Source organism: Platalea leucorodia (assembly GCF_965183815.1).
Source record: "Platalea leucorodia genome assembly, chromosome: 1".
NCBI classification, from domain to species: Eukaryota; Metazoa; Chordata; class Aves; order Pelecaniformes; family Threskiornithidae; genus Platalea; species Platalea leucorodia.
Window position 1 is genome coordinate 40,507,984 of NC_138823.1, and position 144,179 is coordinate 40,652,162.

At 41.4% G+C, this 144,179-nt stretch overlaps 1 protein-coding gene across 1 annotated transcript; it reads right to left on the reverse strand.

Annotated features, from left to right (window-relative positions):
* Positions 1 to 662: 662 nt before the first annotated feature.
* CLVS1 (clavesin 1) lies at positions 663 to 94,638 on the reverse strand (the record flags this gene model as incomplete). The annotated part of the gene is made up of 5 exons (XM_082307900.1): positions 663 to 750; positions 16,698 to 16,933; positions 18,046 to 18,156; positions 67,361 to 67,535; positions 94,250 to 94,638. 5 exons carry the CDS (start codon positions 94,636 to 94,638, stop codon positions 663 to 665), a joined length of 999 nt encoding a protein of 332 aa, XP_082164026.1.
* Positions 94,639 to 144,179: the final 49,541 nt, after the last annotated feature.

A 144,179-nucleotide genomic window follows, 5' to 3' on the forward strand; every position in this document is an offset into this window, starting at 1 on the left:
CACATTCCAGTTAGCTGACAGTTTTATAAGGGCTTCAAAAGTTAAGAATAATTTTTGCTAGATACTGAAATAAGTGACCCCCTATAAGCAGCATGGATGAGGCAGTCACAAAGTCTCATGTTGAATGGCATTATGCTGGCACTGATTTCTTTTTTTTTCTTAATGCAAAATCCATCTGTAAAACTTGAGCAATAGATGCTGCTATTTCTGCCCTCTGAGCTGGACTAAACTGCTAATTAGAGTGCAAAGTTAGATGCAGTTTTTTAAAACACATTTAACCTTTGCTTCTATAAAACAAAGCATCCCTGCTGGAGGCTTCAGGGAAACTTCTACTGACACACCCTGGTTTCTTTAAACAGAGAATGAGGTCCCGTCGTTTCCAATATTTTAATGTTGTAAGTCAAAAAAAAAAAAAAAAAAAAAAAAAGAAATTCTTTGTATATGGACAGACTCCTGCATCAATAGAAATTTCTCTGGTTTTGTTCAGCGTTGGCCACACGGACGGATAGCTGGTGACGGTTGTTACTTGCTCAGGAAACATGAAGGACTTGTTCTCAAGCAAAACGCGCGCGCGCGCGTGTGTGTGTGGCGTGCTCTGTAGGTTTCTGGTACGGTGGAAGTCTGTTAATGTATCTATCTGTGTGTGTTGGGCGCGTGGGAGCTCAGTCCAGAGCCAGCAGTGGCTGGGTGTTCTCGCTTTCCCCCTGGTCTTCGTGTTTCAGCGTGCCGGCTTCCACCACAGACTGGGACCTGAAAGCAAGAAGACATGCATGCTAGCGAAGGCTGCTGCAAGAGCACTCACCTTCCTGGAGTCCTTTTGCTTCATTTTATGATTTTTGCTTTTGTCCATTTTCACCTTTATGGCTTCTTATTTCTTTTCTGTGGAACGCATAAGGAATTTGAGAAGCATTCCTTTGAATATGAACAGAAATGTGACTCATGGCACGTCTCAAATGCTGTCAAAGTATTTAGCACTTAGCTACTCTCCATAATGCTGAATGCACTCAGCAACTTAAAGGCCTGATCCTGAGATACCATGACATCTGTTGGTCCTTAAGGTCTTCCTAGGCAAAACTGCTTCTGCAACTGCTTACTGCAATACTTTGCATAAGCAAAGTTGTTTGTACAAGTGCTTGCAGGAGAGAGTCTCAGCAAATGATTGATTGTTACAAATCTCAAGACAAGTAGATAAATCACATTTTACTGATATAGGAGTTTAAGGGGCAGAAGTTTCATGAGTTTTACCCAAGATCAATGAAGGAGCCAGAATTAAAATGACAACGAAGGAACTTCTAGTGTGCCCAGTCCTGCAATTTATCTTCATCTCCTTGTCTACACCTCTGAAGGAGAACTTTATTCAGGGCTAGTCCATTTTAAATTAATTTCTGTCTTCAAGGGGGGAAGCATAGTTTATCCTTTGCTGCTAATGGACAAAAAAAACCCAACACATAAAAAATGAGTGAACACTAGAGAAAGTGGAGCATCATGATTTCCTGCAGTGACAACAGCTGAATGGGCTTAAACTAGTGGGAATATTCAAGACTATCACATTTTCTGAGGTCTGCGTGCTCCAGTGTTTGCTCACTGAGCTATGGAAGGAGGAACTGATGAGTTTATTGTTACAGAGATTTGTTATCCTCTGTTTTCTCTGGTTTGGGCTAGGAGTTATCTCCCAGTTTGGAGTGGGCAATGAACTTTAGAGCAAAATCACTCTATGAGTTGGGAACTTTTTAAAAGGGAACTTTTTCAAAGGTAGGCATAGAATCATCCAGCCCAGGCATTTGCATAGTGCCTAGTATCATTTGAAAGAGCCAGTTTTCTCACGGATAGCTTTTAGAATTAAGGGTAGCTCTCGTTCCCTACAGGATGTGTTTGTAGTTCCCAGTTGTTCATTATGGTAACCTCAATTTAAGCTTTAGGTATTTCATGAGGTTAGATATCACTTCTCTTTTGATAAGAATCATTAATAAATAGCATCCTTTGGTACTGCAGTACTTGATCAGGACTGAATACCGTGACTGTGAATAACTTGTATGATTATTTTTCTTCTGCCTGGAGCTTTCATTAAAGCATAATAAAAATTGGTCATTAAAAAAAAAATCTCCAAAGAGAGATAACAAAAACTGGATGCTCAATGGGAAGATTTTATGCCAAAATCTTCAAAGAAAATATGTTTGCCCAAATGTTTTTACTGTGTATTTTTTACAGTAATGTGACATGCATAATGTTTATGACTACATTTTAATATAGAAAAGCAGATGATTCAGGAGATTATGCAAAATGGCAATTTACATACTTCTAGTATGTGCCAGCAAAAACTAATCATGTGGCTCTGAAAGTGATACAGAATGGATTCAGATCACAACATCAACAGGTTTTTATTTTCTTTTCTGGACTACCAGATTAAATTATTATGAAATAGTACCTGATTAATACTTGTCACCAATGTATTGCTTCTGTCTGGCCCACTGCCCTACAATGAATATAAAAAGTTGCAGGTTCATTGCAGCATTTGCCAGCATACAGTGGAAAGTTTCTGCTCTAAGCTAAATGTGAAAAATCTCATAATTTTGCCTTTTGTGATCACTGCTGATTATCTCTGCTCTCAACACATTACAGAAAAAAAAAAAAAAATTCTTGCATCTGTAACAGCAAGATACCAGTTTCTCCCCTGAACTGGTACTCAGATGCCCACCAGGTTTGGCGCAACATAATCCCAAACTGTATGCAGGTCCCACGCTGCTCCTCTTCACAGAGAGCCCAAATAGCTGGAGCATCAAGTAAATGCGTTGCAGCCCACCTGACCTCCAAATTCAAGATGCCAAATGATTCAAATGCTATGGCCAGCCCTTCTGAATAACATGAAGAGGGATCCAGCTGAGATTTTAGTATCTGCCAAGCTCTGCAGCAGCAATCTCTTTTCCTTGTCTGCTAGAAGCTGCTTAGCCCCCTATCCTAAAATAAGCAGTTCAGACATCTGTCTGAAGGGCACAGTAGTGATTTAAACAGCCATCTCTATTTTCCAAGACACCACACTTGCTGTTGTGTTTGGATTTCCATTTCCAAATGCATCAGTTTTCATTTGCTGAAAAATGTTTCCAGTTTTGTTTTTAATCTAAATTTTATGTAGGAGAAAAAGAAAATTACTCAATTCTCAACAAGATTCTAAAATACTTTTTTCATATTCTTAATTTATGGTAAATATTAAAAATGTAGATGCTCAGAAAAGCATTTTGGCGACATATATCAATGCAGCTCACAATCTAATGTAATAACTCAGTGTGAGAGAGAGGTTTTACTGGCCCAGAACATCCTCAAATGTGTATTCTACAGCTATACTTTATTTAATGACAGAGAAAAGATGATTTGTAATAGGCCAGCGTTGTAGAAAGCATTTTCAACTGACCGTTAACTATATTTTGTGGCTGTAGAAATTAATATAAGACAAATAATACTATTTGAAAGAATGCACCCTGTATGTTGGTTTCATCTTGCTTTTGTGTATCTATCTGTGAATATGAACACATATTCAGTTCAAGGAAAGCAGTCGTATCCTAGGTATGTCTAAGTTTACACAATATTTAAGGGGTTTTGTATGCTGACGCTAGTATTGAACCTAGGACTAAGACTAGTTTCTGTTTTAAAATTACTGTTACCTGTTTTAACTGCATTTAACATTTTCTTCAGAGGACTTTACAATCATATTTCAAGTTTTTAAGTAGAATCTGATCATGATTCTTGAAAGGTGCTTGGGTATCTAACTCCACCTTAATCTCCTATTGAAAAATAAATGGAAATGAAAAGCACCTTTGCCCTGAGTAGTCCTCGTAATTTGCAACCATCTTTCAATTAAAAACACCAAAACACCCTCTTGCACAACAGTTTAAGCCATTTTGATGTAAAATGGTAAATAAGCAGTACAGAACTTTCCTTGTTTGGCAAGCTCAGTTTAAGCTTTGGCCCTGTAAATGCTGTGGATGCTGTTCTGTCACTACCCTATGGCAAGCAGAAGTTCGTGGCACCAGACAAAAGCATTTTTATTTTGTTGCCTTTGCATATCAATGTGTACAAATACCTGATGGGGTGGAGTAGAGAACATGAAGCCAGACTCTTCTCAGTGATACCCAGTGACAGGAGAAAAGGCAGCGGGCACAAATTGAAATTCAGAAACTTCCATTTTAACATAAGAACAAATGTTTTTACTGGGGGAATGGACAAACACTGAAACAAGTTGCCCAGAGAGGCTGTGGAGTCTTCATGCTTAGAGATATTGAAAATCCATCTGGACACAGTCCTGGGCAACCTGCTCGGAGCAGAGGGTTGGGTAGAAGATCTCCAGAGGTCCCTTCTTCAACCTTTTTGTGATTCTGTGCCCACAGAAATACCAGTTTCTCTGAACCATTCCAATTCATGTTTCTCTATCCTGACAGGGCAATGATTTTCTTTCCAAGCTCATAATGCCTTTGGGCTGTCAACTTTGACAGTGTGGATGACATTCAGCTGCTAAACATAGATACCTACAGCCATTTAAGGCACCTTAGGGTATCCAAGACAACCTTCCATGGCTGACTGTTATGACCCAGGATTTATAGGAGACTTACTTATAGAGGACTCATGTCCTTCTGGAGTAACAGATGGAGGCCAAGAGGACATCACAGTGACTAAAATCAGGCAAGGTGCCTATAATTAGGCAGCAGAGCCTCACCTGTGCTGTTGTTTCTGCAGGACAAATGCAACTAGTCTGTAATGTTCAAGACACGTCCAAGTCATTTTGAGCTGGGCTAGATATGAACTAATCATCTAAGCAGGAAATAGTAATTGCATTGGCCTTCTCCTCATATCACTACATTTTAGTCAGTTGTGTTGTGATTCGTCTCACCATCAGACATCAATGGCCACTCTGTGCTATAAATGGTATTGTCAGAGTGCAATTCATCTGACCTGTTCTAAACATATGAATCATGGGTTACCTACATTCAGGTCCCTGTTCTGATGAGTTCTCATCTGTTAACACCAAGGGGAACAAGTTCCACAATTTAGGAGGCAATGTTTTCTACATATTATAGCCATGACTGCCTCACACTGTATTACCTTCAATACTCACCAGAAATATGGCACAAGTCCTGCGTGTGCTGCAACTTTGGAATTATAAATGAGTATATTTGAATTCAAAGCCTTCTGGCTTTCTTCCTTTCTCAGCTAAAAATTCTCAGTAGCCAGTTTGGAAGATGCTTGGGTGTGGGGGATCCGGTTGAGTTAAATTTTAAACACAAGTAGACAATCATTTGTATCACACAGATAACATCACTGTGTAAGGCCCTGAGCTGGCAGACCCCATGCATGTCTGTCTTTAACATGATACATGTGGGAGACTTAGCTCCTGTAAAAGTACAACGTGATCACCATGGGCTGGGAACTAAGTCTGAAGTAATTAACAGACAAGTCACTGCCCACAGACTTTCCTAGACTAGTTTCCAAGGCTAGATAACCGTGCTTAGGAGAGCAAAATGAAAATGGAAAGAGAAATGAATTCTCAGTTTCACTTCTGAAGCCTAGCTACCATTTGAGTGTGCTCCATTTAAAGCATCAATCAAACCCCCCATGGCTGTTTTACTGTTCAGCAAGAATATTTGGAAGTCTGGAAAATCAACACTATACAGCTGTTTCTCCAGCAGGTCAGCCATATATTTCAAATGACAGCACTGCATAGGTAGGTACATCAATATCTAAGAGAGCAGATGGCTTTATGTGTGTGTGGTCATTTTAATGCAACTATCTCAAATTCAGTCAAAAACCATGTAAGAAGACTGGATGCAGGCCTTCTAGCTGCACTGATTTCAGAAGGCTCTTGTCAGAGTACAGCTGGAGCGAATCAGCTCACAGGAACTGACGCCTGTTGGGTATCAGTTTTGTTTCCCATAAAAAATAAAATACCTAAATCCTGCACTGAGCTAACAGTAACTGCCAGCATATCACGGCATGCTTGCCTTAAAAGACATCTTTCAGTTCTCTGATCCCTCATTTTATGCTTTTCATCACAGTGATGCTGATGTGCTGCAGCCCACAGGAGTGAGGACATATTACATTTGTGCTGGGCTTCCTTTGGAGGGTTTTGTGGAGGAAGAAGGAGGGTGGCATGTTTTCTTCCCCAAGTGCAAGAGGCTTCAAGCTCTCGGAGTGACACCCTGCAGCCAATCAATCAGATCACGTCATGTGTCTCTATTCACCTACTTCTCACCTCCCATCTGCTCATTTCCCTCTAATTCCCTTCCCATTTCACCACCACCTCAGGGCTGTTCATCTCCCAATTATTCATTCCCTTTACAGAACATAATAAGCATTTTTTTAAAATCACACCCCTGACTTTTTGTATCAAAAAGGTCTGAGGGGCATTTCTTTCTCTGCCCTCCTCCCTCCCCATCAGGCTGCAGGGGAGGGTGCAGCACCCCAGAGTGTGCTCTGCAACACACCTCAAGAGTATGTCTTCATCAGGTTGGAAAAACAAGGATTTTTTCCCTGGTATTACAGAAACTATGCAGATGTGCAGGTGTGAAGTAATTGTCGTAAAATGTACTCTTTTAGTATTTAAAGCATTTGAAAATGAAATGCATGGGCAAGGCATCTTGAAAGACATGTATGCTCCCGCAGGTGGTGCAAGCAGATGCAGGCAAGCGCTGCTCAGCGGTGCGCAACTCCAGCACAGAAGCCGTGAAGTGTGGCTCTCTGCCCAGGCTAATAAGCCCTGCTGAAATCTCTCGCTAATGCAACTCTACAGCTTCTGCACTTGTGCTGGCTCACAGCTCTGCATTAAGACAGCACATCCTTGTGCTGCAGAGACCTGCCTGGAGGGGCAGCTTTGATACACCAACCGCAGCTTTTCAAAGAGATGAAGAAGCATCTGTGTCTAGGGGCACAGCTGAGCTGGTTAAGCGATCCACCGACGTGGTGAGTCAGGGGGCAAAACAGCATGAAAACTCTGGCTTAACCTTTCTGTCAGCCCAGTGCTTAGCCCACAGGACAATGGTGACGAGCTGCTGTGTTTCCCAAACAGGAGCTGGCTTTGTGGCCACGGTGGCAGCAGTGACCATCTTTCTGCCTGATGGTTAGCACATCCTAGGGAAAGGTCTCTGAGTAGTGCCTTGGCACATCAAAGCCAGGCACAACCGTGGCCCAAATCTGTGCTTAACTGCATGTGTGAAGAAGTCTCTGTGACTGCATCTACACCACTAAAGAGGTGACTGCCACAGAGTGACCCCCAGCATGAGACCCCTTGTCGTCCCTGTGCCTGCCAGCAATCTTCATGCCCCTCCTCTCCCGGTAGCTGGCCCCAGATACTTCTTCCCCACCGCAAACCCTGGGCACAGCTCACTGCAGGGTCTGCACCAAAGGGCAGTAGGGATGACACTGTGCTGCTTTTGGCTCTAACCATGGCCCGGCTGGCTGTGCACCCTGTCCCAGCACATCCCTTAGCCCCAGACCCCAGGGGGTGCAGCTCATACCCCTTGGCATGTGCTGTAAAAACAGTTCTCCGGTGGGCTATGGCACAGCTCTCAGCTTACTGCAGACACTCTGAACTGCAAAAACATACAGAAATTCTTAAGTATTTGGCATAGCACATACATACAGCCTTACGCCTTACGGCCACTGGGACCCAGAGGAGAGCAAGAGCCAGGGGCTATGCAGGGCAAATGCAGCCAGGCTCCTCTAGCAGAGGCTATCCCTGAGCAATACAGACAGCAGTTGGTCTGTGCCACCAACCCTGGAATTAGGATGCACACCTTGGTCTTTTTTGATTTATCAGTGTGGATGTGCCTGATATCTCCTGCTCTTAAGTGCTTCTGACTTTCTTTGCCAAGATCTTGCCTCGGTCACATCCTAAGTCCGGGGCAGGGGAAAGGCGTGGGTGAGAGCTTGTCCTTTCCGTTTCCTTTCTCTGCTATAAACTGACTCCTCCACAGTTCCTGGAAGACCCTTAAGCCCCTGGGGTGCAATAAGTGACCCATCAAAAGGTAAGTCTAGTCATGAGGCCAAATAGAGACAACACTACAGCAGCAGTCAGCCCTAATTTACAGCAGATTCAGTGAGACTGCGCAGAATATGAGATCCAAACAAAAGAAATTCAGGCTAAGTAATGAGGAAAATAATTTATATTATATCCAAACAAAAGAAATACAGGCCAAGTAATGAAGAAAATTTTCTTCTCCCACTTTATGAATATTACGCAAACACACACGCGCACTCCTATCATCAGCATTCATGCTTTTCGTGCTCACCCCCATTTCCTTGCACACCAAGCACTCTTCCTAGCCCAACAGCTTCCAGTCCCTTTGCTCAGGCACTCCAGTGCTTTATCACTGCCTCGTCCTTCAGCCTGCCTTTTTTGTCCCATCCCAGTAACCCCAGTTCCCAGTATCCCAACCAGGTTTGCCACTGAATCATAGTCTCTTCACTTCTGTGTGGCAATAACAGGGAAGACGCAGCCTCGAGAGCAAAGGGTGTCAGTCTTCTTACTCCCCTGCCCTACATCCAAAATTTCCTGTCCTTAGCAAGAACAGCACTGCAGCATGAAAGCAACCCTGCAGATGTACTATTTAGGCTGGAAAGTCACACACTGCCACAGCGGGCAAAGCCAAAATGTAGGTTGTGAGAGCAGCAGTCACTTGGCCAGGAACGTGGGGGCATTGTGACCCCTGCATTGCGCCCCAGCCCCGGGAACACACATTGTTCTTTCTTGGAGGGCTCTTTCCTCCTTCAGTGCTCAGGGTAGATAGTGCCGAGCTAATAAGTGGCTATTTATCTTGCTTTCTTCTAGCGGTTCAGCATGTGGCTCTGTGGCACATTTGCTGCATATTATTCCAAGCCTGCTCTGAAGATAGCCTTTGTTAATTCCCTCCTGAGCTTTTCTGTGGAGTTCATCAACACAGTACTTGTGTGCCTCTTAAATGTTAATTCATTTACTGCCATAGCACTACTGTGAGGGGTTTTTTTTATTTCCATTTTGCATGAGGAGAGCTGAAGCACAGTATGATTAGGGTCCAAGTATTCCTCTAATGCGGGGTGCCCATTTCCCAGAGCTGAGAGTCTGATTTTGCAGAGCGCTCAGCATTACATGGCAGCTTGTGTGTTCAAAGCACATGTCCCATTGATTTCTGTTGCAGGTGAGTGCTGAGTATTTCTGGAAATTAGACCCCAGAGTCTATAGCTTGGCAGGCTGAAAATAAGCAACGTGCAATCTCGCCATCTGTGTGAAGTTTGGTTTAAGCGATTTGCTACGCCAACGCAGGGGCTCAGGGAGAGAGGCAGTGCAGGATCTGCTTCTCCAGGGCTGCACCCAACAGACTTAACCAAAGGATCATTCCTGGTCTCCATCAGCCTTCTCCCTAAGAATCCCCATTTGCTTGCCCACCAAGTGGGTTTCCTAGCCCAGCTGCTTCCAGTCCTTTATGCCTGCCTCATTTTTCAGCCCGCCCTGGGGCTCCCATACAGTTCCCAGTATCCCAGCTGGATTCACTGCTGAATCCTCATCTCAAATTCTCCTGCCAACACCGGCGAGGATGCAGCCTCGAGAGCATGGGGTGTCAGTCTTCCAAATCCCGGCTCCATGTCTTGCTTCAGCCTGGCCTAGTGCAGGGAAAGTTGTTGTGATCACAAGTAAAAATTGTAATTACAAAAGCCCTCTGCACCCCACGGCCTAGACAGGAGATGCGTGTTGTGAACATTGAACCATCAACTCAAGCTGAACAAGTTTATTTATGCTGGGAGGCCAAGCTAAAGCATGAGGCAGTCCTTGGGGTCATTAAATGCTAAAATTAAATATGTTTCTACAGAGCATGTGTGAATTGCCTTTTCAAAGGCTTGCAACTCAGCCAGATGTAGGTGGATTTTTTCACAGGGCAGCAAAAGACATAAGCAGTGTAAAACCATTTGTTTTATTAAGTGTCATGTCTCTAACCTAAACTACTAAACTTTTGGCAAATTTATAGCCAGCTGAAGACATAATTTACAATGCAATATTTTAGGCAGCCTGAGCAGCACTGGTTCTGCCATTCCCACCTCCAGCCTGTGTTTGTGCACCCGTGCACTGGTCGCTGGTAATTGAGTGCTGTAAACAGATGAAAACCACACTGTCAATGCCCTCAGAGAGCAACCGATTTCCTGCCTTGCCCCAGGGGACCCCCAGCACCAAACTACCCGTCCCTCCTTGGTTCAGCTGTGGCTTTGCGACTCTGATCTCCTCCTCGGCTTCTCTCGCTCCTGAGGATATTCTGCACCATCTCCCCTGCAGCCTCCCTGGGACCTGCTAACATGCCAGATCCACCGGCTCCTTTCCATTTCTCTCTGATGTATTAGCAGAATTCCGGTCAAAAGCTATAAAACTGTTCAACAGCTAATAATCTATGTTGCTAGATAATGCATACATTATGTGATATGCATGTCCCTGGGACATCTGCTTTACTATCAAGACATGCCTCATTCATAATCTGCGTATGGGGGAAGCATTTCCACAGAAGCATTCAGAAATTCTCTCGTTTGAAATAATTCATAATAAAATAGTGAATATAACTCTTGCGCCATAGGTTCACATCTTATAGAGGTACTTTAACCGAAAGCTTACATGAAGTCTTTCCCTTTTTTCCCCAGAACATGTGGAAATACACCCCAGCTACAAGCAGAGCAACCCAGGTGCCATCCATGGGCAGTGAGAAGTTTTCACACATTTTCATACTGATTTTTGTTTGCTGGTATTTTACTATTTCTGCAGTAAATTGGTGCTGACTGTGAACCGGCATAAAACATGACCCATAAAAGCAGAAACATATGGCAAAGGAACATTAAGGTCACACCAAGGATAACAACTAGAAAGGTCTGCCTTGCACAGCCCAGCTGGGCATATGGAGGAACCAGTCTGAATAAATAAAAACCTTACATATGTCACCCCCCCGAATGGCCCCTTTTGGATCTAAAACTGTTCCAGTCGGCATTAGTGTGTGCCAGTTGTGATATCCTTCTTTCTGGGAGCAGGATCCCATTTCTGAGAACCAACAATTAGTTTCAGCGACAAGTTCATTTGAAGATCAGTCCTTGTGAAAATGCACGCATCAGGAGGCAATAATGGCAAACCCTAATCTGTACTTTGAAATCCTTTCATTCTAATCTAGGACATAAAAATCCACATGCTCTGACTCAACAACGTGGGGCAATGCATTCCAAGAGTTTTTTTCGCTGCATTTTCAAAATGCCTAATACGGGGGCTTTTGATGAATGACTAGGCAGGTCATCGCATCTTTAGGTGCTCAAGTTTCTACTTCACAGCAGGAAAATTTAATGGTGTCTTGATGGATGAATTGTACATTTTCAAAATTAACATGCTTGTCTCTACTTTAAAAGTTTTACTTTAAAAGTTTTACCCTAACTCTGAATTTCCTGAGTCTCTAATGAGCTTGACTTGGTGACGGTAGTGCTCTTGCAATCCATGTTATCCTAAGAATAATTTTTAACCCCAAATTGGATTAAAGTTATCCTTACTTAAACTTTGATTAAATAAATTTGATTCAAAAACACAGGTTGTTTAGTCAGAATATATAGGTAGCTGTTAGGCAAAATTTCTTTTCTCTGCAGGGCAATTTTAAATTGCACTAGGTTTTCAGACCTGTTTGCACTGGCAGCAGGTTAAAAGCGAGCACTCTTTTGATGTCTGGGAGCGAGAAGGAACAGTCATCTCCCAGGCTGTGCTTGGTGACTGCACAGGGAACAAGCAAAGGCAGAGAACAGTCTTTGTCACTTGGACTGAAGATCAAGCTCAGACATCAAGAAGTGACCCAGATGCAGCTGCAGAAAGGCAGATCTTGTAAAGAAAAGCAAGTCACAGGGAGGCAACCTGCTACTGCAGGTTAGTTGCTGCTGCTGGACCCAAGCGTAAGAGTAGGGTGACACTGGGGAAAAGGGAAACTCTTCAAAGAACTGAGCTCCTTCACATGTTCCTCAGTCACTGAATCCATCTCTCCAATTGGGGATGCTCACTCGCTGTGGTTACGTACCCAAATAAATACAGGCATGCTTCTCCCACTGTGGCTGGCCAAAAGACTATGCCCTACTGGCACAGTTGAGAGCAGTCTCTTGACCCTTTAACTGCTAGGCTTAACCATCCACCATAACTATTCATTACACTGCACACCCAGATAAAACCTCCAGCTGTTCCCAAAACCAACAGCTCATCAACAAAATCCAGCATGAGTGCCTCAGGCAAATGCTTGGCTTTTGTGTTAGCTCCCTGTTGACTAAAGCAACCTAAGGCCCCTTTCTGACCATCAGGGCTCACAGAAGGTTCGGCCACAGCTGAAAGGGAGGTGATTTTCTTCCCTAGGCTCTGAATTTTCACACCATTTACATTGCTCTCAAATCCCACAGCTCGTAAGTGAGAGGCTCCCTGCGTGGATGCAGACCCTTCAGAAGAGATGGCCCAAGACAGGGGAAGCGTCTGTTGCCATTGCTGCTCCCAGGATTATCAAATGGATGTGGCCAAACTCTCGGATTGAACTGACTTTGCTATTACTGTATTAATGCTGGTTTGCATGTTTATTACCTTGCCCATTTCAAACTTCACTGAGCTGAATCTTAATAAACAGATATATTCTGAATGGATTTTTGTTATTGTTGCTTTTTTTTTTTTTTTTTCCCCCCTGGCCATTAAGACTCATTATGTGGAGTCATCAGCTGTTCTGCTTTTTTTCCCATCTGTTCATACAGTACTTGGGTTCTGGGATTTTTCCCAGGGTGTGAGATAATACTGCAGATGGGAGTGCAATTTCCACTGTTTTGATTTTGCCCCAGTGGGGCTTCGTGTGGCCACTGGTGGAAAAATGACAATTGCAATGGTTTTGATTAAAGATTTTCCATATTATAGGAATTTGTCAAATCTCAATATTTTCAAGATCATGTTGCTAACTAGAGTCAGTGGCAGTTTTTTTCTAAGAGGATTTTCAATCCTTTCCCAATCTACAACTTCTTCATTCTCTGAAGTAAACAAGGACTCTTTTTTCAGAACAAATCTTGTGCAATTTCAAGTCACAGAAAAAAACACCCCTGCCTGTGGTTGGGGAGAAGATAATGTTCTGGTCCCATTCTTGTTAAGGTGAGCAGAAATCGGAACCTAATGAGACTCTGAGGGGCAAGTCTAGTCTCCTGTGACCACTGGTAGCCACCTTATATCAGATCTTTCACTTGTGTATCTGTTAGGTTGTCATATTGACAAGCTGTTTCAGTAACTCACTCCTCTGATGCCTAGCAAACCCACTCCTCTAATTTGCAGCCAAGGTATACTTTGGTCAGCTTATACCCACTTGATCTCCTGCCTAAGTTATCCCTTTTTTCAAATACCTGTTCTCTCTCCCCAGTTTTTATTCCCTCTTGTATTTGTAGAGAGCAAACATATCCATTTCAACCTTTGCTCTGTGAGGCTGAACAAACCACTATTTTCCATAGATTCTTGCTGGAAAAACATGCTCTCCGCTCTCCTCACCCTCCTCACAACTCTCAGGTGAACTTGTTTCAATTTATGTGCATCTGCCCTGGTGACAGGAGCCAAAGCACTGCTGTCAGTCCTGAAGAAAACGTACAGGCACGTACCTGCTCCAGCCTCACTCGCTTCTATTGCTGCTTCGTGCCATATTTTCTTCTGGTCTGCATTTTAAGACTTATTTTAATTTCCAGGTGATGACTTCAGTTTGATCTCAGGCACATCTTGAAAATGCCCTCTTTCTCCCCCTCTGCATTCATTTTCTAACACAGATTAAGTGGCTACAAAAGTATTTTTGTCAGTTATTCTCTGATTCCATTTCCTGGCATTTTTCTGCCAGATCTATAATTCCTATCTTGATTTCTCAGCATCTCTGCTACTAAAACTGCTAGACACTATATTTGGAGTAGGTTGTACCCAGGGTGAGCTTCTCTCTACGTGTAGGATGGCGGTACTACATTTCACAGAGACATTTCTCTGTGGTCACAGTGCAAGACTCCAAGCTATTCTAGCAGCTTTGAGCCCCAAGATTAAGAAAGCTTTAACAGAGCACTGGCCCAGTGGCAGCTGTAGTGAGGATGTGCTTGGATGGCTTTACAGCAAGCGGCTGCAGAGCCAGGAGGGGCAACCTGCAACACTGCACCTTGTCACACAGCGGGACAGTGCTCCGGGGAGGGGGAACAACCACCGTCCCCCCAATCTCTGGGGTAAATCCTCCTCTAATAAGCACTGCCCTCCCCTGCAGCTAATTACTGGGCAGGTAAACCTGCAGTGATATCTGGGAAGTCAAAGAGAAGACCCATAATTTTTCAGCAAGGCTTTTCATCTTTAAATTACAGAAACCCAAGAGGGCTTAGTCTCCATATATTTACCCCTTTCAGAGGAACATAAGTGCTAAAGAAAAGGTCAGCCACCTTTTTTTTTTTGTTAAGCCCAACATTTCAGCATATAAACACTTACAAAATCACTATGTTTACTCAAGAGTTTAAAGATTTTTACTCTGTGAGTGGAGAAGGGGAGGACAGATTTTTAATGAAACTGCAAAATTGCTTTAATAAGGGAAAAAATGATAGGGCAATTGTGAGGGAATTATATTTAAGATGAAGACTAATGCTAGGAGATCACCTATGCCTAGTGTAAATCTCCCTGGAGTATCCAGGAATCTCAGCCATGGGCTGAGACTCTTGTGTTAGAGATGTATAAACCTGAAGAGGCAAGAAGGGGGGATATATAAAGAAAGACAGGTAATGTTAGTAGAAGTCTGTAGACCTTTTAATAGGCCTTAGATATAAATCTGGTCTAATAAATCTAATAAAGCACACAATTATGCTTCCTACGTGTAGGCTTTTACCTCAAGTTAGGCCAAACCATAATTTCAGGGGAAGAAGAATCAAAGCATATACTCATAGGAGAAAATCTGTCGAAGCAGTGAACTTTTCACCTCTAACAGCTAGTAACGACCACGGGGTACAAGATCAGATGGTTCACTTAACCGCCAAGTAACGAAATTAGGCTAAAAGTTAGATCTAGTCTGCCCAGAGGCAACATGACAAATTAGATTCATCCACTAGCCATATTTGTATTAATGCACTTTTGTATTAGTGAACAGATTATAAAAGAAGGCTTTGCCTCGAGGCAGGGTTTTCTGACACTGAACTCATTTTCAAGCTGAGATTCTCCCCTGAGGGCACGATATGACCCTCCCTTCTTTGCAGCCAAGGAGCTGATCCTCAGCAAAGATTTACCTGGGAACAGCTCTTAACACTTCAGAGTTTTAAAAACTGCAGATTTCTTTCTATAAAGCTACATAAATTGTACACTCTCGATATATGTTTTAATAATAATAGAATATTTAGTTAGCATCTTTCTGAAATCATTCAGTGTATTCCACTGTTAATATTAAAAAAAAAAATGCTGTTTTAAAATCAGCTCTTTGGGACAGGCTCTGTAAACTCATCCTAGCTCCCAGTCTTGGCTGGCAGTCAGCAGCGAGAACTGCTGACTGTGCAGATGGCCACGTCTCTTCATGCCGTGGCTGCAACCCTGCAAAGGGTCGTAGCCCTGCCGTCTCGTGGCCCTGTGAGTTGTGGGACTCACAGCACTTAGCGTCAGTTGTATGTGTGCGTGTTTCCAGCACGAGGCTTCACTTTGCCCCTGCAGCAGCGTGGCATCCCTCTGACCTGGGAGGGAGCTGTGAATCAAGAATGCATTTCTTTTTCCTCTGAAGATGAAAGACTTTTAAAATTAATTGCATGACATTATGGCTTGTCTATGTTGTCAGCTTTGATTTTGCTGTGACAAAATGATGGCCACTCTCTGTCACACAGACTGACGCCATGTCTATGAGCACCGCACTCATCAAGTGGCAGCAGCGAGTTAAAGCATCGCTGCGATCTGCATTGAAAGTAGTTTTGAGGAGTGCAGTGCGGAGGGTGAGGCAAGGGCAGATGCTAACACTTCTGGATGGGAGCTGACCTGGCCATCACTTGCTGCAGCTGGTGTTGGCTCTATGATACCACTCACAAACCTGTGCCAGGTATCCAACCCTCCTCACCCCATCCCCACAACCAGTGCAAATCACTGAGGGTGATGCTCTTGAGAGGCGTAATTTTAAGCATTCAGACCTGAATGCACAACCACTAGATCTAAAATCAGAGATCTTAAAAGAGCAGCTCTGCTGCCTTAGCAGGGCTGGACAGAGAAAGTGGGAGCAGAAGCAGCGGGAGGCGACTAACCCATTTTCCCTTTAGAGGGCAGTGGTGTTCATCGTACAAAAGCTGTATTTCCGAGGAGGTAACCCCCTTATCGTTAATAACTGGGGTCAGCGGCACAACAGCAGCAGCAAGTGACAGGAACCAGCACTGAAGAAGTGGCACTGCTGGCCGCCCTACGCCGTACAGAAGAGCATCTCACTCTGATATACTTTCTGTAATGCTCTGTGCAGGGGCTCATTAATTTCCCCTTGTTTTCCTTCACAGTAATCAGACGAGTAATTACGCTTCCACAGAGAGGCTTCCTTTCTCCCACCACACTGTGAACGCAGTCCAGGGTAAAGCACTCCTTACCATCAGTGTTCACCAAATTACAGCCTCTCTCCGAGCCAGATGAGCCCTTCCTGCTAGATTTATGCCAAACCAGTCTGGAAAGCCAAATAAGAGATGATTTCAAAGGCAGTACTAACCTTTTCATGGGTTTGGGCGAGACCTCCCGCTCCAGGTTGGAGGACGCATGCTTCACGTGCATGGCGTTGTAGGAGGTGTGGGTGTACTCATTTTCGTCACTGTAGTCGGGACCAAGTAACGTTCGAGCCCACGTCCCCATGTCGTATGGAGGAAGAGTCCCCCCGAATTCAGAGGGCAGGCATTCAGGGTGTATTAGCTGGTGAAGGCTGTTCAGGTTGTTACCATGAAGAAAGATCTTTAACAAATAAAAAGAAAGTTCAAAGTCATCATTGATTCCTTACTTTGTTAAATACAATACTAACAGCACTAATGAGGTGTGGAGCGTCATTAATTGACGCTGCAGTTTCGGGTGGGAATTTCTGAAGCACTCAGGGCTGACGGGAGGAGGGGGATTAGCTTTGGGGTGTGCAGCTGAAGAATTAGGCTGGTACCATAAACACTTCTGAAAATCCTGATTTTCTTACTTTTGGCACATGACACTTTCACTTTCTTAAGTACCAGCTCAGGGAAAGTGCAAGTCAGGAATAATGACTGATTATTGCTACCGTAAGAGGATAGAGGCTGTACGAAGAGCCGTGAGAAGAAAAGGGAGATAGTGGAGCTTACTGAAAGAAGCTGTGAAGAGTAGGTCCTCAGCGCCTGAGAGGGCAACCCAGCCCTGCATGCCGGGACTGACGTTTCCCAGGGGTGTAGGTCTGCGTTGCCCACTTTGCACTGCTTCAGCAACATTTGTCTCCCTAATCCCTCTTTACTTTCAGGCTCCTACTACCCTTGTCCTGTCTGGTCAGACACACCCCAGGATGGGCTCTGGGGCCTTCTGAGAGATGATCCAGTGGTTGTTTGATAGACTGCAGAGGACGAACGGCCAAGATGACTGCAGGACCACAGTTCAGATGGGTTTCAGTGGGGAAGACCTGTCTCTTTTGCAGTGTAGGCAAACAGCCTTCAGGCATGGGCATTTTTTTGTGGAAATGAGTTAACACCATGTGAAAAAAGTCCACTTGCTGAAGGAATGAAATAGGAAATTTTACTCCCACAAAAAAGGGTTCAGTTGAAGCTTCCCTCACTGCAGGTCAGTGAGGCCTGATAATCCCTCCACATATTGCCAATTCTCTCTATCCCTGAGCATGTCCCAGTAAAATGTATCTACACTTTGTTAGTGATAACGGCTTTCTGATCCCTGGCTGAGCTATTGATTCAATCCAGACCATTGCAAACTCTAAGTTTTAATAACAGAAGCAGTTCTCTGAGGCCATATGAAAAATACATAGAGAAAAAGAAGAAAGCAGGCACCTACTCAGTTCTGACTCTGCAGCTTCCTATACACCCCCAGCCCCATCTAATTACCCTTTTCCTTGTCTTGTCTTTGAGGAACGGTTTGATTAGCGTGTACAGGGCATGGATGTACCAGGGCTGGTTGACAAAATGGACTCCTCCAAAACGGGCAGGAAAGCTGTCCTACAGAAAGAAAGAAAACGAAGGCAGTTAATAGATGCAGTGCTCTAGCCTGGCAGTCAATAGGATGAAAGTCAGAGGAAGAAGTCTGCCTCTTTCCATCTGCAAACGAGCAGGGCTTGCTGGGAGGGGGGCAGGAGGGAGATGGAAAAAGAAAGATGCCTGGAAAGGTTTGCATCAGTTTCTTGTGTTAGCAGATGCAGTCCCTTCTTCCCTCCACACACTAACGCATCAATTGCTGGTGATTTAAAGTAGGCTCTCCAGACACTTTGCCTGAACATTTTTTAACTCCATCAGGGCATCTGACTTGGCTGGGATGGGAAGTGAGAGGGGGCTGATGAGCACCGCTCCCTCGAGGGGAAGCTTTCTAATTTCTCATTGTGCGGCGTAAGGCAAGCCCCCGGTTCCCACGCACATCGCTGAACACAGCTCACCTTTTCACCCTTCGGCCTCCCTGCCTCCCCCCTGCTAAAATCATCATTACAATGGCTGACCTTTCGGGGTGAGCGAGCAGCATATTATGGGGAGGAGGATGGGTGGGAAATGCTGATAAGTGAAGGTGTAGGGAGAGCGCACCATGACGGCACCATGGAAACTGCCGGAGCCCAGCGCTCGCTGCCAGGCCCTGCACAAACACCCTCGGCATTAGCATGCAGGTAGCGTCCCGCCGGGGAGGTGTTTGCAATAGCGTCCTACTCCGCTCAGCCAGCGTGGCATGCTTAATAAAAGAGGAGGTTGCTGGCGTGTCTTTAAAGGTTATTGTATATTGTGATGGGCATTTTGTACCTACACTCTCATCTAACAAATGTCAGTCAGTCAGGGAAGAGCCTAGGATTTTTTCGCTTGCATAAATAGTGGGATGACCGCCGCTCCTGTGTGCAAATACGCTTCCAGCAAGAGGAGACGTGCCTCTCTCCGCCTGTGAAGGGAGATCCTGATGAAGCCGTCCTCATCCTGCCTGTGCGCAGCATATAAAGACAGAGCATAATCAGGTCTCTTCCTTCAGGGCTTTGGCTCTGGGACTCAGGCAGGTTCATTCCCCCCACAATTAGCATGGGGTATCCTGGGGCTTTCTCTCACCTTCCTCAGGAGCAGCAGAGATTGAGCACAGCTGGTGAGGATATGAGGTGAATTTGTGAGAGGATATGAAAAATCCCCTTACACACCTGCTCGGTATAGCTTCTGTGCTGCTTCAAGGTCAAATTATTTCCCAGATTTAGCACTATGAAGGCATCCCACCACCTCCTACCACCCAAGGCAGATTGGCAAGATTCTCTATACTCTTTAGCACTGGTCATGGATCGCCCTGGCAGTAATCTTAAACCATACTCGGGTAATGTTTGTGAGCGGCCACAGCCATTAAGTGATACCTTTTTCTTTTGCTATACATTAGTATAAGCTGCTTACACCTCGGACATGTCAGTTTATCTGAAATCATTACAAATCTCAATATTGGCTGCTCTGTGCAAGACTAGTGGGTAGTCAGGCCAGCATGCAGGAGGCCAAGCAGTACAACATAACAGGTGATCCCATTTTAAATCCCAATAAAATATGAGCTGAGCTTTTTAAGGATGGTACATGCTCTGTTGAGGTGTTCATTCACAATTGTATTTCCATTGCTGCTGTAATATTCATTAGAGTTTAGGGATGCAGCTCTGACTGATAAAAACTATGGCAGTGCTGCAGGTTGCAGTGACTTCAAGCGGGCTGTGCTGAGAAACAGCTGCAGAGAATCTGCGCCCACCTAGAAAAAACATTGACCAACAGAAGTGTGAAGCCAAAAGTGATTTTCTACCCTGTGATAACCTAACATTGGGTTTTAGAGCAGATCAGAGCCAAAAATGCCCATCTTCTGCAAAATTCACATATTCTGTTGCTTTCCTCCCACATGGGAATGAAAATTTGAAGATTTGAAACTTTCAGGGAATATTCTAAAAAAAAAAAAAAAATATTAAGAAATATTGGAATGTTCCACATTTGCCTTTTTTTTTTTTTTAATTCTATATTTGTCAAGGCAGCTGCCATCCCACAAGCTGTATCTCTAAGGGAGAAGTTCTGGACTCCTTTGCTCTTTGGGGCTGAGCTTCCGCAGCCGTCCTAGGTTGCACCATAGCAGCATAGGTCAGTGTAGATACAGTCTGAGACTGAAGCAAAGGAAAATAAAGAAATGAGAGATGGGAAGCAGAGAAATAACTTTAAGACACAGAGATTTATACTGACCCAAAAAAGAAAAATTGTTTTACCTTCTCACTGGAATGCACAGATGATATTAATTACAATCTTCAGTGACAAATGTCAGTCAGACTTCATTTCGAAGGGGGAACATGAGTTTTTTCAGAACTTGTTGACCAGCCTTAATGATACCACGTTACCCAGAAAGGTCTGAATGCTGAGAATTATAGGAACCAGCCAGAAGTTTAAACTGGCAGACTGCCTCTGCAAAAGGTCAACTAAGGAGAAGGATGTACTTTCCTATACAGAAAATTAATTTTATGTCCGTCCAACATAGATTGTTGAGTCCATAAACTAGATTCTGTCTAGTACATCAGTAGATTAAGTGTTACAGGAAAGCCCATCATATAACAGTTTTATTTAAAGGCAATTGCTTTCTTTTCATTCTGAAGGTACACCCAAAAATGCACAAAGACCCTTGAAAAGGCAGCATGATAGCCGGGAAAAAAACAACCAAAGAACATTTTTTTGTGCGTAACTTTCCGCTAATGTTTGTTCCTTACCCTATTAAGCACAATAAGCTCAATGTGACCCTCATCCCTCAGTCCACCTGCATTTGTAAGTCTGTCAATTAGAGCAAGGACAAAGACATATTTTTTTTTTTTAGCCAAAGAAATTTGATATGGGAATCATCCAGACACTGTTTGGAACCACAACGTACCAATTTTGCAGAAGTCCCTAATTAGAGCAGAGCTGTCTTGGAAAGAAAAGCTCCCGTCTGGAGGTCTGCCTTGCGCAGTTCCAGGAAGATGTATGAGACCTTTCCCACACCCCACTTAGTGTCTCTGCTGCTTTCCCTGGGGCAAGGTGAAAGTAGCTGAAATTGATTTTCTGCTGGAGAGCTTTTGCTTTTAGTAATTCTCTTTTGATTTCTCATGTCTTGTGATTCCTTGGGAAGGTGTATTTTATAATGAGGTACATTTTTTGGAGCCTACTGTGAAAAGGACCCTGGGATCATGGAGCCTTTTCTTAACCTGATTTCTTGTTAAAAATATCCAATCCTGAGGATATATTTACATTTTATTCCAATGGTATAAATAAAATACAGCATGCAGGAATTGGTCTAATTGTTTGTGGGCACTACTGTCATTTTATCTGAAAACCAGGCTGGACATATTAGCATGTTGCTCAGAGATGCAATTGCAGCGTGAACAAATACATCTAACCCAGTGCTAATCTAGCTAACTTGCTACTCAGCAATAACAGGGAAGAAACAGTGAATGGACTCCAGATACCTGCTTGGGCAGCTAGCTCACTCCAAAGTCAGATCAGGTCTTTTTCACTGGGACCTGAACTAAATCAAGGAATATATCTAACCATGCTGCAGTGGCACCTTTCCCAAACTGTAAAGGTAAACCTAGAGAGGCAAAACTGTCCAAACACAGGGTTTTGGTTGGTCCTGTTGATTGAATGAAACCGGTGCCAAAGATGGGACTTTTCTTTTGCCTGATTTGTCTTTTTTTTAACTTTATATATTTTTGTTCTTTACTATTTTCAGCTATTCCCCTCCACATCATCCCCAAAGAAGAGAAAGAAATGAACACTGGAGCTGCCACAGACACCCCAAAATCCATACAGGCCTCAATACATCTTTCAATTCAGACTGGAGAAGTGTCTCCAAGCTTGCGGATCAGAGCAAAATGTTACGGAGATCACTGCTTCCCTTCCCTGCTCAGACCTCCTGTGCAGGGAAATTTCTGAACTGAAATGTGCCTGGGACTGAAAACCCTTGGCACATAATGTTCCGCTAAATAGCTCAGAAGCCATAGCTACGAGGTGAATGAAAGACAATTTTTCACTATTTCTGCCTGTTCTTTCCTTCATGACATCTATTTCTTTTGACATGAGTATGCATCAGAAACCTTTTACTCTGTTGTTGTTCTGAACTGCCTGAAAGCTAAAAATCAAGATGATCTCACAGCATCTCCTCACACCGAAGTGCGGCAGAAAAGCAAAACAATCCGTGGAATACCAAAATTAGGTATAAATCCAGCCTGATGTTCAGGGCCAATCTTTTCGAACTGCATGAATTGGCTACATAGACCAATGACCTGAGCTCAAAAACCGAGTTACAGCATATTTCTGGGTTATGGGACATCTGAATTTTGTGACACAAATGTTTTTAAAATGCTTTCATAACTTCTACCCTTTGCAATCAGAAAAGCAAACACATCTTGCCGTCCAAATGCACTTTAATCTCGACCATACTTGCCAGTTCACTGCAAATCAAAATATAATCCCCTTTGAAAGAAAATAATTTCCCGTAGATTCAGGAAGCTTTCGATCATAAACAACACTGTTTAAACTGAAAGGTCATTTAAACTGAGGATAAAAACAGCATCTTCATGCCTGTGCACTTACATAATCAGTCCCCGCGGTGGATTAAAGCTCTCACAGACCATATTAATAGTTCAGGAAGATTTTATTAATAGTTCGGTGATAGTTTCTCCGCAGAGAGTTTCCGTGAGTGTGTGATTTTAATGGATAGGCACGATAAGGGAAGGAGTCTTTCCGCTCTCCAGCTCTGGATCCAAATTCAGCCTCTGAAACAGTGGCTGGGGTTGAAAGCTGTTTTCCCCTGATTTTACGACTTTGACAGATATTGGATAGGTTGTGCTTATCAAAAACCCGTTCCTGAGCACATTTGAATGAACGCTGCGTAACGCCCTTGGTGCGGACAGAGCAGGCTGTCATATAGTGTGTGCTAGGAGAGAAAGTAAAGTGTCCCCCCCCAACGCTACAGCTTCAGCTTCTAATTTTGATGCAGCTCCTAACAGATGAATGCTTAGTTCAGGAAATCCCATGGGCAGGAGGCAGTGGGAGGCAGCAGGAGGGCTGGGGACCGCGAGGACCCCAGGACCGGGCTGCTCACGCACCTCTCCAAGCGGTCCCTGGGGCTGTGGGAGCCGGGGCTGCTCCCACTCACCTGCTGCAGTGCCTGCTCTGAGCCCAGGCACGTTTCAAATCCCCATCTGGACAAGTTGCTCGTCTTTCCGTTATCTCTTTTTGCTCCCCTGTGTTTTTGAAGAGACGGGAATGCAAAATTAATGTTGCCGGTGGCAATAATTGCAAACTCGTTTGCTTCTACCTTGGCATGCCCTCAGAGTACACAGGGCTTGGAAAGAAGCTTCAGAGTAGGGGAAAACCATTTAAAAAAAGGCATTACTGCTAGCAATATGGCAGTGTTGACCTGCTCGAATACGACTGTAAAAAGAATTCTTGCAATTGGGAAGAACTCATTGATTTGGGGTAAACTGTGACTGTAACTGCTCACACCGAAATGCTCTCTTTTCTCTGAAGCATACAGTAGGAAAGGGCTGGAGCAAAATCAGAGGAAAATATGAGTGCTTGGTTTATTTTTACACTGCATACCCACATATGTAGATGAGTACACTCTGAAGTACTGCTGTCAGGGAAATGGAACAGAAAAATGAACACTGGGATGCATTCTCCTAGACATTTTTCATTATGTTTGTTATCTCTCCCACTACACTTGATAACTTTTAAAATTCAGTCATTTGCAGTGGGTTTCTCCCAGTCATTATTGCACATAAGTGAGGTCCTACAGATCATCTGTTCATGGGTGTTGGCAGATGACACCAATAAATCAGGTTATAGAACACAGATTTGCTCAATAAACTTTGATTTGTCCTGACAGAATCATGCTGTCATATCATCTGGTCTAACAAAATAACTTGTAACCTTGGGGCAAAAGGGGGATTTCTTCACTACCTTTTTACAAGAAACCCTTTGCTGAACCAGCTCGGTATAATTTAGGAACAGAAAATTTCCCAGAAGTAGCGACTCCGCTGGATTGACACCATAGCCTGGTGCTGCTTTTTTGCTTGGCATGTGCCCCTGTTGACTTCAAAGTGTTTCTCACACTTAAGGTACAGACTGAGGCTCCCTCCAGAAAAAAAGATGAATAAATTATATTGATAGACAAACAGCAGGTTCATTCAGGGGCTTGGTTGAGGAGGTACACACAGAAGAGAGGAATTCAAAAGCTGATTAAAAAATACTAATACAAAGGGCACTGACACACTGATTTGGAAGGAGCCCATGAATGTGTACAACTGGGGTGCCACAGTTTGCTCTAGATTAGGTCAGATTAGGCGAGGCCAGATCAGGGACCTTCTCGTGGAGCAGGAAGAGTGAAAGTCACACACTAAGCTAAGGAGGGGTAGGTTGGGTCACAGGAACAGGCAGCAGCATGGGAAGAGACATGAATTTGCCGGAGGCTATTTTTCAGAGTTAGTTTAGGAACTTGCTATGATCTTTGCAGCCAGCTCTAGCAAACCGGGCTGAATTGTCTCCAATGTCCTGATTTTTGGTGTAAACTGTAGCTCAGAAACACTTTCATATCCAGCTTTCTTAAGTGAGGGTGACTGCAAGCTGAGTCGCTTCTATTCCTGTACCTCACTGAACATGAACGTCTAAAATTAGTTGTGGGGGAAGGGAAAAGCATCAGGAAGATCATCAAAGCTGAAAGTAGTTTAGGGCTTAATTAGAGACTGCAAAATGCACTGGGCACAGTGGAAGCCTGGCCTGGAGGCTTGCTGGATGAACGGAGGTGCTGCTGGCCGAAGTGTGTGAGCACAGGGCGGCTGTGATGCTTCGCTCTCCCTGGGATACCCAGCCCTTGGCTGGCTGTGACCTGCGAGCTTTGGTTGCTCACTCGAAATCACCATCAGAAGAAAGCCTCCATGCAAGCGTCATGTTTCTGAGAGAAGTGACGTCCCTCCAATCCTTTCCCTGACACCGGGAGTTAAAGCAATGTTGTTCATCCCTGAGTCGTTGCTGGGTTGTGTGGGTGTGAGTTGCTCTCAGTTTTCAGTGTCTGATGAAGTGTTTTTTTCCTGTAGCCAGATTTTAATGCAGGACCTTCTGAAGCAAAATGGCCACCAGCAGAATGTGCACATCCAGCAATGAAAGTAAATGTCAGCATTAGGACATCTTTAAGGAAAGACCACCCTAATTTCCTTGCACCTGGAAAAGTATCCACCCAGGGAGCACTGGGGTTAAAAATTTTAGCATAGAAAACTTGACCTGAAAAATGTTCTATTTTTAATACACACTTTTTGAAAAATAATAACTTAAAGGTTTTTTTGAAAGTAATTTTTAAAAGTTAAGCTCCAAACAAAATTAATTAGCACTATTAACCACTGTAGCCAAAATCTACAATTTTCCTTAGCTGACCTGATTTAAACCTCTCTCTCCCTACCTATTTCTATTTCCATAGACAGGCCTTGCATCCATCCTGAAGGGCAGTAGATCTGTGGGACGCTGTGGTTGAAAGCACAGGGAGTGAAGGAGTTAGGGCGGAGAAGAAGACACTGAGGCAAATCCACTAGGATTTAAAAGGCCATTAAAATGAAAGAGTAAAGTGCATGCAAAAAGACAGTCCTGAAAAAGACAAAGTACAGCATGTTATTTCTTGTCCAGCGCTATCAGGATTTTAAACAAAAAAACCCTGTACAAAGTCTGCCTCTTTAGATATGCATTGTTATGCTGAGAATCTACATCTTGTATGTAAAACATTTATTCTGTATTTTCTTCACATCGTCACTTGCTGTATCTATGTATCTGCTCCCTGCCAAAATAGCCCTCTGTCTGAGCAAAGGGGCAATGAAGGCCAAACTGTCATGGTGAGGACAAATGCCCACAGCATTAGTTGAAGTCAGCCAAAGAAAAGCAATTAAAAAAGGTCTTGTGGCACTTGCTTTTCTTCTCAGGAGACCTATTGACTTTGCAGAAAACCTTTCCATCTTGCCTATGAAAGTGCCAAGGCGTTGTACAGAAATCATACAGTCACATTACACTTGTGTTGTGATTGAAAGCTGATGATGGAGAAAAGGAGATTTTGTTCTTTATAATGCTAGGCAACCTATTTGGTATTGAACAGAAGCCTGCTGTAGCTTGGCTTGAACAAAGCCTGGAATCATCTTAAAGCTTTTGCATATGCATTCATATATAGAGCAGCATGTAAAGGAGATTATAAACTATTATTGTGATGAGATTATAAACTAGAAAGAAAAATGATTTTTCTAACTGAGGTCAGAAAAAAAATGATCACGCAATTTTTTTATTGGCATTTGTTGACTGACTGAAACAAACGATTTGACAGAGATTATTCCTTTTCCAGTAAATTTCTCTGCACCTAGCAAGAAGTTACAAAAATCCTTTGGGTTGACTTCTCCATATAGCTCCTTGAAGGTATCATAGCCTTCTAGCACCCATTTTCTCAAGGCTATCTGCTAAACAGAAGCTAGATTCCCATCTTATTTCACTAAGGATTTCAGTTTTTACCCTAATTTGTTTGAGAATGGAATCTCATTTTAAAATGGAAGGTTTCCCTTCAACTAGCTCTTGCACAAACCCTTTTTCAAACAACTTCTATGGTCTCTGTTATCCTCAACGAATGTACCCTGATTAGTGTCCCCCTGGCGAAGACACTTTTTAAATTCTTTTTTCTTATTCAACAGGCGAGAGAGAGACAGTGTGTGTGTGTGTGTGTGAGGGTGGGTGAGAAAACCCTGTGACCTGCTTTGTTTTAAAGGGATTGAAAATGCTAAATGCCTGTGCAATGGTGGAAACCCAGCTCTGGGGGGATTCAATATGAGGCAACTCACGCAGCATTAGATAAGCACCTGACAGCAGCAGCACCTTTGCTTCATGTACAACCTCTTATTCTTCAAAACAATAGAAGCCTAGGGAAAAAAAATCTTTTATTATTTGCATGATTCAGTCTCTGTCCTTGTTCTAATATCTTAGTGAGATTGCTTAGCTTTCTTATCCTTCCATGCTGAAAGGAAACTTGTTTCATGTATTTGTGTCTCACAAAGTCCCACGTAGTCACAGGCTGAATTGACAGGAGCAGACCAATGTGTCAGCTCTGCAATAAAATACAATCTCTTTGTGTCTGCCCTTTTGTGATCTCTTTCTCATTTTTACTTTTTTTTTTTTTTTTTTTTAATAATGGAGAAGTGCCTTGGTAATGAGAAACCTGACCATAATTGAATGTCCTTGAAATAAGTTTTGAGAACAAAAAAAAAAAAAAAGGTGAGTAATGCTAAAAATACATGTGGAAAGATATAAAGATAGATGTAAAGATACACAGTGGAAAACATTTTTAGGAAAGCTGTTTTTACAGTGGCAGACAGCATTTTAAGTTTCATGACTTTTTCTACACCCTGCATTTAAGAGACGAGTTATAAAGACCATTTTGCGGTGAAGAACCTTGTACTATGCAGTACAGAGAACACACTGATATTTTTCCACTGTGGTCATAAAAGCAGGCATTGCTAATAACACCACCAATAGCTAAGATTGTCTGATGGTCCACTTGCATTTTGTTATAACTTTTCCAGATTTTTAGATTTTGGGGTCAAATGTTTCAACAGGGAGCTAGACACACTTATTATGGGGACAGTTTTGTGGGCTGGAGGGTGAGGGTAGGGAAGTGATTTGAGTGTTTCTCAATGGGCTTGCGAGGGGGAAATATTGGTTTCTGCACTTCAAAAATATTTCTATGACTACTGGAGGGTGGAGATTTAAAGCTCAAAGCCTCTGGGGCATAGATGTGACCTTTCATGTAAGGTTTTCCTAGTGCACATGGTTTTGCTGCCACAGTGAGAATTTGCAGCTCCGTGCGTGCATATGCCAGAATGCATTCAAGGAAGTTTGTACATTGAGAGGTTTCATAAACTGGACTAGTCCTAGTGACACTCTTTTGCCTTAAAAGCTATGATCAGTCAAAGTCCTTAGAGTTCATTAGCTACGTTCTCCCAACAGAGCGGCTGCAGCCCTAACTTGCGGGCGGGAGGCAGAGCTCTCCCTGCAGTGGTTGCTCCTAGAGGTATTGTAAAACACAGGTGGAGTCAGGGCCCCACAAAGCTGTACTTTCATATGGGGATTTCTCCTTTTCTAAGTAAGTGCGTGACTTTGCCATTTTAACGTTCTTTTTGTGCCATGTTCACCACGTAAAGCAATGCTAGGTGACAGCCAGTGCTGCTCATCACATAATCACTCAGAATCCAGGGCTTTTATCAGGCTGGCAGCGTTAAATGCTGCATAAACTTTGTACTCTTTGCTAAACAAAATACATGCTTCTACTCTCTGCAACAGCTGTCTCATTTCCACAGCAAAACTTCCCTTCAGTTCACACTTCTTATTCCTCACTACCTTAACTCTGACTTCAAAACAACTTTAAAAGATAGCTGTAGGAAAATTATAGCTGCTGTCTGTGCAGGTGCAAGGAAAGCAGGGCACTAATCAGTGCAGCTTCCAAGCCTTTTCATTATCATCAGCCAAGCATGGATATCAGACCGTGGGGATGATTCCAGGACACTGTTTCAGTCCTTTGACCTCTTCTATATTATCATCTGCTCCCACTACAGTCCTTGAACAAGAGGAGTCTGAGGGTTACCAGTTAAGTTTACTGCCCGAGTAGTGCTTGCACTGCCTACCCCAAAAGGTTATTCTTAATTGTGTTTTCAAGGCAGCACAGTGTCAATCTGCAAGCTAATGATTCCTCCATTCTCCTGTTCTACTCTGAGCAATTTGTTCTGATTATTTTTTCTAAGGCCAAGAGCAGAAAAAAAAAGACTTTGCTGAATTTGTTAAAACTACAGCTAGCAGGAAGCTGTGACCCCATTTCTCGCCCACCTCAGATTATAAAACCATACAAATTTTCCTCTTCTTCTTGCTTCTCATATTGGATTAAAGTCATACATTAAGCACTGCTACATGAAGTCTTAAATGAATTAGGCTTTTTCCACCCAGAGACTGGTTGTATGCTGTGTCATATCCCTGGAGGTCATTAAATTTGCTACGTAAATACAGGGCAGTTGGTCTGTACCTTCTCCTTTGAAGGCTTCCAATGGAGAACTCTTTCCACCTGAAGGCATACAGCAGCATATTCTCCTTATTAAACTCCAAGCACTTTATTACTGCTCCCTGTTTGAGTAACCAGGGCATCTGCAAATCAGTGGGTGCCATTTACCTTGAGTTTAACAAGGCTTTAGGTACGGTGGCCCATATTGTCCCTCTAGCAAATTGGAGAGATTTTGTTTGGAGAGGTGGAATACAGTGCAGGTGAAAAATTGATCATATTGCTGGGATTCAAGTGTCGAGATCAGAGGTACAAAGTCTGCCTCGTGGTCATTTACTACTGTTTTTTCTCTGAGGTTGATACTGGAGCTAGTACAGCTTAATGTCTTTATAAATGACCTTGGCGATGGTAGGGAGTAACTAACCCTCAGAAGCTTTGCTGATGGTACCAGGCTGTGGAGGACAGATGATATGCTGGAGGTTAAGGCAGAGAGTCCCTATTCAGATGGATCCTGAGAGGCTGCCGAGATGACAGGGGGCTGGAGCAAGTGGTGTATGAGGAAAGGCTCAGAGAACAGGGCCTGTTCAGCCCGCAGAAGAGGAGGTTAAGGCAGAATTTCACAGCTCCCTGTAACTAATTAATGGGTGCCTATGGAGATGACAGACAGACTTTTGTCAGGGACAAAAGACAAGGTAATCGACATGAGTTGCAGTTGTGGTGGAAAGCCAAACCACATATCAGGAAAAAGTTTCATGGTGGGCAAACACAGGAACGTGTTTCCTGGAGAGGCTGTGGAAGCCCCATCCATGGAGATGTTCATATCTCAGCTGAACAAGACCCTGAGTGACCTGTTCTAAGCTCAAAGCTGGATCTAACTTCAAAGTTTGCCTTCCTTTAAGCCACGAATGGGATCAGATGGCTTTCAGAGATCCCTTCCAACCTTAATCATCCCATGATCCTATGGTATTTTATATGTGCAGGTATGCATGCGTCTGAAGTTGTCAGACTGTTCCTGCTCTGTAATTTACTTAGTCATGTTCCACACATCGCTGACTGATCTCTGGTTACTCAGGGCTTCAGGTTGCAGTTGCCATTTAAAGCTGTAGCTTTTATCATCTTCAAAATATGCAAAAGAATTTATTATAGACTAATGGGTAGGAAGGTAAGGCTTATTTAAGATATGCTTTGCCACAAAACCCGTATTATGAGCACAAGTGACAGCAATAAACGAAAGAAAATAATCTCTTTGGACCAGAGGAAAATCTACATCACTAACTCCCTGCATTGTTCCAAGAATGAAGGATTTCCTTGTTATCAGGAATGTGCTGGGTGAACAAAAGTCATCAGAAAAGCTGCATTCCCTATTAACAGCTACACTATTTCACACATGCCCCAGTGCATATTAATCCCATTTATGTCCATCAACTTAATTAAAACCTCTTTGTTATTGAAATCTATAACTAGCACAGACAGGTATCAGAGCTTAGGAAAGAGAGTGTTCATTTATGCTATTCACTGGACAGCTTTCCAGTAGTGCTAGGTTTTTTCTGGTAGGAAATAAACAATTTCTGCTGGAAATCCAGCAATTTGGAAAACATTTGGAGACTGCAGCCAAAGCCAATGTTTGCCTGCAAGCGTTAGTGAGAAGTTAATAGTACTGTTGACTGCTTTGCAGATGCTTGACCTGGAATTCTTTTTTTTTACCTTTTCTTTTGGCAATGACACACTTTTATCATATATATGCAGTAGTGTGCATGTACAGTACATCTTTGCACAACAGTTCAAGATAAGGGCCACTGACAACACACTTATAATGCAGAGGTTACACTAATATCTTGCTTCCCTATTTCTATTAGGGGTCTGTCTGGGAAAGTCAGTTCATTGCTTGTTAGTACCATCCTCTCCAAAATTTTCTTCTTTCCTTCTTTTTCCCCCTAATTCTGTGCTCCATGCATTATATTGTTTCAATTTTGAGTTTAAAACAAATTTTAGGCACACTCTGTTGTACAATCTAGGAGAGACGACTATGTTAAATAGGCTCTGCTATTTGAACTGGTTGAGTTGTGAAGGGGTTCAGGTTATGAAAGCCTGTTCAGTGTGAAATCCATCACTGAGAGCAGCAAATTCTTCACTCAAGGTGATTATTGAACAACTAATTTTCCCAAGAATAAACAGCAAGGAAATATCCTAAACAGAAAAACAGAGAAGTTAAATGCCTTGCCAGCACTGAAATTCTTTCAGACTACAGAAGATAATTGGAGTTGTTTGCCTAGTACTTCAGTCTATATCCGTAAGCCAGAAGTGCCACTGGAAAGGTAGCTTAATTTCTGACAGAGAAGTTCTGAAGCACCTTGATTGTTAAAAATATTTTCCCATTAACTTAGGCAGAGAAGGCTAATTATGAAAGATTATTACAGCTATCTGAGCACTGCTCTCAAGGTAAAGTGAAACATGTCTGTTTTTAAACAGACATTACAAAGAAGGTGGTAAAAATAAAATTATGTTTGTGACTGATAGAAAGTTAAAAACAGTTTTTCAATTTTTGGAATCAAATTCAGTTTGTGATAAGATCACCATTAGATTCTGGGAAAAATCATTCGAGGAAGTGTCTACTGAAATACCCAGAATCAACTTATGGCAAAGCAATTAGCATTTCTAAAGCAATGAAGGACTCGCCTGAAGTTTGAGGAGGTTAGATGTTGCTTTGATGCTGTGGACATGAAAAGAAACCCACAGTGTTTCTGCAAATGAGATTGAGGCAAGAAAGCATAACGCTGTCAGTGTGGGAGTCCACAGAACCAAGACTCTGAGAAACCCAGAGTGGACAAACAAGATAGTATATCTGTCATTTGTAAAAGGATCACAACACTACACAGGCATTTACAAGCATCAGCAGAGATCTGCAGAGGAAGGAAGCAGACTTCTTCTTGGCAGTCATGGAAAACAGCATAGTAGGTGAATGGACTGTCCACCTGAAAGCCCATGGGACACAGACTGATTTTTCCATCATGTTTAGGTGCATCAGGGACACCAATATCAGCAAAGACAAGTCACTGATGGTAGGAGTCAATGAAACTCTGGTCTTATAGAGGTAAACTTTATTCCATTATATAATTATGTCAGTAAGTGTTTGGATAAAGAAAAATGCTGAAAAATATAGAAAAATTGAAATTTATAATAGTACCAGAAGGAAAAAAGATGCTTATTATTGAGATAAAAAGATGCCAACTTCTGGATCTCAGAGAGTGAATTCGTTCAATGGACAGACAATTGTTGACAGCAACTGAAGAGGAAACTAAGGATGCTTTCAGGAAATACTGGAACTCTCAGCAGAGTATGGAATAGAGATGAAAGGATCAAGATGGTCATCTACCCAGGAAAGTTTCTCTTGCCATAATTCAGGCTGTGAAAAGAGAAGCCTATTGCTCTGGGAAGAAAAATATAACTAAGAAGAACAAGTGAAAGTAGTGCTCTCACAGATCATGTAAAAAGCAAGCAAAAACATTGAAATATTTCATTTGCATATGAATGACCTAAAAATGGCATCTATTGCAATGTCTCTAATGAGAAACTGAAAGGACAGTAACACTCTGGGAGGTGACCTTATGAAATTGGGGCATCTATTTGTGTGTGATCATTATCTCTTTAGGAAACCCTTTTCTCAGAATGCCATTGGGTTGTGCTTGGAGCCAGAAGTTTTTTGCTTGGAAATACAACACATTTGATAGTGCAGACAGTACTAAGTTATGCATAAATTATGTTAGATATGGGGGAAAAGTGTAAAAAATCCTGTCTGGAGGCTTCAAGCAACTCAGAAAGCACAACAAATTCTGACATAAACTAAAAAAATTAAGATGTAAAGTGTACAGATATATTCCAGAGAACCCCATGGGAATGCCTTCCCCAGCAAGACTGCTCAGATGGGGGAGCTGTAAGGAAATTTGCACCTAACCAAGCTGCCTGCATCAGCAGTTTGAGAAGGCTACTGAGAAGATACATGCAGGAGGGCTAGGTCACAACCAGGTCTGTATTTAACACTGTGAAATTATTGTGGCACCAGTGATGCCTTGGAGGTCACATGAACTCTGAAGACAAGATGCCTGTGCTTGTCAGCCAGCTGTCAGAGTCACTTTGGCCTCGCAGGTGTCTTGAGACAGATAGAGCAAAGCAGCAAGTCCAGCATGGTTTGTGAAATGATGCTAGCAGTGATAAAGGTGGGAAGCAGTCATGCCAATGTGCAGTGGACTCATCCCAGATGCAAGAGACACTGCTGCACTGGATGGACACAAGCAGAGGTGGAGTAGGTTTTCTCAGCTGAGGCAGCTGAGCCCTAGGACATGCGACAGCAGGAACTGAAGGACCTGGCCATGGCAGAAATGGCAGCATGGATATTACAGCTGAGATCCAAGGGTCCACATGACAGCACAGTGCACCTCAGGAGTTAATTGAGCACTGGTAACTGATGGTGTTTAAGATTCTGAATAGCATTAAAAATCAGTGATGGTGTGCCTAGGAAGGGAAATGGTAGGAAAATAAAGAACTTGCAGGAGGACCTTAAAATAGCCACTTGGTAATAAATGATTACTGATCCCTTCTCCTCTTCCATCAGTCTAGCCATGATCAGTTTATTACCCCCACTGTTGCTGTGCTCACAACTTGGACTGGAAACGTGAAACAGCACTTTCTTTGTATCTCCTTTAAAAGTGTCAGGAACAGCCTCTTTTCCCTTGCAGGGGATAGGATAAGGTCTCCCACGCTGCTTACAAAGACCAGATTGGTAGGAAGCAGCAGTAAGGAAGACAAGAAAGAGAAAGAAGAAGGTAGGAAATATGTTCTCCCCAATGGCATTCTTACAACTGGATAATTTCTCTGGCTTCAGATCCCGTGGTCGTAATAGCAAACCATCTGCTCACAGAAAGAGCACACTTCAAGAAAGGATAGCTGGCTTAGTCATCCAGTCATATGACAGCTCTGCAGAGCTTCTCTTATTTTAGTAAACAGAGTTTCATTTTTAATCCCATTTCTCCATTCTTTAAAAACCATTTTGATGTTGTTTGTATAGTCTAACCTGTCCATTCTTCTAAAAAAAGGCATGCGACAAACAATCAAGCATCCTACAAAAGTATAAAGCTAGTAGTATCAGCCATTGCAGTAACAATAAAGCACAATTGGAGTTAAAATGTTCTGGAAACAGATACTCTACAAGAGAGTTTAAAGCACTCATAGAGTCTTTACTGTAAGAGTATCAGCCATGTTTAACACCAGTGACAGCCAGGGATATGCACAACCCTGGTGTTTACGGCAGGGGTGCAGGACTCAGCTCCCTGTGGCAGGTCTGACCTCTCTCCAGGATGCATCCCAAGCTATGGACCCATGTGGGCTAAGTTCATAGGCCAGCTCCACCCTGTGTGGCTGGACCTGTCCTATGCTCATGGATGCATACAAGTGCATGTGACACAGTCCTACAGTTTCTCTCTGACCTTCCCCCTCGCCTCTTCTGGCCTCTTCTGGCCTCTTCTCTCTGAGCTGCCAGTGTGATGTGGATGAGCTGGAGGCAGAGGTGCAGGTTAGTGGGACACTAATGTTTCATTGTTCTGCCTTCTGCTACTTTTTCCTACTCCTCCAGGAAAATCCTTGCCTAGTAGGTAAGGAATATTTGTTTCTGTTATGCTGAAAGGCTTGTCACAAGCTTCAGATTCAGACTGCAAACCATGACCTGATGGTACTGTTCTTGAAGTGCCTTTTTTGTGCCTTTTTTTTTTCCCCATTATTGTCATTCATTCACCCTTCCCATCATCCATAGTCCTCTCCTGGCTCAGCTAAGTTTGCTGAAGCAAAATCCTGGACAATATATTTCAGTGTGCATTTTGTCTTTCATTTTGATTGACTTCCCATGTGTTTTTAGAGCCACAGGTCAAAAGCTTCATTGCTCCCTGCTACTTTATAAAGTATTCTTCTAAATAAATAGTACATACCACAGAAATATCTGATCGTCCTAGCAAAACATGAAGCTAGCAGTGCCAGTTGGAAGCTGAAGAAAATAGCACCTGCCTGCGCGCAGCAATTCTGTGTAATTCTAAAGACATAGAGACAAAATGAAAAGCCTCACCTTTGCTGAGACACAGGGGAAAGTTTAATGTGAAGTGAAACTCAATACATGAGAACAGGGGTGCAATTCTGAAAAAGCAAGAGACGTTATTGTCCTATCACTGCTAATAACCTCCTTGAAGCTGCTGGTTACCATCCCTCGCAGTACCTGGCTTTGTGAGGGTCCCTATATTACAAATAAAACTTTCCAGGATGGCTTAGGTGAACCTATTGTATTTGCTCTGAAACATCAAAGAGTATTTCTGGTCCACAGCTGTGGAAAACTACAAGGTGAGGGGTGGATACTACTATGTGTCCATCTCCGGTACTCCTCCAAGTGTACACCCAGGAGGCCTGAGTTTCTTAAACTGATCTCCACAGAATTGTGATAGGTTAACAGTAGGTACACTGCCATTTTTCACCTCCCCCAAATAAAATATGGTAACTTGTAGAGTCTTATTAATTTATACCCATTCAATCATATATTTATTCTCTAAGTTGTTTAGAAAATATCTTTTCATGGGTTTAACTTTTTTAGAAGCCAGATAACTGAAGAAAAGGTTAAAAATCTAACACCTGTGCATTTTACTTACAGAAGGTATGGGCCATATTTCTCTATTTAGAAGAGGACCTGAATATAACACTTGTCGGTGTCCGAAGCAGTGAAATTTGCTGTGTGTTGGTTTTTTTCTGCCTGATGAGTGTCTTGGTTTTATGGCAGATTTTAATGCCAGTAGAAACTGTAGCTCCAAAGTACAGTCCCAGCTCCAATGACTTCAGGTTACAGAATTGTTTGTCAAAATGACAAACTTCTGAATGACTCTGGCCTCAAGGGTCTGACTCTACTGAGGAGAATTAGGATATTTTCTAACTAATTCTAATTTCCATCTGATTTTCCACACTAAGCTTTGGATCAGCCTTGTATCACATATGTACATTTTGTAATACGTAATGCAACCCCGGTGTGGTTTTGGTGAAACTGGCAGCATAACAAGAGGGAAGATTTCAGCCGTGCATTTTTGCTGTGCCATTCAGCACCACATGCCTTGACTCCAGACATGCTGACATATGGAGCAAGCAAGTGGATGGGTTTGCAATGGTGAGCCACGGGGGTGGAGAGACAACAGATATTACTTTGTATTTTAAACATATTGCAGTGGCTGTGTCTGCAAGAGCTTCACACACACACCCCTAAAAACCCCGATGTTTCTTTTCGTAATTTGTGGCATTGGACTTTGAGGAAACAACCGCAATATGATGGCAGTGTATTTTAAAAGCTGCCTTCAACTGTCATGGGTTTGGGATGATGAAGTAATCTGACATTTAAATGGAAGTAATACTGAATGCTGATTGTGTGTTATCTTGAAGGACTGCATTTATTGGTAGAAGCCCACAAAGGAGAGTTGGCAGTTCACCTTGATGTGAGACCACTGGGGGAATATTCATCAGACAATATGAAAGGGCATCAAACATGCCTGACAGGTGAGTCTCATAGTGGCTTGACAGCTTGGACATTTACATGAGAATCTGCTCACCCTTTGCTTTACTTTTCATGGAATAACACTGTATATTGAAAGCTCTGCCGTGCCATCTTTGCAATCTCAACCTCTCTCCATTGCACTCAGTGGTCTCATGTGAGGCCATGTTTTGGAAGACTTCTCAGGGTATCTTCCTCTCTAAGGTTGCGTACGAGCTTCTTCTCCCCTCATACTCCCTCCTTCGATCTTCAAAGAAAGATAATCTTCAAAGGTCATACTGCTCTGGCAACACTTTAAGGTAGGCCTCCATATTTGATCAATGACCCAGGTGCCCTCAGGTTTGGTACATGAATGTTACCTGGTATTTTTGTTACCAGGGAAAGCAGGAAATGTGAGAGCAGGAAATTTCCCAAGTCCTATGACTGGATCTGAACACTGCTTCCTTCTCTTTGACCTTACTTGCTTGTGTTAATGGCTGGCGTCTGACACCAGTGTGATCTCTGACTGCCTTTTCTTTGCCTCTGAGTTATTAACAACAGGATAAAATATCCAGGAGCTCAACACTTCCTTGCTCAAATTCCATTTTTGAAAAATCCTTTCATAAAAGCATAGGAAGGTCCTTACTGAGCCAGATCCAGCTAGCCCGATATTCTGTATCTGGCAGTGGGCGAAGATGGACAGCCAGGAAGCAGTACAAAAACAGGACAAAATTTGGTATGTTCCCAGAGTACTCTCAGTCTCCAGTTAACAGCTTCCTGTATTTGCTCTTTTCCTGAAAGATTTTTCTGTCTCCAAAGACATCTCATTCTCTAATGACAATTCAGTCTTGATTCTCCATCCTCGCAATCTATACATGAAAAAAAACATGAACTAAAATGACGGGAATTTTGAAGACTATTGATACCTTGGGAGTCCAGCTTGCCTGCTTGGGAATAGATTGCAAGGTTTAGCTTTCTCCTATCAAAACATTCCTTACTAAAACAGGAGGGAGCCTGCCAGCTGCAACACTGTCCCTGGAAGTCAGGGTTTGGTATGAGAAGGGGATACCATCATGATTGCTGTTCCTCTGGTTTTGCTTTTTCAGCATATTTGAGTATAGCCACAGTCAATAGCTCATTACTTGCTTCACTGAAAGACTCTTTTGGGACTCTCTGGGTCTTGTAGGAGAATTTTCCACTGGAAAAAATACCAAAAAGCATTTCTGTGGGAGGGGTCAAGCCTATTATTACCCTGAGAGCATGAATCAGGATCCCAAATGTTGCAGTACAATGTCCTTCCCGCTGCTCCTCCTCCATGTCTCAGATCAGGTGCTGTCCTGTGTGCTCCAGGAACATTTCAGTGCTAGCCAGGAAAGTTTTACATGCATGCCTCGGATACTAGTGAATCCTGTGAGAGCTCAGCTCTCCCATGCAATGCTTAAGCAACAAGGCTTAAAAACTTGTTAAAAAAAAAAAAAAAAAAAAGCAGGATCTTTATAATCATGTTGGTTACATATTGCTTTATATAATAGACAACTTTGCAACTCACCCTTGGAGCTGAGCTGCACTGAGCGTATTTCGCAGTGTGACGATGACCTCGGGACCCATTCAGTAGCAAATCTCCTTGGACTACCTGAGAACCTGACCTGGCGCAGCACTCTGGTGTTGAACACTTAAAAGTACAAACTCAGGACTTTCCAAAACACTTGCTCATTTTTCATTAAGTTGACATTTCCTTTTTAGCTTCACCTCCAAGCCTGAGGCATGTGTGCTTTCTGAGGTGAAAAAGGGTTGAATAAAAGGTGATGATTGATTGTAAGAAAACAATTTGCAAGGAAAGCGAAAACAACACTTCATCCAGAAGCACTTGCCATTTGAGAGCTCAGCACTTGCCATTCTGTGACATTCTGCAGCAGTACTTCTGGATCTCCTGATATTGCCAAGTGTTTAGTAGGACTCAGTGTAGAGTAAAAGGGATAAAAAGGGTATTAAAGCTATCTCAGTTCACCAAAATATGACATATTTAAGAATCCCTTACAATTTGTTATACTTAACTGTCTAGTTGCTAGGAGTGAAATGCTGACTCTGAAGCGGTCACAAGGACTACAGTATCTTCTAGAAGGTATAATACATCCCTTATTCCAGTGGTCTTTATTTTTGTGGCTGTCTTTACTCCTGGGAATGTAATAAAGTGTATTTTCTATGCGGTACCAAAACAGGTGAAGATAGAAACAAGCAGTCATTAAAAAAAATCTATTCCTGTAAAAGAGAATGTCTCATCCATAAAGCCTTTTGGGTTTAGGAAAAAAAACAACAACTCATGAAATCCATAAAGTCTAATTCAGCCTCTTAGTGGAAGCAATTCAGTGCAGCTATCCAGAATGCTGGAGGGTTGCAGTGCTTGTAAAAGTCCCTGGCAAAAAAAATAATGGTTAACAGCAGCAAACAGGTAGAGTCTCCTCTGCTTGCATACGGACCTCTGCACAGCCTTCCCTTAGAATCAAGATGTGAAAATCCTCACCATAGGCCAGACCCCTGCCCTGGGATTTCTCTCTGTTGCCTGGCCCACAGGGAGTACTTAAATACTCCTCTCCCCTGGCCCTGGGAACACCATCTGTTCTGCGAAGTAAACAAGCTCCAGACTGGGAAACAACAGGAAGCCCTTTATGAACACTTAACCATTCTTACATGATCATTTAATTGTTTAGATAGGTAAACAAGAAATGATCTTGCTGACAACATGACCAAATTGAGACCTTATATCCCTCAGTGAAGGATGTCCGCTCTTCTATCCAAGGCTATATAGTTTTTAACAATGCAAGGTGATACAATTCAGTATCAATTTGTTTCAGGTAGTAACAGCTGGACCACAACAACAACAACAAATTTCTGTTGGAGAACAATTTCTGGCAACATCAAGCATTTGCTGCCTGAGTCAGAAGTTGTTCAGGAAAGCTACACAGCCACACTAACATGATCACATGTCCAAAATAATGTGTATACTTGCATCTCAACAGGGCTTCTTATCTCAGGTGCTTGTCACCAGAGTGGCCACCCAATTCTCAAGCTAGCACTAGCAAGTGGGGGTGACACAGCATCTGTCTGCCTCAACTGTACAGACAAGGCCCATGTGGTCAAAATTTGTTAGGAAAATGATTTGTTCACTGAAGAAACAAAAGATTGACTGAAAATACTTGTATTTATCTGATGAAGAGTCTTGCCAAAAAAGAATGAGGAAAAAAAATCAAGCAAATGCACAAACCAAAGTATTTTCAATTTTTATTTTGAACTCTGATTTCTTTTTGATATGTAGCTCCAGTGTGATATGGAAAGGGAGAAAGAAACATTCCAAAATGACAAGAAGCCTTTTTGCAATTCACAGAATGAACCGGATGTTTACTGTTTTGGTTTGACCCACAACAATTGCTTTTCCAACTTTAATACTGGGACAACGACTTAGAAAATCAATTTGTTCATCTCTAGTTGTTAAGTGGGTAATGAAGCATTCAGTATGGTTCATGGCCACATTGAATAAACAACTTATTCAATGTCATTAACATTTTCAGCCTATGAACTCATGAACACCCAATAACGCTACTCATTGCGCAGGTGAGGCATCGTCAGTGTTTCACAAGTCAGTGTCAGAATTCAAGATAATCTTCTACTTTTATTGAGCATTCTAAATATTTCTTTATGGCAAAATCTTATCAAAGCAGTCTGGACAAAGTGGTCTGATGATCTACATGTCTTTTTTATCAGTGGAACATTTTTTGTTGAATTGTCCATTAAAGTAATGGGGAAAAAGCGGGTATACCAGGAGGGCGTGTGCATCATACTGTCGGTTGCGTGATTTTGTTGCATTATGTAGATGTCTCCCATATTAAAATGTTGCAGGCATCTTATTGTCACTTTGAGTATGAATTTTAATTAGACACAGTATAGAATAATATGTTAATAATTAAACTCATGAGCATATATTTTACATTGAAAAGGTTCTATATGTACTGCATAAAATTACAATTCGATTTCCAGATCACCTTCTCCAGAATAGCACAGAGGGACTTAGATTGGACCTGTGATCCGTCTAGTCTGGTATTCTGTGATAAGCTCTCTCAATTACTGCTTTTAGTAATGAGACAAAAAATATGGCTATTATTCACACCTGCATAGCTGATACATATTCGCAGTCTGGCCAGAAACCATAAACCCTTAGCACAGTTCAGGCATATGACTTGAAGGCATGTCAAAGCATACGTGCTGTTCCTGCCATTTAACACAGAGGAGCTGTGGGCTGTGAATTCCTGGTGCTAAGCTGATATGCCTAAATGAACACCTCTGAAATTGGAAAGCAATCCTATTCCTCCTTGTGTTTTCAGTGCTGTAAAATAAAACATTAAACAAGAGCTGGCCCATATGAAATGACTGTGAATTGAAACTGAATAGAAAACACTTCTCTAGTTTGAAAACCAATCTGGAAACAGGTGAAAATGAAGCCTGGGTGTGACTGAGAGGGCAGAGCCAGGGTCCGGTGTTGGTGGTTGACCCAGATCTTGTGGCTGAGGATTGAAATAAAAAATCTCTCCAAATTATTTCCCACCCTCTCACATGACAACACTAAAGTCCTTCAAGCCCATTTGTAAATCATTACTGGAGACAGTATTTGTTTGGTCAAATGGAGCCAGATCCTCCTACCTAAATAAAAAATACAAAACTCCCTTTATGCCATACATCCAAGCAGAAAGAAACCACAATGACCACAATGAAATCTGGGAAGACTGTAAGGCTGGGGAACACTCAGCTCTCTAATGTTGCATTTATCTTAAGAAATTAGCTCCTACTGGAGAATCCACTATCATGTGGGTTCCAAACTACTGGAAGAAAAATGTATATCATGATGTGTCATCTAACCTCTATAGAGAAATCAGAAAACTATAAGACCCATCCTTGTATCTGTTTTATGGCTAGAAGCACAGACATTATATGACCAAATGCCACATCCACTTCTCATTCAGAAATGTAATAAAAGTGGCTTCATTTTGCTCATGTGACAGGGACATATTGAGTCACGCAAAGGGAAGGGGCGACATCAGGACCCAGGGAATTAGGATGTCAGAGAAGAAATTGTCAGAAGATTTTTATCCCTGTTTTCCTCATTTCTCTGAGAGGGCTATAGCATGGATTGGTCTGAAGTTGGAGCTGTTCCTGGTTGGATGGTCCTACTTTTGTTGTAATATACAGTAGTCCTGTGTGTAGAAGCAGCAAAGCTTTGCTGTGTTACCTGGACAAACTAACTTTGAAATGAACTGACATTTTTAAATTGGTATAAATTTCTAAATTGTTATTTTAGAGTTGCTTGGTTGGATTGACTCAAGTAATTTCATAATCCCATTGGCAAATAACCTTGATTGATTGGAAATAAATGCAAACATAGTCTTAAAAGTCCATCATTCTCTGTTGATACCAGAATCACCTGCCCAGACATATGCAGACATGGGATAATATTTTGCTTTTTTTAACACTATTGTCATAAGACTTTGAATATTAATTCAATGAGCTGATTATTATCACTTAAAAATTGTACCATCCCCTGTTGAGTTCAATTTCTGATGTAATGAACACATATCTAGACATCATCATTTTCCTTCTTGTCATGGCTGTTTTGCTTTAAAAACTATTTTGCCTGGGAGACTTAATACATTCATAATAATTTTTCAGTCTGTATTTTACTTAAGGCACAAAGATCTAAAAACCATGAGAAAAATCTAACAGAGGTACTGGTTATAATGAATTGTTTGAGCATGAGTATTTTACAACTCAGCATTCTCAGACAGCTCAACAAGGAAGTTTTTCCTCAAACCTCACTAGGAAAGGATGACACATGCCCCAGGACAGTACCATACACTTGATATTTAGAAAAATAATTTGATATGTAAAAGGGAAGGAAATGAGTTAACAAGACAAGTCTAGAGTTACCAAAGTTATGCCTACACCTCACCACAGAGTGCATCCCTTGACTACATATGACCTAAATTAGTAAGTCCACTTGAAGCAGTATGGATGTGCCACATCACACCTGAAGCAGTATTATTTCCTTCACATCTCTCTCGGTTAGCTCCCTGCTAGTTCTTAAGATGATTATCTTAGGCATCTTCTGCCCCTTCTCTTGCAGTATAGATAAACTATACCATGCACCTCCTCTGATTCAGTCTCCAGTTTTAAATGACTTTTCGTCCCTCCCAGCATCTGAAGTTCCTTTGGCTGTGTCCAGTGCAGGCATGGGAAGACCTCTAGATGAGAGAAGTGCTGAGCGCTTTCACTCTGCATCATTATTTTCTGAATTAGTAGGCATAGTTTGCTCTGTGTCAGTTCAGTCACCTTCATGCTAGAATAATGGGGATTTTAATTACATGATGTTAAACCTCTGTCTGATGTAGCCATGTATTGGAAGGCCCATCATCAATTCAGCAGTCGATTGAGGAAACCTTGGATAATGAGAGTTTATTAACCCAGGTTAATGAGCCTCAGGCAAAAATGAGGGATTTTGTCCAACTGAAGAGGAGCACTGAACACAAATGTGGCCACATGAGCAGAACTCAGCCCTCTCAAGATCTGACCAGGAAATGACAGAGCATTTGGGAGAAATACCAGCGACTGGATGCTGAAAGCAGAACATCTGTGTTCTCAGGAGTTACATTTTTTAATCATGTCCTCCAGATCTCTGAGGAGAGGTAGATATCCCAAGAAGTGCACTGGCAGAGGTGGAAAACGGCTCAGAGAGACCAATGGGCATGATGGGTGTCTCTCAAGAAGTCCCCTAGACACTTCCCTCAGGTTTCCCTGAGGGTGGTCCTTCTGTTGCCCACCCTGGAACTGATAACACCTCTGCTCCCAGCAATGCACTCCCAGTCCTCCCTGGACCTCACACCCTGTCCTAGGCGCAGAGAGCTGCCAAAAAGTTAGAATAGGATAGGATAGGACAGGATAGGGTAGGGTAGAGTAGAGTAGAGTAGAGCAGAATAGACTACTTCAGTTGGAAGGGGCCTACAGCAATCATCTAGCTCAACTACCTGACCAATTCAGGGCTGATCAAGTTAAAGCATGTTACTAAGGACATTATCCAAGCGCCTTTTAAACACTGACAGGCTTGGGGCATGAACCACCTCTCTAGGAAGCCTGTTCCAGTGTTTGACCACCCTCTTGGTAAAGAAATGCTTCCTAATGTCCAGTCTAAACCTCCCCTGGTGCAGATATGAATCATTCCCATGCATCCTATCACTGGATACCAGGGAGAATAGATCAGCTAGGGAGAAGAAATGTGTGCAGTGCTGCACATAAGCAACAAGCTATCTGCCTCCCCTGGAAGACAGCCCTCTGATAAAACACTGGCCCCATCACATAAATTCACACTGGTACATGTTCCCAGGGTTAGGGAAAAAGGAAGAATCCCATGACATTTGAAACAACTATTTACAGCAGCACAACTCCCCCTTCACTTTGGAGTCTCATGCACGTCTCCACCCCTGCTGTCCTATGCTGCCCTGGCAAGACATCAATAGATAAGGAGATGAGAAGCAACACATCATTGCAGCAGAAAGGGCATTTATTTAATTAGAGCTATGCATTCTTAATTCACAAAAAAGTTTGGCTATGGAATTGCTTTGGTTTGGTTTGGTTTTTTTTTTTCCCCCGCACCTTTTTGAATAGCTGTAAATGCAGCTAAAATAGCAATAATATTATTTCAGGAGTATTTGCTTATTTGCAAGTTGCAAGTAGTTGTCATTCACAGCTAGAAAGAAAGACAGATATTAGCCAACAGAGGAAAAATGCATGAATTTCATGAACTTCAGTGATGCAAAATATTCCTCTTTCCTGTAATAAATGCATTACCCAATGAAATTATAAATGAGTATCTGCAGTTCAAAACCACAGTAGCAGTAGTTTTCTGGATTCCCACTTTTGTGTCCAATCCCCTGTGATTACGAATGCTGAGAAGAGCAAATAGTTCAAAATGACTCACTAGGCTGAAATTCTTGGTTCTGAAGTCAGCAAAAGATTTGCCCTTGTTGTCAGTTCTGGGAATTTGTGTAAGTGGTACATTTACTTGTCAGATCTTGCTGTTGGCAAAATTCAAATGGATACAAAATCTTTAAGCTAGTGGATGGAACAGAAAATGGCCCAAGAGAAAATGACCCTTCATTTTCTGAACTAGAAAATAGGAAGTTTCTATTTCGGATTTCTGCATCTATTGCAAAATATAGCTTATGAATTAAAGTACATTACCTCCTTCCCTATAGAGTATCTCATCAATATTCAAAGAAGGAAAAAAGGACTGCCTAAAATATCAAGTGCTATGAAGTACCTGTAATTTTGAAATGAAAACAGCTGGGAAATGACTGAATGAATTGTATATGGCCTGAAGAAAGTTGGGTGCATATTATTCTTAGTTTCAATACACGTAAAATTCTAAAGCTGTGATTCAATGAAAAAAATGGCAACTATGCCAAAAATGTATCTGAGAGAGATTTGGATAAGTTTATTGTAAAGTCTATTGTAAAATTTCCACTGTGCTTCTTCCTCAGAACGCAAAATCTTGCAGTTCTTATTGAAGTAAGACCTCTGCTAAACAAAACATACATAGAAATGGTTCACAGGTTTTGTCCCAAAATTAGAACTTTTTTCAGCTGGGAAAAAAAAACTTATATGGTTGATGACAAACAGAAGCTCCGCAGGGCCACGGGTAAAACCTTGCCTGCACAGGAGAGTTCTCATTGCTTAATTTTTCCCATGATGTCTATGCAAATATTACTATGACAAAAATGCATCAGTGTTTTAGTGAGGATGTGACACTTTCAGACAACAGCAGACCCCAGAGGGCTTTGGGCTCCTGGTGAGCATGAACTGAGGGGGCTGATCCACACCTGCTCGCAGTCACGCAGCAATCCCAGTAACACAGAGGTCTGTGAAGAGCTCTCTGGAGCTGCAGCAGGACATCAATGCTGGAAGAGACCTCCATCAAGCCACCACCACCCTACGTATATGCATATATATGTATACATGCCTACATTTATAAAAATATCTAAACAGACTAGTTTTTGTAGTTTAGTTACTGCTGTCAGGTAGGTGGCTTCTGCTCTAGTGTCATTTCATGAGTCATCTGGGAGATTTAGACTAGATTTGCAGTGTAGGGCTCCTGTTGCAGGACCTTGACTCCAAAAGGGGCCTGCTTTTTACCCCTCCCACTATTAATCCACAAGGTGGAAAATGCGATTGCTCTCCAGTGTTGTAAGGCATGTCAAAAGCCTCACAAGCCTATGTGGTGACCATCTTTTCTGCAGTCTGGGGTATGTGTTCAAGTTGTAAAGTCATTTTCTAGCTCCCTGTGAAGGACCCCTGCAGTGAGTACTGCTGAGAAGGAGGAAGGGAGGGGGACTTCAGAGGTTTGAGTTGGAGGACATGAGGAGAAAAATAAATAGAGTACTTGTTTGTAACACAAGTTATAATATCTAGGTCTGGATTAAAATAGCCACTCATGGCTTCAAATCTTCTGATGAACTTTAAGAAGTGTACCTGCACCTGAGTATTGACAATTCAATTTATAAAATCCAAAGGTAGATAAAGAGCTAAGAGTATTGATTAAACTATGAGTCAGAATAGCATTTCTGTTTTTTATATCTGGAGCTACAATAAACATATATCAGATTAAAGTTTTAACCTTTTTGTTACCACCACTTGGAGAAGGTGAGGAAAACTAATAATTTAAGAATAGAGAAGCATATATGTCCAATTATTGTGAGGGTTGTGACTTCAAAGGGAAAATCCTTTCAATCTCAGTAAGCAGAAAGGAAAATATAAAGAAATACTAGTTCCTTAGCGCCTACAATACATTAAGTGGCTTACAAAATTGTGGGCTTTTTAACTCCAGAAGACTGACTAGCAGAGAGCAGGGTACTGCAGCGGAGAGGCACGCACACAGTTATCCTCAGAACTTGAGGAGCTGACACTGCTTTCAACTTCAATTAGCTAACTCAAAATCATAGCCCTGACTTTTTCTTTAAAAGAACTGTCATGTATGAATACACACAAACTGTACTAAAAAAATGATGATTCAGTAAAATACAGTCCTCCAAGCTCTTGGTACTACAAAGACACTCCCAGGAGTCACTGAGGCCAGCCAGTGCTAAGCACTATTGCCAGAAAAAGCTCTGGGGATTGAGAAGGAAAGACCTGACTTTTCATATGGATGCTACCTACATAAAATACTGCTGGTATTTTCCTTTGGATGTAGTGATAAGAATCTTTTGGCTTCACATTCTAATTGACAGAGTGAAAATAGGAGGCTAACCTCCCCTGTTTTAAAAAATCCTGTTTTCCATATTTAGGCCTATCAACAAGGCATAGATATAGGCCTTGTGTAGTATTATGAATTATTAAAGCTGACTAAGTGCTTAATTGGACTTGCAGGCTTCTCGCACGTCGCCTGACAGGCCCTGGTGGCCCTGGTGGTATGGAAAAAGGATGAAGGGTATAGGGTGGTTTGGGAGACCTCTGTGTGTGCTCCCCATCCCAAACCAAGATACCTGCAAGAATGCCTGAGTGATGCTCCATAGCTATCCACACACAACCTCTTAAGCTTTCTCCGTCCTTCTTCGTCTAACCTTGGAGTCCCTTTGTGCCTTCTCCAGCTGCACCATAGTCCACAGCTCTTATCACTTTAAAAATCCCATTCATGGTTATTTCTAATTCCACATATCTGTCTGAGATCAGAGCTTCCCAAAACTTCCCAGTGCATGCCAGACCACCCAAAAAGCCAACCAGAGCACCACCCAACTCTGAATCTCCTCAGTTCTTCCACCCTCCTGCCCCAAACCTCCTTCTGCCCAAACCCTCCAGGTTCCCTGCTCTTCTGCCCCAGGATCTCCACTGCCACCCCTCACTGCTCCGTGGTCAGGACCCCCAAACTCTGATCTCCCAGCAGTGATGGCTGCTCAGCTCTATACCTCTGGTCCCATCACCTTTGCTTACACCATCTGCCAACATCCACACCCACTGCAAAGAGCTGCCATGGCTGGCTGAGCCCACCATCCTCCACCACAGCACCTCCTCCCTCACCACCCCCTCCAGGGAAAGACCCAGTTCCTGCTTTTCAAAGGGATTTCTAAAACCTAGATACAGGCTGTGGTTCCCAGAAAAGTACTTTAAAAGGATGCAAATGACAAAAAAATAAGATCTATTTCAGGAAATACAGGTGTATTTAGACCCTTTGTTTCCTTACTTTTACTCTGCAATTAGAGCTGGAACTTTGTTTTTTAGAGGATTTGGAAAATAAAACTGGAGACAATGCACATGTAAATTTTTTCCTTTTTTTTTTTTCTTTTCCCCTTACCTCTGTTTGGCAAAGAGATTAAATCCAAAGAGAGCATTTTTACCTTTATCTCCCTCTCTTTAGCCCTGTATTTGAAAGGAAGGTGGGGGAGGTGAAAGGGGACTAAGATCCAAAGAATTAGAGGTTACTTGATCTTCTTTGTAAATAATTGCAGTACCATTGACTGAGTGCCCTGAAGCCCAGCTGCCTGCTGACAGACTGCTGCCTCAGCAAATTTTCTCTTGTTTTGCAGGAGTCTTTAAAATCATCATGGGTTGAATACAGGGCAGAGTACAAAACAAACTCACTACCAATCCTTGATGACACACAGTTGTTTTCAACCAATTTTTTTTTCCTTTCCACTCGCACCAGGGGTGTTACCTCCATGGTGCTTACCAGTTCTTCCTTTCTTGTGGAAGGTGGAGTGTTATTTCCTTCATTCTCACTGAACCATTTTTTTCCCATTGAGAATTCTCATTGCAATCAAAATGCAGGAGGTTATTTCAGTAATCACTTTATTAGTCCTGTTTTTACCTTTTAAAAGGACACTTCATTCTCGTCCATTTATAGTCCACTAATTCCTACAAGGCACTGTGAAAAGGCAGCTATGAATCAACACTCTTTATTAATCTTTTTTTTTTTTTTTTTGATAAAATAGCTGGGTGAGGAGGCACAAGGACAAGCTAGATAACAAAACCCTGCTAGGTACCTCATTTAGACCTTTTCTTATTCAAAAACTCCTTGTTCCAGTACAGGAACATGTGTGCTTCCTTGTATAAGAGACACGTTTGCCTCCCAGCCTCACGCTGTTGTCAATGTTAAAAAAGTGAACAAAAAATACGGTACAAGGGAACTTACGGTAGTAAAAGTATGCTCTGAGTTTGAAAAGCTACTGAATGGAACTGGACAAGTAGGAATCCTTGTTTTTCAGCCATGCAGAGCTTTAAAGGACAGAATGAAACAAGGTGGAAACCTGGTCTGGAATATTGCTTAGCAAAAGCCACTAAATTTTCAGCAAGTGATTCCTGTAAATTGCTCAGTAAATCTAGCTAGGGATAGCACACATCATCAAGAAAGCTTTCAAGCCTTCACTAGCATAGCTCAGATGGTGGAGGATCCACTGCACTCCTAGATGAGATGCTGTAGTGGTTGATAGCACACATGACTAAGTAGAGACCTATTTTGTGGTCTGAACTGGTCTTTCAACAGCTAGATAAAGGGCTCTCTAATATCACTGGAACAATTTTCTGAATTTATGGTCTCCAAATCAAACTGTTCCCATTTTGCAAGGAACCAGATGAGAGTTTTTTTTCCAGATAAAGCCTGGAATCAGCAATAACATCAAGCTCTTCCCTTCTCACTCATCCCCACTTCATGGCAGTTCAGGGAGTGTGCAAGTGGCAGTAAAATCATAGACTCATAAAATCATAGAATAGTTAGGGTTGGAAGGGACCTTAAAGATCATCTATTTCCAACCCCCCCTGCCACGGGCAGGGACACCTTCCACTAGACCAGGTTGCTCAAAGCCACATCCAACCTAGCCTTGAATGCTTCCAGGGATGGGGCATCCACAGCTTCTCTGGGCAACCTGTTCCAGTGCCTCACCACCCTCATCGTGAAGAATTTCTTCCTTATATCTAATCTAAATCTGCCCTCTTTCAGTTTAAAGCCATTACCCCTTGTCCTATCACTACGTGCCCTTGTAAAAAGTCAGGCTTGCTATCTCCTTTCTGGCTTGATTCTACAGTGCTTGTGGGAGCAAATAGCAACACGGCACTTCATCCTCAAAGTAAACCTTGTTATTCTGATTTGAAGAGGAAGAATATGATTTCTTAAATATTAACCCTCCGCTGAGCAAAAAGCCACCCCACATCATTGTCACTGTACAAAAGTAAGCAATGAAGGTCTCTGTACAAAGAATTCTTTTAACTGCATCCAAAGGAGGAGAGAGGTGGTCTTTAGTAATGAAACATTTTAGCTGCAAATAAACAGCATTTCCATAGAAAACACTTAGATGTGGACTCAGTGAGGAGGGAAGTGTTGGAGCTTCTCACAAAACCTAGCTTAGTACAACAGATGCTGTGTGTCGATTGGCTGGGAGGGGTTGCATCTCTCCATCCATCTCTCCTCTTCCATCCAACCTAACCATCCCATTGCCATCACAACCATATCTGATGCAGCTGTCTCTTCTGTAAGGCCAGCAGCAGCAGCCAGATCACAACTGGGCCTTGCAAGGGAGTGAGGGCATATGTAAACCTCCTGTTCTGTGGAGATACGGAAGCAGCACTGGCAATCAATCTTGTGATTTTCAAAGATTCCCTTAAAGCCTGAGCTGCTGTTCCTGTGATATTCCATTAAAGCTTGGCTTTCACTAAAATGGGAAGAAAATTATTCCAGCCTTCATGACAGCAGACAAAATCTTGAAGACATTAGCTGAATGCCCTTCAGACACTCAAAACCTAGACTGCAAATGCAAAGGAAGAGTCTTAAATTTTCTGTTTGTACTTACATGTCTATTTAAAAAAATATAAAATCATTACACTAAGGAGATAGAGGAGTGGGGGGGTTTTGGATGTTTTCAGAGGGAGGCTATAACGATACTATGGAGCAGCTGCCCTGACTCTTCCCCACCTGGAGGAGAGGACCTGCTGTGAGCTCCTCAAAGAGAGCCAGGTGGAGTGCAGGGGCAGCAGCAGGGTTTTGGATAAAACTTTCTCCCTTTTGAGTCCTGTGGTTTGTGCAGAACTCCTGCAAAGAAGCTGAAAAGCCCTGGGAAAGACTGCGTGGTTTTCTGCCAGAGCACAGCTGGGGAATTCAGGGGCCTTTTCTCTTCCTGTGCTTCATGCACTCCATGGGACACTGCAGTAATAGTGCCACAGCCCAGCTTTCATCTCATGATCACGGTCACCACTTCAACTGGCCCCAGAACAGGGTGTGGGGGCTTTTGCTGGAGAGGGTGGAGGAAAAGGCTCTGTGGTTTCTCCCTCTCTGCCCTTCCCATCAGAGGTGCTCACTCCAGCATTATGATAAGAGAAACAGACCTTCAGCTCAGCAGCTCCTGTCCCCACCCACCTGAGTCGGACCAGCAACCCACCAGGCCCCCATGCTGTCCTCTGCAAAAGAGGCCACTGGGATGGCAACAGCGCCATTTAGGAGCAGGTGATGGATCAGTGGCGATGACTGAATGCTCCGTGCTTTTGATCCACCAAACTCTGCTGTGGCCATGCTTAGATAAGCACAGGGAGAAATACAATCAGCTTTCCACTAAATTGCAGAATTTACTACATTTTTACTAGCATCTTGTTTGTTTGAATATGTTTATTTTTATCCTTCAAGCAAATATTTCTGCTTCCTGTGAACCTTTTATGTAAATCAACAGAGGCATTTGGCAAGCCATATCAAAACCGCAGCTTTACATATCACTGAAGCAGAAAATAAATGGAAATAATTACTGATGCCTCCAAGTACAGATTTGTTTCAAAATGAAACATGTAGCTTGGAGGGGGTGGGCAGTATGTATCTAATGATTTCCTGTTAGCTTACACAGTATTGGCTCAGACATTTTTATTTCATTCCAGGATGTGGTTTTTCCCTCTTTTGGGGGAGATCAAGGAGAGATGGTGGTTGTTTGTTTGCTCATTTTAACCATATTGAACAGAATCAGATCTTTACTTACTTAGTAAACCCAGAAGATGATACTCGTAAATCCCTCCCTCATGCTAGAAACCGGAAATAAACTGATGTTTGAAGGAAAAAGGTATACATTGCTGTAACATCACTACCAGAGCCACTGACTGAGCAAACTGTAGTTTCTGTATCATAGAATCATAGAATGCTTTGGGATGGAAGGGACATTTAAAGGTCATCTAGTCCATTTCCCCTGCAATTGACAGGAACATCTACAACTAGATCAGCTTGCTCAGAGCCCCATCCAGCCTCGCCTTGAATTTTTCCAAGGATGGGGCATCTACCACCTCTCTGGGCAACCCGGTCCAGTGTTTCACCACCCTCATCGTGAAAAATTTCTTCCTTATATCTAGCCTAAATCTACCCTCTTTTAGTCTAAAACCATTACCCCTTGTCCTATCATTAGCGGCCCTGCTAAAAAGTCTGTCCCCATCTTTCTTATAAGCCCCCTTTAAGTATTGGAAGGCCGTAATAAGGTCTTCTCAGAGCCATGTCTTCTCTAGGCTGAACAACCCCAGCTCTTTCAGCCTTTCCTCACAGGAGAGGTGTTCCATCCCTCTGATCATTTTTGTGGCCCTCCTCTGAACTCGCTCCAACAGGTCCATGTCCTTCCTGCACTGAGGACCCCAGAGCTGGATGCAGTACTCCAGGTGGGGTCTCACCAGAGGAAAGTAGAGGGGCAGAATCACCTCCCTTGACCTGCTGGCCATGCTTCATTTGATGCAGCCCATGATACAGTTGGCTTTCTGGGCTGCGAGAACACATTGTCAGTTCATGTCCAGCTTTTCATCTATCAGTACCCACAAGTCCTTCTCCTCGGGGCTGCTCTCAATAAATGAGCTTGATCAATATTCATAGGGGTCAATCCTAATCTGTTTTCATGTGTTTCAGTATAAACCAGTAATACACGTCCTGACGCCACTGAGTTGCACTGACAAGAGGAGGACTGAGTGCCACAGTGCCAAGGGCTGCTCCTGAGCCATCGCCACAGTCCGTTGTCCTGACATTGGTTGCATCCCAGGGGAAAATTTAGGACCACTTCTGATTAGTGTCTTTGGACTCTTGGAAACAAATCTTTTATAACTGTTCCCATGACTAGGCAGTACTGAAGGAATCACTGAGGACAGATGCAAATTTTGCTGCTTCTGGAGCAGAAGGTGGTCGTGCAAGCCAGATCACAGACCCATCTGGACCTGTATCCTCTCTCTAGACCAGCTGCCCTACACAGCTGCCAAGGGAAGAGGAGGAACAGGTAAGTGTGTCTTCACCAAACATGCTTTCAGCCTTCAGTTATTCTCAGCTTTTAGAGTTAGATGTGATTCCTATCTATCTATCTCCTTAGTCACCCGCGCTGGATTTCTCTCGCAGTAACCTGTCCAGTGTCTCTTGAAGTCATGTGGCATCAACATATCCTTTGAGACAAGGACTTCCAGGTCTACAGCGCACCGCAGGAAGAGCTCCCTCCTTTTGTTTGTTCCAAACCTGGTTCCTAGTAGCTTCATTTGCTACCTCCTCATCCTTGTACTAGTGACCAGTAACAGGTGCCACTAGTGACAGTGGCAAAGTATCAGCCCTGTGCTCTTTCAGTTTTTCAGAGCAATACTTCCCAGACTTCAGTTATTACAGCCCCACTGTTAACATCAAGCCCACAGAGAGGGGGTTTCCGTGAATTCTGGTTCAAAGCTTTGCTTCTGCTAGATCTAGATCATCAACAATTGGACTTCTGTGAGAGTTACACCCCACTTGGCATTGCTATGGTTTCACAAGCCTCAATTTGTTTATTGCTCCCCTGCCTGCAACCCCAGGGTATAAAAATATACAGACAGTTGTATTTTAAAGGCCGACCCTAGTTTTATTAAATCGGTCCCCATTTTTATTTTATCTTTTGCTGTAGGGTGAAAATGAATGGGGTTTTTGGAGCACCACTTCTATTGCATTCCTATAGCATCTCAGCATGTGCTGATAGTACACAAGTCCTGGACAAGTGTATAGTATGAAAAAATTACCATCCCTTCTATACCTCCACACATTACAACTCTATTAAACCTTTTAAAGATAGTAAAAGTATTAAATACCATCTGATCTTTGCTTACTGTAGATAGAAAATCTCTGAAGAGACAGTACCTTGAAGTTCAGGCAGAAATCACCTGAGAAAGGGCAGAACACCAAGAACGTGGGAGATGTGGCAACAAAAAAAAAAAAGTGAAACGGCGTGTTTTCTGATGTATTTAGCAAAGCAAACTGCTGCAAATATCCTTCCAGTAGTACCTCCTGACAGGAGGTTTATCAATGTTTGATGTGCTGCTGCTGAGCTCATTTACATAATTCTGACGCTGAAAAAAAAAGAAAAAAGATATAGCACTAGCTGTTCTGCTTCATAAAACTTGCTGTCATGGCAGTGTAACAATACTTCAGCTTGTAAAGCTCTGCTGTGCATTAGGGATTGGAGAAACGCAGGGAGAAAAGTGAGTTCATGACTGAAGGGACAGAAAGGTAGATAAAAAGAAAAAGACAAATTATTTTAAAGTTGGTGGTTTGCTGCATTTAGCATGTACAAACAGTATTTTGAAATGTTTAAAGGATGCAAGATCTGCTTCATACGCAACAAGAGTTGAATGGCAAAGAAATCAGAAGGATTCAAAGTCTTCACCTCTGTCACATCTTCCAAGGCTGTCCCTACTGGTGGCAGGTTTCTCAAAAGGATGCAGTGTACACAAAAATCAACAGATGTTTCATCTTCAGTGAAATGTTCCTGCCAAGAGTTATTCCACATCTTCTTTTAATGTGCCAGCCAGCCCAGATTCAAAGAGGTCTGCCTTGAAAACACAGCCTCCAGGGTCTGGGGAGAGGTGGCATGAAGTTGCTCTCTGGGCTTGGACACAGCCTCCCAAATACACAAAATGAGAGAGACATCGATTTTTGCCTGTGGTTACCGCAGGCATGTTAGTAGTGCTGGTGGCATATTTGGGGATTCACTATGCTGAAATTCTTGATCATTTGCCCCTGTTCACGCCAGTGGGATGGATACTTATTGACTGATCCAGGGTAATTTTCAGAGAGCCAGTATCTGAGATACTGCTGCTGAGGGAAAAACTGCAGCCTGACAACTAACTGCATGGAAGTACAGTTAAGTCAGGTATTTATTTTCCACAATGTGCATGCCCAACAAAGCAGTCTGCTGTTAAAAGCAAATTTCTGAGAATCACATTCTGATATTGTTATAGAATCTGTACTATGTGAAATTTCCAATTTGAAAAAAAAAATCATCAAAGAGGACTAATGTGCAAAATCTTCTATAAGCATGCAAGATTATTTCCTGATTTTTTTTCTTTTGGTCTAAGCCTGGAATCTTGCAGTTGTACTTTTTGCATGAGCCTCAAAGAAAAGGAATGCACTGCCACAAAGGGGATTTTTTACTTTTTCTTCCTATATAAACACATAGCTGGGCAATCCTTAGAGTTAGATACCAAATATACTTACTCGAGCTAATAGCAACATTCACTTATTTTGTTAGTTTAACAAACATTCCTGAGTTAATTTGCCTAGAATATCTTCGCAAAACAAGAAACCTCAAAATTGTGTATGCAGTCAAAGTAAAATACTTCAAATATTTGAAAGAATTTTATCACAGACGGCAGGAATTTGCTAATAAGGTTATTTATTTGTTCTCCAGCAATACTATTTGGGCATAAGTTATCTCTGGGCTAGAGATAAATTCAAGTTATTTTCATTGTCTTTTAAGACAGTTCAAATGGAATTTATATTTGCCTTCCTTACTCAGCAAACTAGATAAGAGGTCTAGCCCTTTAAATGTTGTTGTTCCAGTTTTAGAGGAGGGAGGCTATAAAACGGGGGTGCTTCATTAAAATACCATAGCTGGCACCTCTCAGAGGCACAGGAAAAGAATATTCACTGAGTAAGTAACACATTATAAATTATAATTGAGATTCAATTCTCCCAGGGAGAAGAGAAGGTAACTTGTCATTTGAAGTGTTGTGAGTTTCTGAGAGTGGACTAGGAGTTTAGAAGGTATAATGATATCATTAAGAAATGCCCTTGCAAAGCAAGCAAAATTATACTGTGCTGTTTCTTGAAAACCGCAGGAACTCTTTATTGTTCTGTCAGCAGCAGTTCAAAGAGCTATGTGACCCCATTAACATTCACTCAGGCATGTATAACAAATTGGAGGGGAGAAATTTCTTGAATAGTTAATTATATTTGGTGTGTTTGAATACCTAATGCTGTTAACCATGTGGGCTCGGCACCACAAAATGCACGCCTTGCACACCTGGTTTACTTCACAGCTTTATTTTTTAATATTTAGAGAAGAAAGCAATATCAAAAGTAGAGAAAGAGCAGGGAGGTTGGGAAGTAGGAAAAGCTAGATAATGGCCAGCTGATTTGATTGCCATGGCTGAACTGATCTAGTATTTACAGTAGTTCTGCTTTCAGCAGAAATTGTTCTTAGATGACCAGAAGACCCCTTAAACCCACATATCCATGGCAGGGACTGGGTAGGAATCTGTGGGGCGATACACTATAAACTTAAGGTAGAATCTTTCAGAGAAACTGAGTTTCTCTTCAGAAGGCAGCTCTTCACACCAACCTATTCATTTATTTCTGTGTGAAAAGTTGTGGGTTTCTTCCAGGAAATGTGGAGTTTTTGTAAAAAAGCTTAATTGCAGAAGTTATGATGCAGCATCTGACTGGGACTACAGCTTGGTTGTTTTCTCCTTCCTTAGTCCTTTGCCAGTCTGGTTGTCCAAGTGGCTATTCTATACATGATACCAAATGACTACACACTGTCTCCATGCTGCAGTGATCATTGACTTGGCTTAAGCAGAGAGTGGCCAGCAACAGAACCTGAGGTTTGCCTGGCAGGTTTTGAGTGCAAAAGTTCTCTTTTTGACAAAAAAATATTTGAAAATTGTCTGAAAATACAGAGGGTCAATTTTTTTGCATAGTAAAATGATTAACTTTTTTTTTTTTCAGAGAGAGTGAGTAGTAGATATTGTCTCCAGTGTTAGCAGAAAGCCCACTCACATTGCTTAATTAAGTCCAAAGCTTTATCTGTACCAATTCATTAATTTCAGTTACAGTACAGATTTGGGAATCCTTATCTCTTTAAAACTGTCCCCTTGCGGCTTTCCTCATGCTTAGCAATAAGCTTGATAAATGATATCAAATGGTACGATAAAGGAAAGGACCATCCTAAGGAGGTTAATGCTGTCTGTGCTATACTGAGGAGATGTTATTTCCTGAGAAACTTTTAAATTCAGAGTGTCCGTATTTGTTAAGGAAGCCAAATAAAGTTAGGATTGCCAGTGGGACTTTTCACGAAAACTTCACACAGAAGTTAGACAAGGACATTTTGTAACTGCTGCAGATGTTCATTTATGTGAGCGTTCCCACCAACCCACCAGAAACCATCCCTGCCAGACACTGAGCACATGTGCTACTGAGCACAATTCTACTAATTCAAAGCTGCTTCTAAATTCCCTTGGAAAACAGAAGAATAAGATTTATATTACCCTATAAGCCTAGGCAAGCTTCAATTCTATTTTTGGTTCATTAAAAGTTCTGCTGTTATCCTCCATAATTCTTAAACAGCGATCAAGTATTTTGCTCTTCACATATATATTCATGCTTCTGCTTTTCTTCTGAAAAACTGGCAATTTGATGACATTCTAAATGTACCTACTATTTGAAGAATATTTGCATTGTAATTGTATTTGCGTTAGCTATGGTTTTTCTTAGCTGCATTTTCATTGCATGTGGATTGGAGGTGATCAAAAAGTCCCCTCTGAAATGGAAATTATTTTTATTACACTTCAGCCATGCTTTAAACTGCTTCTACAGCAAACAGTTTGAAATAGTGGGAATGTGCTCAGAGTGAAAAGCAGAATGCACATTCAAATGGTCTAATATGTGTCTGGCAGACAGGGATGCAAAACACATCCTGAAAGAATCATAGGAAGGTTTGAATTACAGGGCAGTACAGCTACTGGAGGAATTTCCACTGAAATGCTTTACCTCAGAAAATGCCCATTTGTCGAAATCAAAGTTTAGCAGGAGAGGTTGTCTCCTTAGGGTACTTAGAGTACTTAGAGTGCTCTCTCCTTAGGGGAGAAGGAAGTTGGGAGTCTCAATGAATTTTTCACTTGATGTTTTCATCTTTCCTTGGAAGACTGCAATGACTGAGATGTTTCAGGTCAACGTGTTTGCATCAAGGAACCCCTGCTCTTCAGGAATGTTTGTTTCAAGTGTTAAGCTCTACACAGTTAAGAAGAGACAAAAATGTTTGAGAACAAAACTGAGTGTTTCAAGATCACTAGACAAAAATTCTAATTGATGTGCAAAATTTCCAAAAAGTGTTCTAATGTTGAGACACTTTTTCTGCAAGCCTGGAAAACTCTAATGATGTGGAAAATCACTTCCTGCCAAGGTGTAACAGGGGTGGAATTACAGCTTCCATCAAGGCAATGGCAAAAATCCCATTCACATCAGCTGGAACTTCACCCCAAACTTACTGAAAACATTGCAGTCTCTTTTGACCATATTGACCATACACATACTGACTATACAAATATGTATGACTATACAAAGTACCAAGTAATTTGTAAGTTGCTTTGTTTAGAAGGAGATAATAAGAGATGAGGCTTTAAAGAGATATGCTATGTGTGGTAGAAAAGTCCTGTTTTTCTGCATGTTACAGGAGTTAAACAACAAGCAGGCTAACATTTCTCAAAATCATTGCCTTTCTGCAGAATTTTAAAATGTTACTCTCTGCAGGTCTTTGTTAAAAACTTGCACCAGAAATTATTACCTTGCCTAGAGCATCAGTGTGTTTAGTGTGAACACAAAGTCCTGGCGCAAGCCCTCCCTGCAGCCATGCAAGCCGAGCTGCTGGCTCTTGCACAGCAGCGGTCAGGGACCCATGGCCAGTTCCACTGATGCAGCACACCCTTGAAGGCATGTGCTAAAAAGGGGACTGTGAGCCGGAGGTGTAAGGGGACAACTGATCTTACACTGCCGCAGCTGTTTTCCCAGGGGACATGGATTTCAGTCCTGCAGTTGTTAGTGAGGCTCCAGTATGAGTCTTCTCCTAGAGACAGCCAAGTCCTTATCTACCTGTGCTCAGGGGATAATCCGTGCCACATATCACAGTGTACAGTCATATCATCATTCCTCCTCTTGCTCTGACTTCCTCCATCTCCCTACCCACATGTACCTCCATCACCACCCCACGTCTCCAACAAAATAGTACCCGTTCCACCCCTGTTGGTATGTAGCTCTCACTGAAATGTCACTACTCCTGTATCTTTCTGGTCTAGCCTTGTATATGCAATCCCTTTTATATTTTCGCATAATTGCTTTATATATTTCTCATAGCAAGAAGGTATCTGCCATAAACACTCTCTTCAGGAAGCTTTCACTCAGTTTCTATGATAAAAAAGAAAAGGCTTTTCGGGTTGTAAAAGAAGTTAAACAGTTATTACAGATGCATCACTCCTGAAGTTCTACAAAATCAACAAGGACAGGGATACTGTAAATTAATGCAAGTACATTTGGCCACATTCACATTTTATAAGAGGAAGAAAGGTTCGAGGTACTTACACATATGTTGGTGGGAAGTTTCGAGCATGACTGGTGTCAGCTCTAGCTGCTGTTTTACTGGCTACCAGTAAGAAACAGCTGCTTTCCATTCTAACCAGACTTATTGCAATAAACTTTCCTGTGTCCTTGGCAGGGCTGAAAGAGTATTTGCTTCCTGTCTAACTCTTATCAGCAACTCGACGAGACCTTTACTAAAATGTAGTAACTGGCATTAAAAAAAGACTTTCCACTTTACATATTCAGCCTCTCAGGCTGTCCACATTACAGCTTATCCTTTACTCACAGCCAAAAGTCCCGAAGCCTCCAACTGGCAAACATGGCTGGGTTGATCAATTCTACCGAGCAGTTAATTCCAATTTTCAAGCGACAAATGTGACTCTACAGCCTACTATGTTTTTCTTTTTCCTTGTTCCAGTCAACTCCCTAGAGATGACAGGCACACAATGAGCATAGGCCTTCTCTTGCAGAGAGCAAAGTCTGTTTATCTACTTTTATTTTATATATACTGAGTCAATCCCTTTTCTCGTCTCCTAAAATTTCAAAGGCACCCTCACTGACAGCTCAGAGAGTACTCACTCTACATATCACAACAGCTGCTGGAGACAGATAGCATGAATGTTTCTGGAATGATTCAAACTGACCTTCTTTCAATGGATACTAAGTGATCATCATTAGCTGTGACTTCATGTTCCGCAGTTCAACAAAGGCTCTAACATGAAGCATGTTCTAATATTGGGGAAAAAAAATGACTAGAGAACAGATTTGGGAACTTTTGAGACAGCATTTAATGGAAAAAAAATGTATGCTTTTTATGTCCATATATTGGAATTGGTTTCATCCAAATATCTGTGTAAATGTGCAAACTTACATTTCATACAAATAGTGGATTTGAAATCAAGAAAGTTTTTTTGCTACAGGTCTTTGCAAAAGCCCATTGCATCTTATAGCATCTCCTAAATTGTGATCTGTAGCCATTTTCCAGATGCTGAATGTCATTAGATCTTGAAGCTGTGTCTTTTCAGAAACAGTTAAATAATTCTTACTGGGAGGAGTTCTCTATTGTCTTCACAAACCGGATTTGTCCCCCTCTGTAGGTAAAATCATGTTTATACAGCTAATCTTGTCTCTATGAACATAAGCTTGAGTTATGAGCAGGTCTTCTAGAGTTATTAGCAGGGACTCTGGGAAGCTACAACATGCCTTTTGGACATATCAACACACTATGATTATGACACAGGAACATCCTGGTTTTATACTCTGAGGAAATTCTGTGTCTTCTGGTAGGCCGCTACTAAAGCAGCAGTTATCCATCCTCAAGAACCCAGCCTAAAATATCCCCTTTTCTTCAATTTCTCTCTCCTGAAAAAGATAATGACAAGGCTTTTGCACAAAATCCAAAATCCAAAGATCTCCTTAATTTTTCACAAGTCTTTAAATCCTGGACATAAGAAAAGAAAAAACAGTCTGCCTTGAAGTACGTTTCTTTCTAACAGTGGAAGACCAAGAAGGACTGATTCTCAGCTGCCATAAATCAGCATTACCCTGCAGATGTGCACAGAGCCCCAGCCAGTTATACTACCCCAGCAACCGGCCTCAGCTGTCTGCTGATTTTTGCCTTTGAGATTTCAAACCTGAAGGACTGAGGAACAGCAGAGCAAATGAATGAGTGACTTTTGAGGCTGCATTTAATCTCCCAGAGATAAACACTAGGTGCTAAGGTGTTTTTGCTTGTCCTTGTCCAAGCCAGTGTATACATGTCTCTATATATGGTTTTACTTGTCTAGCTTCTGTTACTGAGGATTTGATCTGTTCTGCTTTCAGTAGGCAATGACAGAGAGCTCTCTGTCTTCCTATTATACAACCTGTTATAAATACCTGATGAGACATAACAGCATCATAGGATATTTATAGCATAGACAGACTTCTCCCTACACTACAGATTTCTACAGAAAGGCTGAGCTAGAACAAGTCTTTTCAAAGTGTTCTTCAGTGTGTTGTGATGAGGATTCTCACTCACTTTGAACTTTCAAGTAACAGCAGTGTTATGTTCAGAAACTCTATGGAAAAACTAGCAATATCTTATACTCACTACATAACGCATCTCATAGCCTGCATCCTTCACATGACTCATAAAGAGTTCAGCTGGAAGAACTAGAGTCAAAGAGATCACACCTACCTCGGGTTTCAGACTATAAATGTGTTTAAACAAGGAGAGAAGAGTCAGCTCCTTGCTCCAGGGTCAGGGCTCGTGAAGGAAAGACCAAGCTTGCAGGGCAAAAGGTTTAGCAAAGTCTCCAGATGCATGAGGTCTGCTTGGGCTCTGTTCAGATCCCCAGTTTGACCATAACAAAGATTCAGTCATACCCATTAACCCAGGTCATGCTGATCTGAAATACTGTTCCATTATCTCAGCTTGATTTCAACTCTGAAAAAGCAAGAACTAATAACAGTTAAGAAAGAAATCAAGTGCTTCTTACCACTCATAATGAAATGGAATGTTAAGTATTTTGATTTTCCAGATGAAAATTTTTGAAATGAACATATTTCCAGACTTTTCCAGAGAATTTTGGAAACATATTTCACTGTAATACTTCTATTCTGAAAAAATGGCATTGTTCCAGAAAAAAATGTTTTTCACTGGAAAATTTTTATCATCTCTAAAAGCTCATCTTTTTCACTAAGATTTGGAAAAACAAATAAACAAACAAATTACACCTTTGCCATAATATTGCACTACACTTTTTTCCTACAAGCTCTACATTCTAGTCTGCATTTTGAGCATATTTTATGTTTTAGCTCTTCCTTCTGAAGCACAACAGGAAAAATATTTGATTGTATAAGATAGCATCAAGAGACAAGTAATCTGCTGCTATAATTTAACTGACATTAAGTTTCTCAATCCCACATAATTACAGTAGGAGGGAATTTAAAAAAAAAAAAAAACTTTTTAAAATCTATTTTAACTTATTTAAATCCATTGCTCATATTAAAGATAAAGAAGCTTCACATAATTCTAAGCAGGCTGAGTTTTCCCTAACGTGGTATTTCACTCCAGATTTCAAAGTGGGATCACCTCCAATAATGTCCAAACAAACCTGTTAGCTTGATTATCTGACTCGATCTCAGCATTGGTGCTATTCTGGACAAGTGTACCTTAAACAGTTTTCTAAGAGAAGCTTATACAAGTTTCCTTTATTTGAAGAATTTTTTTCAGAATAAATTTATCAGTACCAGTATTTGATTAAGATGTTCTTAAGTCAAGCATCATTGATTTCCTTTCATTTCCCTTTCCTCCTAGAAATATCAGTTTCCAAATTCACTGGATGATGATAAACTGAAGATAATTTAAAAAAATAAAAGAGTTTTAATGGATGTCCTCATGGACATTGTTGGTCATAACTTTTGCCAGGCTATTACCAATGAAAACCTGGGGACAAATCCCCGTTTGCTGATCTTGGTTGTTCCCTGTTTTTACTGCTATTTGCTGCAATGATTGTGAATTTTGAATCAAAGCCCTCTTGAACCCTAAAGATCACTCCTGCAGTGATCCATCATTGCCACAAAGTAGGTGTAAGGCTTTTTTTTAAGAGTCACTGTCTTCACATATGTGAGTACAATTGCATGTTACAGAATTATCAGAGAAAAAACCAATATGGCCAGGATATAACCATTCACCCTACTTCTTTCAGTACCTTGAGACAGCCTTGGGGCAAGTTAGCCTTTATGTAAGGCAGTACTAGGTACGATGGAGTGCAAACCTGATCTTCAGGTCAGTTTTGAATCCAGCTTGCTGATTTGTGACATACGCCACTCAGCTGGGTCTTGGTAGATGGTGGCCTTCTGGCTTTGTTTTCACCAAAGCAATGGCAGGTGAGATCAGACCTTGTGCTGTTTTGGAATATTTCTGGATGCTGTTGGGGAAGTTGCTGCATTTCAATTTAGAGTACTATCTGGGAGAATTTCTAAATTGATACGTGCATGTGTGTACACAAACTGCAGTACATAGCTCTGGTGTTGAATAAGGCAGAAGCAAACAGTGGTTCTCTATACTCATTGATAGGAGCACCGTACAATCAAAAGTCCTGTCTGGAGGCAAAGCAACTACACCCTCAGAGCAAAAACCAATCAGCATTAAAAAAACAGTCTGGGCTTCACTGGACACCCAGGCTATGTTCACTGTAACACCCTTCAGCCCTAATTCCCATGTTTATTAGATGTCTTCAAATGCAGTGGTCAGTAGCAAACATTCTGCATACTAAGAAGTGACCATTTTTTACATGCTTTACCTGCTTCACAATTGCAACATGGGTTTCTTACCTTTGCCATTCAAATCTGATGCTTCTAAACTGTTATGCAAAATGCCAAAAGATCAGTCTCTGGTTAACTTAAGCCAGAATTAAATTTTGTCTACCCTCATAGGATAATTGTAAGCTCAGTGTGACACACAGAGAAGTATAACTTCACAGATGAAAACAACAGCGGGGAGAAATATGCTGTGAAGGGGAAAAGCTGTTCACATTAAAAGAATAATGATCAGAAGTCAAAACTCATCAAGCTATTGGCAAAATAGATTGGTTTTATACACATCTCTTTCCCCACCTTTCCATCCACATGACAATCTTCTCTTTAATGTGTTAAAACTCAAAAGATCAGTAAGGTCTAGGAAGGAGTATGGTATGAGCTCAAAGCATACAGTAGCAATTGCCTTGTGATAAGAGCAGAGTTCATTAAACAGAGATGGTTTAGGCACTAAAACCACATTTGTCCCTGCGCTGCTGTGGCATGATGAGAATTGCCATACTGTACAAATACTTGTTTAGCATCCAAACAACTGTTGTTTAAAGTGCAGTCATAAGACTACTTTTAGGTCATTAAATAACTGAGAAACAGAGTAGCTGCCCTGTTGAGTTATAATGAACTATCTTGTGTGATGCAATATATACAGAAATCCAAACAGAACAGAGAGTAGTATGGAGCAAAATATGCTTCAGCCATGTGGTGATGAAACTCATACTTAATCTCCCTGAGCATTTACAGACTTTGCAGTATTTGGAACTGAGCATCCTATATAATAGCAACATATTAATCGCTGCAGCTAAATCTATTATATTTGACTGTGTTGGTCTTGCAGTACAGGATGAATTAACATATGCACCTGTGTAATGTTTGTTCTCTGCACTTCATGATAATGCACTACGGCAGCAATTTGAGGAAAAAAAAAAAGGAATAAAAATGCAAATAAATGAACTCCCAATATATTAATTGGCTTAAAGCAATTTGAAAGTAAGAAAAAAATTACCAAATGCATAAACTTAAATTATTAAATACATTACTGTTTATTTTTTAGCAGCTCTATATTTCAGAAAGCGATGGTCTGAGACATTGAATCAGATGAGAGCTTAATAAAGCTACGTGAAAATGGTTCAGCTATGGCATTAGAATTACTATTATGGACAGAAATGCTAGAAGTTTCTGGCTCAGCCGCCAATATGTGAACATATGGGTTCAACCCCACCAGAAAATGTAAGAGAGAGTTATTTTCCTTCCATCCATTTCACTGGACTTACATAGGACTTAATATGACCCAAAATCTCTTCTTAGAAAGGAGGACTGGGATAGCCATGTAATCTGCCTGTCTGAGCATCTGTACATGCACAATGCTTTAGCTCTCAGAAATAACAAGGAACTAAAACAATCTTAATTTTTTTCAGACACCATCGTCTCATGAGAGTAGAACCTCACTTTTCCACTTTCAGTGACCTCCAATGCAACTCATATTGTGACTCTTCTTTTTCTGTATGTAGGTCTTGCCTGCATTTCAATTACTTTTTACATAAGTTTTACATTAGGATAACAGTAGTTCTTTTGAAATAATAATAGAACAAAGTCTTAATGAAAGTACTTCAACAGTAACGATAAGAGCTTAAAAAAAAACCCATCAACATTTATTGCTAAATATGTGCTTTATAAGCATGAATGTCTTGCTTCTAAACCTGGTAAACCAGAGTGCAGCATTCACAGCTCTTACAACTTGTCAAGCCCACCAGTGGTTAGAAAAGTCTGGGACACATCATCCCAATTCGTACTTTTTAGAGAGACAGTTATATTTCTACTTATCGTGAAGAAGACGACAGTAATGTGACTTTAAATGAGAAATGAAATGCTCACCCACCAACAAGAAAGGCAGTCTCCTTAAATTGCCCAGCACAGGATGTCAGGCTAATGACACCATCATAAGATCAGCTTTGGTACTTCCAGAAACATATTGTTGCCAACAACTGCAAATAAATTGGGGGCTCTCTCCAGGTAATGAGGATGTCAAAGAAGAGCCTGTGAACAGGCACAGTAGGGGAAACTGGCTTGGAAAGGAATAACTTTCTTTTCCACCGCTCAAGGCTGGAGCTGCCTTAAGGTGGACATGACCCCTCATTCCCACGTAGTAGGCAGACAACCTGGCAGTGCCGTGGCCAGAAATCAGATGGGATTAAGGCTGGACCAGCCTATTATTGGAGAGTTGGAAGTGCAAAATGTGGGCAGGCACAAGGACACCTTGCTGGAATTTCCTTATAAATGTCACTTGGCTTTCCCTTCCTTCTGACTGGAGGGTTTTTTTGAACCACAAGATGTTATTCTGTGAAGGGCAGCAGATGAAGTGATAGTAGCGGCAGGAGAAGATAAGGTATTGTTCTAGGGACTAATTGCACAGCTTGACTTTCTAATTTGTTAGAATAGACAAAAATTCCCCACAAAGGGGAACACAGGCTTAAAACTGCTGGCAGATTTTTCTACCTCATTTTTGAATAATAACATAAAGTAGAGATAATCGTGATCTAATTGTGGACAATTTGTTAGTCAAAAAATTAGTTGAATAAATTGTTCTTTGTAATATGTGAGTTAAATTTAAAATACACACACACCAGGGAAGATTATTCCTGAGGTATTTATGACTACAGGATACCTGAAAAGTACTAAAAATAAAATGGAAAAACAATGACCTATAAAATCTCTCCTTTTAAATATGCTACATGAAACGTGCTCCTTGAGCAACCTGGTCTAAGATTAAGTCAGCCCTGCTCTGAACAGGGGGTTGGACAAGGTGATCTCCAGAGGTCCTTCCAACCTAAACAGTCCTTGGATTCTGTCAAATGCCCACAATTAATAAGGTTGTATCAGACTACTTCAAACCTAGAAAAACATCTCAGGTATAACAGCAGAGATGGGCTCAGACTCTAGTGGAAAAGCCTGAAGTCCTCTTTGAGCATCACAGCCTATCCTCATCCTCGGGTTGATGCATCAGGCCCCAGCCGCCTTGTCCTCATGTTCCACCTAACCCTGTAACAGCACACAGTTTTAGTTTGCTCCTATTTATTTGCAAGCACCAAGTGGATGTGAAGCCCCTGAACAGTCTGAACCATAATGTAACAGGATCCTGTGTGACAAATTAAGACAGTCAGAATGAGGGCACGACAGGGAGCCTGTCCTCCCTCTTCCTCATTTCCCTCTGACTCAAATGCATCCATGTGAGCACGACGGCACACTTCCATCTGCTGAGGGAACTGCTCTCTTCTCCTGCCACCCTCCCTCTGCATGCAGATGTGCTTGCATGTGGATTGCATGCTCCAGAAGGTAGACGCTGCTGGATTTTAATCTCTCAGAATTCTCTGATGGATTAAACCTCAAATCTCTAACTGTCCTTCTTAATGCTGCAGTAAATAACACAGATACTGGTTACAGTGATTTACAGCTGAAATGAAAGCAAAAAACAGTCAAAATGATATGTCTGAAAATCAATCTATGCTGCAAGTGGATGGGACACTAAAGTGTTCTGGATTATTTTCTCCCACCACCCTTCACCCTGCCCAGTGCCTGCTGAGGCAAAGATCACTGGCTGCAGCAATAGAAGTTGAAGGTACACATATTGCCCTCCACCTACCTGTAACCCTTCAATGGCCAGTTTGAGGATGGATGGTGTAAGCTTAGAGGCTTGCTTGAAGGAGAAGTTGCTCCAATCTATAATTAGAATGAAGCCATTTATCTGAAGCTCCTGATCTTCGATGAGCACTTCCAAGGACAGTAGGATAGCCCGAAGGATATCTATGAAGGAGTTCCTAAAGCCAAAGCAGAAAAAAAAAAAAAAATCAATGGTTGCAGTTATCTTCAAACCTCAAGATACTCAGCTTTGCTGTGGATGGGGCATGAGCAAGGGATGAGGATTTATCCTGGTAGAATTCTTTTGAAAAGAGAGTTGTTTCAGAGGTGTCACTAAAGTGCTCCTTCTCCAAAACTCACATTCCTTTCCTTGATGTTGTAAGTCCTGCTCACTGGTGGATAAAATAAACCCTGAATTAAATCTTTTCAATTCTTCTGGCATTCCTTACAATAGATTTTAGCTAAGCTACTTTGGGAAAATATTTCTCTGTGGTGAAATGAAATGGATTCAGGCTATCAGTTTAAATCCCTGCTCCTTTGGATATACTTTACCATTTTTTTTGTTTGTTTGGTTGGGTTTTTTTCCTTCTTTTCTTTCTATTATAAAGAGGAAAATCAGAAAAGGAAATAAATCGGTAAGATATTAATAGAAGTGGTATGGTTACAACTAGACTCCCTGGCTTCCTGCTTGAGTGGAGGGAATGATCCAAGGCTTTGCACAATAAAGTCTGACTGTTGCCTTATTTCTGCGAACCAAATGCAACATGGAAAATAGCTGCATTCACTCAAAATGGGAACTCTTTATTAATTAGCAGCTACCAATAGGCTGGCTGCAAGGCTTCCCTCGACTCTGGGAGAATAATGAGAAAACTTGGAGGCCCTGAAGGAGGTAGCAAGCGACAGAGAAGAAAATGCTGAAATGTTTTCTTTAATGTGAAAGTCTGTACTGAGAAGCCTGAGCCACTCTCTACTTCCATCTCATGCATTTTACAAAAGTGAGAGCTGGACATTTTAATGACTTATTCCATATTTACACCTGAGTAAGCTGAATCAGGCCCTCTCATCATCTGTCCTTCCCGTTAGGATGATTTACAAACAACAGATTCTTTTAGAGAGCAACAAACAAGGAAAGCTTCAGAAAGTACAGCTTAACCTTCTGTAAAATGAAATTGTAACATACTGCTATTGAAGTCTGCTTTACCTCTGCATAATTCTCAAATTTTGTTGAGGCCTGAGGTCTATTACAGGGAAGGCTCACACCATGTTCTCCCATGGAGATTTTCATTTAATCCTTTTCTGCTGTTTTCTTTAATTTAAAACAAGTCATCTAAGCCCACAAGAGCGTTGTTTCAAATTCTGCCTGAGAGAAAAAACCTATGTGCACTCAAAATAAACTTCTCTACCATCAAGACCTCTACCCCTGAAAGGCAGCAACACATGATAAGTTTCCATTAGAAGTAAATGGTGAAGGTTTTCTTATTCTTTCTCTTTTCTCTCAGCAGGTTTCGAGTGGAAACATACATTCCTTCTCTAAAGACATGGTCCCTTGAAAAAGCTGTTCCTGAACTGTGCCTCTCTGCCTAAGTTAGAAGCTTCTCTGAAGTATAATTGCTGAGGCAACTTGCAATGCATAGAGCTTAAAGAAATTTAATGTTGTTGCTGCTGGATACCGGACTACCCCTCCCTCATTTGTAGTAACAGGGCAACCTTGACCTTTTCAAATCGCATGGGAAAGCTGTGCTAAACACACAAACTGAAGGAGTACTTTCCTTAGCAATGTAAGGTCGAAGGCGTACTGATTGGATTGGCAATTGACATTTATTTTCAGTCTAAATTTATTTCAAAATCTGTGATATGAATATACTACCCACTGCCCAGCTGAAACAGGTGATTACTTTCACGGCAGCAGCATTGAATTACTACACTTTCAGTGATGAAACAAGCAATTGCACCCCTAGACCATATCTACTTAGTACAGCCTACATTAGTCTACCCCAGCATGCCTATTCAAGGGGGTCAGCTTTCCACAAGAACTGCTCCATGGAAGGTCTCAGAGGTGTGCAGCGTCTCCAAAAGTGTCCTCACACACATGCCAGCCTTCTCCACTATCTTGTTGGTGTCAACAAAGAATGATATCGTCATTCATGGATGGGCTTTCTGGCTAGATTGGGGAAGATGGACTAATCCAGAGCTTGATTTAACCCCACATTTGCAAATCTTAAAATTAACTGAAAACTTGTTATTACTGAAGGTGTGAAAATAGGGCCACATTATGATCAGAAAATGTTTCATCCTTTATTTTTGGGAAGAAGTTTTCTTAATAGAAGATACAAACTCATATTCATGATCCTGCTACCTCTGATGCTTTCAAAAGCTGTGTAATGATTTCAGGAGGGCTGTATGGAAATAGTGTATACAAGGCATTTTCTATAATTCACTTAAAGTCTAAATAACAATTAAATGTTTCATTTGTTTGAGCAAAATCTTCCTCTCAGACTCTATCCTCAGGAATTCCAATCTTTATTTCGGTGTGTACATAAATTACCAGGTTATCAAGCAATTTCTCACCTGTACTTCCCTGTAGTTTCAGTAGAAATTATTTGCCTGGGAGATATGGCACGCAGTTTTCTTAGTGTGTAACTAATCTGACTGTCCCCTGCCCAGATCCCTCCCCCCCTCTACGTATTTGCAATTTTAAGACATGGCATAGGAAATAACTCAAAGTGAACACAAGACGTTTTTCAGATGCGTACAAGGAGACATGAAAGCAGCACCTAAGTCCTCCAGGTGGGCTGTTTGCAGGCACGCTGTTTTGTGAATGCAGGGTCTGGATAGAAATCGGACAGAGTGCCACTTGAGGCTGAAGCCCTCTGCTCCCTAATCTTGAGGCTTTGAGACAAATCATTCAGCTGTGTGACTGATTTGCATCCAAATAATTTTCTATGCATGAACACAGAACCACTTTCTATTAGTCCATCTTTTGTTCCTTTGCTTAATGTTTCCTTCCCTCCTCCAACCCCCCTCCCCACCAGTTTAACCCTCTCACAAAAAAAAAAAAAAAAGTGAAATAAATTACTATTACACAAAGGGAAATGTGTAAGGTGCTGTAACGATTCAGCATGGAGCCTAGTGAAGCGAGCCACTAATGAGTTACAAAAGATTTCCACAAGCCCCAGAAAGACAAAAAGGAGGAGGGAGGGAGAGTGCCTATCTGCCTTGGCTGAATGGAAAGGTACCACAAAAGAGGCTCTTCAAACATCCTTTGGAAAGTGGGAAGTTAGCCCAACAGAAGCTAGTGGTAAGGAACAATAATGTAAAACAAAAATGAAGACGATTTAGCTGAGGGATTTGGTGCAGAGATTAGCCAAAGGCATAACATGAAAATAAATAAGAAGAAATTACTTAATTATAAGAGGCGTAAGCAGGCTGTGAGAGAATCAAAAGGCTCAGTGGAGTACCAGGGTGCAATGGGAACAATTAAAGGGGATAAAGACATTGCAGGGAAATTAAATGTCTATTTGCATGTCTCTGCCACCAGTCATTTTGAAGAGATACATGGATAATAAAGCTGAGGGACTGTTGGAAAATAAGGGGTCAAATAATACATGCTGCAAGAAAGTGATACATTTTGGAGAAGATAGCATCAGTAAAGGCCTTTGACACTACTGTCTCTGAACAGTTAAGCACAGGCTCTGTTTTAGGCATGCTAGTGAAATTAATTGGATTATTCAGATGGTTAAAAGTATGAACATACAGAAGTACTGGCAGATGAAGCCATTAAGATGATTGTCTGATAGTAAGCAAAAACAAACTGTCACTAAAAATCGTGACTGTCCCACAAAACAGCAGACTAACAAAGTTTGGACCAGTGTCGTTATCTTGGCAGTTGCAGACAACTCAGCTTAACATCCCTAAGAGAGTCTCTCCTGTAATACTTAAAAGGTGGCTTAGTTAAATGCAAATGCAGATAAAAGGGATTTCTTGTTAAAAAAATGGCTCAGGATACCAAATCAATGAATTTATCACCTTTTAAATGCAACAAAGAAGTGAACTTGCAACACCACGATATTTAACATAAGCTAACAAAAGACTGAGCAATATAAAACTGGTTTCACTAAGTCTGTTTGAACACCTGAGAAAAGAAGACAGTATAGTGCACCTCACAAAAAAGCTATGGCAAAGGCTGAGTAACATTTAGCAAGCTGCAAACATGGCATAGATACAAATCAGTTAAGAGACCACATCTTGCCTTGTTCCCTCCCCACACAGTAAATCACCAACAGAGAGCAGGAATGCACACTTAGCTTCTCGTGGGGGGAGAGCTGGCACTGCCCTGCAAGGAGGATTCCCACTGGGAGTAATGTACAGAAGAGCAAGTGGAAAGAAGAAGGACCAGAAAAACATGCTCAGGTTGTCCCAAATTATTTGAGCTAATTGAAACTGAAGAAGCTGTAATGAAAAGCTTAGAAGGGGAGGTGGGAACAACAAGCAGATCGACACTCCTGGAGGAGGGAGAACCCAGGAAGGAGCATTTTGAATTGCTCCCACACGCAGCCAAGGTACGGTGTTCATGGAAAAGCCGTTGGAATCCAGTCATCATTGGGTTTTGAACAGGTTTTCATAAATCACACGAAGTCATTTATTTCAGCAGATTAAATTCTCCTTTCTGCTCATGAAGCATTGATAAGAAAGCCCCAGCTTCCAATAATGTGTTCTTAGAAGACATCTGGGCTTTTTAATGCATGTATTTATTTTAGAAATTTTTAACTCACCTCTGCTGAAAAAAGCACTGGAAATTACTGACATACAGTCCTTGGGGATTCATGTCTTGATTCAAACTCATGATCATGAGTAGCTAACCTGCCTCTCTGGCATCAGAGGGAAATGACAGCCAGTCCAACCACTGCAAGACCTGATCTTCACATTTTATGGCCTCTTGGTGAGGAAAGGCGTATATGAACCCCGCACAATGCCGAGCAGCCTGTGGCTGCAGAATAATCGGGAAGAATAACTGCAAAATGAAGAATCGTGAATAAACATGGTGACTCACTTGACTAATCCTGCAGCGGGGAAGATGAATAGTCGAACAGAGGAGCTCACAGCTGACTCATGCACTGAAAGGGCCTTGTTTGTCTCATCTGTCTGAGGTCTGAATAGCGCATATGTGCACAGAAATTAGCAAGGCTTGTCTACGATTCAGAGAGAAAATGGGTTGCATTCACAGCAAATGTTCACAACAAATATTTTGACCAGCCATGGGTAACTTCCTTCGTAGAACAATTCAAAGCCATTTAAACTTGTTAGCTGCAAAAATATGAATAATTCACCAGCACGCAAACTGGAGAAATTCTTACACAACAATCTGAGATTTTTTCTTATTTTGTTGGATACCAACACTTTCTTTGCCATGCTAAAGTTAAGTTACAGATTTTTTTTTTATTTATCTATATAACCAGAATATATGCAGATAAAACTCCTACTGAGTAAAACACAGGTTGCATTAAGTTAATGTCATAGCTCCAAATTATTCTTCTGTCACATCCAGTGTAGCTATCTTAGGCTGTTCCAGTATGTCAGCTTCAGACAGGCATCGTGTCTGTTTTGTAGTGAAAAGATAGCAAGTTTTTCCCCACAGCATCTGTGTGATTCTATAAATAAAATTCCAAAGTAACTTTACATCCAGGGTAACAGTCTGGACAGATACGCGTACTGAATTTTTCTTTGGAAATGGTTAGTCCAACAGTGCACTGGATACAAAGAATAAAGTAGACTAAGCTGAGACCAGAACTGTATTTAACAACATCAGAAATCCACTGCTTAGCTTATAACTGAACAGAGGCCAGTCACCCACAGATATCTGGCTGGCTTCGAATTCCTGTTTGGAGTGAGCTGGCAGCCTCTGCCATTGGCAGTGAAGGGGGAATGTACAAGCCTGCAGAGAGAAACTACACCAGTTTATTCTTTTATCATGCAAAAATTGCCTCAGTGGCTTTCTTAAAGATACGAAAATATTCCCCATGTTATGTTTCTGCTTGAGGTTCTTCTATATACAAGTATTATGAGTTTTTTTGCTGTCACTTTCCACTTCAGTTGAACTCCATAGCAACCAATAGCCCCTGAATTACATGCTCCACATTCAAGTCAGTGCTACGAATCTCCTCCTACATAGACTCATTCATATTGTGGGCACCCTTACCAAATGAATACTTTGTCCCTGATGTTAATGTGACTGTGCAAGGACCCTTTCTTATGTGCAATTTGGCTGAAAAACAGGGACCTTTGCAGCCCCTGTGCTCTGGGAGGGAGGGTGCAGATGGTGGGGTTCTTTTAACCCCTGGTGGGACCAGCTTCCACCAAAGAGACCTACACAGGGGAGTGAGGAGATGACATCTGCTCTCCCCTTTGCCTCAGCCCAGGGACTTGTTACAACATCTAGCAGGGAATCAGGCCAAGATAAAGCATAAAATTATTACACTCCTGAGAGCTCAAAAAATCCTTCCCTGAGCTCTCCAGAAACTTGATCCCAAATGGAGCACGCAACCGGTTGCAACCCAGCACAGCACAAGCTTAGCGATCACACATAAGGAGTCCACTTGGGTGCAGCAGGGCAGCCCAGCCATCAGGCTAATGGCTTGGCTAGGCTCCAGGCAGAGTGCTCAGCGCTGTGCAGGGTGAAGCCTCTCAGGAGTAGTGTGCAGCTCTGCTTTGCAGCCTGCTGCTGAAAGGAAAGGCCAGAATTGAATCTCAGGTGCAATATGACTGTTCCTCTGGCTGTGGTGTTGTTTTATTCCTTCAGGATGCAGTATTTCTGAGCTACACACTGGTGATTTTCTTGCCTTTTTAGTACCCAGAGCAATGTCATGCTTGTACACCGTGCAAATTTCTCTGTTGAGAAGGAATAAGTGACAATCACAGGCAGTGTGTTATGATACTGTAGAAATTATTGAAAGTCCTACGCTACAACCCTTAAATGCAATCAATAAATCAATACTACAGAGCCATTGCAGTAATTTGCCTGGATAGTCCCAAATGCAATATCCCTCGTGAGGAGCATGGGGAAGATGAGCAAAGAGTACATTCCAGCATGAGCACAGTAAGGGAGTCTGGGGTGGTTTTATGTTAGTGGTTTCCACGTTAGAAATTTAGGAGATGACATGTGGGAACAGACTGATGGTCACAGCTCAGGGTACTGCTTGATAGGTAGTTTTCAATCTCCTATCGTGATCTTACTGATGTTGTGATACTGCTCCCTCAAAGCACAGCTGTAGTAATAATGAACAAAATGAATGCTGGTACATGAATGGCTTATGGTTAGCAGCATTAGGATTGATGACCTCTGTTGTTTTATTTTATTCTGTGTGATTGCATAGCCTTTTTTTATTCCCTCTTGGCACTGCAATCCATCCTTGCATCACACTAAGTTATTTGCTCAATTTCTTGCATCATTGTGTTCCACAAGTTAATTTTTCATTACAGAAAGGAAAAGGATTTTCTTTTGAACATTATGAAGCTACTGTTTAATCACAGAAAGCAATTATGCAGCTCCTTTGTTCTGTTATTAGAAGAAGGTACAAATGGCATCACCGATTCAGTCTCCCTGCTATCATGTTTTCTCTGTATGAATCCGCTATATCTCCTCTAGCTATATCTCTACTGCATCTTCCAACATCTTTCCATTTGAAATAGCCCTGGACTTTTTGCTCCCTTCTGATGCAATTACCTCACTTGTTCATAACGCTAATGAATTCCTTTCATTGCTCTTTTTTTTGGACAGTTATATTTTTTACATCCCCTTCTTTTTGAGATAATACAATGTAAAGTGAATTCAGTATTCAAGGTGAGTTTGGAATATCAGTACACATAAAAGAATATGTTATCTTCTCCTATTTATTCTCCATCTCATTCTTAGTGCAGCCTAACATCTAATTAACTTTTCTGACCACCAGTGCACAATAAGTACATTTCTTAATTGTGCTGTCCATAATGACCTGATGTTTTCTTGAAAGGTTAAAAGTAATTGAAAACCCAGAAGAAACTACATAGAGTTAAGAGAGGATAAAAGAACTGCATACAAGATGTGGCCACATATTAAAAACCAACATGTTCTTGCACTGCACATACACTTGTTTGCATAATAAATGCTGCTTTTCTAGGTCATTCTAGAGTTTTCCACAATGTTTGCTAATCTTCACTAACCCACACAACTTTCCATTTATTTTTTGTCATGTCACCACTTACCTCACCTACATCTGCCAAAAGAATATTACTGCTGGACATTATGATAACATAATTTTGCCACTTACAAATCCTACTCTTTGCCTGAAGTATCAGGTCCACTATGATGTGGAAGGCAAGAATTCATCTGTATATTTATTAACTTTTCTGAAAAGACTTTAATACAAACTTCACAGGAAGATTTTTGATTAGCCAACTAAATGGTATATTTACATATTTTACCTTAGACAACTTTAACAAAATTATCTAATTGCCCCTTTGGTTGCAATTAGTCATTCTTACAGCAGACCTCAATGTTGACTAGACCAAATAGCAAAGTTAAAACCAAATAACTGCTCACCAATGCATATATTCTGAGAGTGCTGACTTCTGAACTACAAAAGTCATATTATCGCTTCTGGATATTCAAACAGCACCTGGTTACTCACACAGCACTCATCAATCCAGAAAGCTTTGAAAAATGTAGCAGAATGCCTGGAAGTTCATTCAGAAACTCACTTTTCTCTATCTCTGTTGGGAAGTTTAACTTTTCAGCTAAGAAACAGACTCCTTCTGTGTGCTTGAAATTACAGTAATGAACTTTCAGCTCGTTATCATAAGCTGACAACAAACCCAAAAGTTATGCGTGAAGTCACTTCTTTCCTTCTAGTACCTAGTCTGAAATCTCTATGAAGCTTTAAGGTCAGAGGATAAATCCGGTCCAGCTGAATCTCGGATTTTTAGAGCCACAGATAATGTACAGTCGGTGTGCTTGACAGATGAGAATCAAAACTTGCCTGTGAAAGCAGCCCATATTTTGAAAAATATTCTGCTGAAGGGTCCCTTTTTCTTTTGTATGGAATTATGGAAGGTACATTTGATTCTACAGGCTGAAAAAAGTCAGAAAAAGTCTTAGGAAAGCTGGAAAACTAAGTGAGGCCAGATGGTCAGGAGCAGATTGCATCAGGCTCAAGAAATGACAGCCTATCCAGTAGGAAGAGCAGAGCTGAGCTGATCATGGTGAAAAGACACAGTAAACTGAGACCAAGTTATGGGTAATGCCCTGTACATGAAATTCCGGACACTTTGCGTGAAGGTGACAGTCATGCAGTACTATGTCCCTAAAAGCACAACATGAAAAAGAAAAAGAAAAATACAGCATCCCAGTGGACTTTATTAAGTCAGTGTGACATCCTTCTTGGCCTGTGTGAAATGAACACACACACAGAGACAGCCTGTTGCAGACCCCACAGTAGTGGCCTGTCTGGAAATGGTTCACATGAATATGGTGGAAAATGGCCTGTGTATCTTCATTGGAAAGATCATCTTGGGGTAGTAATGTATATCTCCACATAAAGATTTATAAAGTAGCTTTGGTATCACCAGATGATATAACGGAGAAACAAAGAAACCATGTTTTATTCCTCCTTTCAGGAGGAATGAAAGAGAAAGGCAGAGCAGGTATGGGTAGTGATCAGCAATGCCACCAATGAAAACAAAGAAATAATTTGCAAAGAAAGCAATCAGAAACATCACAGTCTTACAAGCTCTCTCCAGTAAAAAAGGCATTTTAACTATCATAATATAAAGCATGATATAAAAATGATGATATTAAAAAGCTTGGAGAAGCTCAGCGGTCCCTATGCCTGTCTGGTGGAGAGCATATTAGGGTTTTTCTAGAACAGCAAGAACAGATTGATGAAGGCATGTGGGATGTCATCACCAAATGCAAATAATCAAAGCTGAATCTCTTCAGAGATACTGGGTAAGAGGTTATCAAGACATGAGAAGAAGAAGTGGCAAAAAATAGAAACACAAGTATATCTTAGTAAACACCTAAAATGGCTATTAAATCAGGCAAATAAGCATATACCTATGCCTATGCCTGTACTTAAATCTGGGCATTGAAAGTGGCAGTCACTAAAAAGATGCACAAAAGTGACGTCAGTCACAAAAAGGGTTATAAATTATTTTAGTTGGGGCCCTTCAGGGCCAATAAAAGACAGACATGAAAATATTCTAATAATTTCTTATAAGCAAATGAAAAGTTGTGTCAAGCATTCTATATCAAAGAGGTTTCCCGCTGGAACAATAACCAACTTTGATATAGCTGACAAGATGGAGGAACTTGATATTATTGATGTAGAAATTATCATTGGGGAACTCAAAACAGATGCTATAAAGATTCATCAGACAGCAGTCTAGGAAAAATTAACTGCAGATCCCTTCAGAAACAACAATGAAGAAAATTTGCTATAATGATTCAACTGAGCAGGGGAAAATGACCAGAAAAAAATGAACCTGTGTAGATTTATGAAATAGAGAAGACTGTTAGAAGTGTGTGGGATCATGATGCTACCAGCCACAAAGAAACTGCTTTGCATAGTTACACTGAAAAGGATATGCAGTGCCATGAAGCTCAAGAAAAACGAGCAGTTTTCACCCTAGACACTTTTGAGTGGATCATATTTCACACAACATTGCTGAAGAAAGTGAAGGAATGAATAGCAATAACCATTCCCCCTAAGAGAGCAGATTTTTTTTCCAGAAATCCACTGAAAGTGTAAACGGGAGATATCTGTAGAAGACTCCAGACTTTACAGAATCCTTAATGAGAAAAAGCGTGATGCAATCCAACCAACAATGAGGAGTCTGATCAAATGTTACCAGTGGAATTAGAAAAAGGTATGTCGTCTTACTCATGTTTTCCAGGTTTGCCTCAGACTTCATTGGGTGTTGGACCTCCCATGTGGAAAGCAGCTGACAAGAAGTTGCTTTGGGAGACCTGGATTCCACGTACACATGACTCCCCAATATGGCAATCAACAAAAGATTGATAACTGAATGAATTTTACAGCTACCAAGCAGAAAAAAAAAGTTATGGAAGACACCATCAGTTTGAATATTACCACATTGTAGGAGAAACCTTACAAACTAGTGCTGAATTTAATTCTATAGGCAGCATAAATGACAACTGTTTCTGTAATGATTTCAGTGAGTGAGGCGATTGCTCTTTTTGAAGGGGAATTACTGAATACAGAAATCAAGTATCATCAGCTCTATACTATGTATCATTGCTAGCCTTTTACTAAGTGTATTTTTGTATGGATGACAGTAATGGAGCAAAAGAGGTCTGCCTAAAAGGAGATAAATATCTTTTTTCTGTGGATTTTACTACCGCTTATGCAGAATAAGTCAAGAAAGAGGGAAAAAAAATGTTCAGATCCAGAGACAGCTACAACCACCTGATGCTTTGCAAGTGAGGAAGTGAGCTGTCCTGGGATGTACAGGGTTTCTTTGACAAGATAGTCCTTTGGAAGGTTTGTTTTTTGTTTTTTTTTTCCTTTTTTTTTGCCTTGAAGTTGCAAAATACAGTTTTCTGAGAGAATTACACGAAAAAGGAAAAAGAGGTGAGCCTAGAAGGGCTCCCTGCAACATAAAAAGGCAAGTGGAAATTTTTTCAAAGCAGCAACCTGAACAAATTAATGGGACTGGCCCAGCTCATTTAGAAATACAACCGTGTTTAGACTGGCTTTCCCAAAACAGATGAAGTAATTATGGAACAACAATATTAAAATGCAGGTTGCAAATTGAAAATTAGAAACTGCCAGGGTCACAGTTGTTCTCAAAATTCCCCCTGTGCAGGACCAGTGGACAAAATAGGCTATAATCAATTTTTAAGTATGATTTCATATACCATACTCACAAAGGGAAAAAATAAACATATCTTAAAACTCTAAGACCAGTACTTCATAATTTTTGAGTACTTTATTTTCTGTGAATGCAGTGGCTTGGTACATAATTTCCCCATTAAAACCAAAACCAAAACCAAAACCAAAACCAAAAAAAAAAAAAAAAAAAAAAAAACAAAAAACAAAAAACAAAAAACAAAAAACAAAACAAAAAAAAAACCAAAAAAAAGAAAAGAATGGGCAATCTACCTGAAGCATTTAATCAATGCTTTACTTGCATTTCATTATCAGAATTTGAAACCTCAAACTTCTGAAATAAACTCTGCCTTTTAATCAAGATTACTAATTCCATGATCTAGCAGCATGAAGGCTTTTTTCTGGATGGGACGGGATGGATTTTTATGTCACATATTGACAGCAGTGGTGTGTAGTAACTGTTTAAGTTGAGATCCCAAAGAAGGCAGAAATAGGACTGTGGAGCCTTGCATTGAATAGCTGGTAATGGTGAAAGGAAGCCCAGCCTGCTATCCTCTATGCCGCTGAAGCCAATACCATTTTTTGGTACATACCAATTCCCACTAGAGTACAGTTTAGTGTTGCAGGTGCAGTGTAGTCCTTTCCTTGGAATAGTAATGTTATGTTATTTTTTTGGCAGATGATCAAATTTTCTCAGGAATTGCCAGTGAAAAACAATTTAAGTGGTTTATAAACTATTAAAATGCAGTTGAGTTGAAAACAGAATTTCATGTGAATTGCAATGTTAGGAATTCTGAAAGAAAAGTTTCATGAATTTCTTATTACACAAGTTATCAGCAACCTCCTAAATCACTCTAACCTCTGTACAGTAGAGTATACTTATATGTGCAGATGTTTAGTCTCTGCCTTCTGTCAACCACTGTTTCAGGGTTTGCTGTTTCTGGGGGAAAGGGCTGCCATCTAAGTTTCCTAAACAACTGGAAACTGTACATTGTAATGTTTTATGCTCTTCTATTTCTGTTTGTATTGCTTTTTATTGTGAAGCTAATATAATTAATTCAATTTTTTTTTCACATTTCTAATAAGAATTCTCACATAGTCAATACAGGGAATTACCGAAGAAATGTGGTTAATTGAAGTCACTACTCTACTCACTCAATTATAAATAGTTGCTTATGGAGAAACATACGTAGCAATTTAGTACAGGAAATAGTAGACAGCCAAAATTTTTGTGCTTTTGAACTCAAGGCACGATGACGTCCTGCCAGACTTCACATTGGTATTTTCAGGAGGCAGCTCTGGAACCAGTTAGCTGGAGCAACCAGGATCTTTACTCCAAACACAAGCAATAGTGATCACTTCAATGAAGATACAGACAGCAGGGAGGCCCTGTTTTGTCAAAAGTCATCAAAAAAGAGGCAGAAAAAGGATCAGCAGACATTGCCACAGCAAGTCTAGTTACATGGCCTTGAGAAAAATGCCAAAAAGAAAACTTCAGTGTTAGAGGCAAACGTGGAAGTCTTGAACAAATAAATTATCCCTTGTTCTTTACTTCCCCTTGTTTTCTGGGAAACAGTTGTACGCAGTCATTGGTACAAGCTTGTTTACAGAGAAACACCTGATTTTTTTTCATTTATTCCTTCCAGTAAAAAAAAACTTAATGAAAACAGAAAGTTACAATTAATTTTCCTTGAGATCTAACTGGTTTGATGTTAAGAAAGTAAGGGATTGGGTGTTACCATGAATGTATTATGGTTTATTGGAATAGCAGCAGCTTGAAGTCTTTTTTTAAAAGTAGCAAAGCCTACTTTTCAGGAGATGGCATTGGAGATGCTTGCACCATGACAGGGAAGATATGGCCTTTGGAAGATTTAATATGTAAAAGCTGTAATTTGGTACCATGGGATGGCTTGTTAAAAGCGCAGGGTTTGTTAATACTACATTGGGTGTCCTTTTTTGTCTGTTATTGCCTCACAGTTTACACTGTATTGAAAGGGGAAAATTAGGTAGGGAGACTTCATTCCTAGAGATCTAAGCACAGTCTTACGACACACTCGTTACAACAGCAGAATTCATTTGCTTAAAAGCAACTCTAGTACATACTTCCCTTCATTTTAGCCAATGCTTTGACTTCACAAAAATGTTACTAAAAAGGCCTTATGGCAATATCAGAGAAAAACTGCAAGTGAACAGTTCTTTGCCAAATGAATCCCAATATGCTGCAGTTAGTTTCACTCCACAAAAACACACAAAAAGCAGGTGCTTCCAGCCTCTCCATGTTGTTTTTTTTTCCCTGATCTGCCAGAACTCTTCATGTTTCTATTCCCTTGCATTCAGTTGATTTAGCTTTGGTTAATATTTTACAATTTTAGTATTAATCAGCAGTGCCTAATAGTCAAGTAAATGCACTGGTTTCATTTCTGCACGAGAAGTATATTAAGCCATAATGTACTTAAGCAAATGTCTAACGTAAAGCATATGAATAGTCTCATTGCTGCATTTCTTCTCCATATTTGAGTTTGTTGCGGTTGCTCATATGCATGTGAGTATACGCATTGCTGAATCAGATGTTATGAAAAAACTTCTCTCTGTATTCTTGCTCTTTGGAAATGCATGAACCCTATATGCTTTTGAAATAATTACATAAGGAGGTTCCCTGACTTCAGCCATGCAATCTTCTAGCACATAGTTTCATAAAAGTCAGAAAACAGACTTTTAGTTCACCTATTCTGACCCAGTCCTGTGCACTAGTTTTATTAAGGGCCCCACAACATGACCGTACGCATGAATTAGGTCATTTTTCATTCCAGAAGTAGGAATTAGCATGACATAGTACAGCACTGGCACAGCGGGACCTGGGGCAAGCAGGACACTGATGAACACCTTCCTCCCCTCCACCTGGCCGCAGCACCTCACCCCTGCACGCTGCCACTTCCCGGTCCTGGCCAGAGCCTCTCCTCAGGGACACAGCTAATTGAGGTGCCAAGCTATAAATCACACCTGTTTCATAATGCTGGGCACTTCTTCCAGCATAAACATTTCCATTTTTTTTCCTTTGTTTCATTTTCTGTTTTCCTGCCATGCTCACACTGGAGCAATTCGCCACATGTGGAAATGAGTTTTGTCCATGGCTTGCATGCCCTCCTTAATTACTCGGCACCACCAGCCTGGCAAACGGTTGTTTTCTCAACATACCATTAGTATAGTAAAAATTCTTATCTTTCTGGGTACTTCAGGATAACAAAATAACCTTTTTTATTGAAGATGTATTTGTAGACATTTGTAGTGAGCCATAGCCTAGGCCAGGCTTAGGTGGCAGCCAAGAGATTTATTTTCCACTATGCCTTTGGGAGATGTAGAGCTTCTTCAAGGCAGAAAAAAGTAGGCAAAGGGTTTTTTCCTGCCCACTGTGCTGTAACAGCTGGACAAGGACTGAAGTCTCTCTGTGGGTCAGGTGGGGGCCAGTTCGGGTTTTCTTCTGTGTATCTTTTGGGAAGCAGGATTAAAGAAGACCTTATCTTCAAGGCAGTGGTGTGACAAGTAGGAAACATTGAGTTATTTCTTCCCTGTGTCACTGATTCACTGCCTGACTGTGTTCAGTCCCTGCGAGCCTCTCCGTTAGGCCCGGGGTGCACTCCTGCCCTGGGATGCAGCCAGCTGCAAGATGCTTGGCCCTGCCCTACTGCCCCAGGGACCCACCAGCGCTCCCAGCCCCCAGGGATGCCAATTGCCTGTAGGTTACCTCCCTGCATTATGTGTTAATTAACCTTTGCTATTCACTGTCTTTCCCTGACTCTAATGCAGTTGAATGAGATAGCACAGTAAACTCCTAAAAGTTCAAGCCCTCTCTACTAAGATGATAGTATTTTTGGTTTAGTAGGTCCAGTAGTATTCAAGAACAGCATTTAACATCCTGGAGACTATGTACTCAGCTGTGCCAGAACCATACCCCAGTGTATTTCAGAGTTAAGATGAAGGTGGCTTTACACTAATTAAATTTCCTTGGATGTAGGGATGTGGCTGCTGATTAGCAGGGCCAGCAAGAGCTCTGAAGGCCCTCCTTGTGCTATTCTCCTCAACGGCAGCGAACAGGACAGGCCATGTGGCTCCTGCATCAGCTGGAGCATCCCCCCCATGAATATGTAGCCAACATTATGTCTGCACTGCGACGTTTCATAAACAGCCACACTTAGTACTTCAGAAACTCCCTCCCATGGGAAAACTTAATACCTCTGAAAGTCAGACAGACTCAAGAAAGTGCCGTTCTCACTCACTGCATGTGCATACTCCTCCTGACAGAGTATTTGCTCACCAATACTTGCCTTAATTCTTAGAACTTCTTTTATTGGAGTCATGTCGGAAAGCCCTTGTTGGAGGACTATTTCTAGATGGGCTACCTACCTAGAGATTCTGCAATTTTCCACATCACAGATAGATAGGCATAACAACCTTTTCACAAAGTTAGGATACCTGCATTATTTAGTCGTTTCAAACAGGTTCTCATCCAGCAAGAAGGCTGCAATAGACCTTGGAGACAATGAGTTTTTCGACCATTATCCCCCTCAGCACACAGTTAGTGGGAGACACAGCTCCATCGTAGGAAACAATGACACTGGAACACCATAAAATATCAGAACTCTCAATTTTCAAATAGAATTGAGGCATAAACCACCCAGCATGTATTCAGAATCCCAGATGGGAAAATTGCTTTTACACAGCATTTCTTAGGTACAATATAGTCTGTTGGACTTTTAGATGCCAGAGCTTACTGATATGTTTATGTTCTTAAATTGCAAGATATCTTAAAGTACCTTCTGAGTTTATCGTCCTCAGGGGCTTTTGATAAAACAAAATTAATCCTAGAAATAGGAGATAGGAAGTTACCTAACGGCATCTCTTACATCTCCTGCACTGTATCATCATAAGTACTCCTAGTTTGTCTCTGACTTCAGTAAAAAATCCAGTGATGAGGAGTCCACAGAGTGCCTCACTTATCTGTTCAGGTCCTGAACCAACTTAATCATTGCAAAATGTTTTCTAATTAGTTGAAATCTAATTCTGCTTAAGAATACTTAGTTTGCTTTTATTCTGTATTTCTATCCCCAAGGAAATGGGGAACTTTTCACTACACCTTTTATTAAGGTAAACTTTTATATATAGGAAGATTTGTATCCCATCTCTTATTGTCCTCAACTTTTATTACATTGTTGTATTTTGCAGACTTCTTGTTTTAGTATTCTTTTCTTGACTTAGGTCAGATTTGTCTCTCATGCTAGTACTTAGATTACAGGTCAGTTGAGGTGACTAAAAGTGAATAACTGCTGGTGTCCTGCAGACAGCATTCCTGTAACACAGCTCAAAGACATTGCTTCCTCAATGGTATCACCTTACTGTATCATTCCATTTGTAGTCCATCCTTTACCTAGAAATCCTTTTGTGCCCAATCTGTATTTTGTCCATTAATTAACAATGAATACCTTATTTAACAAACCAAGAGGTGAGAAAATCCCAGTAGAGACAAATGTGTCAGCCAGGACTAAACCAGTAATGAGAGGTATGCCTGGTGTCTCACAAGGCTCCTTGGCTTTTAACATGGAGTCTACATCTGATATGCCTCTTTTTGAAGTAAACCCCCAAATGATCCCGAATTACTTTGAAATGAGTCTTATGAAATGTTCTTTGAAAGAAAGTTAATGTGCATGTACCTGTGTATACATTTTAGCAGAGAATAATAATAAGATGCTGGAAAAAGGAAAGGCATTCACTGGCAGCTACGGCATACTCAAATTGTCATTTTCCCCAGACTTGCAAAGCTCTTTTGTTCAAACAGAATTGAAGTTTTTTATCAGAGTGAAACTGAATTTAAATTGCAGTAGCCAGCTTCAAGTGGCTTACATGTAAATGAGAATCTAAGAAATAGAAATATTTCCTACTGTCTCTCCCTAGGTCAGAGTTTATTCCTCCTCCTTTTTTATCTCAGTTTTTAAATGAATATTGCAGTGCATTTGGAAGCAGGATTTTTCAGCAGTCTCTTTCTCTTTCAATATAAATCACATTTCTCCTTTTGTACTTACACAACAGACGGGTAGGATTATCCCTGGGAAAACAAGGCAATGCATTCTTATTCAGAAACCTTGCAAAGTGAGAATAGCTTAAAGGATCACAGGTCCCAGATAATAGGAGAGGATGGAGATGCCTTAGATAAGGTTATCGCACTCTGGTGTGGATTTTCCTGGTCAGAAATACCTATACAAAAGAAATTCTGTGTACTAACACATACCCTAGCACTCTGAAGGGGTATAGGTACCACGTATACTCTGTAGATTGATCTGTGCATATTTAATATACGTGACTGGCATCTCTTGGATTTGCTGTGAAAGGAAGCCAGAAGGCAGGAAAGAGTGAAAAGTTTAGCACTGACAAGGGGAGCACATGCTCCTCATCACACCATAGCAGTGGCCTTGTGCTTGTTACCACTTTTTTTCACCTTTATTACTTCATTCATATCAGAATGCGTGCAATTAATTTCCTGTACTGACATGGTGTAAAACCAGAGAAGCTGAAATTATGGCTTTGTGGAAGGGAGCACAGGACTATCTATGGGAAAGAACAAGGAAGGCATGGGGATGTCTTGTAACTGGAACTCAATGAAGAAAACCATATTGGTCTAAAAAGGTAAAAAAAAAAGTCTTGAGCTTCCTGCTTTTTTATTTCAGACCACCAGCTGCACGTCTAGTAAAGCACGTGAGAGTACATGTCATGTAAAGTACACGTGAGAGTGGTTCTACTGGATCAGACCAAAGGTTCCTCTGGCCCCAAATCCTCCTTGTGACAGTGGCCAGCAGCAGGTCCCTAACAAGGTGTTTGGTACACAACAGGTTGGCAAGGTTAAAATAGAAAACAAACTAATCTGCCTCTGAAAATCAAATATTTCTTCTTATGTATATTGTATAACTTCAAAAATATGGTAATCAATAGCTTAGAATCTTACTGTTTCAATCAAATCCTAAATTTTGGCCCTCTAAAGATGTATTATGGGATATTATGTAAATAATCCATATGCTTTTTTCAAATAGATTTTTATTGATCATATAGCATCATAACATTACTTGGGGCTGTGATTTATACTGCATATATGAAAGATAACTGACACCACGTGTTAATGCATGCACAGACATGTGCCATCCACTGTGTGCATGCAATGGAAAAGTGGAAAAGTGATACCATCTTTCTGTAAAGACAGAGCACCAATGAAGATAATTGCATATTACCTTTCCCTTAAAAATTAATCTTTACTGATGTGTTTGCTCAGCATGGGCAGAAAATAGGCAGTTATATAGGAAATAGTTCCAGCAGGAGGTTAACTGCCTGGCTTTGTCTTCTGTGCCCTGCTACAAATGGACCCTCCAGGAAGTTTCCAGGGCTGAGATTATCATGGTCTGGGAGCAAGAGATAGTTGCTTTTTACTGCCCCTGTGGTTGCTGCACTTATTAAAAATAAAAACTGTGAGAGTGCAATCAGAATTTAAGACAAAAATTTCCTCTTCCTCAAGGAGTGATTCCACTTTCTTCTCTTCAGGAATCAAGTCACCAGTCATGGCATATTAATTATAATGCTCCACCTGTCTCCTTGGCTTACCCATGTCAAAAGAGGCAAAATATCTTGTACGGAAGAAATATAACAACTCAGTTTTTAAGTTAGTTTATTGGAAACTCTTTACTCCTCCATCCTTTCTCCTGGCCTCCACCTCTGTCTGGACTTTTAAATTTTTAGGTGCCTGTGGCAGATGGATTCTTCTACCACTTCCTTCCTCATATTATCAAGACCATCCCAGAGATACATGGCCAGGGCACTCTCATCAGTGCAACTACGAGAGCTGATGTCTCCCTTGTCCTCCAGCCTCGCCAAGGTAGACAAGCCCCCTGAAGCAGGGTGACCGTGGTGGCAGAGTAAAATTTACCCCAATATGCTGTTCAGCCATTTCATGGATCTCAGCACCCCCCACACCATGCACATCTTGACTGAATTCATGCTGTCTACTGTAACTCCTCTGGGATCACCCAGCCCGCTAATGGCAGCAGTTCCCAAGCATCCCTCATGCTGCTTTGAGGGCGCTGGAAGTGGAGGATGCTCAGCATCTACCAGGGTGTGGTGAAAAAAGCGACTGTTTTTATGTAAAATGCAATTGATACAGAGGCTTAGAGTTCAGAAGAAACAGTCTAAAATAAATCATGGCCTGGGGAGATAATATATCAAGTAATTATTAGAATTTTAAAATTTCAAATTTATTTAAGGATTCCAATTCAATATCTCCACTCTTTTCTGATGCTTCTTCTGCATGTAGCCTATTAAATAGGTAGTCAGAGAATTATGGTTTTTTCCTCCCCTGACTCTTTGCAGTCTGTTCCTGCTGCAATGCATGAATTTGCCTTAGCTTCTTTTAGTTAGGTTGGCAAGTTAGAAACTGATCAGAATATCAGATATTTAGAAAACTTGATTTAAGAAAAGCTCTGACAAAAAATATTCTGATGTCTACCTACAAAGTCTCACCTCCAAAAGCTCCTATTTATAAGAGCATTCATTTGTGGTTACCAGCTGTTCCCGAGGGTCAAAGGGACTAAAAGCCAAGTGGGATGTCATATTGTTTGGCTTTGTACTATTCTGTTGATATACCTCTGTTATGATGTTCTTTTGCAGAATCAAGCTGTGAGAACGACATATACAGCCCACATAGGCGCATGGGTCATTTTCTAGGGACAAGTTACAAGTGCTATCACAACTGTATGCAGTTTCTGTATTCTGCCACCCAGACGTAAACCCTCACAACAAAATTTTGGTCTTTTGAGACAGTCTGGGAAGGAAGGGGGGGCTGTGCATGTGTGCATATGTCTTTGTTGTGTACGTGCGTTTGCGTGTGGTATTTTTCTTAATCAGCTGTCCTTCTATCTGGTTTATAAAGCTTGGGGATTGGATTTGGTTTCTTTTCTCCACAGGAGGGAGGTGGCACAGAGCCACTTTTCAGTCTGCCCTTCATTTCCCTGTGTTATCCCTCAGGCCAGCTCCAACAATTCTGTGTCTCACCCCCTGGCACTGTCCTTCACAGCTCTTCAGTCAGCCCGCAGCCTGACACCATCCAGTCACCTTCTCTTCCCTCTCAATATGTGTTTGCCCTACCCTCCCTCCATTGATTTTTTTTTCCCTTTCAGTCAGGCTTGTCTTGTTCTTCAACATATGCTTCATAACTTTCCCAGCTGTTGTTTTTCTTTCTCTTTTTCAGACATTTTCTCTCTCTTCTTTGATTCTCTTGTCAGCCCTATCCAGGACTGTCATTTGTGTATGTCATCCTTCTGTCATTCATATGGACTACAGCAGCCTTCCCAAACTTGGCTTCCATAATAAATGGTACTAACTGAATTAAGTTGCTGCCTCAAAGCAAATTAAAACATATCAAGACAGAGCTCCTTTTTGTCTTCTTTGTCCAACATTTAATTTGCACATCTGTTACTCCCTCAAATGAGTATTCTGCTTATGCTACACTTCCTTCCTGTACTACCCTGAATTCTGCTACCATTTCAGACTACCTCAGTAATGTAATAATGTAATACGTGAATTATTTTTTAATACAGCGTGGTTCTAGGCTATTCGTTGGTCAATGCGACGCTTGAACCACAACCTCAATCTGCATTACTGTAAGCTCTCCGAACACAGAAGTACTATCTCTTAACCAAACCCAAAGACATCCTGTGTAAAGATCATTCTGGTGTTAGGGCTGGCCGTATTTCAGCCATAATCTTTCATAATAAACAACTATAAGGCTGAGTTATTGCCACAGTTTGCCTGTGACTATAAATCAGTCTCAACAGATGTTTATTCCTTCACATTCTATTAAGCATCTGAGATAATCCTTGAAATATATTGGAATAATCAGCATTTGAGACATATTCATTTATACCAACAAGATCTGCTGATGATAATATCCTTGTAATTGCACCACTATGAGCATTCTCAGCAAGGACATCATTTTTTCTATCGTGATCCTTTAAAATATTTATAGTTGTCAGTTTACCACTATGTCAGAGTATTTCCTTGCCCTTTAGCCTATCTCAATACACTTCCCTACAGAATGGTAAGTATCTGACATTTGAGGCTCCTTGGTTAATAAAAGAGAATTTATGGCTAGCAGCTGACTTGGGAATGTATGTTGTAAACAAAGCAGCAGTTTTTTCAGTCTGACTTACAGAATTTTTGGAGCTATGTCACAGCTTCTAAGACACAACAGTCCGGACATGAAGATGGAAGTTAACTACTATTTTGCTGCAAAATACAATGGGCAACCTTCTGCCCCCCTACCCCAAGACCCTCTTTGCAGAGGATCATGATTGGACATAGCCCTTGTGTGGCTCTCTACACAGAAATAAATTTTACTCTGGCTAAACAACCTTGAAGGAAATATCTTTACTTGGAAGATTAATGAACACCTTCTGCTGAATTACTTGTTCACCCAAACCCCCCATCTCCCTAGTGTATGAGTAGGATATATTAAAAGGCAGTAGCAGACCTAGGAACAGCTGTGGTAGTTAGTGGAGCCTTTCCTCAATCCAACAGCTGAAAAGGCACTCTTATCTGACTTTAAAAGCTTCAGATTCACTAGAGGTGCATCAGAGGAGTGAGGGCTTAGGTTTGGTGAGACTGATGAAATGAAAAAGTGTGAGGAAGAGTATTCGTAATCCAACACATGGCACATTTGTTTTTATGTGAAATCCTGGTTCAGGTCTCATCAAAACTGTACATTTGTATGTACACATGTATTTGTTTTATGAACTGGGATTTTTTACGATGAAAATTATTTTGTAAAAAAAGTTGCTGACAAGATCAGTTTGACATCCTTACCTGTCTTTATTACTCTGCAATTTCCATTTAAAAAAAAAACATGCTCTGTAAGCAGTGGTATATGTGAAGCCTTTGTGGGTTTTGGGTGAGTTCACACCTTGTAGTTGGATTATTCTGCACCTCTGAGGACTGAGCTCTGATCAAAGTGAATGATGGCCTTCCCCTGCATGGGTTCTCTAGTGCACTGTAATATAGCTCAACATTTTTCCTCTCTCTCAGAATGGAACTAATATGATCTCTTTCTCTTCTATCCATCTGCTCATTTTCACTTATTCAATACCTCTGAAGCTTTCTGTTCTGTATCATATGTGATTAACATTAACTAACAGATCCAAAATATACTGTGCAGGACACAGAGAGAAAGAGATGACATCATGTCTAAGATACCTGTCTAAAAAATAGAGCAAAATCAAACCAATGCAGCACATGCTAAATGAATGAAATCCTGGCCCCATGATAGATCTCAGCTAGTGATTTGGAGATAAGAATTATCATTCCTTGTGTTTTTTTCCTAGTCATCACGGAGGTTTTGGTCAAAACAATAATCACCATCTTTTTCAAAGATGTGGAAGCAAAAACAAAATTCTTGCCAGTGAACTTTGCAGATGTCACAAAACCCATGCGATGATAATTGATGACGAGGACAGGTTTAGCTCTGCAGAAGAGCGTGAATCACATGCTAGACTGTGCCCACATTATGGAGGAGAATGTATGACACATTTACCAGTGGTGTTTTTATTTTAGGAAACTGTGACTTGGAAGCAGATTTGAGCTGAACATGAGCTCAAAATGTGATAGAGTAGCTAAGAAAACAGTGACAATAATATCTAAAAGGAGGGAACTACTGAGCAGAAGATATGGTGTTACCACATGATGGTTTATTAGTGAAAGTTTGTATTCAGTTCATCTGCCTGCACATTAGCAACAACGTTAAAATGATAGGAAAGGTCCAGAAAATACTGATTAAGAGTATTAGCAACCTGGAAAATCTTCCTAATTCTGAGAGTGAAGAAAGAAGTTCAATCTATTTAAGCTTTGGCAGCATACATATATTGCAAGACATTAAGCTAGTGCAATAATTTGCAGAACATTATCTTTGCTGTGCTGGCTGCCCACAAATATGTTGTTTTGCACAACAGATAGATATGTTGGTTTTGCAAAACACAAGGTTGTTTTGCCCTCAAGGGAAAGAGGGCTAGCTGCTTTACATTCACCATGGTGAACACAAGAACCACTGCTGTAGAGTAACTAATGTGCTATCTTCTTGTTGCCTGACAGTAACTTACCCTACAGTGCCGCATTCTCAGTGAATTCAAAAGTAGGTTAAAAGGTGATGTGGTCAGGACACAAAAGTGCAAACATGGGAAGCTGTCATATTTTTGTGGTCCCTTTAAACTAACACAATCCAGCAGCTGGAAGCTGAAGTTGGAAATGTTGAGACTGGAAAAGAAAACCTGGTTTTCCAGAGACGTTAGATCTATCAATTACATTCTTGAAGCTAAAATTACAAATGTTTCTAGAAGATCACATGGAAGTTTTACCTTCAGTCCAGGGAATGTCTTCAGAACATCTTGGATATGATTTGTCCAAGCAGTCACATTACACACGTAATGACATTTCCTTTTAAAAATCAATATATTTGTAAGATCAAAAAGTTATGAGGCTGCTTCTCCCTCCTTGACATGTGATCCATACAGCCACCGTACTGCCAGGAGTATAAATGGTAAGAAAGTCTGGACTGAAAATCGGTTTATGGATTATAACCATGCTGACTTTAAATGATCCTTTACAAATTACGATTTCTTTATAAATGACCCCTTATCATTATGATTTAATGATAAAGGAAGAGAAGACACAGCCAGTTGCAAATGAGATTAAAGTTAGGAAAGCAATGCTGAAGGCCGAGCTCTTACTCTTGCGTATCAGCGTATCACGGCATTATATGAATTGATTGCATTAGCATTCAACTGAAATGTAAGCTTGTGAACCTCTTGCTGTGAAGACATGTCTATAGAAAGGTTGCCCAAGGTGTATGTTTGCAAGATATACGCAATGACTGTTTGTTCAGGGGTTTTTGTGAAATATATACGAATATATATTTCTTCTGGTCGATAACCTGCTTCCTCTCTGCTTGACAGGACATTGTACTCATCATTTCCTGTTCCTTAACAGCTTTTGCTCTTGTTGATTTAGACAGTAAAAAAGGAGGAGATCATCCCTCTATTTACTTACAGCCTAAATCCTGTCCCAAATCCCTGCAGCACTTGCAGTGCTACAGAAGCCCACACAAATGATACTTCTTGTCATTTGAATCCATACAGAAGTTGAGCTTCAGTGGCTGAAGAGAGGTAAAATTTTTAAGGAGTCTTAGGAAAGTATATCCTATCCTATTAGCCTCAGCCTTTCTTCTTTGAAGGTTAAAATTACATTTTTCGAAACAAGGTATCTTGCATGCAGGATCACTTTGGGTTTTGCACATACACACATATACACATATAGAGGGATGCATATTAAAGGACTTGCAGAAAATTTGAGTCAAAACCTGTCAGGAATCAATGTACTGACAATATCTCAGTGCAGGAGCCTTAGACAGCAGCACTCTCAGCTTTCCCAGAGCAGGACTTGATGTACGAGGTTAATCACAAGGATTCATTTTGTTGAGGGATCAGAAACCCAAAGCTGGCTCTATATAATACCTAAATCCCTTAGTGCAAGCAGCAGAGCCACAGTGCTTCTGTCCTCTAAAGCTGATACTTTCTATTAATTCAAGATACCTGTTCATTCATTTTTCTTTCCAGGCCAATTGCTAAAGGAAGGGCTTTGTGGTTGGAAGAAAGGCAAGTTCACAGTTCAGAAAGGCAGGAGATAAACTGCTGGCCCCTTTGTAGTCAACAGGACTTTTATCACTGTCTTCAGTTCTGGGTTTCACCAAATACTTTTGTATATGCAAAATTACATTTCTGTAACTTTTTCTGTACATTTATTTACCAGATCTGTACATGCAAAGGAAAATTAGAAACCCTTCTGAACTCTGTCTTCACATGGAGATGAAAGGTTTTCCCAGAAAACAACTAACATGAAAAATTGCAGGCATATGTGTATTGTTCTCTAATGATTCCTATAACATAAATTCAGAGCTCCAATCTATTGACTCCTAAGGATGAGACACTTTCATGGACAGCTTTAGACCATGCCAATACAATATCCTACCTGGAACTCATCAGGATTTATGATACTCAAAACCTGAATCTGAATTTTGTTCTTTGGTGTGATTTTTATCAAAAATCAGCGGAACACATGGCAACCCTACAGCTGACTACATTTCTCCATCTCACTGTGAAGGCAGGGAAAATGGAATGGAATGACTTCTGACGAAGAGGATGATGTGAACATGATATTCCTGGACCATCCCCTTTTCTCTGTATCACTTCAAATAGGTAGTGAAAGCTGACTAATCACATTAACATTTAAAGACATCATTTTATAATAATGGCTGGGAGATATCTTTGTTCGTACTATTCTGCAAAGGAATGACCTGAACAGAAAATACGCTTTGCATGAGTCTCCCATTTATCAGACTATCAAGCATGCAGTAACCAGAGTGTGTAGAAATTACAATGCAGTTTGTGGAAATCTCATAACACAGGCTGTAATTCATGAAATGGTTAAAACAAAAAAAAATTATCTGTTATGAGGTCTAGAAACAGGATAAATATGGTCAGTTTCTTCTGCACCAGAAGAGCTACGAGGACCCCCATATGTTTTGAGACATTTGCTTTCTGTCAACCTGTTTGGCTAGTCTATGATATTGCTGAAGCAATTATGTAACAGACATTAATGTATTTATAGCAGACAGCCACTATCTGGCTAAAAACTGGAAATATTTATGGAAAAAAACATGAGCTACTTATCTGACACACTGATATACCCTTATCTCTCAATAGTGTTATGTCTGAAGAATGAGAAGTGATCAGATCAAATGAAAGTTTTAGTGAAATGGACTCATGGTTACAAAGTATTTTACTGAAAATGGCCTTGCTGCTTCAAGTATAGTCACAAATATTCTATTACAAGTTGAGTGTAAGTGTGTGTAAAAAGATAAGGACACTATCTACATTTACCTACTCTGATCCCAGTTGGCTGCAAAAAGTAGAAGAATCTTCCTGCCACAGTGGTCACGATTTTCCAGTACTCCCGGGAATCCATCTGTCAGAGCCCGTTTGATTCCTGGATCATCAGCCTTGAAGTTTTTGAACATATCCAGATTTAATTGGCGGTACTGGAAGTACTGAGCCAGCAGTCTGAAGGCCTCAGTTTGGTGAAACTTTCTGGCTCGGAGAAATCTCAAGATGAAGGCATCATCTGTACGTAAAAACCCAATGTCAGGCCTGGTGATGATCATGTCCCTGACTTGCTGGATATCCTGATGCAAAATGTCTGGGTTTTCATTCAGTTCCAGGCGGGCTTTCTCTATAGTCTCTGGACTAAGTCCAGCTTGTAAATGGGTCATCTCTGCAAAAACCTCTTTTCCAAATCCTTAACTTCAGATATTTTAGTAGGAGAAGTGCTGATCCCATTCAATTGATGGTCTGCTGTGAATGTGAGCCATTCAGAAGGTTTTTGCTATCAAGCTGATATTTAACAAGTGAAAGGGCTTTTCTTTTTCTTGCAGAAAGAGAAACAGGCAGTTCACATGTAGTATAATCCATCCAAAGGAAAGTGTTGTTTATTCCATCACTTACTTACTAAAAGAAAAAGCAAATATACAAAAGAAAGATTAAATATGTATATAAAGCTTACAGGAATGCATTTCTGGACTGCATATGGCAATAAAATTGCTTTTTGTGCATCATATGTAAGCGGATAATAGTCAAATAATTTCAGAATTTCATTTAAGGTAAGGCAGTCACTGACATCTTGAATGTATATATTCAAGCTTTCAGAAAGGCAATCTGATTAATTAACAATTAATACTAAGCTGTATCAACTTACTCTTAGAATACACTTTGCAAAGTTGTCTTATAGAAGTGTGGGAGTTCCAGCATCCCACAACTTCAAGCCCAGGATGACAAAAGCAAAAATAATAGTCATATTTTCCACCCCTAACAGGATCTACATTGCAGCTTCCTAAGTATGCAGATGTACACTTATCATAGTAAGTATAACAACTGGTTGATTTGGTTTTATCACCAGTACTATCAGCTTGTAGCTTTCCTTGAATTAGTCCCTCAGCTGACTGTAAAACTGATTAAAAAACCAGCAAAACTCCACCAACATCAGGGGTATTTTCTACTTGGTAAAACCTCACAGAAAATATTTCCCATTGGACTTAATACATCTTCATGGGAAACTTCCCATGAATAAAGTGTTTGATTAATCTAATCCAACAGGGTTGGTGTTTTAGTTGAAGAGATGTGTTTTATTCCAAATTCGTTTTTTTAGTAGCTTGTAGCTTTCCTGAATACCTAGTTCTGAATTTCATTTTCATTCCTGTACTTTACCTAGAATTTAGTTTTACAAGTGTTAGAAGAAAAGCTGCTTAAGGTGTTATGTATGAGCAAAATAGTACAGTGAATCTCTTACATTTCAGTGACATAATGAGCAAGAGGCTGTCATCGAAGTCTGTGTAGTTACACTTGTGTGAAATAAGATCAAGGTTTGTTCCAATGTGAAATGTGTGTGAAGAAAGATCAAGATCCATCCAATTTTTCAGCCGTGACAAAAACAGACAAGCAAACAAAACCCCCTACTGCTTAACTGATCTCTCTCTCTTTCTGATTTCTGAAAAAGAAAAATTGGTTAAAAATTAAAAGGGAATCCCTCAGTGAAAGACATACCTTATTGTATTTGAAGAAAGCTATTTGGAAAGTTATGAATTATTTATAGCAAAACAACCATTTCACTCAGCTACTCCCCTGGGTTCAGCGTTCTCATATCAAACAAAGGGGACAGCAGCAGCCAGAGCATTTCTTTGTCCAGGGGCTACTCAAAGTTACATTGCAGGACCTGGAAGTCAATCAGCACAAGGGATGCCCAAGTTCCCTGTTTTGTGAGCTTGCACGTCATTGAGAAAAACTACGTTTGAGATGCCACAGCTGCAGCCCTGGGATGAGATCCTTAAATTTGAATACAGGGAGTTTCTGCATATTTGCTTAAAGGACATTTGTGGTGGGAGATAAGCTTTTCATTCAACAGCAATATGCATTAGACTTGTCTGTGCGTGATACAAAGGAGAGTTTGTTAAGCAGCCTCTTTCTGTATTCACTGTGGAGCTGGAGTTAAGAAGAGCTACCTGCAGGGCAGAGTATCCTGTGATTCATCAGCCTGGGAAAACTTGGGAAAAGGCAGACCCGGGAGGAAAGCAGATTGACTGCCTTCGACAAGTCACTATGGAGTGCAGATGACTCCAGAAAAACACACCCTGAAATTTTGAGGAGGTAATCTATGGGTCCAGGGTATTCAATTCTTAGAGAAATAAATTGTACTAAAGGTCAATGGCACACACAAAAAACAGTAACAGTTATTTGCTTTCCTCTTGGCTTTATTAGACCAAATTAGGATAACTCTGATGGTATCATCTGAATTCCACTGATGTAGGCTATGGGAAAATCGGTCAATATTTTGTGCTTATAATCTCAAATTAATGGTGGCATTAGCATTTTCTTGCATAAATCATGTTTTTAGTTACAATTGCCTCCATGAGCTAGTTAGGGGAGCTCGGTGTGTTTAAGTGTGACACTGTCACTGGGGGAGTGCAGTGTAAAGGTTGGTTCTTTCCCCAGTTTTAACCGCAAGTTGTGCCCTAAGAAGGTTGGTCGTGCTCGAGGGTGCTTGGCAGAGGGGTGGAAACAAGGAGCTTATCTGGGGTCTGTGCCAGCTCTGACTCAGGGCTCAGTATGAATTTGAACACCTTTGGAGCTCCTGTGACTTAGAATTACAGAATCATAGAATCACAGAATGGTTTGGGTTGGAAGGGAGCTTTAAAGGTCATCTAGTCCAACCCCCTTGCCGTGGGCAGGAACATCTTTCACTGGATCAGGTTGCTCAAAGCCCCACTCAATCTGGCCTTGAACACTTCTAGGGATGGGGCACCCACTGCTTCTCTGGGCAACCTGTTGCAGTGTCTCACCACACTCATCGTAAAGAATTTGTTCTCTGTATCCAGTCTAAACCTACCTTCTTTCAGTTTAAAGCCATTATCCCTTGACCTGTTACTTCAGGCCCTAGTAAAAAGTCTCTCTCCATCTTTCTTGTAAGCCCATTTTAGGTACTGAAAGACCACAACAAGGTCTCCCTGGAGCCTTCTCTTCTCCAGGCTGAACAACACCAGCTCTCTCAGCCTTTCTTCATAGGAGAGGTGTTCCAGCCCTCTGATCATTTTTGTGGCCCTCCTCTGGACCTGCTCTAACAGGTCCAAGGACATGTGACAGTTAACTGTGACCCTCCAGTGGGTTTATCCATTTTCTGAGAGTTCACTGGAGTACAATGGTTCCTTCCTCTGCTCCTTTTCTGACTCCCACCTCCACCAAGATGCTTCTTTGGAAATAAGGCAAATTCTTTAAAGGTCAACTGCAGTCTACTCCAGAAGAAAATGGGGTTAGACCAAGGAGAGAAAGTCTGGCCCTTCAGATTTCCTTATAGGATCCTCAAGCATTTAGTGTCAAAAATTATGCTACTTATTAAAGTTTCTGACTGTTTTTACCTTATTTAAATGGATTATCACCCTTGATACCCAGGATGATCCCAAGGTGAGGGAGATATGGTCCTCTCCTGTCAGATGTTGTTGCCAAAAAGCAACTTACAAATATTCAGTCTACCAAAAGATGATACATTTTTAAATGCATTTCACAGTTTTCTCATAGTGAGCTGAGCTATAGCCATGGGTTACAGCTTATAGGAGAGTCTCTATAGATTATCCCAATTATCAGCCGAAATAGATTTTGCACTAAAATACTTTATTGGTGTAAGGTTATACATTGCAAAATAATCCAAAATATGTATGAACAATGCTGTCCCTACCTGAATCATAACACGTGGGGTTAGTAGTAATCCACTGTAGCACCATTGACTTCAAGGAGTCTGATAAAGAGTGGATGATTTGGTTCTCCCACTGCTTTCCTTGACAATAAATTTAATGCTCCATAGCTACCCAGTTTAATTGTCATCATTGTGCTTTCTCAAATGGTACTGATTTATTCTGATTCCCAAAGGTATAACAGAAGCACCTTCTCCATTTCCACCCCTCCCACACGTGGCAATTTCTCGTTCTCTTCTGGTGTTGTGTACAGCTCTGATCCATCTGTCAAATTTTCAGATGTTTACATCTTTGTTCTGCTTTTTTTTTCCTCCCAAATGAAGATGCTGGCCTTTTTTTCCCTATCTTGAATATTGTTGCTGCATGTTGGCACACTAGACTCTTTGTTATACTCTCAACAGCTGTTTTTCTGTGTTGTGACTCTTTGTTCCCAAAGGACTATTTGCTCTCCTAATGTCTTTTCACAGCCTCTTACAATAAATCATCCCTCCAAAGGAACAAAACCCAGCTTTAAACAAGGAAAAATAATTAACAGAGGTTTGAAACACAGTGTATTAATAGAGAAAAAAATGGGAAATTTCCACCAAAATTGTGGTGTCACATACCATTTCAGCTTATTCATTTTCATTCCCAATAAGAGAATGACAAGGGACAGAGAATGGTTTTAGGATGGGTAAAACACTGAAAGTGGGATACAGTCTTCAGACAAACAGCTTACATTTTTGCCTGATCCTCAAAAATAAAATTTAGTTAATAATAAAATGTATAATAATACTTAATAATTAACTAAAATGAAAATAACATCTTAAGGAAGTATGTATAGCACTTTCCATCCAAAGATCTTAATGTGCTTTACTGCTCTCTCGCAATGACAGGTTCTGGATCAGCATTCAACCCCTATTTGCTCTACATCCCCTGGAAAATTGGCCAAAACCTGCTCTCAGTGATGATGACGCTTGTCTGGATTATTTTGTTCCGGCCTGCTTAGTTGTCCCTGCAATACCATTTGCCTCTTGGAGCACTGTCCTCGTGTCCGTTTGGCCCTTCCCCATGCGCTTCAGTTCCAGAAAGATTTTAGTTGCCTCTATCTACCAAGTGTTTTCCATTCAGTTAAAAGCTATATGCCATGCGAAATTTCATTACCACAGCTTTCAAACAGGGACGGCACTAGGGTTTGATCCTCACCTGGTATTAATAGGCATCACTGTTATGATTTGTTTCATTATATAATTCCTAACTCCTAGCATTCATACAGGTATTAGCTGCTAAAATCATGCCAGAAAAGAAGGGAGTTGGCAGGGAGGGAGGGAAACTGGTAATCTAGAATGATTTAATCTCAGAGTGTGGCTGTCATCTCATTAAATTGCTTTTTAAAAAATATTTTCATGTTAACTCTGGAAAACATCTTGGGGCTATGTTCTGCTTAGCAGGGATTGCTCCATAAAGGCAGGGGAGGATGAACCCATAGCTGTACTTATAGGAATGGCTCCTAAGGCACTTTGTGGCCTTGTGGTATCTTAGTAGAAACTCGCACTGGAAATTGAGTGCTCAGACATAGAAAGGGACATACCCTGGCTCTGTGAACTAATTTCAAAAGAGTGATAAGAAAAACTGACTCTCTTGTCCTTGGCTGCTGGGTCCTGGCCTCCTCCACAGACAGTGGGGAGAAGTACAGTCTTGAATGATTTGCATCAGGTCACAGAGGACACATTTCACAGAGCTAGGAACAGACCATATGTCTCCTGAGCCACAAGCTTACATGTTAACATCTGGGCAATCTTTCCCCTCTATGCATAATTCTCTGCATCACGAGAAAAATGTGAAGCCACGTTGCACATAAGGAAACAGAGAGGTAGACCGCAATGTTCCCAGTGTCCTCAGTGTAATCCCCTGAGGCTTCAATGGCACAATCAGGACCCCAAAAGTGCCCCATTTCTTTATGTTTTTGCCAAGAGCAACCCCTCTATGGGAGATCCAGACAGGTCTATCTCGCATCCCAAGTCCACAGCCTGACTGCTGCTCAGATTATCACAGAATCACAGCATGGCTGAGATTGGAGGTCATCTGGTCCAACCCCTCTGGCTCAAGCAGGGCCACCCAGAGCATGTTGCCCAGGACTGTGTTCAGACGGTTTTTGAATATCTCCAAGGAAGGAGACTCCACAGCCTCTCTGGGAAACCTGTGCTGGGGCTCCGTCACTTTCACAGTAAAAAAGTGTTTCTTGATGTTCAGAGTGAACCTCCTGTGTTTCAGTTTGTGCCCATTGCCTCTGGTCCTGCCACTGGGCACCACTGAGAAGAGCCTGGCTCCATCCTCTTTGCACCCTCCCTTCATGTATTTGTACACATGGATGAGATCCCCCTGAGCCTGCTCTTCTCCAGGATGAACAGTCCCAGATCTCTCAGCCTTTCCTCACAGGAGAGATGCTCCAGTCCCTTAATCATGCTTGTGACCGTTCATTGGACTTTGTCCAGTATGTCCATGTCTCTCTTGTATCGGGGAGCCCAGAACTGGATGCAGTATTCCAGGTGTGGTCTCCCCAGTCCTGACTATTATGAACATCCCCTGCTTCCCTGTAGCCCTTCCCTAAGTGACTAGATTCTCCCAGTCAACCTAAACGAGTTAAATATCTCAAGCCTTTCTTCTGTAAGCCCTAGTGCTCTTGTAAACCTTCACTAGGGAATTTTTGCTTCTTTTCAATATGAAAATAGGGAACATTTATGACTGTAATAGCTGTGTGGGGAATTGATGGTTTCTCACACTTTCCTGGGATGTGATCTCCTTGCTCAGTATAAAAACTAACATTTTTTTCAGTTCAGTAAAAACAATAAATCACAGATTCCTATTCCCCTCATATTACAGTCTCCTTGTTGGCTTAAGTCAGTTACAGGTTACCCTCGGGCCACATCTATCTGTCTAGCAGCGGTAATTTAGCCACGGCACGGCACAAAACACGGCAGCAACTCAGCTGATCTTTGTAGCTCTCTGTACAGTACGTAGGGCAGGCACGTCTGCAACACTGACCTGCAGTTGTCCTGCTGTTGCTACAAGCTGACGGGCATGAGGAGAGACTGACAAGGTTGTATAATAGATGTAAAATAAAAAAATTGCCTCATTATCTTTTGACCTGAAATGTCCAAAACTTATTGCCTACCTGAATATTAAGGAATAGGACCACTGGCTGAGAAGGAAAAGTTAAACAACTTGTAAATAAAAAAGTTAAACAAAACACCCGTGAACTTAATGAGATTGCTTCAATCTTTCTCTGAATCATAGCTTTTTAAAGATTTAAGTATTCACCAACCACAGATAAACTGCATATCCCTATGGGAACATGAGCCCTGACCTGTGGCATGCCAAAGAAGCAGCAGGCTCCGAGAGACTTCCATGTCACTCATGAACTACTCCAAGTATCGCCATGCAAAGAGCATCCTGGCCGCTATTGGACAAAGAGGTCACTTTCTCCAATATTATAGACACTTCTTGCAGCCGAAATTATCAGCAGTATGCAAAACATGAATTCTGTCCCCCAAGCCTGATAATTAAGCTATGTGCAGAAATCTGATAGCAAGGGATCATAATATTCATGCCTGAAAATCCCTAAATGCACTGTAGAAGTTGTGTTGCAACATCTGCACAAAGATATACAGAAGAAGGAATGAAACATGTTATCGAGATATTTAGTCCTACATCTTTAATAACATTAAGTTTATCTAATTTTACAGTTCTTTTGCTCCACATTTTAAAAATCAAGTTCCTTTAAAAAATATGAAATAAAATGGTGATGTATTATTGCCCTATTAGTGGCTGACTTAGTTCTGCTTTATACATTCTGCCAGAGAAATGCATCCATCATCCTGTGGGGTGGCAGTGGGGGGAGGAAGGAAAGGAGGGAAAGGCAGGGACAGAGAGGAAAGAAGGAGGGAAGGAAGGCAGGAAGGAAGAAGGGAGGCAAGGAAGGAAGGAAAGGAGGGAAGAAAGAAGGAAGGAAGGGAAGAAAGGAAAGAGGGAGGGATTTCTGCACCCAGGAATTCATGCAATTCTCCTGTTTTTTTCACTCACTCCTATTGAAGTCTGAGCACAAACACAAAGATCTGCACACAGATACTTCTCCCAAAATTGTAGAAATGGAGTTTATTATAATTTGATATTACCTTGTGGGTTTGTTTTCTCAGTGGAGGAACATATCAGACTTGAGGAGTTTATTTCTATAAATCCTATTGAAGGAAACAAACAAACAAACAAACAAAAAAAAACCCTGTTTGGAAATTCTCAAACTAAATCCTCAGAGCAGCGTTAGTATCAAGAGAGAAAGGACTTATAACTCTTCTGCCAAAACCTATGTGAACTTCTGCTCACGGGACTTCCTACTCCATAAAAGACTGATGTTACTTCTTTTTATTAGTAGGACCTGATTGTCATATCTTGTTCCTGTATGTGCCAGACACCACAGCAATGGGCTGTGAGAGAAAATAATACTCGCTTGACAAACAATAGCACAATTCCTTCAGTAACTGCACACTTAAATTAACAATTGCATTAGTTTACAGTCTTAATTTGGAGGGAATATTCTCCATCCTTTTATGAGGCTGATCATTTGTATTTTAACTGACATGGCCCTCTTTTGGAAGATGAGTAGGCTGCTGTTACATGTTTCAATGAAACAGCCTCTGTGTTCAAAGCACACAGAGTTTAAGGAATTATGACCCAGTGCTATAGGGTGGATTCTGCAGTTCCTCCATTGCTGAACTCAGTTACACCACTTACACTACTACTCAGAAGCACTCAGTGCTACTCAGTATAAGAGTATCTGGTCTCTGCATGAGATTTTACGTTATAAATGATGATATAATAAAGTAAGAAGGTTTTTGGAAAAGGTTGTAATATCTTTCATTATTTTGCATATGCCTTACAAAAGTCTAATTTTTAGAAAACACTTAATAGTTTTCAGAGCTGGATGAGTCAACAGAATTCTTAAAATAATTGGCAGCATTTTATAACAGATACATATAAGACCTGATTATGCTGACAACACAAGCTGCCCCTGTAAACTTCAAGCTGGGATACGGACTACAATCCAGGGAAAGCTCTATAAGGTTATCTGGCTTCTCATTATATGAAAAAGTAAACCCTTACCTTTGCTATGCAGTGCATGGCATAATACTGTTACATAATATGTCATTTAGATGTTGGCATTACGTTAACTTTTAGTACTGGAGAAAATCCATGTTGTCATCTGGTTGGTTATTCAGAAAGCACATGAAAGCAGCCTTTCTGTAATTTAATTTTTCCTTCCAAACATGATTCAGTCACTGTTTAGTGATGGACAAGGAGTAGCCATCTGCTCCTTAACTTCATTATTCCTGGAGGTTGTTCAGATTGAGGAATCAGCATTTTGAAAAGGGAAAGCTCCCTTTTCCCTATGACCTTCCTCTCCCTCCCAGGATTAAACCATTGCAAACAGAATTAAAGTCAGGCCAGTAGCATGCATGGGGTTTCTCCCGCTGTTATTTGCTTTGTGTTTATTTTCTTTATGAAGCCCTGTCTGAACACCCTCACTGCTTGCAGAGACCACAACTTAATTCTTGACTTTCTGCATCAAAGGATCCACAGGGTAGGCACGATTCACCTCACCTCTTCCCTGCACCCATAATTCATCACTGTTTGCCATTGGGAAAGCAGAACATTTGACTGACCCGGCACATTCCCTCCTCCCTTTAATCCCTCATCCACCTTTGTGTTGAATATACCTGGTCAAAACAGCCATCAATTTGCTGATGAGCAAACAGGTATCTGCTGCTCTTTGGCCAGCTCCTATCTTGGCACTTGGCTGGAGTCCTGACTTGCTCCCTTAATTCCCAGTTTTCACCCTTTCCCCTCCATCCCTCTCACCTCTCCTCTGCTTTCAAATTGGATCTGGACTTTCCCTTCCAACTTGTGCTCTTTCCCCTGCTTGCCCAGCTCCTGGGCTGCTGAGCTGATTTTTCCAGCCCCCATGCCCTCTTTCAGGAAGCATTGAGGCTGGTGATGGAGAAGGAAGACAGGAGGGGAGGAAGGGGCAGAAGAGTGAGGAATGGGGGGAAACAGGGGCAGGGAGGAAAGGAGGCAAGGAAAGGTAGAAAACAGGAAGGCTGGAGGCAGAGAAGCAGGGCAAGGAGGACTGGAGGCAGAAGAGGCAGAGTAGATAGAAGGCAGGAAGCAGGGCAGGGACGAGATGCAGGGGAGGCAGGGGACGCAGAGGAGGAAGGGGAGGTAAGGGAAGTAGGGCAGGCAGGGCAGGGAGGAGAAGCAGGGCAGGCAGGGGAAGTACGACAGGCAGGGAAGGAAGGGATCCGGTCAAGGAAAAGAGGCAGGGCAGACAGGGAGCAGGGGAAGGAGGCAGGGAGGCAGAGAGCAGTGAGGCAGGACAGGCAGGAGAGGCAGCCAGGGGAGGCAGGGAGCAGGATAAGGAGGCAGGGGGTGAGCAAGCCAGCTAAGAAGCAGAAGAGGCAGGGAGCAGGGCAGGAAGGGAGCAGGGAGTCAGGGCAAGGAGGGGAGGCGAGCAATGGAGGCAGGGGACATGGAGAGAGGGGAGGCAGTGAGCAGGGGAAGGAGGCAGGCAGGAGGCAGGGAAACAGAGGCAGGACAGGCAGAGGAGGCAGGAGGCAGGGCAGGCAGGGAGCAGGGCAGGCAGGAGGCGGTAGGCAGGAGGCGGCAGGCAGCAGGCAGCAGGCAGGGAGCAGGGCAGGCAGGAGGCGGCAGGCAGGAGGCAGCAGGCAGGGAGCAGGGCAGGCAGGAGGCGGCAGGCAGGAGGCAGCAGGCAGGGAGCAGGGCAGGCAGGGCGGGCAGCGGGCAGGAGGCCGGGCAGGGAGCGGCCCCTGCCCGCAGCGCGGCGGGGCTGCGGCCGGAGCTGTCCGCCCGGCGGTGCTGAACCGCCGCAGCCCGGGCCGGCGGCGCGGGGGACGGGGAGCGCGGAGAGCCGCCCTGATGCAAACCGAGAAAAGACAAATCCAAATACCTGCACAGCGCCAGGCAGCCTGCCGTGGGGCGGCGGGGGGCTGCGTGGGACGATTTTTTTTTTCCCCCTGTAGGTGTCCTTGCTGTTGAGCTGGGTGGGTGAGAAAGATCTCCCGGCTCCCAGGTTCAGGCTCAGATCTCTCTAGAAAACTGTGAATGAGCGAGCGCCAGCTCCACGGGGCTAGGATTTTTTTTTTTTTTTTTTTTTTTTTTTTTTTGGTAGGAGGCGTGTGCACCAAAGCCTGGGTCCTTCCACTCGGCGGCTGCCGTCCCCCTGGGTCCTAAGCCCTCCTGCCGCCCGCCCGGCTGCCTCCCGGCGATCCCGGCGCTCCCAGGCTGCGGGCTCGGCGCACCGCCACCGCCGAGGGAGTGGTGACAAAGGAGCTGCGGGCTGCTGACAGCCGGGAAAGCAGCAGCACAGCCGGCCACTGCGAGCTTAGCAGCGCGGGCTTTCACCTGGTGGCATGGTCTTCACCGCCTTTTTTTCTCGCATCACCCCTTTCCCAGAGAAACTCGGGGAGAGCACAACCTCCTGCGGCATTTACAGCAGCCACAGAAAGGGTAGCCTTAATGGGCCGTGTGTTACAGATGGACTGCCTTAATGAACATGGCAGCCTGGCTTTATAGGAGAAGTTCGTCTGGGTCAGGTTACAGGTACATCTAGCTTAGGGTGCTGTCATCACCAGCAGCCACAGCACATGTCTAGTGAAGAATATAAAACCAGGACAAGCCTCACCCCTGCACTCTCCCAGCCCCTCTCCCAAGCATTTTAAATTTAGGGATTTCCCCAGCAATGTGGTGCCTGTGTCTTTAGGATGAATTTGTCCTCCTTGAACTTTCCCAGTGTCTTCTAGAACACCTATAAATTTCTAGAACATCCTTCCATAATGTCCTTTAACAAAAAGCTCCGCAGATCATCTGACTACTGCAAAAACTATCACCTCTCTCTTGTTATATGGATCTGTAAGCTTTAGCTACCGTTGTAGAAAGGAGAGCGGAACTTCTGTCATTAAATTGAGTCCTGAAAATCACTTTATGTGTGAGCCTTATAAGACCTCTGCTAAGCTGCACTTAAAAGACTTTGGGTGACCTAATGGTCTTGGCAACCAAATTCACACTCAACGGCTCTTATCAACATGGTAAGCCCAATCAAATGTACCAGGAAAGTGCATTTCTTCTTCTGCTACCCATGTACATTGTGGAGTATAATTCCTAGGAAGTGGTGGATTAAAGTCAGCTGACTGTCTTGGTCTCTTTGCTTTGGACATCTCTCCTGTGTCACTTACTGAAGGATTTTGTATACCAAAGAACTGGGTGATAAATGATAAAGATAGGGAACAACTTCTGCGTAAGAAATGGCTAAACAGAGTAGGCTTCTTCAGCATGGAAGAAAAGAGATGAGTAAGTGTAGATAAAATAGTGGTGTATTTTTTTCATCATTTATAATATTTCCTAATAACGAGCAGCATGAGGAAGATAAATTGGAACAATATCTCAATACCATTTCCAGTTTAAGGAGTAGGAGAAATGAAACCCACTAGGGGCTAACTTTGAATCAAACCAAAGGACATACTTCTTCACAAAATATTTAGTAAAGCTGTAGAACTCATTTCCACAGGAACTCAGGCTTCAGAAAATTGTTGGACATATTCACAGAAGAAAAATCCATTAAGGGCTTTTAAGCATGAAGTCATGACCTCTGGCTCAGGAAGTCCCTGTTCCACAAATTGCTGAAGGCTGGGGCAATATTTGGGAAAGACTGATGATATCCTCATCCTGCTCTTATTCTTTTCCTCAGCCATCCACTGCTGATCGCTGCTGGAGATAGGCACTGGGCTAGATGGACCTTTGATCTGACCCAGTTCTGGCTGCTCTTATATTCTTATTGTGGTGTGTTGACCCTCGCTGGATGCCAGGTGCCCACCAAAGCTGCTCTATCGCTCCCCCTCCTAAGCTGGACAGGGAAGAGAAAATATAACGAAAAGCTCATGAATTGAGATAAGGACAGGGAAAACACTCAGCAATTACCATCACGGGCAAAACAGACTCCATTTAGGGAAAAAAAATTAGTTTAATTTATTACCAATCAAATCAGAGTAGGATAATGAGAAATAAAACCAAATCTTAAAAATGTCTTCCCCCCACCCTTCCCTTCTTCCCGGGCTTAACTTTACTCCTAATTTCTCTACCTCCTCCCCTCCAGTGGCAAAGGAGGACAGGGAATGGGGGTTGCAGTCAGTTCATCACACATTGTCTCTGCCGCTCCTTCCTCCTCAGGGGAGGACTCCTCACACTCTTCCCCTGCTCCAGCGTGGGGTCCCTCCCACAGGAGACAGTCCTCCATGAACTTCTTCAATGTGGGTCCTTCGCACAGGCTGCAGTTCTTCACCAACTGCTCCAGTGTGGGTCCCTTCCACGGGCACAGTCCTTCAGGAACAGACTGCTCCAGCATGGGTCCCCCGCGTGATCACAAGTCCTGCCAGCAAACCTGCTCCAGCGTGGGCTTCCCATGGGGTCACAGCCTCCTTTGGGCATCCACCTGCTCTGGCGTGGGGTCCTCCACGGGCTGCAGGTGGATATCTGCTCCACCCTTAACTTCCATGGGCTGCAGGGGGTCAGCCTGCCTCACCATGGTCTTCACGAGGGGCTGCAGGGGAATCTCTGCTCTGGTGCCTCCTCCCCCTCCTTCTTCACTGACCTTGGGGTCTGCAGTTGTTTCTCTCATATATTCTCACTCCTCTCTCCAGCTGCAATTGCACAGCAAATTTTTCCCCCTTCTTAAATCTGTTATCCCAGAGGCGCTACCACCATCGCTGATAGGCTCGGCCTTGGCCAGCAGCAGGTCTGTCTTGGAGCCGGCTGGCATTGGCTCTATCGGACATCGGGGAAGCTTCTGGCAGCTTCTCACAGAAGCCACCCCTGTAGCCCCCTGCTACCAAAACTTTGCCATGCAAACCTGATATACACTTATATACAAAGCAGACTTTGAGAATGTGAACATAACAGGAGCACTCTCAGCTTTGCTTTCCTTTGAAACAGGAAGAACAAGTGGTTTTGTCCTATTTGAAAGAGCGTACATCCAGACAGACTCACTTGCTTTTTAGAGGAAACCCCACAATATTCATGAGCAAAGGCAAATGAAACCTGTGGGGAAGATGCCTTGTGCTTTTAGAATCATTTCCATGCACAACCATTAATTTAACCCACAGCATGTTTAAAATTGGAGTATGAGGTATTTGCATCCTGTGACCCAATCTCATTGACTTGAAGAGATGAAGCAACAGCTCAAAGGCAGAGAGCTCAAAACTCTCACAAGAACATTTGTCCTGGCACTTGATGGGAGAGCATTTCTAGCCCCAGGGAAGTTAGTAAGTAGTCTCATTAGATCATTATTTTCTGCATAGAGGTCAGTTTGGAAATAAAACAATAAGCACTCTGTTTTCATAATCCTGTTGCAAGCTTCTACTCTTGCATATATGATAAAGATTAATGTACTAGCTACTGTAACTATGCAGTACTTCCCTGGGAATTGTTAATAATATTAAGTAGAATGAACATGACTCTATAAACCAACTGCCTTAGGCAGTCAAATGAGTTGCCAAATTTGACGTATGTTTAATATTTAGGGATTTAATATTTTTATTTGGTTTTTTAATTGAGGTTGTTTTTTCTTCCCCCTTAGTATTGCTGTTAGGTGACCAGTGCCTGCTGATCTGCTGGATGATTGACATGTAGCCCAATGTTACGGTAGAAGCAAGTCTCTAAACATATTACTGTAGGGCCTTATATTGATCCCACTGCAAATATTCTCAGGTTTCTTTCCCATCACCACTTCACTTCCTCATCACGTTCTTTCTGCAAAATCTACTCTGTACTCTGAAAGCATGCCTCAGGTCTTCTCATTCTTTGCATTGTTCCAGTCATTACACTTCAACTGAAGTTATGACCTTAGAAACAGCTATGTCGAAGGTATAAAAACTTCAGTTTCATAAAGGTATGTCTGGGACTTTAGGAACCGCCTTGCTGATGTGTGCTGGCTGGAGCTGCATCCTTTTCTCATTTGCAGTATTGAATACGCAGAGCTAAGGGGAGAAAAATGTGCCAGTAATCACAGTTTGTCACTGAGGGCATTAGGACTGACTGAAGACGTGGAGGGAACAGATCAGTTGGGAAGGGCGAGGGTATTTTATACAACCTTTTCTGAAAGTAAAACAGAACTCTGATATTAAATTTATTCTAACCTGGCCTTCCCTGTCACCACAAACATTAATTCTCTGTTTTAATGAAGAGCAATGAAATAACAAACTTGAAAAGAGAATGTATATTTTCAGCACTAGTGGAAAGGATCCATGTACATGAACTAAAAAGGAAGCCCAGGAAGGGCAGAGTGGCTCCATGGTCTGGGTATGATAAATAGTTTCTACTGGATCTACTTTGTTTGCAGCAAAACATTTTGTCTTCACTCAGTGACATTAAACACATAGCCTCTTGCTGTATATTTGACTCCCAAAAAATGCCATGAAGCTAGGAGCTAGTTTGCACATTTTTGCAGCTCTGATATTACATTCTCATCCACACAAAGCCCAAAACCATTGGCATATTTTCATTCATTACAGTAAGGAAGGGAGCTTTTTTTAATCCTCAGAAAATGCCAAAGAACTTGAAAACTGCTCTCACTCTGCTTTCAAACTGAAACACAGATATATATCTACGTTACCCAAAAACATATTGATATTCAGCATCTTACAGCATCAGTGTTTGCAAGTGGTGTGCATATATAAGCAGAAGAACAGATCTTTGATGTAATTCAGTATATACCTTGTGTCACTCACTTTTTCAATATGATTTCTCCCATATTTAAAATGTTCTTTACAGCTTGTGAATAGGGAATTTGAGAAATAATATAACATAGGATGCCTCTGTATCTTTAACTTTTCTTTTATGAACAATTTGTTGCAAGTTTCTAAAATTAACAGTCAATTTTAATAATTAATTGGGAACTCATTCTTTTTCCCTAATCTACAATTACCATCTGGTTTTATTTCCTTTGAAAGTAACTTCATTGAAACCCCCAGTAGATTAAAAAAAAAAAAAAGTTAAAACTGCTTAGACCCAATAAATCATTATTCTTAAGGGAGAAGTAACTCTTAGATCACAGTTCAGAGGGATTAATGTTATAAATCCTCCCAGGTTTCCTGAACCTTTAAAAACGGAGGCAAATCCAGTTGGCAGCCGGTCACGAGTGGTGTTCCCCAGGGCTCAGTGTTGGGGCCAGTCCTGTTCAATATCTTCATTGATGATCTGGATGAGGGGATTGAGTGCACCCTCAGTAAGTTTGCAGATGACACCAAGTTGGGTGGAAGTGTCGATCTGCTGGAGGGTAGGAAGGCCCTGCAGAGGGACCTGGACAGGCTGGATCGTTGGGCCAGGGCCAACTGCATGAGATTCAACAAGGCTCAGTGCCGGGTCCTGCACTTGGGTCACAACAACCCCAGGCAACTCTACAGGCTTGGGGAGGAGTGGCTGGAGAGCTGCCTGGCAGAAAAGAACGTGGGGGTGTTGGTTGACAGCCGCCTGAACATGAGCCAGCAGTGTGCTCAGGTGGCCAAGAGGGTCAATAGCATCCTGGCCTGTATCAGGAATCGTGTGGCCAGCAGAACCAGGGAGGTGATAGTGCCGCTGTCCTCGGCACTGGTGAGGCCGCACCTCGAGTACTGTGTTCAGTTTTGGGCCCCTCACTACAAGAAGGACATCGAGGTGCTGGAGCGTGTCCAGAGGAGGGCAACATAGTTGGTGAAGGGTCTAGAGCACAAGTCTTACAAGGACCGGCTGAGGGAGCTGGGGTTGTTTAGTCTAGAGAAAAGGAGGCTGAGGGGAGACCTTATTGCTCTCTACAACTACCTGAAAGGAGGTTGTAGAGAGGTGGGGGTCGGTCTCTTCTCCCTAGTAACGAGTGATAGGACGAGAGGAAACGGCCTCAAGCTGCGCCAGGGGAAGTTTAGGTTGGATATTAGGAAAAACTTCTTCACTGAAAGGGTAGTCAGGCACTGGAACAGGCTGCCCAGGGAAATGGTTGAGTCCCCATCCCTGGAGGTATTTAAAAGCTGGGTAGACGTGGTGCTTGAGGACATGGTTTAGTGGTGGACTTGGCAGTGCTAGGTTAACGGTTGGACTCGATGATCTTAAGGGTCTTTTCCAACCTTAATGATTCTATGATTCTATGGTTCTATAATATTTAAAAATTTATACCCAAGAATTCAGAACATATGCAAATGGATTGCTCATATGATTCATTTAATGCAAACAGTCCACTTTTTGCCAGTTTTACTCTTGATGAAGACAATTCACTCTTTTGCTGAGTTCACATGCAATTGCCTATTCTGCCACTCTCAGAACAGTGTATAACTGGGACATGAGGAAAGTTTTGGCCTCAGGCATGTAGAGGGGTGAAGCTGAAATGTCCCTGACTCCATGGGAAGTCCGGGAGCTGGCAGGGAGATCGAGCACAGAGCTGGAGGCCAGCAGCAGAAGTCAGGCAAAGTCGAGCTCTCAGAACTGCGATCAAGAATTTTCCCCTTCAGCTCTTGCCTAACTGTAAACTGGTCTAAATCCCACAGCTGGCTTATTTGGGGATTGTGAAGTTCCTGGTGTAGATCCAGGCTGAGTAGCTTGGTACTAAAGACCAATCATCATTCAAAAAACTACAGGTGTCTCTCTGGTGGCCTAAACATTTGGGTGTTGGAACCGTTGACTTTAGGCCCAGATGTTCTGTATAAGTCAGGTGCAGATTTGGACTCATGCCTTTAATCGGTTTAACTTGGCAGCACTGACTATGCTGACTTAAGTGAGATACCTGTGATTTAAATCACCTGGGGACCTGCTCGTATTGAGTTCAATTACTCACCAAGTCAGTGCTACTCTGTCTAAACAATAATGGCACTGTCTTGCTAAACCATTAAGTGTCCTTTTGCAGAGGGAAATAAATTATGAGATGTCATGTTTTGTATAGCTGGTACTTAAATGATATAAACTTTAAAGAACAGCATAGCAAAACTCAGCCTTACTGCCTAAGAAAGTGGAAATCAGAGCTAATGTTCTTCCTGATCCAGGAGTAAGACAACCTAAGGTAGGCAGGCATGACAAAAAAAGCTCACGGGGAGGCAAGTGGTCCAGAAAGTAGATGAGTCCAGCAAGAAGGTTTAGGATGGCTTTTAGAGAATCAATTCAGAAAAATCCTCTTGGGAAAAACCTGGCTGCTTTCTGGTGCCTTACTACATTGGGATCAGCTTGCACATAAACAACATTTCAGTTTGAATTCTAACATACTGATCTCAAATATGATTTGTTAAAAGCTTGAAATATGTATGCTGTTCACTGTTAATTCTCCAGTGTGTTAAATTAAGGGTTCCTTGCCTTCCCAAAGTCTGTTGTATGTTTTCCAATTGCAACTTGCTCTTACGCATCTGTCCAAAATAGCTTTAACTGTTGAGCTCAAAGTGCAAGAATATAACTTCTGAAGTGATAAAGAAGGGTTTGAAGGTTGGTAGTTTGACTGGAATAGTTAGAGATGAGGGGAATAATAGGATACTCATCTGATTGGTTAGTTTGCTACATGATTTATTTCTGAAATATTTTCAAAGGAATGATGCACATAAATGCATGCAGATTTGTATGGGAATAACATAAATCAGCAACAGTAACAATGACTGTGAGCTCTTCTATATGTAAACAAGCATATGTGCAATATAAATTCAATTATCTGAATGTCACTGAGGATACAGAATAATTTCACATTTGTGATGAATAACTGCAGAGATTTTTGTTGGAAATAAAAACAGATGGAGGACACAATTTTATTCTGGATAGCTGAAGTCTGTCTGTTACAAACTGAAGCATATGAATGTATATGCATACATATACAAATATAGAGGCAAGCACTATGGCTGCAATCCTCAGCAGACATAAACCAACATAACTCCATTGACTCTGGTGGAGGTGTGCTAATTTACACTAGCCAGCACGGGGGTAAGTGTGTGTACACAAAACAACTGTTACACCTGTCAGCAGTCTGACGTTTTACATTACCACTTCATACAGGAACGTAAAGGATGCAACAATCTGCTGAAGCCACTCCACAGTACGGTTTTATCCCTCCCGGGATGCGGCACTGGAATCAGGGTCTAAACAGCATCAACATCATCTTGCAAACACTGGGTATGCTTTAATGTCATCGGGGAGCCCCGGCACAATCCATCTAGAATATATATCAAGCAGAGGGGCATACAGCAATCATGTACTTTTTAACAGGCGGGAGGCTTTTCACTTGTCATAGCTGGTGAGCCCCTAGGGAGGTGAGGCTGCTGCCATCCTGATTCCCAATATATGCTGATTCAGTCATTAAAATGTGCATTCATCTTCCTTCTCCCAAGACCTAGCTGTGCACAGCAGGTTTAACTAAATTGCCAATAAGAAAGCCTCTTAAATCATCTGCAGTCCTGACTGGCAGCCTCACAAGCAGATGCAGCAACCGATCCTGAGGCAAAGGGAGTCTGTTCGGCGGCAGCTTTGCACTTCTCTGTGTAGCAGCTAGGGTTTTTTGTAATCATTAATGAGCAAGTACATTGAAGACGGAGGGAGGAGGGGCAGAGGAAGAGTGAGAAAAACAGTTAGGAAGGGGAAGGTGAGACTATTGGAAAATTCTCATTACCTTGTCTGCGGCGATACCCTCTCTGCAGCTGTAGGATAAAAGGAACAACCCCTTCCCTTAAGCTCCCCTAGCTTCAGGGTACGGAAAACTGTTAATCAGCTTGTTCTCATGCAGCAGGGACCTGCAGGAGGGCTGGCTGGAGAAGTGCCAAGGACTGTCACTTCACACATCCTGAGAAATCTCCCCCCTTCGGCTGAGACTTTAATGGCTTTGGGACATGTCTGTGTGTGTGTACGTATAAGAGAGAGAGAAAAATGTATTGCCTTGTCGCTCTTCCATGCCTCACCTATACTACTGCAAATACCTACTTTTTCCTATGTGTACACATGAAAGGTGGTTTCAATAACTGTTTGCAAAAGTGCTAGAAAGGAGACCTGATTCTGGCAGCAAGCCCTCTCTGTCAAGTATTGCTGGAGTATATTATGGCTGCTAGATCATCTCTGGAGAGGCATAAAGTCCCTCTCTTTAACCAGGTGTTCAAGCTCAGTTACTGCCTAACTATCTGGGCACAATTAGCCTTGCTTCCCCTCAGTGAAAGGTCAAGATTTAACTTTGGGCTGTGATCTTCTAGAGGGGACCGTGCCTGGCCCTTCCCGATACAGGACTTAGAATCAATACCATGAAAGCGTGCTGCAGTTTGCTGCACACTAATGCTAAGGTTAGATTACTGGTCTGTCGCTCTTCCTATGATGTGGTGCACACTATGTCTGCATTGGACAAAAGTCTAGAAACTCATTAAATTGAATTGGCTCTCTCCATATATTGGATATCTCATTGCAGAACAGAGGCTGGCTGAATCCTGCTGTTGAGCTTTAAGTGTCGCAGACCTGCAGCACCCTTCAGGAGGTGTTAAGCACACTGTATAGGTGAATAACCAGATGATGGAGTGGCTCAACATGAGCCCTTGTGTGCAACAGGTTGCAGTCTCTCTCCTCTCGCCTGTATTTTTTTCCTATGGAACTGCAGTACAATGTGAAGAGATGGCAAGTGTCTACTTGTGGTAGATGTTGCTGAAAACCATGTGCTTCTCAGCATCTCTGAAAAGCTATAGACAAATGCAAAATCCTGGGAAAAACAGCAGGGCATGTAGGACTCAAAATATATTTAAAAAAAAAAAAAATCCCTCCTTGAATTCCAAACAAATCTCCATGACTGTGAGAGCTGGAAAACGTTTAAAAAAATGAAACAAAATTAAATGTCTTCAAAAAGAAGTGCTCAGGGACTTTAGATAGAGGGCCTTTGCTAGCAAAGAGTTACAAATTGCCAGTCAGTAACTTGTCTCTAGCAGGATCAGAAGGAAGACAAGTATTTTAGATCTCCAAAGAAACAACTCCACTCTAAGGCATGGAGAGGGAGACAACTGGTGAAATACATATGCCCAAAAGAGTCCTCATGAAGAACATTTGTCAGTGTAATTGGTGTCCTAGTGATGAAAGCATCAACAGTTGACAGCAGTTAGTGGAAAAATTGTTTTGCCTCTTTTGCACCATCTTTAGTGTGAAAAGACTAGTCCATTTTGGGAGAAAATATTTCTACGCACACCAGAAATTAGCAACAGATTTCTGAATGCCCAGTTGAGTCTGCTGACTTTTCTTCCTCCAGACAAATGTTCACCAAATACACTGGCAGATCATTGTGAAGGAAGCAGAAACTACAAAACAACTCCAATAATATAGTTTTATTTTCTACAATGGAAGTTCTGTGCCAAGTTTTCTTTAAAAAAAATCACTGACACCCAAAACTTGAATTGAATATGTATTATTTCCATGAAGAATTGATGAGATATCTTGTTAAAAATTAGCACATTCTCTAACAAGTAGTAGATTTAAACCAAGAAGTTGGTGCTTTTCTTTTACAAAACAAATCAGAGACTGAGGGCTTTTTCTGGGTACATTTTGGGAAAGAATATGAATAGAGGATGTTAGAGAATTTGAGCTCCATCTCAAAGCAAGTTTATTTTCCTCCATAATTTCACAGCTAAACCTCTCTTTTCTGTTAGTTACAAAGCTCTCTTTATTTTCAGCCTAAGTTTATTTGATTTTCACCCTGTTTGGTTTTTTTTTTCTTTAACATTGCCCTTCTAGAGGACAGGACAGCTACAAAACCCAGTGTTTATTTATAGAGAGTGATCAAGTTTCCAGCTAATTTTACTTTTTTAGGCCAATAAAACTAACTCTGGGAGGACAGGTCTCTGTTGCATGATGGGCTCATGCTGTTGGGGCTGATGAATCCAGCAGGTAGGGCACAGCACTGTGCAGGGAACCGGTCCAGGCCCATGGGCAGGATAGGGACGTTTGCATGGTTATATTGCCTTTGCATTCACACAGAAGAAAATTCCTGTCTCCAGCTGTATGAAAATCCCAGTAGCTGATTTGACATCTATTCCCATCTGAAACTGTCCTTTTCAAATATGGGAAACAGGAGATATTTCACATGATTTCTGATTAGTGTCTCACACAGTGACACAAACACATCCCTGGCTTTACTGGCTATACCAGGAAAGGTATTTTCCAGTTGTGACATTTGCTTTTTTCATGACCATGCCATGCTGGTGGCTCACAATCCTCCTGTAATCAGCAAGTGCCCCAGGGTCTCCCTCTTTCTCTATCATTTTCATCTGAAACTCCCAATTTGCAGAAGTTCATGTTATAAGCTCGTTAAGTGCATGGCTTTGCACATTATGCAATTAAATTTCATCCCATTTCTAATACTCTACTCTCAAGGTCATTTAGTTTTTCCTGTATAATATTAGTCTGCCTCTCTATTGAGCTTTGTGCCACCACCAAACTTCATTAGTACATTCCAACTTCTTATCCCAGAGTCATTAATGAAGACGTTAAAAAATCAATCCCAAATGTTTAAGGATTTCCACTAATGGCAGTTCTTTCCAGACCAATTATTGTTTCTCTTCTTTTGCTGATTCTGAACTCATCTTTCTGGCTACTTTCTTCATATAACCCCTATAAACAATAATTTCCTATAAAGTGTGGTAGTTAGCTACAATACAGATAGATGAGATTTAGCTTTGGGTTTGGTGAGGGTTTTTTTGTATTTTGTAAAGATTTAGTCAGTCTTTGATATCAAAAAGTATAATAATCATCTGACCAATCTAACACTACTAAATGCATATTATATTTTATCCTGATTTCTATTTAATTTCCTGCTTTTAAATATTCACCACTTCAAAATATGAGTTAACATCACATCCAGTTCAGATTAAATTCTTGATTCTAGATTCTTTTTGACTCCCTTTCATATATATGGGTAGTGTGCTTGCTGTTTTCTGGTCAGATGGTACTCCTCCATGCTTCATTAAAAATTCAGAATGTTTTTCACATTGCAGTGTGTAAATTACCTTGTTTCTCAAAAGCGCATATTGAGTATTCTTACACCCCAGATGTGGTCATTTCTGTCTCTGTGCATTCATTTCCATTAGCCATTTAGCCTTTGCTTCCATCCCATCAATGTCGTCTTTCTTACTGAAAAATGAGGAAAAATATTAGTTTGGATCTGGAGCCATATCATTATTATGTTTCATATTTAGCCCGTCCTCACTACACAGTGGGGTCATTTCCTTATTTATTTGTATGACAAGAGATTTTCACTACTTGTTTTAATTTCATTTGCAAAGTCGAACCTCAGTTTTTTGTCAATTCATACACCTTGTGCTTTATTGTTTACAAAAAGCATGGATTACAGTCCTTTGCCAGCTCCAAACTGTATACAGTGCTTCCCTGCACTGTTACTTCTAGTGCACTTTCTCCATCACTTTTTTAAATAATGGTCAGTGAGATCAATGCTCTGTGGCGCCTTGTTCATGCAGCTAGAACTGTGAAGGCATATGAAAATCTGCCTGGTCTCAGAAACAGTTGTAGCTGCCTTGGCAGGACAGAGAGCAGGGAACTGCAGATTCCCCGGTTCTCCCTGTGTCATCCTGTGGCTTCCAGAGGGGGGCAGAGCGAGCAAGCATTTCTGGATAACGATGGGATGACATTAAGCGTGGTCTCATTAAAATCGGTCGAAACCTTTTCAAACGTGCACTGGCATGTCTGAGGTTTGCAAAGTCTATCCCAGAATCAACATTTTCTCTCTGCTGTTCTTGGTATTAAGATACTTAGAGCAGACATATCACCACAGGGCATGAGAACATGTTATGCACAACAACTACTACATACCCATTTGGAAACTGCTGGGGGAACCCATTGGTGTGACACATTTGAAGCAACAAAATTAAATCCCTGGTTTATATTCAAGGCTCAGAGGGATGACTGAACATATGCCATGAACATATAAAGTTGCCACCTCTCAGCAGAGAAACCCTAGCATAAGGGATATGAATATACTCGCTACTAATTTAGCTTGCTTCCTCTGACTTTGAAGCTCGATGGAAGAGCAACACTTCACAGATGAAGCGCTCTGAGAAGGCACGAATGACTGGTTATTCCAATATCCAGCTACCTTGCTATGGCCTGATGAAGTGTGTGAGTCCTCCGTGTAGTTTCTGTTAATTCAGTGCCTGTTGTAACTACTTCTAATAGCAAAAGGAGAATCCTGCAGTACTGACACACAGTTCTGGGACTGAGGAGGTCTGTATCTTGTTCCTATTTATCTCATATATCTGCTAAATGACAGTAAACAAAGTCATTACTCTGATTGCCTTAAATTTCCTGCTCCATAGTGTAAGGATAGTAATACTAGCCTAGAGCATGGAGATGTTATAGGTCCTAATTCTTTAATATGGGTGATGTGATTTCTGAATCATCAAAAGACAGTGTAAAAGAAAACCAGAATATTATTATGGCAAATAAGCTACAAATCTTTGAGGATTCAATTATATTTACCTTTTTTGAAAGCCAGTGTTGTAAATGTTAAAGAACCATTTTTCTAAAGCAAATGTTGTTGTGTCTTATAATAGTCGTAAGTGACACCACTCAAAACAAGGGTTTGAGACACAGCCAAGATCTTTTTCTAATGCTTTAAACTGGAATGAGAATTTCTCAGCCTTGAAGCATGACAGCCATTCAGGAGTTTATTTTTCTGGCTTTGAAATCTGAGTTGTACTTCGCTATGGGATCTGACAACTTTCTGCTGCCTTACATCATCCCTGCTCACCTGGCAGCACAGAAGAAGGTGTCTCACACTACTGCTGTCAAGCTAAACCTCCACTGAGAGGACAGTGATGAATGCTAGTTTAAGTCTATAGAGCGTGTGTTGGGTGGGCAATGGATAAAGGCCAGATATACGAAGTGGCAAGAATTATAAACTGAAATGAAAGGCTCCATTGCATATAGTCTAGTTCTTTATATAGTCAAGATGAGGTTGTTTCTTGACAAAACAGTGATCTTTCCTAAATCAACTTTTCCCCACGAGCCCACATACCCATAAGGATTTTGTTTCCTTAAATTACTGACCCTGGCAGACAGTGCCACACCCCTAGTAGGAGGAATACGGTCCTGAGAAAATAATAATAACTCTGCAAGAAAACAATCATCCTTTGATTTATATACCCCTACACCCCACTGACTAATCTCCAGCTATGCATGCAGGCTCAATGTATCATTCCTTAGGTGAACAAATTTCAACCTCAACAAGATGAGCGCAGCTGACACTGTAGTTGCTCAGTGAGCGATTTTAAACACTTTTAATGCTGCCAAGTCAAACTCAATTTCCTCCAGAACAAGGCTGCTCATTGATGCCCCTTGAAAGGTATTTTCATGACATTTTGAAGTAAGTTGCAGATCAATACAGTTGTACTCTGTGGGAATATTTTAGTTCATCACATGGTGTAATTATCCATGACCACAAATACACAAAGCCAGCAATCACTGGCCAACTGAACATGTGTTAATTGGAAGTCTGAATGCTCTAAAACAACCGACAGCACCAGTTCCTTAGATAATCACTGCTTTTGGATTGCCTTCTTGTGGATGCCTTTTTGTTGTGAATGCAGCTGGGATGCAGGGTTTTACTCCCTACTTCCACTTTTGAGGCAATGCTCGTATTCCATGTGCTACAAGGCACAGCCTTTCCCCTAGATCTCATCAGCCTCTTTCAGTAACAGGCAGCGCAACTGCTGTGTGTCACTGTGTTTCAGCTCCCTCTTGTTGTCTTTACTCACTCTGCTTGGAGACCTGCAGGACTGCACCCACATGGATGCCAGCTGCTGGATACTGTGACACTCCCAGGACAGGACACCCTAAAAAAATGTAAAAAAGGAGGGGGGAGGCTGTTTCATTAAAGCAGCCTGATACTCATTTCTTCATTGTGTTATCTATGTTGCCAATGTATAGAAAGCCAAGTATGTATTAAATAGTAATATATGTTTTAAATAATAATATATGATGTATTGCAAAGCCAGAGAAGCTCTCCTCTCCAGCTTTAGGCTCTGGGCTGTTGATCTCTGGGCAGGAATCCCCTGGTGTCAGGGTCCTGAGCACACTCACCCCCCACTTGTAGGAGCCTATTTGACCGAGTTAAGGAGTCTAATTGACTGAGTCCAAAGTCAGCTCCCTCGCTAATAAGAACTATTGTGAAGAAAGCTAGAAGCAACATCCTGCCCTCCAAGCCTTCCCTTGGGAGTTGTGTGTCCGGTCTAAATACCTCCTCGGTCCTGACCCTGATCCTGACTGACTGACCTGACTTCCTGGCTTGACCCTGGACCAGCCTGATCACGATGGACTTGCAGGGCTGTCACTGGACTAAGGCTGACCCTGATCACTGTCCCTGGACCTGATCCTGACCCTGGCTGTCTAAACTTCCTGACTTCTTGTTGGGAAGGTCACAGACCCTGCCTGCCTTGCCATCCCTCTCTGCTCCTAGCTCCCCTTCCCTTGCAGAGCAGCTTGCCCTTGCTGCTCCCTGACATCTGGAAAGTGTAAACCCACGTTCCTTTTTACAGCAAATAGGTGGCTAAAAGACACTTCATGGGTCTGAACATATCCCAAACCATCCCAGATGTCACTGTCTAAGGCTCTGTGGCTGATTCGTGAGAACAATAATGCAGCAGAGTACCACAGACTCACAAAAGCATTGTTTGGGAAGGACTTCTGGAGATGTCTAGTCCAGTCTCCTGTTCTAAGTGGCACCATTGCTAAGATCAGGTTGAGTCAGCTGTGGCTTTGTCTATCTCAGTTTTGAAAACCTCCAAGAATGAAGAGTCTTTGTACAACCTGTTTCAGTGGTGCACTACTCTCCTAGTGACTTTCTTCTCTTAACCTCCCAAGCTGCAGTTTGTGGTCATTTATGGTTGCGATTGGCACAATACTCAAATTTCTCAGGTCCCCCTGGACTGGACACTGCTATTTATCATGTCAGCCACCATACCTGATCTAATGTCATCCACAGATTGACTGAGAGTACACTTTATATCATCATCCAAGTCTTTGATGCAGGTGATCATATAGGTGTAAGTATCAGCCCCCAGGTTACTCTCATTATTTTTTGGTCTTCATCTTGACATTGAACTTTTGACCACTACTCTTTGAGCATGGTGATTCAGCCAACTTTTAACTCACCTAACAGTCCATCCAATAATCCCTTCCTTCCAGCCCATACTGCATCATCTTCCAAAGAAGTATGCTGTGGGGGATGGTGCCAAAAGTCATACTAAACTGTTCTGCACTCATCTACCTAGCAAGAGGATGCCAGGTGATAAGCTACAGAGAGTGATTTTATTATCCTGGTCAGCTGTCCCACAGTTGCTCACTTATATGGCTATCTATGGTTACTCCCTTCTCCACAGTGCCCTGGCTCGATTACTGCCCCATAGGCATTTGTGTCCACAGATCTGTGCCTAGTCACCCACAGCCTCTCTAAAACACAGACACTACTTGTCTGCTTTGAGTTGGTTTTCATCATGACTCACTTTTAGTCTTTCTAATTTTGAGCTACACAGCCTGGTTTGAGCCTCAAACCTCTTTCCATGAAACCACACTGCTGCTCCCCCTGGGTAAACAGGGAAATTCTTCCAGTCCCTCACTTCTGGGATTGCTTAAGTCCTTCTGCTACAAAAGTCTGAGTTCTCCTTTGGGCCATGTCAAACCTCTCTTTTGTCCTGGATGCTTCACTGTTGGTTGATTGGTTGGGCTTTTTTTTACTTTTAAAAAAGATTTATCATTTCTTTTTAAAGATGCTTGGAAAATGAGATACCTGCAGTACATTTATACCTTGTCAGCAGGCTGCTGAGAGTGTGAGCTGCATATAGCAGGCTACGATATTACAACACATTAAAAGGTCCATCATACTGGGTACCTGTTGGAGGCCTGAGCTGGGTAGAGAGACAGGCATAGCCCTGGCTATAACACCTACTGGAACTGCCTTTGATTGATCTAAACATCAAACCACTTGTAGATTTTGTTTGAGAGATACCCAGTTTTTCCCCTCCAGAACAGATCCCAGGACAAATCTAGCCTGCATGCTGTGCTGCTGGTCAGGGAAACGGGACCCTGGAGTGAAACAATGAGTAATCCAAGCTGACGGGCTAGTGACCTGTTGACCCTTAGATAAAGAGCTCATTGTTGACGCTGTTAACACAGGGAAAAGAGTGATCCAAATCTTCTTAAGTATTTTCAGTAGATGGACGGTCTGACAGGGAGCAAGACATCTTGATTGACATCTCTTGGTGAGTGAAGAGAAAAGACTGCATTGACCAAGTCTCACTTGTATTTCTGTCATAGGACACTTAAGGCATACTTTGCCAATTTGTCATTGCTGTATTTTGCTCATATGCTCCATTAAGTGATAAGGAAAAGAAATAACATAATGCTGCTTATTCTTTTGGGGCCAAATGGAGTCAGAGAACTGCAGATTTTACTTTTGATGCGGGCTTACTGCAGACTGGTATGGCTGAGTTTTGGAGCATGGGAAAAATAGTAACAGGAAAAAAGTAGAAGTGTTCCCGTACAGTATTTCTCATGTAAAAACCCTGGGTAGAACCCTCCATGCCACTTTCTTTCTGAAAACTTTGTGACATATTTTAATAATTGAGAGATGCCTTTTGCTGAAGCTGTAGGACCTCATCAGCACACCTGAAGAACCTGACGAGGGACTCTCAAGTCAGCAGTTCGAGCTTACAACTGCTCTTTAAGGAGGAGACAGCATTGCTTTGGAGAATACCAGGCAAACTGTTCTGAGGGGCTAGGAGCAATCCTTCTCAAACTCTGGGTTCTGGCAGTGCTGAATACCAAACCAACACTGGATAACAAACAGCAAGTCATGCAGCTGTGGAAGGGGAAGAGAAAAAGTGCTACTGCAGAAATGCAGTGTAATATTGGGCACTACAGACTATGACAGTCAGACTGTTGCTAGGAGTGAGAAACTGCTAAAAATCTTATATAATAGACATTTACAACTAATATTATCACTGGATTTCCCAAATGTAGGCTGTGTTCTTTTCAGTCAAGCACATTCAGTTTCTACCTTATTTCTTTCACTCAATGAATCATAAATACTGATTCAGAGAGATGTGAAATGCTTGATAGCTGTTTCTCTTCTGCATTTGGAATAAAGCAGGAGCATGTTTCCATCCCATATGATATGCTGGATAAAGGATATGTCTGTGACAAAGAAGAATGAGAAATCTGCTAAATAATAATGTAGCAGATAATGTAATTTAAAGAGGAAGTGTAAAGGATCTTCCTGAACACACTAATGGTTAAACAACTCAAAGAATGCAGCACTAAAAAAGATGGAAGGATTATTAGTCCAATCCTCATATTTAAAAGGAGGTTGAAGATTTCAGCATCTGTAACCTGGTTAGTGTAACATTACCACCATGCAAAGCAATGGAGTTCATTTGAAGAAATACACAGTAATATATAATAAACACTTTGAAAGAAAACTACGCCTTTTAAAAGATCACAGTAAAAAAAACCTAGAAATTTATCTGGTTTTGGGGTTTTTTTTAGGAAAAAAAAGAGGTTTATTGGTTGATAAAGGTCTTGTGTTGAGTATCTCAGGGCACTGATTTAATGCCATGCTACATCTTGACTAAAACTTTACACCTGAGAATGAGGCTTCCTCTTATGATGTGATGCTTTGTTACCTGTCTATGTCTCTAGGAGACATCTCTTTGAATGGATCTGCACTTTCTGTCTGGCCTTGAGGAAAGTATAGTGAAGAATAAAAACACCTTTAACAATAACATACGCCTTCCTATTCTACACAGGAAAGGAGATGAAAAATTAGGGAAGAGCTGTGCAGGTTATTACAGAAGGCTGCTATTCAGCTCAGCTCAGCAGTGTCTCTGCACTGACAACACTCTGCACTTATGTGTACTTGAATCTCCTACCTGTATTTATCAAACAAGCCTTTTGTTTATGTGTCAATAGAGCTGGAATCTTGCCTCAGGATTATTTTACTTTATTGCTACAGCACCTGCTACAGCAGCTAAACATAACCCATAGTTATGTCTGATTCAGCTGCTCTTGTTGGACTGCTTTTCCTACCAGCCTGATTGCTGAACTCCAGGACAATTTTTGGTAGAACTGAGAAATCTTCAAACCAAATGGAAGGCAGTGGTTTAAGGTTGACAACATACTTAGAAATGGCAGAAATGCAAGATTCTTATAAATGACAAATTCGTGCAAACAATGCAGCTTATTTAGGAAAAAGACTTCCAAAGTGGAGACCAGAAGTCAGCTGTAGATTTTACTGGCCCTTAAGAGCTGGTAATGCTTTTGAAAGATGGGTGGTCACTCTGGAGGCACTGCCTTTTTTTGGAAGTCTGAGTGGAGATAACGTGAGACTTCAGATGGGGACTGCTCAGCAATGAGCCCCCACAACTCACTTTAAAAACAGTGGCCAAATCCTGCATTTCTCAAACATCTAGGAAATCATTTGATTAAGACATACTCTTTAAGGTCTCTTAAGATCCAGTATAGAGAGGGACAAGCAGGGATGTGCTGATATGGCCTCTGGATCTATTCCTGGAAGAACATAACTCCATATACTTTTTTCTTAAGAGCATGGAAAAATATGTGAAGAGAAACTGGCAGTGTATTCACAAATGGAACAGCAGGTTCTGAAATTAAACTAGGTGATAAGCTTTTAGCTCAGAAAATCAAAAATCTCCTGCGAGGTACCATTAAAAACTGCTACAGCACCAGTTAGCGCAGTGTCATCTGATCAAATGAACTGTAGGATATGAACACAGCAAAAAATTGGATCAGATAACCAGCCTGCTCAGGACTGCTTCCCTCTGTTACAAAAATGCGTGCCTTATTCTGCTACTTTCCTGATGTTGTCATGACACCATGCGTAAATGGATTGGACAAAAAAGAAATACTTTGTTCCCTTCCTGTCTGCCACAAAAGGCTTTGCTTTGTTAAAGACAGAAAACACCGCACGTTAATGTGCCATTCCCCACCTGATGCCTGTCCAACATCCTTATTCGCAGCAGCTAAAGAGCAGCTGCATCTGCCTGTATCTGCAGTATATCTTTGTTGAAAGGATTTCACACGACTGTGTTGGCAAATACTGGGTCGACTAAACCTAGCTGTCAGCATGAGGTAATAATTGATGTGTAATTCAGAATATTCAAGCAGATACACCTTAGCAGAAGCCATGAAGGTAAGGTGTGCACACTAGCTACAGAAATAAACAGCTTGAATGATTAGATGAAACACAATTATGAAATTCTGGATGCCTCTACCTCTCTCTTAAATACAAGAAAACCAAACTTAATGAGTTCTGACAGCTTTCACAAGTTAAGAAGTCTGACAGGAAACAGACTAGAAATTTCTATCTTATATTAAACATATAAGCATGATAATGCCCTACTAACTGCTCCAGGCCTATTCTTCTCAGTTTTCTTCCATGTTAAACATTGTCAGTAAATTCCAGCATGAGCAGCTTGCTGCCACTTTGGGTTAACACCAAAGTGACTGTAAGAAATAGTCACAACTATATCATGATATAGTTACAACTATTTCATAATAGTCAAGTAACCAGCCAGTATGGCATGTATTATACAGAGGTGCTGCTCATTCAGTATAGTGTAAGCTTGCACAACCCCCAGAAGAGCACCGAGGAGGGATGTGCATAGCAGTGCATGCAGAACCTTACAGCAGCTGAAACACTGAAAACTACATACACATTTAAGCCAAGAAAAATTACAATCCTCTGAATGCTGCTTGTCAGTCCTCAGTCACTATGAATGATAACCCAAGAGAAAGTGCTATCATTCTTTCAACAGCTACAATAAGAGATGTTCTGGTGTGTTGTGCTAAAATATCATTGTGCTGGGATGTTTTCAACACTCTTTGTTATTACTGGTGGCCTCACGGCCAGGGACAGGTGGGAAAAGAAATGACTTATCACAAGCTGCTCCAAAGAACTGTACAATTGCTCGTAGCAGCAGTGAACACCTTCTGCTCCCCGGGTTTCAGAGTGGCTGCTATGAACACTGAGTTTCACAGGATAAGGCACAAACCCTTTGGTCACAGTACCTTGTAACAAAGGTACAAGAAGAACTGGATATAGAAGTGGGATTTAAAAGACAACTTTGCTTTGCATTCATTAATCTGTTTATGTTGAGAGAGATCAGTTTTCTTCTTATCTATGGTAAAACTGCTTACTAGATCTTGATTTCTTGTGAGTATTAAATCAATTTCATTTCATTATGTAAGCTCTTCAGGATAATGTAAATAATTTCAAAACAAAACAAACACAAAAAAAAAAAACCAAAAAAAGAGGAACCTGAATACTTCAGGTTGGTTCCTTTCTGTATTGTTCCAGTTTTACACTTGTGGTTGATTGATTTGGTCACAAATCTGGAGTGAATAGTAACTGAAAGATGAGGACGTCTGTTCCATTTTCTCATACCGATTATTTGCAGAGTCTATATGTTAAAAGAGAAAGGGACACATATGTTACCACATCAACATTTATCTCTCATTATAGAAATTATTCAGTCATTAATTATTATGGAAAGATCACTTTTATGGTGAGGTTATTAGAAACAGTAATTGGAGCGTGTTTCATGTCATAAATCTAGTACATTGTAAATGAGTAGTTAGTTATATATATTAACATTTAAAAGAATCATTACTACTTAGTAATAACAGAGGAGGTGCAGGACAAGTTCAGTGAACTGATGGAGAAGTGGGAAGAGTTGATACTTGAGGCAAAGGCCACTTATCCCACTCAGCCGCTAATCCCCAGGAAGTACCCTGTGCCAAGATTGTTAATATAATGATCATATTTTAAAAGGCATGAGAATAGTTTTCACTTTTGGGTAAGCGAATCTTGCATCTTGAACATGTTGAAGAATAGATGCATGCTGTCACATAAAGACACTGACGATTTTCCTTGTTTTTACATTTATGTAGTATTCAATAGAGCTGGCTGAATATCAGCTGATGTTTAAGGCATCTGCATGCTAAATTCAAAGATTTCCACCTTTTTGGAAAGGTGGAAAATGTGTTTGCTTAAAGGTTGCAAAGCATTTGAGTAAGAATCAATAACTGGTTTTGATCCAGGGATCATTTGTGATGCTCTGTAGATTAGTTCTGTGAGTTCATTGCTAAACATCTGGAGAACGGAGATCAATAAATGCAGAAAGAGAAATTTAACAAATATCAGTCATTATTTAAATTAGCAAAGACAGTTACAGAGGATTATGCAATCCCTAGAAAAGGAAATATAGATCACATAACCAGAAAAGATGAAAGCAGAGAAATTCAGTTTCAATGAATTCACAGTTACCTATGTCAAAGCCCTGTTGAAGTCAATGGCAGTTTTTAGAACAGTATTGCATGAATAGAGCTTTACGCTAAATATCATAATCCCCGTTGATCACTTTTGTTTCAGAAAGGACCTATCAACTGCTGAAAAGGTCTATGGTAGAATAATGCAAAGGTTAAAGCTATGAGGAGGACTAGGCAAAGCTACAACTAAAAGAGGCAATGATGTGATGAGTATATAAAATAACAAAAGATATCATGAAAAACAGATGTTTTATCCTGCTTTGGCCTTTAGATTACCACAAAGACAAGAAATATCCATAATGAAAGGCAACAGATACAAAATAGTACAAGTACTCCATTTTCTACAATTTACAATTAACCTGTGCGGTTCATTGCCACAGGATACTCCTTAAGGAAGGAGCCTAGTAAATTCCTGAAAAGAGCAGCATCTGCAGCTCAGTCTGAGATGACAATGTGACAAGAACTACGTATCCTCATGCTCCGTATCCCATGCCTTGCTACGTATCAAGCCAGGGCCAGCTGGGTCTCAGGGAGAAGCTCTCCTTTTGTGGCCCAATAGACAAGGCAGCAGAAGCGCTACTGTTGAAGGGCAGATGCTACACCAGAAGAACTGTTGCTTTGTAATGCCGTCATGGCTTTTGTCTCTGGTTTTACAAATCTGGAGGAGAGGATTTGGTATTTACTGGGAAATGTTGTATTAAAATGTCAGCATGCATGTCACGCCTTCTTAGTGCTTGTGATTCATATTCCCATAAATCACTAGGAAGACAGGAATATTTTTAGCTTTTTATTTATCTCAGGCAGTTGAACAACTGAATGGCACTGAGGATGCTGCATTGAAATCAATCAAGTTAGCTATGTATCATAAGTTGAATAGAGTTTGTATCTTTTAATCCAAAAGCAAAAAGTATTTTAAAACAGATTGTAGGTGAGTGGTTAAAAACAAGATGAGGCCTTGGTTATGCTAAATTATATTCTCAGCTCTGAGTCAGAACCCCCATGTGAATTCAGACAAGTTATTTAACTTCTATGCATCTAAACTTCCCCACACCTGCAAAATGGATCTGCCTAATGAAGATGCTGCTAACTCATTAAGTGCATTCTGTATTCCAGACATGAAAAAATGTTATGTAAATGCAAGGTGTTATTACTGAGCTTTGTTCTAAAACTCCTACAAGTGAGTCAGATTTCTCTAGCTGCCACCCCACATCAAATAAATGTAATTATATAGTGACATCATAGCTAGGGACAGCTATCTGAGTGAAATTCTCCTAGAGAGTTGTCACCTGGTATCCCAGATACAGCCTGGCACTTACCCAGGTTTATAGTGAGAATTATGGTGGACTGTTCCCTGAAGTTCTCCATTGGTTTCGGTTTTTTTTCTGTCTCTCTCTTAATCTCTCTTTCAGGTCATCTACAAACTGTTCTCAAGGATGACTGGGCCACTCACGAGGTGCTGTTTTCACATTGCACAAAGCAGCACCATGGATGCTAGCTGAGCTCAGCCCTGGAGCTGCATTCCTATGCTGTCTTCCCTTTCCCATCAATAGCCAACACAGCTCCTTAATAGTGAGGGATACTATGTCACTGCTGATGATTTTAGCAGTGTGCATCATGCAAAGGTGTTCTGCAATGTCTGCTCCCAATTACAAAAAAGGGAATTGAAATAATAATCCTCTGTGTTACTCGGCAGATTTGATTATGCTTTGCTGCCATGCCTTTTGAATCCATGCTGGTTCTTTTTCTCCTTAGAGCAAAATCTTTGACTGCTGCCTCGCAGGTGTCGGATGATGCTGGAGGGTGCATTTGAGCAACCAGGACGACACTCACGAGGCTTGGGATCACAGCTGGGAGCCAACATACTTCTATCTGCCCAGGCTTGCTGCAGGGTAAAGGACAGGATGAAGGTTGCATGCAAGAGATAATTAGAATAAATGCTCCCAGCAATGGCACCAACAGGAACAGATTGTGTAGAAAGTACAAACACGGGGACACATCAGGCAATGTGCATGGTGACTTTATGCCTGCAACTGCAGATCACTGTGCTATTCTCTGTGAGCAATGCCACCTCCTTCTGTCTTGGATCAGGCCCAGGAGAAAGACCTTTCACACAAGAGATGAAAGAAATAACAAATGCACTGAAAACCACCTGGATATAAGAACCACTTTGTGCTTGTGGTGAATGGTGTGATCCAAGGAGTCATGTTTTCTTATTTCTAGGTTCCTCTTTTCATTTCTATAAAGACAAACTAAACAACCTTCTTGAGCATCAGTGAAATCACTGGGAATTATAGGTGCCCTACTCCAATTTGTGAAAGAAATGCCAGATGTAAGTCTCAGTTCTGCGATTTTGGTTCCAGCTTCTCATGCAAGCTCAGGGGTTGATGGGCATGGAATTGCCTGTTTTCCTTCTAGCGCAACAGAGTCATAACATAGGAACCCGAGCACTACCTCCCTCTTCCACATGGCTCAACCTCAGCCTGAACAGTACTGCTGCTAGGGGGAAAACAGTTCAGATTCTCATAAATCATTCACTCAGATGCTGAGAGAGCTGGAAATGTTGTTGGTGTTACAAAGTGGACAGCAGAATAGATTCCCTCATCTATTTCACACAGCTGACAAACAATCATGCCCTTCAGCCTCTCCCCAGCTGTCCCAGGTTCAGATGACCAGCACAGTAATGAAAGTCTCCATATCCTATTAGCAGTTTGCAGGCCATCCATAGTTCATTGAAGAAGTGTCTGCTCTGAGTTGAGATGGATGGCTTCCTCTGTAATGAAAATAGAGTAAGACTGCATGAGGAAGACCTGCTTCTATTTCATCCCTATGCAGGGGGAATGATACTTGGGGGTGGGGAGTGGGGTGGCAGGGCGAGTTTTGTTAAGTATCTGGTACCTTTGTTTCATGTAACAAAGGAAAGACAAATGGTAACACATTCATAATTCTAGCACCAGTTTTGACATAATAGGACAAAATGGTGCCTGAGGATTCCTGTGTATCAAGCAGATGGGCCATCCATTATTTTTGTTCAGGTCAGGGGTCATCCTAAAACGAGAGTCAGCAATCATTTTGCAGGGTATAACAAAACCATCTTTTTTGCCTGCTTCTTAATCCCAGAAAGCAGTACTGTCCTCTACTTTTGTCCACATACATTATCATTTTTGTCTATTATCTGCGTCCCCAGAGACCTAATAGTCTTTTCTTCAGTGCGGCTTGATCTGGAGCAGCTGTAAGCTTTGCTGCAGGCAGTGTCTGACAACCGCTTGCCTCTTGGTCAGTGTCAGTTCCCTGGGGGAGGGCAGGCATTCACTTCATTATTAAAAGCGTGGAAAAAAATCCTATATTCATTTAGATCCAGAATAAATACGTAATATTTGGAACAAAGGACCCATGTTCCAGTCCAGCTGGCAGTGCTTTTACCAGTGCTTTGCCATTCTTCAAGGCCAGCTCCTGCTTAACGCATGCATTAAGGTCATTTATTTAAAAATAATGGAATGTGCCGCAAAAGCCCTTTTTTCCTCTGTCAGTCTAAATTTCACCTTCCAGCATCTCTCATTGATCCTCAAGAACGAAGAGCTTGTGTGAAACAGCACTTCTTCTGTAAAAATAAAGATTGTTCAATTACAGTACTTGGGAGAAGAGAGCAATAGCAAAGAACAAGCGCAGTGTTTTTTCAAAAAACCAGGCCTGAGTCTTATTTTGTCATGTAACATTGTGCTCTTATTCAGGTGTAAGGCGAACAGGAATTTTGTCTATAAATTACCTCCTCCATTACTGGGGTAAAAATGGATGTCAATAAAAGGCTTTATTGTTAGCTTACTACAGGACATCCTAGTACTTTACATGATTACCCAAAGCAAGAAGGTGCCCTTCAAACCTGTTCATGTGCTATTTGCTGCAGTTGTCCAGCACGTCTGTTTATGTTCCCTTCTATTTGAGACACACAAGAAATGGGCTCTGAACCAGATGGCTCCTCTTTCTTTCAAGAAGGAGCTAACCCCTGCAAAGGTGCAGCATTGGACAGGTTTAGGATAAAATCCTGGACCTGTTGATGTTAATGGACGTGACCACTTACTTCAATAGGATAAGAATCTCATTGGTAATATACAACAACTATTTAGTCAGATTGTCTTATTAGTGGACTCCAAGGTGAGGGAGCACATGGAGTCTCCTTTCTCTGATGATCACGTAGAAAGGCTAATGATTAAAGTGAAATGCACTTCAAGAGTAAAACCAAATATCTGTGCATCCTTTGATACCAATTCCCAAAAATTTAGGTTGAGATTTGTCTGAAACAATGGTAACAACTAAAAGCTAAGCATGAATTCTGAGTTAGCATGTCCAGAGGGTGATTTATCCTTCCATCCTTACCTTAGATGGTAGGATTATCCTTATCCTTGTCCTTGTCCTTATCTTTATTCTCATCCTCATCCTCAGCATAACTGATGTTGGAATAAAACCACATTTGTGACTTTTTTTTAGCTGCCTAATGTTAAGCTGACTTTTGAATTCAGTTTCTTCAGCTTTTTAGAGAGACCTTGTGAATTAAGCTAATCCTGTTGTAGGAAGGTAGAGGTTTTGCTTATGCTACTATTTTTTATATGATCATTTTGGTAACAGAAACAGTAATTCGGGAAAAAGTCCAGTGAAAATATTTACTGGTATCTTCTTTAAATTTTGTATTTGTGCAGGTATCATGGACCTTTTGTATAAGAAATACTTTTCCCCTACTTTCAGACATGTAAGATAACATTGTCATAAATAGGGTCAATAGCAAACTTGTAGTAAAAATGATGTAAAAGAGAGAACTTTGCTATCAATGTGCTAAGTATTCTCCATCATGTAGGTGTCCTCTCTTTTCTAACCATTTTATTGTAAGTAAGTTGAGAAGAGCTGGGGGCTGAGAAGAGGATGAGAGTGTAGAGAGGACAGGAAAGCATCTTGAAGACCCTTCCGTGGAGCCTCCAGCTTCTTTCCTCTTCTTAGCTATCCTCCACACCACACGTTGGCCTTGAATAGAAATTTTTACTCAGAACAGTAGAAATTTTTCCTTGGGTTTGGAGTAATGGAATAAGCCATTTTTTAGTGCCCTGAAAAGAGAAAATGGAAAATATTATGTTGTTTGTCATACCATGGGTCATAACTGTCATAAAGTTAGTAAAGGCTACTCAACCTTTTTATTATTTAGCTAACATTGACTAGTTCTAACGATAACAATAGAAATGTTACTAGTGTTTTACTGGAGTTGCCTTTAGTTACTAATTGGGATCTTTCTGAGAATCGCAACTACAATGGCCAAAAATGAAACATATTTTTGGATTTATCTCATATTTCCTTCTTGTCAAATTTTGTGGGCTTGGGCTGATTCTAAGTGAGAAAAAAGAATTTTGCATTGACAATCAATAAACACCACTGAGCTATTATCAAGTCATAATAAAATTTCCTAAGTGAATATTTCAAACATGCCCCACTTTCAAATATTTCTGAGGAAAGAAATCCCTACCACCCTTCAGAGAACTGTAACTCCTAAATGTGCACCCTGCATTTACAGAGATGATAAAGAAACTGAAATATAGCTTCGTAGTTTGACTTCTAGAAGTTCCCCAAACAATTAAGTCCCCATCCTGTTTCTGACTACTTTTGAAGTCATGCAGTCTCAGTACTTAGATCAACCTTGTGATCCTACTTTGTGGCTTCCAAAAATGTGTTTTCTGCTATGGCTTTTAACTTTTTTTGTTTATTTATGATGGCATATTCTGAAGATTCTGTTGGATCTAGTATAGCCAGTCAGTTCTAGTAAGTCCTGCAACTGCAGATGTATCACTTATTTTAAGTTTTTCCCTCTCAAAGGCAAGTTCTAAACCCTTGTGAAGATGTTTTGTAGACAGATACTTCAAGCTGCAAGGTTAAGATAGATAACTATTTGGGAGGGATTGAGACCAGGCTTGCCATCTCTTCATCATTTACAGCTGTTTTCCCTCAATGTACATACTTCACTCTAATTACTGCTAATAGGAGCCGGTTGTGCAGTCTGAGGAAGTCTGAATTAGTTGCTGTTCATTCAGCAGAGATGAAGATGTTTGTGACTAAATAAAACCCTGCCATTCTGTATGCCTAGCACATAGCACTAATTGGACTGCCACCTTGGCAATATTGAAACAGCATGGGGGGGTGGGGAGGGCAATTTTGTCTTTCTTTTGTACAGTCCACATGAAGGTGAAAAAGACTTGCAGCTGCTTCTCTCTGAGAAACACAAGAGTGGCTTCCTTCCCTCTTCCTGCTTCTATCCTTCCTTTCTCCTTCACCTTCCACTTTCAACAGCAAGTCAGGGGAAAAAACCCAAACCAAACAAAAAAAGCAGGAAAGAAAAGTTGGAAAGGAAACCTTTCAATGGCCTTAACTGCTATGCATTATGCCCTCGGGGGAAATAAAGCTCATCCCAAAAAGCTGCAGCCCTGAAGACAGGTGGTCTTATACATGGGCGCTTGTTTCTGCCAACTCGGTTTCAGAGTTCAGGCACGTACATAATTGAGTTACAGCAGGAGTGTGTGTTGGCAGAGCAATAGTGGCTGTAGAGGTGGGCTGATACAGCAATAGGCTGTAAACTGGTATGTAATTGTAAGTCAATCACATGTCTTAGTCCTAATTTAATGCAATATTTAAATCTTGTTTGGATACTTGTTTCAATCTCAGCTTAGCTTTTTTTTTTGGTTTGTGGGGTTTTTTTTGGTTTTGTTTTGTTTTTTTTTTTTTTCATTTTAGCTTGAATAGCTTGTATATCAACTTGGGCTATGTCTACAAAACCTCATGATAAACAGAGCAGAGGTTGCTTATACAAACCATAGCTCTGGTTTAATTAAGCTGATGTATAGTCTGGCCTGAAATTAAATCAGTCAGTTTGCTGAAAGAGAGAAGATCTGAGACAGTATGTCTGTGTTTCCTTTGGAAACATAGGAACACTCTGTCAATGTGCAGCTATGGAGAGCACCACATAATTTCCTTTTTCAGCCTAATATGATATTGCCATTATTACCTAGGAGTTCTCTAGAAAAATACATATAAAATGCATTTACCTGATTTTTTTTAAAAGATATTTGTTTTTCTCCTTGCCTATTCCTTATCTTTCCCTCAGCCCTCTCCTACTTCTTGAAATACTGTTTCCTCAGCATCCTTCTTCTACTTTGTGAAGAAATAAGCTTTCTGTCAGCGTCTATTCTTTGAAACCTATTGTTAATGCCTTGACTAAGTTCTTAATGAAAAAGTACAAAGAAATTTTGCTAACAAACCAGAAAAAAACATTATTACCAAAAGGTAATAATGTTACGGCTAGCTCCTCTGTAAACTGCTAACTTCCCATAACATGAAATACCTTACTAATCTACGTCCCTTTTCCCCAAATGCCCTCTGTTAGAAATAAATAACCACCTTCATATGAATAACAAAGCATCCTGAGCATTTCAGAACATTATGTCATTATGTTTAACTGGCTCATTTCTTCATTCTTCATAGTTTTTGTACCATGTACTCATCTTTCTGGCATAAATATGTAGTGACCTCAAAACAAAGTCAGCCTTCCTTCAGTCAGATTTCCTCCAGCTCCATGCAAAGCCTGCTGAAGAGCCACTGCCTCACCGCCAGCTCTGAGGGCTGTCCTGAAGGTTACGCCTCTCACCAGCAGGCACAACACCCTGGCAGAGCTGGCTCCTGCAGGCATTCCTTCGTCCTGACTGGAAGCACCCTCTTAAATTGGCCAGGGACATATAGGTTTGTCTCTACTGGGAAATGAAAAAGAGCCAGGGCACAGGCTCAAGCTGTGTCCATGATAACCTGTAATGTTTAATAGCATGCTCTCCGCCACCTATGGCTCTGGCCCATGAGAACTGCAGTCTCCATGCAACGCTGAAATGCTTTACAAGGTGACACAGACCATGGGATAGTCCGTACGTATGTACAGGTGAAGATTCCCTGCAGTTTCCTTGTTTTAGTTTAGGGGTGGAAGAAGGAGGGCAAGCTACAGAGATGTGACCTGTGCACTTGCTCTCAGGGTCAGAAAATGGCTCTTGGACCTCTTTAATATGGACCTCGTCTGGGGATAGGAATGGGAAATACAGTGAACATACCAGTCTCTAGTCAACTGTGTATTTCACAAGGGGGACTGAAGAGTTATTTAGTCATTCTTCTTTCCCCCTACCTTCTAGCACCCCGAAGTCACCCGCAGTTTACAATCCTGTAGCATACCCAGCGATCCCACCACCGTCTGCACTTCTCTGCTGGCTCTACCAGCTCAGTGGGACGCAGGCTGTGGCCAGATCTAGGCTGTCTTCATTTGTTTCAGGAAGATTTAAAACACGGTGTTTTGCCTGGAGCAACATTACCATAGGGAGTTGTTTTGATATTTTGTCTGAAATAGAACCAACCAAAGCATCACTTTGAAATGTAGAAATTATCATAAGAAAGTCTAAATCACAACAACTATTCATTTTATTAGAAAGCTGTTTTTTTCCAAGTGCCATTATACTGGATTTTTCAGTTGTATATATACCACCATTGAATTCAAATGTTCAAATAAAGGTGTTTCTCACAAAAGGAAAATATGCACAATGAACAGATGCAAAAATACAGTCACTGATGTGGTCACACTTATGCTAATGATGCAAAGGGTAATAGTAGTCACATGGTGTGCTTTATTATAATCAGGTAACGTTCTTTTTGCCTAAATTGATCTGGAATCTTACTGTTCTTATTTTTTTTCTGTTCAGAGTGATTAAACTCCATGATTTAGGCTATGGTATCTGGAAAAGAAACAAATACACCACGTGCTTGCAATTTTGACATTCATGTACCCTCCCTGGAGCTGGCATCTGCTACAAGAAACACTGTGGAGAAAAGGGCAAAAGTAGGTGGTGAAATGCCATTATTCTGTAACCATTTTTGCAGTACCTGACCAAATTCTCAAAGTAGCCAATGACCTTATGGAAAAATACTGTATTTCAGAGAAGACATTACATATTGTGTTTGGTCAGCTCTGCTTACCCTTAGTGAAACGAAACACTTCCATGGCCCAGATGACCATGGACGTCAGGGGTCCAGCCTTACCTTTGAATCAGATCAAAGTGTATAGGAGACCCTTCCCCCCTCCTATGCCCTGGTTTTCATGTGAAGGAGTGCCCAGCGCATGGTCTGGAAGGAATTGGAGGTGCAAACTCTATCCAGGACTGTGATGTGGTTATTTTGAAGAGGCCAGAATCACCATGCATTCCCACCACTCCATCTAGATGCAACCTTTCAATTCATCTAGAAAGCAAGGATTCCAGTTACTGGATGATTTTAGATTTTTTCCTGTTCTAGCATATTTTAAAGTAGAAATGGTCACATGTATGGTCATGCCTATGGTGACATATTACTTAAAGTCATTTATGTTAAAAAGGACTTGCAAGTATTGAGTAACACTTGAAAGAAGTAGGTTCTAAAGACAAGCTGAAGAGAGATCCATTCTGCAGATTGGTCTTACCTGTCTTCTGAGTTCATACTCTGTTTTTTATCACAAAGATAAGAAAATTCTGCCTGTTCTGCTGCCACCAGCTGCCAATCCCCTGAGCTGCTGCAGGCTAATCCACCTGCTCCATGTTCCTTCTCACCAGCTAGATGTACAAAACACCGCTGGGAAAATGATGCTTTCATGCTACAGAAACCAGCAAGCCAGAAGTAAAGCAAGGCACAGCTGCTGCCTTGAGAAGCCTCAGCCTGAACTCCAGGCTGAGCACTCGTCTTAGCCACAGGCTGCAGAGCAAAGCAGAAGCAACAAAAGTGAATTGCTCAAGGGAGAGCAAAAGTTTGAACATGAGGTAAATGAAGCATGAAAAACGAAGCAGTGAACCAAACAATTATTCACCACTACAAGAAAATCCATTAAAGAAAAACAAAGCCATTTACAATAGCGCAGCTGAGGGAGGTAGAGATGAAAGCATAGAAAACAATCCCCCCTGAAAAGCTATCTTGAAATTCTCGGACTGAAGAAGAAAAGTAGAAGCAGAACGGAGGGGAAAAAAAGGGATGGGGGAAGGAAAAATATCAAAATGTAAATTACCAAGCTTCATTAGTGGCCTCATTCCAAAACATGCAAGGAAAAGAATAAACAAGAGCTATTGCCTTTCTGGGCATGGTGCCACCTCATCACGCGCGAGGAGAGAATCTCAGATGACTGAGATGGGATACCAAAAGATCATGGAAATGGTAAAGTAAATGGTGAAAAAAGTTTTTTTTTCCCTCTAATCATATTCAAGATACTGTACATTCATCACCACTGTGTAGTTTTATGACTGGATTCACTAACAATAAATATAATTGCGGTGCGTGTTTGCTGTGGTCCTCTGTTACTAAGTAAAATTTTGAACATGCTAATTCTGCCAAGTGGCTTACTCTGCAAAGAAGCTGCTGCTTACTGCATGGCAGCAGCACCACCAAAGACAGCTATGGGCACATCCCGTGTTCCAGAACTGTCTCCTGTTGAGCCCCATTATTGACAGATTAAGTCCTACAGACATTTTTTTCCACACGATACTCACATGCAAGAAGGTGTTTGGGGCAATCTAGTCACCGTTCCATGTACCATCGATCAGGTTACAAAACCCAGGGAAGTGTACACAATGACACCAAAATCATGTATGTATGTAACACATTCTGGGATGTCATATTGTGCAGAAAGAAAGGGCAAAGGAAACAAACTGTCTATGATGCTTGGATATACAGTATTGCCAGTCTAGAAAAAAAAACCATCCACATACATATGCTTACATATAAGCATGAGATTGTTTCAAACTCCATGAGGTCTACACTTTATGCCTATTATCTTTATGGAATCCTTCTGATTTCCGAACACATTTATTAATAATTTGAAACTTTGCTGTCTGACTAGGAGAGAGAGAATATTTTCTGTATGGCCTAAATGATAGCTAAAGCACAACCATGTGGATCCAGGAGCTGGGGCTTTTCCTATAACCCCAAGTAGTGTGACACTTGCAACAAATGGTGAGAGTCAGTAACATATAGGCTACTGTATATGAGACCTGGATGTTTATCCCTATTGCAGAGCAGTGCTGGAGGGGTAACAGCAGAGATTCCCACTGCTTGCAGCATGCTATATCTAAAAAGTGAAAGGGCAGGCTTTAAATACAACATGGGAGATTTAGAGGTGAAGAGTATGATTCAGGTTCATTTTTCTGAAGAAAGATTCCATTTTCTAAAGTTTGGGAAAGACCGGTTTGCAGAAATATCATCAGGTTAGGCTGTTTGCAAGGGTTAAATACTATTAGTTGCTATGAATACTAGCCTAAGATTAACACATGTGAAAGCAAAATCTATATTCAGAGCCAGCTACCAGTTAAAAAATCATTTAAAATATGATTTGAACATAGGACTTCTCCATCTCCATACTAACAGAGGCAACATAACTTATCTAAAATATATTTAAATCCAACTAAAGAAACAGATCAAAGAGATCTGGAATGCATGAAGCACTCAGACATTTTAACATCTTTTTAAAAACAGAGATTTTAACTTTCGCCATTACTAATTCAATTCTACTCAGACTCATTCTCCTTTCTTTTCTTCTCTTTAGATGTTACACATGCTGCTTCTATTCAGGATGTTTCTTCTGCAAGCCCTATCACACTCTTTCTGATACACTGCCAGTAGAGCATTTATGTATTCATCTTTTTCAAGTTAGGAAACATGGTCAGTGTTGCTGGCCACAGGCAAATTCTGTAACATATCTATGCAGAATATTTTTCTTAGGATTCATTGTCACATTTGGCCTGAGATTCCTGACACAGTTTACTGAAGCATCCCTGGAGCAGACAAGAGCACAAAAACTGCCATGGTGGATAAGACACATGGTCCACCTAGCACAGCATCCTGTTTCCAACAGGAAAAAGCCCAGCTGCTTCCAAGGAAGTGTCTGTGAGGACTATGTCTTCACAGGAACCCGCAGGGAGCATTTGACTAGCTGAATGTGTCCTCATCCTCACCCTAAAGCACAAGGTTGTCTTAAACTCTGATGCAAGAGACTATGGTCCCTCATTCTTTTTGTGATGTTAATTTAAATATTTCTTAGAATCATAAAGATATGAAAAAGTTGAGAAAAAATTCAAAGCTGGTTCTGGAGGCCATCGAGCATGTGTCACCTGTCAGCATACCCTACAGGTGTCCCCACCGGGCCCTCTGATCCTCCAGCAGTCCTGTGAAGAATAAGTCTGCTTTGTCTTCTCTCTAATTACAGTAGAAATAGAAAAAAAGTAGACTGCTGGTGTCAGGAACATGATGTTTTAGAGCTGCTACTGATAAAATCGCTTTTCTCTTAGACTGTAGAAAGCAGACAAAATTTATCAAGGTTGGAAGTAGCAGGTGCTGCCAGACAGGCTTCAGCCTCTTCAGCCCAGACTGAGCAAAGCTGCTGCGTTCAAGCTGCTGCTGGTGCTCTCTTAGCAGGGATGCTCCATGCATTTAAGTTGGACTCTGCCTTAAAACTCAGCCTGTTTGTGTACATATATCCTGCTTTCTTACTAATTCTTTTCAATACTGTTTATTTTGTAGGGAGAAAGGAGTATATTCACCTTGCTTTGTTTTCAAAACTACTTGAGGATACAGGTCACAAAGGATGATAGAAAACTGCATTACATACTGCATGCTCTTCCTTTCCATATCCTCTGTACTAGAAAAATGATGTCAACACTCCGATTATTATATCTGGCTTTCATATATCAAGATTTAGGTATGTCCTACAGCTAATAGTAATTTCCAGAATTTAGCTCACCAGGTGAACCTGATAGTTACATACAGTCAAGGTTTCAATCACTTTTACGTTTGCGGACAGGGATTCTCTCTTTATTATATCTGTAGAGGCTCTTACTTGGAGACACTTCCTAACACCACCAGTAAATATACATATTTACACTAGATATAATGTTTATTCAATATATTTAAATGCAAAAAGTCATTTATGTGTATGATGTTAATCATGGAATATTGTTTGGTTTTCCTACCGTATTAAGAAGACACAAGCCAAACTACTTGTTATTTTTAAGGTAAAAATCAATTCACTTGGCTAAAGTCCAGCATATCTGCTTTATTACTGGTTTATTGTGAGACATAGCACCATGGACTATTTAGGAACTATGTTCAATATTTATTTCAATAGTATTTCATCAGTTGATTTTTATTGAACTGGCTGAATGATGTTACATTCTCTCATATGTCCTGAGAGACAGTGCATTAGGAATATCACCTTAGTTTCTAAAGCTAAAAGGATTTGCACATTGCGTACTACAAAAAAAGAAGGAGCCCATGACACTAATCATTTGTATACAGCCCATTGAAATATTGATAGTTTTGGATACAGCATGTGGCATTTGTTTTTAGAAATTACGATGTAAGAAAACCCACTGTATATTCATGAATTACAAGGTTGCACAGAATTCCCTGAGCTGAATGTCTGGCCCCACAAAAACATCTGCTAGAACAGGAGTTCCGGGACCTGCAGCAGAAGGAACCTAAATTGTGAGCAGTTCAAGGCTGATACAACAAAGTTTGCTCTGCCCTTCTCTGACAAGGCCAGGTAAGAGGCATTTCTCATTAGGAAACCAAGTGAGCACATTCTTCAGACACAGCACTGACCTAGCTAGCTCAGCATGCTGCTGAGGTGTCTGCCTGCACTTGGCTGCGCAGGTGTATCCTCGTGTGTGACTAGAGAGCACCACAATTTGCTTGGCTTCTGGCTAAATCTTTGCTTGATCAAGGATGCCAGGAGACCTGTATATCCTTATTACCACCTCCTAAATCCAGAGCTGGGCACAAAGGTACCCATCCTATTGCCTGCTGTGTTGCATCAGCATCTTCAGCAAATGAAGTGTGAAGGAGGAGACTGTGGGAAGGACACAGAGCTCCTTTGCAGATCAACAAAGCCGAAGTGTCGCTGAGCTGGGATGGGCTGCAGAGCCATGCTAGGGATTGGAGAAGCATGAGTGTGGGGTGCTTGGGAATTTCCTTTTCTTTCTCACATAATCTTGCTCTATTTCTTTCCTGTTTCTTGAAAAGAAATGGTTGCCTTAGATTCAAAACCCTCTTATATTCAGGCCAATACAGGCACAAAGGATTTCAGCTGAAGAGTCTCTAGACAGAAAAACAGGCAGCTCTCCCACACTCCACTCATAGCATCTTGGCAATGCGACTTCCATGTCATCCTTTTCTCATTGAAAAAGGAGATTCAACTCCAATACATACTTCCCCACAGATTGCTATGTCTTGAGAAGGAAACTGCTTCCTTGTCTCCTCCTCCCAAGCTGGGGGCCTCTTTATTTTGATGCCTGCAGAGCTCTCCCATGGAGCACTGCTGCAGCAGAGAAAAGCTTTTTCCCTTTACACAGCTCCTCCTTTACCCTGTTCTGCCAAATGACCACAAAGGTAAGGAGAAAGACACATTTAACCATTGAACATACTCTCTAGTGGCAGTCAGAGCTTGTTAGTGTGTGCTTAAGGGTTGCTATATTTTCTTAAATTGCCTTAAAACTCTAAAAAAGCCTTGAAATGGGTTTTCCTGTCTTTTTCAGATAGGTCTTCTCTTCCACAGGCATTCCAGGAGTCTGCAAGAAAGATGCCCTTCTGTGTTCCCAACAACAATAGTTTTTATACGGTTGCCCTTTCAATACAGCATGCTGTACCAAGTCTCAGCACCTAAAATCCAATCCTGCTATCAAATGCACTAGTTCATATATTCAAGACGGATGAAAGAGACCCAGGTTTTTCTTCATAGCTGAGAGAAGACTGTTTATCTGTAAGGATTATCATATGTTAGAGCAAAGTCAATTAACCCAGTTAATCAAGGTGTAAAAAAAACCCCAAACAAACGGAAACAAATTAAAGTGGGTTTGAAGCAAAATAGCAACTCATATCTAAAAACACTTCTTTCACAATGAGGGACTAAGTAACCCCCAGAAACTTCATTCAAGATAGCTTGTCACCAGAGAGCAAATCAGAAGGATTAAAATCAGGAGCTAAGAATGGCCAGCTCATTACTTAACAGAATAAAAATCAACATCTTTAATTATTAAAAAAAGAAAGATGAGTTCACAGCACTACCTGTAGCATAAAAATTAATATAAAAGACCTAACATCAGGAAATACCAGTGAATGCATACAAACACAGCCATCTCAAAAGTTTTCTGAATTTATAGAAGACGATAAAATCATAAGGTCTGATATGTGACTTCCTGGAGCCATAGGCAAGTAAGTAAAGGTGAATTTCCTTCTGTCACCTCCTTGAGAAAGGCTGGGAGGAAGAATATAGACTGTTCTCTCTTCAGTAAAGTATGTGCAGGTTTGGCTTGTTTTAGTTGATTTCAGCTTACATTGCAGCTGATGACATTTGTTGTGCCTGAAGGGGTATTTAACATTTTATAAACAATGGCTGGATTAAAAAACCTGAGTTCATCCCCATATTAGGGACTGATTGTCTGCCAGGGTTGGAGGTGAGCTAGCCAGTCTATCCCTTCTGCAGCAGGTGCCATGGTCAGTCACCATGAGTCTGAACTCACACTTGTCTTTCTTACAAGACCACAGAGCTGAAAGTTGTACTTGGGTCTGTCATTTGAAACAAAGCCAAAACTGAGGCAGCAGAATCTAATCTTTCAAACATGACCTTAATCTACTCCCGCAGTTCAAAGACTTTAAAATTAAAGCTCTCCATTTAGATCACCTTTACTCCAAAGTAATTTTCATTCTTCTCTGGAGTTCAATGCCTTTAATAATTCAGTCTAGCTAGTACCCCACAAAAAACACAGTCACACCTTTAATCCCTGCTACTGCCTTTCTTAGCAAAAACCTGCTACTAAAAATTCCAGTAAGTTCTCAAGCCTGGATTTTTAGAGATATTTCAATATTTAGCTAACCGTCATTCCAGTGCCATTCTGGTACTTAAATTATCTTTTAGGAGCTGTAGTATTTCTTCAGTTGAGCCTTGTGTTTTCTGTATGGGTGTGTTGATTTGCAAAGCATGAAATTATTACCTGTAGTAACCTGTAGCACAGCAAACCTCTAGACCTGTAAATCCATGAATCTATTCTAAATAGTTTTCTAATTTTTATCCTAAATATCCTCAAAGTTTCTATTTTTACCCTGATTGTGCCTATCCTAAATAAAACATAAACAAATAATCCATTAATATTCTTTGCTTGCAGACTCCTCAGAGCTACCAGAGCACCACACCTAGGGCCTTAAAACTGAGCTGGAAAGCAGAGCTGGTAAGTAAAATTCTCAGTCCTATTATTCATCAGAATTAGCTAGTTCACCAAAATCAACTTGCACTATTTTAACCAACCTCTGACAAGCTTTGAAGTGCAGGCAGGCCAGAGAGAGGGTGCTTGCCAGTTTTTTTTTTTTCCAGATGTCTAGCTGCTCGCAGCAGCCGGAGCTTAGAGCTTGGAGCTTAGAGCCTGGGAGCCTGTGACACTGAGGGGCTGGATGCCTTCACCAAGGATGTGCCACTGTTTAGGTGTCTGCTTCCACAGCCATCCTCTATCCTAATCCTAGACCTGGGAGGCCCAGAGACCTGGCAG